The 144,179-nt window shown below is 40.7% G+C and overlaps 1 protein-coding gene across 6 annotated transcripts; it reads left to right on the top strand.

Annotated features, from left to right (window-relative positions):
- Positions 1–334: 334 nt before the first annotated feature.
- ARHGEF7 (Rho guanine nucleotide exchange factor 7) lies at positions 335–107,510 on the top strand. Of its 6 annotated transcripts, none has more exons than XM_048934557.1 (22): positions 335–553; positions 11,380–11,466; positions 41,119–41,203; positions 44,317–44,447; positions 46,808–47,009; positions 52,742–52,830; positions 59,448–59,542; positions 59,850–59,945; positions 67,286–67,408; positions 77,386–77,524; positions 78,419–78,478; positions 79,656–79,802; positions 81,073–81,159; positions 83,686–83,764; positions 84,778–84,917; positions 85,565–85,789; positions 87,710–87,803; positions 90,027–90,116; positions 93,313–93,489; positions 101,744–101,843; positions 102,433–102,487; positions 104,924–107,510. In XM_048934557.1, exons 1-22 carry the CDS (start codon positions 389–391, stop codon positions 105,044–105,046), a joined length of 2,589 nt encoding a protein of 862 aa, XP_048790514.1. In that variant the 5' UTR covers positions 335–388; the 3' UTR covers positions 105,047–107,510. The 6 variants fall into 6 exon arrangements, with proteins under 6 accessions (XP_048790514.1, XP_048790515.1, XP_048790519.1 ...); XM_048934562.1 differs by lacking the exon at positions 335–553 and adding an exon at positions 11,160–11,285 and having other exon boundaries at positions 104,924–107,509; XM_048934560.1 differs by lacking the exon at positions 335–553 and adding an exon at positions 11,186–11,307 and having other exon boundaries at positions 104,924–107,509.
- Positions 107,511–144,179: the final 36,669 nt, after the last annotated feature.

A 144,179-nucleotide genomic window follows, 5' to 3' on the forward strand; every position in this document is an offset into this window, starting at 1 on the left:
CTGCAGCCCGCTCCCCCGTGCCGCACAGGCCCGCCGCAAGCAGCCTGCGGAGGCGGGCGGCTCCCCCAGCGCTCCGCAGCCGCGGAAGCTCCGCGCCGCTCGTGCCGCCGGGGGGCAGCAGCCGCCGCCCGGTCCGGTTCCGCGGGCGCGGGGGAGGGGGGTCCGCGGGCGCGCAAGCCCCGTGCCGTCACGGGGCGGGGAGGAGGCGGCTCTGCGGCTGCATGTGTGTGTGTGTATGTGTGCGTGTGTGTGGCGGGGCGTCGTCATCCGCATTCACATGGGGGAGGCGGGGGCCTCGGCCTGAAACCCCCGCCCGGGGAGGGGAGACAGCGATCCCATAAAGCCGCCCCCCCTCCCCCTCTCCCCTCCAACCCAGCTCCGCGCGGCCATGACTTCGGCCGAGCAGACCGTTACGTGGCTGATCGCCCTGGGCGTGCTGGAGTCGCCCAAGAAGAGCATCGCCGACCCCGAGGGCTTCCTGCAGTCCTCCCTGAAGGACGGCGTGGTGCTGTGCCGCCTGCTCGAGCGCCTGCTGCCGGGATCCATCGAGAAAGTGAGTCGGGGGGAGCGGGCTTTGTCAGGCCGGGGGCGGCGGCACGGCGCGGGGGGCACGGCGGCACGGCGGCCTCCGACTCGGAGCCCCCGGAGGTTCGGTGCTGAGTTCCTCCCGGAGACGATGGAGCCGGCGGGAGGGAACAAAAAGCGCTCCCTTAGCCCCGTGGCCGCCGCTAACATTCACGTTTCACAATTTGATTTCCTTGTGCCGCTGTGTAATGCGGGCTGTTGTCCTGCTTGCTTTCTTTATTTGGGCTTTCTGGAGGCCTCCGTGTGCTGGCACACCTCATGGAGCCAACTTTCCCCATCTTGCTGGTGACTACTGAAGGTCACCTGGCAGGTGGCTGTGGTCACCTGGTTTTCTGGAGCCTCAGAGTTGGAAACCTTTGAGCTATGTAGGGTTCTGGGTTTGGAGCGGGCTCTTCAATTCCCCACAGATTGTCACTGCTTTGTGCTGTTGTCCACCCTGCTATGTTTGGCAGCTTGCTGCTGTCCTCATGGACTGCAAGCAAATGGGGGATGTGGAAATGACACTGGAGCCCACAAGTGTTATGGAAATGACACAGGAGCATGAGTAACACAGGGACCAGCTCAGGGACAGCTGCTGTGGCCTGGAGCAAGCTGCCCATGGAAAATGTGGAGTCTCCTTCTCCGGAGTGACTCAGAACCCACCTGGGTGCTGTCCTGTGTGACCTCCCCTAGGGAACCTGCTTTAGCAGAGGGTTAGGCTAGATGGATCTCCAGAGGTCAATCCCAACCCCTATGGTTCTGTTATTCTGTGTGTGTGATGCAGCTGGAAATAATGCGTGTCCACTCCTTGGCAGCAGTTGGGGTGCAGACCCCCTCAGGAATAGTTTGTTGGTGCATCCTTCTGTCTGCATGACAGCCGTGGTGGTTTCCTAGTTTGTCTCGCTGTGCCTCCCCGCCTCTGGTCTCCAGAGCCCCATGGAGCTGGGTGCTGAGCATTGGGGCAACACAGGGCTATCCCTGCACTCCTGATAAGCCTGGGAGGATAGAGTCTTGAGATGGAGTAGGGAACAGGTTCTGCAGCAGGCACATTGAAAGAGATATGAGTGCGATGGAAATAAGTGCTAGGAAAGTGTTTTCCAACTTCACGTGCTTCTGTGTACGGTGCAGCTAGGAGTGGCTTTGATGTGAAAGAGAGGCGTGCTTTTGCTATCGTGTCGAAGGAGACAACGCTTCTGATACTGGTGTCTCTTCCCAACCCCAGACCTGGAGGAGGCTGTGCAGGGGCACAGCTTCTCACAGGAGCTGTCAGTGGGGTGCTGCTATCCATTCTGCCATACAGAGATGAGCCTAATGGTGCAGGGATGTGCAGAGGGTGATGATGGGCTGGGACGGCTGGCAGAGAAGAGAAGGCCTCTCGGCCTGCCACCTACCCCAGTCAGCCTGTGTCCAGCTTTCTGCTAGAGCTCTGTATATCCACTAATTCCTTTGTTTTGTGAGCGGATCTATACGTAGTTTTTGGCCTTTCACGCTGTGCTTTCTAGCCCATAGGTGCCTTTGAAAGACTCACGAACTCATGTTCCGGTCCAACTTTGTGCATATGCTTTCTCTGTAGTTTCAGTGCGTACCCTACCGTGCTAGCTGGGAACACGAAAGGAGTATGTCTGAGCTATTTGTATAATACTGTTCTCTTTTTTTTCTTTTACTTCCTGTGGCTTGCCAATAAAACATATAGCATTAATATCCCTACGTCTTTGTATCCTGGTATTTTTTTTTCCTCGTGTCTTTTTGTTTTTGCTACTACTGTTCATTTATAGAGAATTATTTTTATACTGAGCACGTTTTAAATATGAGTCCCTTTATTCCCTATTTGTCCTGAAAGTCTTCAGTTCAAACTGTCTGAGCTCAGACAGCTTCAGCTCAGACTTGTCTGAGCTCTCACCAGTACCTGGTTTGAGCCACAGATGTAGACTGGTTCAGCTCTCAGTATCATTTAACATCACAACTTTCTATGAATACCTGGCATAAGCAAGAAATTGGAAGACTCCCTCAGCTTATCTTCCTGTTAATACAAAATAGCAACTAAAACCAACAAAGAAGGATTGCTTATCAGTTTCTTGAAGATGTTTTCTAGCAAATGCTCTAAAAGCATTTCTTTCTTTCAAAAACTGTTTAGGAAGAGGACTCAACGCTCACAGGAATTTAATAATGTATTTTTGGCATTTTGTGCTTTGAAAGCCTCTGGGTACCCTGCGAGTAATTAGTAGACTAATTTTAGTAAATAAGGGTTGTCTGCCCATACAAGGAGTGAAGCACCTGAAGGTCAGCTAGCAGATTGTTTTTCAGTCAATAAAATGAATTGGTGGGTTTGAGGGCTGGTCACTGTTCTTCCTGTAGATTGCATTGTGTTTGTGTGCTGACTTTGTGCAGAGTAACTCCTTGTCAGGGAGCATTGGCTGCATTTGTTTACAGAACAGCTGCCTGTCTTGAGCAGCAGACAGGTATTCAATTCATCTGATTCCAGGAACTGTGAATGAGAGTGCATTGGAAGGCAGCATTACTATGCATTGCATCTCTTGCTTTTGGGCTGCTGCTGGCCATTGCTGCAGTTGCGTTGCTTTTGAAGAGTGGCCACGAGGAGGTAAAGCCAGGCAGGATTTGGGCAGAGCAATAGTCCTGATGAACAGTTTTGTAACATGGGAAAGGGGCAGAAGGCAGAGCAGTTGCCTGCAACCAACAGGGCAATGACTGCCACCTCCCTGTGCCCAAACCCAGCGATGCCTCAACTCCTTAAAGCTCAAACTTGCATTGCACCAGTCTGTGGATCTATGCTAGTGGATGGAGAGCTGTACTGAAAGTCATTTGAATGGGAAGCCAAGGTTTTGTGTTACAGTTCTTTAAGGCTGAGCGGCCTTGGGGTCAGGGAGAGGCTGCTGCAGCCGTACTGCCATGCAGTTGTTCACTGTGTGCATGTCTTCTGCTGCAGAGATCATTCTCCAGACAAATCCCTCCATCACAGGCCCATTTGACCCACTTTTGGCATTGTAAATAGAGATTAAAACTGGAGCGAGAATTTTCCTTGTCATCCTTTGCTTCGCGCTCCATTAAGTTCTGTTTGTACTTTCATTTTTGGCCAGTTGCTCGACTGAAATGTATTACTTTGAGGACAGCTCCATTGGCTTTGGAGGAAACGGGATGTTCTTTTGGGGGGGAAGGAGTACTGTCTCTCAACTGGGAACTTCTGTGAGGGTCTGTGGCCCCTCTGCTATTGGTGCATCCCAGGCACTTAGTGACAGCCTTAGACAGCCTTAAACAGCCTTGACTGCTGTGCCTGTGGGGCCTGGCCTCCTGGAGGATGCTTCAATGGTGCAGGTGTGCAAGAGGAGTCATGAGAAGCTGGCTGGGGCAAGAAGGTAATATGTTTCCTCGCTGATGGAGGCTCAGCATATGGTCAAAGCAAAACTTGTTTCTCCCTCTGGAGGACTGGTCACTGGGGTCAGCGTTTGTGGTTATTTGTCGGTGCTGGGTTGGGACTGATGGGAGATTTGACCTAATGGTTGAGGTCTCTGGAGAAAAGAGGCATTTTGAATTTTAATTTGGGAAGAATTGAGCTGTGTGAGAATCCAGAGGCGGAATGGAATGCTCTTCATGAGCACAAGCACTTGGAGTCTGAGTCCCCAGAAGGAGTGTCCAGGCTGTCATGTGTTGTGACCATCTCAGCAGCATTGCCTTACGGTAAGTGTAAATGCCCTTTGCTTTGGCCAGATGAGCTCTGTGTTCATAGAATCATAGAATCACGGAATGATTTGGGTTGGAAGAGACCTTAAAGATCATCCAGTTCCAGCTCTCTCACCTGGACTTGTCAACCACTAAATCAATAATTTGGTCAGCTTGCCCAGGGCCCCATCCAACCTGGCCTTGAACACCTTCAGGGATGAGGCATCCACAGCTTCTCTGGGCAGCCTGTTCACTTCTCTCTGATTCCACTTAGCCAAGTGCTTCTCTCCTGGTGACAAAGAGTGACCTGACTGCGATGTTTCAGACTTTGCAAAGAAAGGGCAGGTGCCTGGGAGCCAGCACTGATCAGAAGCAGCAAATGTTGCAACCAGAGACCTTTGCAAGAGTGCAAGATGAACTGCAACCAAAGTTGCAGAGACTGAAATCAGATGCTTGTGAGGCAATGTGAGCACCCTGTGAGCAGTGCCACCCATCAAGTGGCAGTGCCAGCTGCATAAGCAGTCTGAATTTGGGAAGTAGCTCTGGTACTTGGTGGGGCTGCCAAGGTACACCTGGCTGAACTAAAGGACTGCCCTGTCCGTGCTCATCAAGACCCACAGGAAGGCACTGAAGCAGCAGCAGGTCGTCCGAGGACTAGGCCAAGGAGGGGAGAAGCAAAACATTTGATGCATTTGATGTGTGTACGCTCTCTCCCCTTAGCAGCAGTCCTTGCATAGAGAGTCCCAAGGAGATTATTTGCTTCTGGTAAGAGTATTCCCTGCTGGGCAGCTGTGGCTACCTGCACAGGGAGACTGATGTTGCTGCAAGGAGGGTGAGCCCAGCTTCTGGGGAAAGCTAGCCCAAGTGAGATTGTAAAACTGCTGTTTTGTTGTTTTTTTTCTTTTTCTAAGTAGGTCTGATTCTCAAAAGTGTTCCTATGAGCTTCCTCATGGAACTGTGGTCCACTTACGGAGTTACCATTGACCACACTGCCTTGCAAGTACAGAGAACAGGAGGGGCACTGGTGGAGAATGCTGCTGCTTTTTGCACTTATTTGCCCGCTCTTTAATTCTGGTGGCTCTGATGTACAGGGAAAGACAGTGTGCCAAAGAAGCAGAGGACCAGTATCTGCATTTGCTGTCCCTTTTCCTTCAAAATCACACCCTGTTAATGCTGAAAGGTCTATACAGACCTTTTGATATGCCAGACCTACAGAAGAAAGGGTAATTAATGAAGCTATTAATGAGGGAATTGTTTTAATGAGAAAAAAATACAGAGGAAATTTAGTTTTGCTGATCTTGTTCTCTATAATGCCCTCTGCACAGCTCCTAGAAGATACATTCTTTCTAGGTTTGTGTGTAATACTTAGAACAGACCTGGCACTGCCTTAGCCCTTGGGCTAAGCCCTGCTGTTACCCAGACCATTCTCCAAACACCACATGTCTGTGGCTAAGAGAAAGAGCTCTGGGGTGCCCAATGTGCTAGGGAGCAGAATGCTCCTCATTGTTCAGGTGAAGATGCCTATGGTTGTAGCTCAAGCCTCAGAAAAACTGCAACTGTGGCCTTAAAATTGAAAGTTTACAAAATCTATACATGTATAATTCATATGCATACATATATGTATGTAAAATCTGCTTTTGTGCCACTGGGGGGAGGGAGAGGTGTCTTGAATATTCATATTTACTAAATAAGACTTTTCATTTGTTACTGCCCAGTGTTTGTGAAGATGAAGCTTCACAAAGTTTCAGGCACAGCAGGGCTGGCAGAGATGCTGTGAGTTGGCGGTGTAGCAGGGGCACCAGCCATGTGCTCTGCCTGGATTCTGCCCTGGATGGCTGAGCCTTCCTGCCCCATCTCTAGCTGGTGTGAGCCCCTGATGTGGAGCAAAGCAGTGCTCTCTCCGCTCAGCATCATAGATGTGAGGTTGCAGCTGTCAGCCACCACTGGCGCAGGTGATGAGCTGAGAAGTTTCTGCAGCCCAGTTCTTCCCTGTGGACCTCAGCAGGCAGAGACCCTCCTGGTGCACAATGGGCTGTTCTGGTCTAGGAGAATGTCATTCAGGTCTCCATTTTCTGCCTCTGCAGTGAGTGCGATAGGAAAATGCTGGCACTGTGCCCAGGGCAGGGTCTCTGCTGTGGGATTTTAGTAGGCCCTGTGGAATATTTCCTCACATTGAGGTGAAAAAGCAATCAAATCCCACACCCCTGGCAGATACAGCTGTGCTGACAGAGCTGTGCTTTAGTTGGCTCCATCGATGTCACCGGGGGAAGTACGGTGCGGCTGGCAGAGGAATTCCCTCTCTGGCATATGTTACATCCACACGGAGGACTGGTGCCAGCACCGCTAGCAGCAGAGCTCTCCCAGCGTAAACAAACCCTGAGTGATTGGGCTCCCACCGCCTCAGCTCGTGCTGCGCAGGCGGTGCTGCCGGGACTGTGGGAGGGTGCGAAGCCCCCACCTGCCTGCAGGGTGCTCCCCAGTTATCCGCTGCAATGGGTTTCCAGCAGCCTCTGCCTTTACCCTGCAGCAGAATTTCTTGGTGTTTCTTGCACCGAGCAGCTCCGAGGAAATGCTTTTCTTCCTGTGGGCGCTGTGTGTTCGTTCCTGCGGTTCAGTGGGGCTGGTAACATAGCACAGGGCTTGGCACATCTGCATGCATGCAGATACCATTTTTTACTTTAAAACAGAAAAAAAAAAAAAAAGAAAAAAAAAAGAAAAAAAGATTTAGATATCTGAAAATGCTGGAAAAAATACTCATCCAGATGTAACTGGACCTCTGTGTGCATATTCACGATGCTTTGTGCATCAGTAGGATCCCACCTGGTTCAGTTCACAGAGTGGGTCTACAGGTGGCTCAGAGCTGCAGCTGTAAAAAACAGCTTTCATCCTCAGCTTTCCATGCTTGACATTCTCAGTTTCTTTGTGCTGTCTTAACATAGGGTTGTTTTTCTTTTTTTTTAGTGTGCCTGGAGATATAAAAATGGAATGGAAAAAACTACATGTAATGTAATGTGAAAACAAAACTATCGTTTGGAATACCACGATGCCCTTAACTTGATATGTTTATATCTTAGCCTTAATCAAATATCTGTCTCGTGGGAGCAGGTTTATAAACTTTGATGGGAATTTGATCAGGGTCCAAGGGAATTAACAAAAGTACAGTACTTCCACTGCAAAGATCATACTGTTTTGCAGAATGTTGTTTAATACAGGTGCAGATCTGGAAGGATGAGCTCCAACAGCTGTATCAGGCCCACAGTGTTATTTTCAAATGGCAGGTTGAAAAAGAAAAAGTGGCTCAAAGTGTAGTGTGGGACTCAAAGAAACAGCTTATTAAGGCTGCCATGGAATTGATTGACATTCTAAGAACACTGTAAATTTTCTTCCCAAACTTGAAAATATTAGCTGAGGGCTTTGGGGGGCTATTTGCAATAAGGGAGAGAAGCAGCTAAAGCAGAACATCAGTGTGTTTCAGTGCAGGTCACTGTCAATGAAGGCTGGTTAGATGCAGCAGTGTTCTGGGACACGTGCAGAAGAGCTCGGAGCTGGAGAAGCCATCACCCAAAGTGTTCTTGATGCCGGGTGCCCTGATGGAATAGAAGCCAGGTGAGCAGGAAGCTGCAGGTGGTGTGGCAACAGGCTTTATAGGTTGGGAAATCTCAGTACCAAAGAGCTACAGTAGAGCAGAAACAGTAGGATGCAGCCGAAAGCCCAGGCTGTGCCTTTCTAAGAATCCTGCTCCATATTTTTAGTTTAACTATCAAATTCCTCTACTGTCACCTCATATCAAAATTAATACATGGGAAAAATGATCCAGTCACATACTGTGGCATGGGACTGTATCCTCCTGGTACTTACAGGAGAAAAACACATTCTCTTATGGTTTTATTCTCTTGTAACACTCTTTGAAGCACAAGGCTGGCCCTCTGTGGGGTTTTTCTCCTGGTGTGCCTGCCTGAAGGCTGGATCTTTAAACTACACTCAGGCAGCTGCACTCACAGTGCATAGAACACCATTAAGGTTGTGCTGGACACAGCTGCTGGTTGGCAGTATCTATTCTGTTTGCTGGTGGTTTCTGTTTTCTCATAACTCGGGTGATCTCTCTTCTCCCTTCATACTAAACCACGTTGTTCCTACTAGGTCACACTACATAAATGGATGAATGACAACAGAATTACTACACAGAAGTGTTAAAAAATCAAGCTATTGCTATTGTCTTTTATTTTATTTTATTTTTTTAAGATTTCTCTTACTTTTGCCCACTTTACTCATCATACAAGTGCAAGCAGGCAGCTGGTTTTCCATATAAATAGCTGATGATGTCACCTTCATATTGACTTATAGTTTACTCATTACAGAATCACAGAATGGCCGGGGTTGGAAGTGGCCTCAAGGATCATGAATCTCCAACCCCCCTGCTACATGCAGGGCCACCAACCTCCACATTTAATAGTAGACCAGGTTTCCCAGGGCCCATCCAATCTGGCCTTGACCATCTCTAGGGATGGGGCATCCACAACCTCTCTGGGCAGCCACCTTACAATCAAGGAGCTATCTTTCTGTCTTTTAAACTCATTTATTATGCTGTACATTCCTCAGTTAATTTCTTTGTATACTTTCCCTACCCCAAAGGTGGCCTTTTTCATATTTTTTTTCTTAATGCAGCTCCTGTTATGGTTTTGCTCAATACTACCAGTCTCTGCTTTGCCCTTTTTAAAGTGCATTTGCTGTTTTCCTTAAAGCCGTAGACTTTCTGGAGTCATAGAATGGCCTGGGTTGAAAAGGGCCACAATGATCATGTAGTTTCAACCCCCTGCTACATACAGGGTTGCCAACCACCAGACCAGGCTGCCCAGAGCCACATCCAGCCTGGCCTTGAATGCCTCCAGGGATGGGGCATCCACAGCCTCCTTGGGCAACTTGATCAAAACAAATGTAATGTTAGCTGGCTGCCATCCATTTGTATTACACACTGTTTCTGGATGGCAGAAAAATGTAGTCCACTTCTTTGCAGTGTAGTACATTGCATACGAGTCCTTCCTGAGCTGTCCCTAATTTCTAAAGCTGCTCCCTGAGAGTTTTGGCCTCTATCAGAGTCTGTCCGTGAACCACACAGAAGTGGTGTAGGCTGTTGCTCCTGCTCTGTGCGTTACCTTCCCTTGTCTCTCTGAATTCCACTCTGATCCTTAATTAAGAATCTGTCAGGTCCCTCTGGAAGTCCTGTCTTTTCTAATTACATGTATTCCTTTTTATTTGTATGACTGTAGCACGTAGAGGTTCCAGTTCAACACTGAGGCTCCTTTGTGCTACGGATGCTCCAGGCCTGTAATAAGAGGGCAGCCCCTGCTAATGAACTGACAGCGTGGGTCTGTGGCAGCCAGGGGAGGAAACAAGTATTGGATAAGAGAACTATTTAAGCTCTCCTTTTCACTGTCTTTATGTACAGGCAGTCTGTTAAGATAAGTGATTCTGGAGAATGACCCTACTTCAATCACTGAGGTTTTATATTTTGTTGTTTATCCTTGCTTTCTGAATGCATTTGCTGTACTTACCTGCCTTTACCCTGCAGGGTGATCAAAAGCAGCTGCTATGCAAATACTTTAAGAAAAAAAGTTGTAGAGTGCAACTGTGTAGTTATTGTGTATCCCATGTCAGACAGGAATATGAGGTAGAGCAAACCAGAAGGGTAAACGTGGAAATACCCACAGCATGCTCTGGAAGTGTTTGTAACAGTGGGTGTTGGGATGGTTGGCTAAGCTTGAGGATTCCTACTTCTAGTGAATGAATCCAAAGAATCACAATGTATAGCATGCAATAAATGCAAAACTAGCAAAAAAAAAAAAAAACAAACACCAAACCAGCACAGGAGGGATGACACTCGCCATGTTCCCTGCAGGGTCCATTGCCATTTGCGTGCTTTCCAAATGCACTGTGGTTCCTCCTCACGCTGTTATATGCGTGTGGGACTTCCTTGGCACTGCCTTTACCTTCTTGTATAGTCAAGACATTATTCTCAACCCGTGGCAGTTTACCATAGTACCAATCAATGTGTTTGTGTGCGTGTTTGCTTGAGAACAGTGGAGCTTCTTCCATTCATATTGCCAAATTACTTGTGGAAAAACTGTGGTGTTTGTGTAAAATTGATTTGAATTTTGTCTTGAGAAAGCAATAGCAGCTCATGTTTTACATTTCTTTGTTCTAAGGTGTGTTTGCTGATGCTCGTGGTACTTTGAGGTCAGAATAGTTGATACAAACTCCGCAGGATGGTCCTGCCTTGGTTGCAGCTTGATGTTTGGACTCAGCCTTATGCTGAGCTCCACGTGCTGTGAAGGTAGATATTATGCATGTAGTTTGATTTCCATCAGTATGTGTGAAGCAGGCCTTCCTCTAGTGTAATGTGCAGGCAAAGGGCACAGCAACCAGAGACTTCCAGAGCACTTTGGCTTTCCAGCTCGCACAGAAGGACGTGCCCGGGGCTGCAGGTCTGTTTACCTCTTGGTTTGAGCAATAGTTTGTTTGGTGGACTAATTTGTTAAAAAAAAAAAAAATCAATTTTTTCTTTTTTTCTTGGGGGGAGGTGAAACAATGCTTCTATGTGCTATTAGGTGAGCTAAGCAAGGCTCCAGCAAAGATTCTGCACAGAGGCTGAGCTGTGCCAGGCATGAACGTGGCTTCTTGGGCTGAGGTTTCTGAGGTCCAGCCACGGCTTTCCACTGTAGGGTTCCTCTTTTTCCGAGGTAGGAAGGGGCTGTGGCTGACAAAAAAAAACCACGGACCAGTGGATTATTAACCGGGTACCGGCACATTTCCCACGGAGCTCTTCCCAGGCTTTTCTCTCAGTTATTTCTAAAGCCCGCCCAGGATTCCGCTCTCAGAGCAGCCTGGTGCCAGGCGGCGGCCGCGCCCCGCCCCTCTCGCTCCCGTTCCCGCTCCCGTTCCGCGCTGAGCCGCCGGGGCCGCGGCAGCCGGGCTGCGCGCTGCGCCCTCCGCCCTCGCACGCCATTTCCTGCGCTCCGTGTTTACTTCCCGGTTCAACCCCTTCCCAGGCAGGAGCGGAGGGAGCGGGAGGTGAGGGAGCGGGGGCCGGGCCGCGCCCCGCGGGGCCGGGTCCGCGCTGAGCCGCCGCCTCTTCTCTTCCAGGTGTACCCGGAGCCGCGCACGGAGGGCGAGTGTCTGAGCAACATCCGCGAGTTCCTGCGGGGCTGCGGTGCCTCGCTGCGCCTGGAGGTGAGTGGGGCGCCGAGGGAAGGGGCGGTGGGGCCGGCGGGGCCGGCCGGCTCGGTGCCCGGGGGAGCGGCGCTGCCGCCTTCGTGCCTTTGTGCGGACAAGATGGTGGCGGCCGCCCCTCCCTCGCCGCGCCGCGGGTCGGGGGCTGCGGGGTCGGGGGCAGCGCTGCGCTTCGGCTCGGCTCCCAGCCGTGCGGGGCTGCGCGTGGGGCTGGTGGAGGAGCCGGGCTGCGGCGCGCCGGGCTGCTCGCCGTGCCCGTAGCGCTGCTCGGAGTGCGGCAGCGCGGTGGTGCTGGTGCAGCTCTGCCACTCTCGTGCAGCGGGCTCTTAGCGGCCACATCGTCCGCTTTGAGCGGCGCTGGGGTCGGCGCGTGGGAATGAAGCGCTAATGAGGGAAAATGGTAGATGTGGTTTCTCCCGAGCATCCTTCGGGTTACATAAAAACCCAGCGAACTGCCATATTTCCCAAACATGTGTTCGCAGGGTTGCACATTAGCGAGTCCCACGTTCCTTTTATATTTAGCTGTGAGAGGGACGTGCTGCTGCCTCGCTTCCTTGATGGGTGTGTGGGAGAGAGAACTGATGTAATCCAAAGCACTGCCCAACTTCTCCGCATTGGAGAGGCACTGTAATCTCTGTTCTTAGAAGCTTTTTTTGGGGTGGAAAAGATGGTTTCTGGTGCTTCTGAATGTGAATTGGCTCTGTGTTGCCTTAACGAGTTCTCAGGTTCTTGCAGTGCCTGTGGTCCTGCCTGTAAGGCTGTGGGGCAGAATATCATTCTAAGCAGGTTGAGCTTTCCTGAGGCTCTGCACAGTGAGCTATCATTACTGAAATTAGTGGTGCAGGGCTTGCACTTAATCCTAGGTTCTGTTCTGGGAGAAGATTAAAAAATAGTTTTTTAGTGCTGTCCCTTGTGAAATTAGACTTCCCCCTTCAAAGAAGATCTGCTAGGATTTGTTGAGAGGAAAGAAGAGTTTCTATGGGATTCAGAAACCAGGCTCTGGGCTGAGCTTTGCATTGTCTCTAATGTTTGTTTTTTTCTTGCAATAGCTGACTTCCCACTCGTTTTTTATTTCATGTCTGTGTTAAGTTTTCCATATTTATAACCTCTCTGTGTGAGCACTGACCTAAAATTCAAGTAGTGGAGATACGCGAGCTACAGGGAGTTGGTGAGGGGAGATGCTTCAAGTCTCAAGTCAGAAATAAATTGCAAATACGAAAGCGAAAGGTGGGAAAAGATACAGTGAGTATCCATCTCTTTGTACTCGTTCCCTTGGTAGGGCTCTCACTGAGCTTGGAGCTTTTCCAGTTGTAGTTTGCAGAAAGCTTTTGTCAGCTCTTTTGCTCAGAGTGGTAAGAAAGTGAAGAACAGTGATTTAAAAAAAAGATAATTTTTGTCTTATGCTTGGAGCATGAATATTTTTGAGCATAACCAAATTGTTAGCATGGCTTCAGGGGCTTCTCAGCAAGGCTGCCGGAAACTCCTTTCTTACGTGGAGGCACTTGGCTGCAGCAGCTTCCAGCCCAGCGTGTTGGAACAGGAATTATCCCAAGTTACCAGGAGAGGTGAGAGCCTGGCAGGAAGGGGCACAAATGCTTAGGTTTATGGAGCCTTCTGTATTTGTCTTAGGAACTTTGGTTATGCTTGGAGGTTGTCCGTTCCCTGTTGTTTTCTCATTAATTTTCCCAACCCCCTGGCTGCGGCCAGAGATGAGAGGAAGGGCAGCCCAGATTCAACAAGTGAGTATCTGGCAGAGGCCTCTCGGCCGCCTGCTAACCCTGGGCTCTTTCTGCTCTCTGCTGTAACAAGGTGTGAGTCAGCCCTCGTAGATCTCTGCTTCACTTGCTGTGGGAACTGGGGAGGTGCCATAGCTTCTCCATGCAGCATTGATGTAATGCTTCCTTACTTGTGGCTGGGTTTGGAAAGAGGGTGGCTGCTTGCTTTGAAGACCGCCTTCTGTTTTTGCATCGAGTGAAGAGTGTCTCTGAAAACAGTGGCAGAGATTTTTCAGGGGAGAGAAGGTTAAATAATGAGTCAGTGGTGAGTATAAATATCTGACAAACCAGTGGATGTGGTTGTGATCTTTAAATAGAATAAATGTTTGAATAGTGCAGGTAACAGGAAACTCTAGATTGGAGCGGGGCCGTCACCTTCTGTGCATGGATGTGGGGATTTTTGTAACATGTGTATGCTACCTGCAATTTTGCATGGCTTTACATGGAGCTGACTTAGACAGGCATTGAGTTGTACGTAGTCAGGTCGGGTGGTTTCTCTCTGATTTTTGGAGCATGGTAAGAAAACAGCACTGGTTTGCTTAGCCTAGGTTCAGCTTTGCACAATCTCTTCTTGTTCTTAGATCTGAAGTTATCATGAGTAAAGTAGAATTGTGGTTTTACAAAATTGTCAGAGCGCTTTGCTTTTTATGCTGCGTGATTCTAGCTTTGGAACTTAGATGTGTGTCTGAGAACTCGATGAACTGCCATGGTTAACAGAAAGATGTGCCTCAGTGGATGGTTTCTTTCAGATGTTTTCCTCTATGGTTTCTGTTTGTTGAAAGATGTGATGACTGCTCTCTGTACTTGAAGATAAGGGCAGAGGTGAGAGTCTTTGTTGGTTTGGGAATATTCTGATGTCTGGAAGTTATCCTTATTTTCATCCTTTCCCCAATAAGTTTAAACTGTTAGATACGATGTTCAGAAAGCATGGTTCAAATTCTAATGAGAAGTATTGCTGTACCTCAAGGGAAACCAATGGATCTATTTCTTTCCTCCATGGTATTTGATGTGTAAGTGTTCCAAAACAAAATGAATGCTTAATCTGAGGCTTGCAGTAACCCTCTGTAAGTTGAAATCTGAGTTGGTAAAACAGAAATAGTTTCAATTAATAACTGTAAGATTGTTCTACAAGTGAAGTGTTTTCTTAACACTTCTTAAAATACTGATTTCTCATATATAGATTAAAAAATATTAGACCTGTTAACCACAAAAAATGTCCCTGAGATCTCAACTAGAGTTGAAAGACTGAATTTTCAACTCTATATTATTTCTCCCTTCCGGAAGCTGTTAGTTTTTGCTTAGAATAATCGTAGTGTCAAGTGGTTTGAAGCTTTGAAGCTTCGCTGCGTTTGACAAATGTCTGCATAGATGGAACAGACTGTAGGAACAGCTGGCTACTTTGCAAGTTCATAATGTAATGTGCAGTTTCCTTAGGTAGGGAGACAATTTGCTATATATTGTTCTTACCAATTTTGCTTTAAGAGCTGTTTTTTCCACGCAGTTTCACCTGTGTGTGAAAAGATGCTTAACGACGTTCCCTTTTTGGAAGAATGACCTCTTTGTCAAAATGGGTTCCCAGGAAGGGCCTGCAGCATAGTGGTTGTGTGTGGCAGACTTGGTTCTAGAAGAGGATTATTAATTAGGTATACTTGATATGGAACTCGCTGCAGATATGCAGTATCTTCCACTGAACACTGGCAGGAGAGGCAGAAATGAAGAAGTGATGATCCTAGAGTGTTTGTTCCTTCCTGAGCCCCCATGAGTTTGTCTGTGGTGATTGTCTCATTCCTACATTGGGTAACTCCATGCTGTTCTTCTTTTCTGAGAAGTCTCAGTTTCCTGGGTGTTTGCAGTCTGTCTTTGACCAGAGACGTGTAACAGTCTGTGGGGCCAAAAAGAAGCTCTGAACAACTTTGTCAACATCAACAGTGGAGGAGTTTATTTAGTTTCTCTTATATCTTAAGAGAGAAATGGTAGTGCATTATAGTGCTCATTGTTTAAAGCACTGAACACTTGATGTATCCCACGAACGCCACCTCTTTTATCAAAGTAGTGAAGTTCTACTTGATCAAATTCCCAGAGTAGTGTCTTGCCAAGTGTGTCTTGATCTCAAACACACTTTGTATTTCTGACTGTTACTGTGATGGAAAAGGTGACAGCAGGCTAATAGAAGAGTACAGGTGAGCCATGGACTTGAGAATCTTTTCCCTACCTGTCAGCAGACCTCTGTACTTCTGGCATTCATGATGGTCAGTTTATTACAGAGGAAGCAATGCCAAAATCAGGGTTTTACTTCCTCAGTGAAACAACTAAAGAAGAAATAAAGCGAACCTGGCAATGCCATGGAATGTAAGGTCCTCTGTTTGTTCATCAGTAAATCTCTCGTGCAAGAATTTGCCCTTAAGGTTTTGAACGCTACATGCAAATTTGGGAAATGAAATCTTGAGAGCTATTTATTATGTCAAGATATGCAAATGTGTCTGTGATACAGCTGTAGCCCTGGGGAGAAGTTTGCAAGGGGTGTCAGTGTTGTTCTGTTAGACCAGTTCATCTTTTGGGAGCAGGATTATGCACCTTTTTCTCTTCTTCCCTGCCCCACTCCTTCCACAACCATAGCAATTAATCTGTAAGGTGATGCTGCTTTTTCTCTCTGAGCCTTGTACATTTCCCAAAGATAATGATGGCTGCAGTCCTGTTGCCCTTGTGGCCTTTGAAAGGTATTCTGCAAGTCAACACTCAAAGATCTGTTTGTGCAAGGAAAGTGTCGAGTTAAGTTGCTGTCATGAATGGAGCTTCCTGATGTCTGCTAGTGAATTAGGAATGGCTAAGGTTCTAGTAGAGGAGAGTGTTAGGCCAATATTACGATCAGATTTTGTTGTAGATTTTTATTAGATTGGAGGTTAAGATTAGATTTTAAATGTCTGTATACCTGCGAATTCTATTGTATTGCATGGTGACCTAATACTTGAAGCACCCACGTAAACTAGTGTGCGTGTAGAGTGTGTATGGCATGGTGAATGTGCCATGGACATTGATCCATTTGTCTTAACTTCATGGATCATGTATGAGGGATGTGTGGCATGCCGAAATACACCTAGAGCATTTCAGTTGTCACTACATACAGGGGGAGTTTGGGAGGTGCACATGCTGTGCTTCTTTGCTGTAACTGTTATCTAGTGTGTATCTGCTGAGAGTGGTTTTGCAACAGCTTGAATGGGGTAGCTCTGTGGTTCAGGAGAGGCTTCGGTATTACTGCTTAATTTGTGTGGTTCATTTTATTTCGAAGATCTGAATAAACCCTTGCACGGTAATTAAAGCAGAAATATGGTGCACAGTTAATCTAAAATGCACAGCAGACTTCAGCAGTGCACTCTTATGCTTGAATGCAGCAGTGTTCACAAAAGGGTTTCAGTGATTCTTCCTGATAGAAGAAGTGTGGAAGCTAGGAGAATCAGGAGAACTGGGTTAGTATAGAGAGCCAGAGGAGGGGAGGCTTTTGCACAGAGCATCAGGGCACCCAAGGAAAAAAGGAGTTAAGAGAATACAAAGGTAGTTTGCTGGCTTTTGCTCTTCTCTGGCTTGCTGGAGGAGTTCTTGTCCTGATTTCTTTAGCCCTCCCCTGCCTTCCAGCTCTTTGGTGTGGATTTCAGCAAGGAGGGGCTGCTCTGCTTGCCCTGTAGGAGGAGGAGGGACTTCTCTTCTGCTTAGTTCTGAACAAGGTGTGAGAATGTGTATGAAGGCGGCTCCAGGAGGCATGGTGACATGAGGAACTGAACACAATCACCTAGGTGTCAGATATTTCCCAAGCCTGTGTGTGACACAGATAGATCTTTTGTCCTCCCTACATACAGTATGTGTTATAGATAGTACATTCTGTGTGAAACTTGAATACCAGCAGCTTGAGTTATGTAGCATTATGTGCCTTTAAGGTGTATTTTTGGACTCAAGCTACCAAAAAGTAGTTACATCTGTAGTGCATTCTACAGTATGTAGCAAGTGGCGTTGGTTGGTCTTTGGGAAACTTTTCTATCAAAAATAGGATGCAACTAGAGGAAAGTTTTACCACAGAATATCCTGAGTTGGAAAGGAGCTGTAAGAATCATGGAGTCCTACCCCTGCCTCTGTGCAGGGCTACCCAACATCCAAACCCTTTGTCTGAGAGCAGCGTCGTCATGTCCTGTGAACTCCGGCACTGGGGTCCGTGCCCACAGCCCTGTGCATCCCGCTCCATGCCCACGGCGCTGTGCTGCAGCCCCTTTCCCTGACCCCCAGCTGCCCTCCCCTGACAGCTCCATGCCGTTCCCTCGGGCCCTGTCGCTGTCACACAGAGCAGAGCTCAGCGCTGCCCCTCCGCTCCCTTTGAGGAGCTGCAGCTGCCATCAGGCCTCCCCTCAGCTCCTCCAGGCTGAAGAAGAGCTGAAGAATGGAAGAAAGTCTGGCTCCATGAAATGGATGTTGCTTTTCTTTGCTGGTTTCAGTGTAATATTTCTGTTTGGGAGCCTTTATGTTGATTCTTGCATGGGACAATGACGAAATATCAAATCTAGGTCATCTTATGACTTGATGTAATTTCTTAAATGCTTCCAGCATTGTTACTATTCCTGACTTCTGCTCGCATGCAGATTTCTTGGCATGTGTGGGAAAGGTGATGTACGCCCTGTTGAGGAGAGGAGGTTTTGCAGGCTTCATTTTCCAAGATTGTCTTGATGAGAGAAAGTAGCTTGCTTGCTTCCTCTAATTTAAAGGAGGAGGCGTACTTAGAACGCGGTGATTTACCCCTTTCTTTTGGGGGAATTAATCTCACTATGTTGAGCTAAATCTCCAGCTAGTTGTAGTTCTTATGTGTTTTTGCTTGTGCCTTCTATTTCACTATAGCTGGCCATATGTAGGCATTTCACCAGTTGCTGGGCTGCTTATGGCACTGTTACTGGGAGCTAGCCTGTGGGAAGAATAATTTTTCTGATGTTATTCACTTTTCCTAGGTCTTTACATCAGGAAGCATTGAAAAAAATTCTAGGTAATGGAGCAGTTGTAGTGCTGATAAGCTCGGCCTCATCTTACTGACAATAAGATGCCGTGTCCTTGTTCCTCCAGCCTCACTGTTCTGATGGCAGGTCCAGAGGCTGTCGGTGATGTTGGAAGATGAAGGCGATGTTTCAGTAGGTGGCAGACTTCTCTGGATCGCTGCAGAGCCAGTGGTGCAGCCCGATATGGGAGAGAGGGGGAAAGAGGTTGTGATGCCTTTCTGTCAGTGCCATCTTGTGGGCCGGGCATGAAGCCGGAGCTTGGTGATTCAAAACGAAGTGGGGAAAACCTTCTTATGCGGGGATGACCTGAGTGGTTTCCTCAGGTGTTTCTGCCTCCCCACATCAGCCTTTGCTGTGGGGAGAGTGAGCAGCCTGACAGCTGTCCGTTTCAGTGCCCTGGTTCAGTGTGGTAAGCTGCTGTGCCGCTGGGGGAAACGTGCAGGCTGCTCGTACACCTCGGGCATCTGGGGTCAGAAAAGGGCTGGGGTGAGGGGCTCTCATGCTAAGTTGTTTCCTGAAGAGGTTGGGGTGAAGGCTCATAGCTCATAGATGATATTTTTGATTAATTCTGATTAATCCTTCTATCCCTGTAATTCTGTAGCAGGAGTTACAAACAAACAAAACAAAACAACAAACAAATAACAAAATAAAAAGACACCAAAAACGAAACCTTGAAACCTCACCAAAGCACCAGCCCTTCCAATTTCTTTTGACTTGTGTTTTCATGTAGCATATGACCACTGCCCTATTTCATCATCAAGTTGGCTGAGCTTCTCTGAGTGGAGTATTTAGAAACAATTAACTTGCAGTTGCTTTTGAGTCTGATTTAGAAACAAAACATCAACAACTGAGCCAAGCCCCTGCTTCAGTACAAATCCTCAGTGCTATTTGCTTTGCCAGCCCTACAGAAAGCACGACATAGTAGGGAACTGCCTCAGGTGGTCAAATAAAGGAAAACCAGGGAGGGAAACAAGCAAACAAATAGGAGGCATTACAGGCTGGTGTATTGTTTGTGAAGGACTGATCCTGGCCTGGTAGCTTTGAGTGATTTTCATGTACTTACATTTTTACACTCCCACCCCTTATTTTCTATGGCCCTTCACTCATTTTCCTTTGGGAGGGGGGCACTGCATTGGTAATAAGAGGGAGAACGAGTGGTGTGGTTAGTGATGACATGGCAGTTTTATTATGAAGGTACTTGATAAATATCCTGTGAAATTTCTGCCTGGTGAAGCCGTCTCCCTCTGATGCCCGCTCTAGCTAGGCTGCTTTGCATGATCAATTTAAAGGATCATTAGCTGTAAGTACCAGTGAAAGCAGTAGATCCTGTTGTATCTGGAATAGGTGTCAATGCTGCAAAGCAAGCCAGTGCCCTAGTTCTATTTAGGTTGGCTCTCTATCCCTTTCCTCCCATTTCTCCAGGAAGGGGGCTTAACTGGTTGGGCTCCCTTGTGTAGATTGCTGAACTGGTGGATGCTCCCACCAGTGATGTGGATGTGGGGAGGATCACATCACCCAGTGATGTGGGTGAGGGAGGATATCGTTACATCTTTCCTTTAATGGTGTTTGCAGTGCTGAAGAAAAATTAAATGCTCCTTAATTTGAGGGGTGACTGAAGCGCCCTGAAGTTTTTCTGAATAGCACTCTAGTCTCTGGGCTGAAAGTGCAATCACTCTGTTTTGTTCTTTTGTACCAAGCTCTCCTTTACAGAACACCAGGGACAGGGACTGTGGGCATCTCAGTACTGTCTGCATGCTGCTAAACATGCTACCTACTCTGGCAGTGACAGAGCATGGTACAGCAGGGCTTCCACGTGCCTCCCTGTGGCTGTGCACCAGCCCGCATCCTTTGCAAGCAGAAACCTGAAGTTCAGTTGCAGTAGAGCTAAAATATTTCGTAATGCAATTATTGTTGGTTTGGTATGACATCGCTGGTGGTGAATCTCTGGGAAGTGATCTGCCCATCTGAAGAGTCGCTGGCAGCCACTATGGGGGCATCTGTCCCTTTGTTTTCTGGGACCGTCCCTGCTTGACTGTTTCATCCTGTGCTGCTTCTGGGGTGTGTGCCAGGTACCTTCTGGAGCCAGCTGCCCGAGTAAATCCACAGAAATCCAACCTGTTCCCTCCCCACCCCTTGAAAAGGAAACGAAGCAGAACTGCCAGAAAGAGAAAATCTGCTTCCCCCAATCCCCTAACTGCTGATACAATGAGCCTGGCTCCTCAGTGTGGGGTCTGAGTGCCAGGTTTGGAGGAATTAGGGATGTGGGTGAAATTTGGAGTCCTGCAGTAGTCTTCAAACAAACTAGTTTTGGTAATCCCATTGATGGGCAATCTCTGTCTGTGTAATTGGAGGCTGGAAAGAAAGAGTCACACCAGGACAGCACCCTGGTTTAGATGAGTGCAAGCTGCTATGGAAACACCCTTGGCCAGGCAGGCATCCACCGGTTTGACTTTCCTTACAACTCTGGCAGCAGGCATGCATTGCCTGAGTGCTATTTTTACTTTTAGTTGTGTTTAGCCTGTGTTTCATGTTTATTTCTTGTGAAGTGTGAGCAGAAACACCCTTTGCTTTATTTTTAGATGAACTGCCAGGCTCACTGTTTGGTGCTTTCCTGCCAGTCTCTGGTGGATCTGATTTCTTCCATCATGGCTGCTTTCCACCCCTCCCCCTAAACTGAACCAGAGTGGAGTGGCTCGGTGTCTGGCATAAAGTACACAACAGAGGAAGAAGTGGACTGGGGCCTCCTCTTTTGGCATCAGTGGGCTTCTGGCATGGCTTAGCTGTGTTGGGGACTGCCAGCCTAAGGCACTGCTGCTGCTTATTCCTCTTCTTTACTGAGTGTGTCAGCACAAAGTTATTGGGCTAGTTTGTGAAGGACAGGGAAACAACCCCAACCAAAAGTAAGTGTAACTTTGCAGCTGAGGTCAGTTTGTGCTTCAGATATTCTCAGTTCACTCAGTTGATGGGAGACAGAGAAGCAAGAGGATTCATCAGCCCCCTACTTCCAATACTTTCATGTAGTCTCTCAAGTAATGAATAGAAATGAGGGGTAGGGGAAAAAAAAGAGAGCTCCTAATTCTAGAAGTCTGTCAGCAGGCAAAGCCTAGAAGCAGTTTTATTTAGATCAGCAGAAACAACAAACAGAGGTAGAAGCATTTAAGTGGTTTAACATGCAAAACGTGTTGGAACATTTTTCTTGTTTGCTCTATATGTTTATTAGCTCCATTCCATAGAGTGCCTTTGAAAATGTTCATCTTAACTGATTGCTGTGTGCAGTCTAAAAGCTGCTTAAGTGCAGGAATAACATTGTAGTTCATCACTTCCTGTCACTTCATCAGGTTCTTTGTTCTGTATGTTGAAACATTTTAAGTGTGTGGAGATGGAATAATATCCCACTTCTTCCTCAAGATTGATACCCAACATTTAGGAAAGTGCTTACACTACAAGTGTGGAACAGGATATTAATCTATACTAATATAATCATCTTCAGAGTAAGCCATGTAAATCTATCCACCCTACAGGCTTGTGAGTAGAGTATAAAGGAAATTACAAGAGAATGCATTTTCATACCCTTTGCCATGGGCTACATCTTGTGTCACAGGAACATTTTGCAAAAGGGAGTTTTCATCTATAAATACAGCTAAAGCATTTTTGGTGCTTGACAGTGAAACTGATAGAGCAATTCTTCACTGTTAAGATACAGTTGTTGTAATTAGCTGATTAGCTTTGATACTGTAAACTACTGATAGTTGAATTGACCACATCTAGGTAATATTTATGGCCTAAGTTAATTAACTACCTTAGAGGGCTCTCTGGATTTGCCGACGTCTGTCAGCTTGTTCATTTCTTTCCTGCCTATGCTTGCTTGTTAATACAGTTAATGTTTTAAGTTTTTGTTATTACTGCTTACAGGGAGAAGTATCCCATTTTCAGATGTCAGTCTGTCTTTCAAAATTAAGTGAATGATTGCAATTTTATTTACAGCTGCTGTCAGCGACCGAGGAAGAAAATATAGATGTGCCTTTTAGGGATATCTGTGATCTCAGGAAATACTCTTTGGTACAGAAGTGAGCAGGAATATTTATCATCATTCATCCAGTCACTTTTTTTTTTCTGAAGGGAAGCACTGGAGCATTTAGTTGGGGCTTATTTTGCACAGATGTTTTTTTTTTTTTTAAAAAAAAAGATGGTTTAAGCTTTAAAGTGGGTGGGGTGGCTGCTTACCTTTTCACTACAAAAGCATCTCAGGCCCACAGTGCAGTTTTTGCATACCAAGCTTCCCTCAAGTCTAACATAGTGGTGAATGCTACTGAGATGTTGAGAAAACTGAAGAGAAGCTTTTAGGTTTGGCATACGTCTGTATGTGCTTTGTGATCATATGTCGCTGCTTGGCTTTCTGTAGGAAACTGTCCTAGTTTCAGTTGGAAAGCTCATGTTTCTGCTGTGCACTGAGCTGGAAGAGGTGCACACATGCTCAGCTGCTGTGTTACAGAAGCAGAGGGATGACATGACTTGGTTTATACATTAAGCTCTTGACAGCTGTTTCTGTTTCAACTTTTCCATTCTCCCTTTCTTGTTGGCTTTGTTGTCCCATTTGTCAGGGGGCTTACAGTCCTGATCCTTCCTTCTGCATGTTCTCACTGGTGGTTTAGCGTGCTGTTTCCTTTTTTCTGTCAATGTTAGCCTTGCGTCAGCTGTCTTATTCCTGGCTTTCCAGGTCTCTGGGACGGTGTCATCTCTGCTCAAGAGAAGGATACTTTTCCATCTCTTTCTGCTGCTCACTGTAGGGTGGCTGTGGTACTTGTCAGTTCCCTGAAGCAGTGGGGAACTACACCTACCTAACATAGTAATGCCAAAAGCAAAGAGTGCTTAGGAAACACTTCTCTACTATGAGTATGGTCAAACGATGGGCTTCCTGAAGGTGTGGCTGATGCTTCATGTCTGGCAGTGTCCAAGAGACTGTTGGGCAACTCTGTAGCTGACAGCAGTCTGGGAAGGCGTGGGGTTTGCTAAGGCAACTTTTGTGATACTGTCCTTCTGTTGCTTCCAGCTCCGTCTGCTGGACTGCAGCTGAAGTTAATCATGGAACCTTCCTTAGACAGTCAACAAAAGCACCTCCCGTGAGCTGCATGGGACGCAAGTCCTTCTAGGTGTAGATGGAAAGGGAGGTGGCACAAACATCTGAAAATCTGTCCCCTGAAATGAGGTGAAATGCAGACTTGGCTTTGTCGTTCTTCTTTACCATGCCTCTTTAGTTGTGGGTCTAGCTCTCTGTGCTGATGTTTGAGTTGGGCACTTGCTTTCTCGTAGGGGCTCCCTCTGCTGGCATTAGCACCTGACCCACCCTTTGTAGGTGGAGTCCTCTGTGAATCTCTAACACACTCAATCTTTTCTGTGTGTGTTTATAGACCAGTTTAAAGAAAAGTAAAGTGAAGCCAGAGAGTCTTTAGCTGATCAAAATTAGGTGGTATTTTTATTTTTTCTTGGGGACAGTTTCTGGTACATTTTAGAAATAAAGTGACAGAATAGAGAGCCCTTAAAAACTGTGCTGCAAAGCAAGGGTAGCTGAAAGTTTGGATTTCTACAAGCTGAGTCCTGGCAAGCATTGTTTTCTTGGTCTCATTGCTGGTAATGATGGGGTTGGGACCTTCTGTACAAAATACTGTTAATAAGGTAAGGCATGAGGCAAATGCACTACGTGAAGAATGTTGGGAATGTTTGAACTTTAAGAAAGCGTAATAGAAAATAAATCTGATACTGGGAAGTGTTAGCATTGCTGGGACTGCTGGCCTTGACACTTCAGTTGTGTATTCATGGCAGGATTTTATATCCTTATGTGGTTCACATGACTTGAGGATGAAACTTCTCTTGTGCAGAGGCTAAATTGGCCTAAAGTCAGACTTGTAACGAGAGAATCTGTGCTTGAGCAGCGCAGAATTGGCCCAAATCAGCCATAGGAATTTGTTAAAGTATAAAGAGTACGTGTTGCAGCAGAATAACCAAAATATGCTGATTGCAGAAAGGTTGCTGATTTGTAGCGAGGCCTGTCAGACATCTGGTAGTGCACTGGTACCACAGTGCTCAGCATTTCAAGTAGGATCTTTGTGTTTTTGCTTCACTACTGAGAGTTGTGGAGCCGGACTGAATTTCACCTAATTGCTGTCTGTAATTGCCCTGGAGTCTGGATTTGTTCTTGATAGTAGTTAATGCAGGTCTCATCAGAGAGCAGCCTTGTTGCTAGCTGAATTCCAGTAGTTTCACCAGATAAAGTGCCCAAGTGGAATAATTGTACCTTTGCGGTCATGTCTACCATCAGGTATCTGCGGCGATGCTTGAGTTGAAGTACACTGAGCTTTGTTGGAAATAAGCATGATTTTAATATTAAGCTGTTTCCATCTTTGTACATCTCTCAGTTGTTGTAGAATATGGAAGCTTTTTACTCCGAAAGAGGAAGCTTCAGGTGCTCTCCCTGCATGTTAACGAAGGATGTGAAATCTCCCTTATAACGTGAAGCTCCTCTCCTTTGTTTTCCTGGCTTTTGAAAACAGCATCTCTGAGGGGATTTGTGGAAGCAGATGCAGCCTGCCTTTGGAGTTGTTGAGCTGGCTGTTTTGATTGTTGAAGTACTTTCTGCTCAAGCGGCTTGCAGAGAGCGCAGCTGCTCACCTACTTTCTGAGTTGGAAAAGTTTGGGACTGAGTTCTTTGGCCAGCAGGCAGCAAGGTAGCACTGGGAGGGAGACACCCTTGTGCTGAAAGGTACTAAGGTGTCATGTAGGACTTAATGGATTAAATTGCTCAGAAAACACTAGGTGGATGAGACTGTGTAGTTAGGGTGATGAGTTGTCACAAAGTAGAACTATTGCTTTGGTACCGTCCAGAAGTCACATCACAGCTTCAGCTTCCTTTGAAGCGTGTTGTAGTAACTCAAGCTCAGAAAGTAGTAATTAAATTTTAGAAAGAAAGTGTAGGTTGTAGTTTGAATGTCTGTCTCTGGAAGAAACTGCTTTTGCAGCTGCCAGAAGGCATAATGGAAGCTATTGCTTCGTGCTTTAAGAGCAATCTTCACAGCTGGGTTTGTTGTCTGGCCACTCTGAAACTAATTACGCTCCAAAGCACTGAATGCAAGGAGTATATACTGTATGTCTATTACTGTATCAGGTGTGCAGTATTGTATAACATGCCAATTTTGTACAAAATAAGGCAAGCTATTTTGAAAGCCTTGCAAAGGCTGGTGTTAAAACCAAGGTGGCTTGACTGTCTTAGACAAAATAAGCATTTTCAGTCTGTTCTTCAACTGAAAGAAAAGTGCTTTTTAATAACTATCAGCAGTGAAGCTTTCAAATATGTGGTGTTACTTCTAGGAGGATAAAAACAGTATATTCACTTGGAATTGTTCATAGGAGTTGAGATGTATTAAGAACTCAGTATTGTCCTAGGCTGTTCAGCCATGCATTCTGTTTCTTGCAGTGTAAGTGAAAAGATTCTCACCTTTGAAAGAACTTAAATGTATTCCTCTGAATATGAGTCAACTTCTTAGTGTTGTCTTGTATGCATAACATGTCTGAGACAACAGCTTTTTGAGATAATGTTACTGGAGGCTGTTAAAGATGTGGATCCAACAAAGCAGAATTGCTTGTTTTCTGATGTTTCTGGAACATCATATTGGAAAGATTTGCTTAGTTCTTCAACCTGGAACTGCATATTTTACTCAGCTGCGTTATCATATTGCTTCCTTTCTTCCTGCTTGCAGTATCTGGTGTCACTTCTCATTCATTTGAGAGAAAATATGGGCGTTGGGAAAGTTGTCAGTTTGCAGACATTTGTTGCTTTTTGATTGAGAAAGAGGAAGATATGCAGTGACTGTTGAAATGAGATTTGGATTTAAACACAGCTGAATAAGATACTCCCCAGAAAGTGAGCGTCACCGTTCCAGGTACACACAGCACACCCTGTACGTGGTAACTTTGTGCTTCTGAATACTCACTGATGGCTTTTTAGTTGCTGAATGTGCCAACAATTTGAAGTTGTGCTGTCATTGCTTTCTGTTGCCCTTTGTTGTTGTAGTTGAATCAGAATTAAAAATTCCTGCAAATAAAAACTGTTTCCTCCTCCAGGAGCAACCCCTACAGTGCCTCAGCTTTGTGCCTTCAGCCTAGTTTCCTTGTTTGCCCAGTTATAGGTAACAGAGAAGCATTGTCTGTTGTGTTTGGACAGTTTGAGGCACAAGCTGCAGTAGGCTTTAAACACAGCATAAGTTGCAGTTCCGGTAACATCTTTATGTCATGGGTTGTATTTTTGGGATGCTTAGACAAGAAAAGCTTTTGCCCCTTCTGTAGCTAAGCTAGATATTAACAGCTGATACCACCTTTGCCTTAAGAAACAAGGAACGTGAGAGGACATCACCTTGGGCGTTGCTTGATGTGATGCCTGCTTTTGCTGTGTGCAGAGCATCTTGCTCATTTTTGTGTTGAACTCCTGTGAGGCTGGATTCTGTTTGCAGTGCGGTGTGGCTCTCTGGAGATCACCAGGACCTTCTGTGATCTCAGTCAAAAGGTGGGGAGGTCTTAAGGCTGATTGGTGTTTTTTGGCCATGTTATAATGGAGATCGCAGTCTAAATAAGGATTATGAATTCTCTTATTTTGGCTGGTTTTGATTCATGCTAAATGACAGAATATTGTAGCTGTTTATGGCCTTACAGTAACTTCAGATGTGGTGCTTCTTAAAATGTGGTAGCTTTGTGCAATTCAATTGGTATCCTTTCTTCTCGAAGTGTTATGTGAATGGCAACTTTAGTTTTAAGTATTTCCCTCTAGGTGTTTCAGTTGCTCTGGAAGCCACATCCTTCATCATACATCGTACTTCACATTGATGTATCAAAGAAATTAGTGAGCTGCCAGCAGAAGTCTCACTTGCAGAAGTCTCACAAATACTTCAACTCAACTCTGTTGGCTGTGCAGACTGAGATATTTAAATAGCAAAGGTTAAATGAGGGGGGGAACAAAACACCCAAAATGTGTCAACATACCACGCGACACCTTTTAGTAACAAACTATCACTGCTATTCTCTACCATAGTCTCACCATAGTGGCACAGTGATACACGTGGAGTTGTTTCTTCTTGCCTGTCTTCTTACTACTGAAATCTAAATGTTTCAGTGAGCTGATTACGTAGAAAATGTGGAGGCACGTGGGGTACAGCCATGGGGTGCCCTGAGTCAGGATTGGACCTTTAGTTGACAGGAGGCAATTGTCGACAGAGATGATGGATGTATCAGTGTTTTTAGTAGCTTGATGGACTTCTGTAGCTTTTTCTAAAGCCTTCTGAAGCTATTTTGAGCTTTTTTTTTTTTTTTCCCTCAACATCCCATGGCAATGAGTTCCATGGTTTGCTTATGCATTTTATAAAAACTTCCTTTTGTTTGTAAAGCTGCTGCAGCTGATGCCAACAGGTACTCTTGTTCTTACGTTATAGATGACCTTCTCCATGCTGTATGTGACTTCATATGGCACAGTAACAACCTTACTGCATCTGTGTCCTGTTGCTTTTTGCCATGTGATGATGGACCAGAATGGTTTTTAAATTGTGGAGCTAGTATGGAAATGACAAATGCCATTAATTTGTTGCTTCAATCTTTCCTATTTATTTCCAGCATTGTTTCCTTAGAATTTCATGATTTGGCTGATTTGGTGTTAGTAAGTGACTGTCCCTCTTGTATTTGTCAATGGGAATAGCTATTGCAGAACATTTTTTTAATAGTGAAGACTCCTCCACCCTCCTTTCAGTGGGGTCCTACTGTTGTTAGCATTGGATTTCACTTGCCATTGTAATATTTGGTCACCTCTAAGGTTCTATGGTAGCTATTTGTTATGAATAAGGTAGTGATTAACCTGAATGATTAGATATCCCAGCAGTGTTCACTATAAGCTTTTTGTGAAATGATGTCTGTTGAGTACTGTAGGTCCTAAATAGGATCCTTCTTGAACACTTCTTAGATGATCTCTTCCTAGCAAAAACCAATTATTTGTGAATAGCTGTTATTTCTTCATGAGTATTTCTGAGTTTTCACAGGGAGTATTTTTTTAACTCAATGTTCAGGTGAAATATAAGGAAAGAGTTTTTTGTGATAAGGGCCATGGTGGACTGAAACAGGTTGCCTGGGAGGTGGTGGGTCTCGTTCTTGGATACATTCAAGGCTAGGTTGGATGGGGCTCTGAGTACCTTGATTGGGCTCTAGGTGTCCCTGTTTTTGCAGGAGGGTTGGACTTAGATGGCCTTTAGAGATTAAGTTCTTTACAGAGAGTGGTGAGGTGCTGGAACAGGCTGCCCACAGAGGCTGTGGATGCCCCGTCCCTGGAGGTGTTGAAGGCCAGATTGGATGGGGCCCTGAGCAGCCTGGTCTAGTATTAAATGGGGAAGTTGGTGGTCCTGCCTGTGGCAGGGGAGTTGGAGCTTCATGATCCTTGAGGTCCCTTCCAACCCTGGCCATTCTGTGATTCTGTGGCCCTTAAGAGGTCCCTTCCAGCTCAAACCATTCTATCTGTTACTGCTCTTTGTTACAGCTCTTGTCAGTTTCTCAGGCTTAGGCACTGGCTTTATTGGTCTGCACTTCTCTTGACTCCTTCCCTTCTCCCTTTTCCTAGATCTCTATAAGCCTGTGTTTGCTGCCTTCCAATCCTCCTTCTGTGTCAAGTAGAATATTGTGTGCTATTCTTAACATTTCAATCTGGTGTCCAGCTTCTCTTAAGCTAACAGGTATCATTTGGGGCTGGTAAGTCACAGAGATCCATTTGATCAGTCTCATTGACTCTCCTGTGAATTCTGGCATGGAGATAACCAGCTTTACAGTAATACCTGGGAGAATAGTATTTAAAGGAAACAGTTGGTCATTAACACTAATTTTTGCAAGAAAAAGTAAGAAAAAGTAAGCAAGAAAAAGTTGGAATCTATGTGAGCCGCTGGTGGATGTGTTGACTCTTCCTTCTACTTCAAGAAGAGATGAGTATCTGAAACAGTGTCACCTGCACAGAGATGTTGGTTGTTTCTGAGTGGTGAGAGTGCACCTGGGGCTGGGCTGCTGCCATGATGGCATGAGGTGGGGCCTGCACGGGTTCCTGAATTAGACAGGGGTTACCCTGCACTGCCTAGCACCATGGTACTTACGGCCATAATGCTGCAGGTAGGTGACTGGGCTCTTCTCTGGGGTTGGCTGGAGTGGTGAAACCTCATGCTGATGGCAGGTCTGGGGGTGGTGAGTGATTGCATTGAGGAGGCATGTGTTGTTAGCATTGTGATTTTGTTTCCATTTTCCTCTTCTGTTTAGCTGGTGCGTTCATGTGAAGGCTGTATTTTGTTTCCAAGTCTCTCTCTTCCTAATTCCAGGTGGGGACAGTGAGTGAATGACTGGGTGGTGCTAAACTGCTGCCTTGCTGCTAGGGTAAACCACAACTGGCAGGATTGGGACAAATGCTTTGTCACACTGTAACCAAACTGTTACCAGGTGGCGGAAGCTTGCTCTGTTCTGCCTGGTGAAGAAGCCCAGCGCTGCCTAGTGGCTCAGGATGCCAGGTCAGGGCCCAGGCAGTGGTGGTGAGGTAGGGTGTGCGTAAGTAGGCAGCTGGATTCGGGACCCTGCTTTGCAAAGGTCTGAATGCCTGTGGTTGTGTTACTGGGAGGAGTAGTGAAGATCATACTGCTGAGACTGTTTGCTCACAGCAATGCCTTCAGTTCTCTCTGCCAGCTGGGATACCCAAGGCCATTGGCTGGTGAGCCAGAATCTTACAACTGCAATAGCTAGTGTCTTGGAAAAGTTTGCTTTATTTCCTTCAGCTTGCATCCCCAGGTACTACTATGAATAAACAGAAAAATTGATATGGATTTTGTTTTTGTTTGCAATCTGCCATAGGCCATCTTTTATGGAGTTTTGGAAATACATGTTAAAAAAAATTCCAAGTTCCATAGACCACAAGTGTGAATTTTGTAAAGAAGTCTCTTGCCCAGCACCAGTGTCATGTTGGATAATTAGAATAGGGGAGGCTGCAGCTAGTTTTCCCTGTTGGAAAATTCCTGACCTGTGACTCTTCCTCTTGCCTCAAGTGAGTCTTCTTCCTTTGACAGACAAAATGTTTAATGTTTCCCTCCCACATGTTAGCTTGGGTGCTAACGTGGTCCTATTTTGGGCTCATTTAGCTCATGAAAGTTGCTGCAAGCTTCCTACTTCTTGCTGGATGCATTTTGTTTTTTTGCCATGTCAGCTGTTAGAATGAGATTGCTGTGGGAGTCTGATGAATCCTGTGTTAAACGTGTGTGAGGTCGTAGGAGATGGGAGTAAGGGAGATTCCCTATTTCAAACTGTGTGCTGATCTGTGGGCTTTTGAAACTGAGTCAGAAGGGTTTACTTGAGGCTGTGAAGTGTTTCTTGCCCTTAGGTATCTGCCTCACCCTTGGCAAGGATGATTGGTCTTTCCTGGCTGCTGCTGGATGGCCTCAAGGTGCAGTCTGTTGTGGTTAATAGTCTTTGGCGTTTGATGTTCTTTGCATGAAGATGCTGGGCCCTCTAGCTGCTCAGCTGCTGCTCAGGCAGCTAACCCAGCTTTGCATCTGGAGTGGTGACTGACGCAGAGCAGAGATGATGGAACTTGTCCCTGGCTCCCAAATAAAGTTCTGTGCTTTAGAATCACAGAGTGGCCAGGGTTGGAAGGGACCTCAAAGATCATAAATCTCCAACCCCCCTGCCACAGGCAGGACCACCAACCTCCACATTTAATACTAGACCAGTCTGCCCAGGGCCCCTTCAAACCTGGCCTTGAGCACCTCCAGGGATGGAGCATCCACAGCCTCTGTGGGCAGCCTGTTCCAGCACCTCACCACTCTCTCTGTAATGAATTTCCCCCTGGCATGCAACCTGAATCTTCCCTCCCTCAACATAAAACCATTTCCCGTTGTCCTGCAGTTATCACCCTTTCAAAGAGTTGATTCCCTTCCTGTTTGTAGGCTCCCTTTAGGTACTGAAAGGCTGCAATGAGGTCACCCTGCAGCCTAGAAATTGTGGGTGATCCCAGATCATGTTATTGCAGGTGACTGGAAGAGATGGAGAGATCCAGCCCTGGACTTCGTTAACAGCATTTGTGCTTGCTGAAATCAGAACTGCAGGCTGTGACTAGCAAAGGGCCCACTTCAGAGGAGCTGTAGATCAGAGGATGTGCATGGTTCAGAGCGGTTAATGGATTTTGAAACGAAAGTGTCAAAACGGGTTAGCTTGGATCCAGCTTAAACTTTCATTCTTTTTTTTTTTTTTTTTCAGGCTAGCTCATTTCAGCTAAATGTTGCAGACTTACTGTTTTTCTTCCATTGATTATAAATGGAGGCTTCAACACGCCTATGGAAATTCAGTAAGCCTTTGCTCTTTATTTTGGCGCTTTCCATGGTATATTCAGGAAGCAATTGAGATTTCTGATAAATTCTCTCTGAGCTGAAAGATGGTATCACTCCCTTGTTTTTTGTTGTTCTTGAATTTCTAGGCTACTTTTCCTTTTCCTTCCCACTTTTTTTCCCCAAACTTATGCATTCTTAGCATGTTTACTCAAACTCTGACCTATGCCAGAAATGTCAAAATCCATTCTCCTCCAGTCTGCCTCCTGTGCTTCTAGTGCACATCTAACTATACAAGCATTTTTCTGTTTTGGCATTTAATACCTTTATTTGAAAAACAAAACAAGTGTGTATGTGAAGTGCTTCTGCATGCTGATGAGCAGCAGGCTAAATGTGGTGCTAGTTTAAGGTCAGTGGGACTGTTCTTGTGGCTTGTGCCTTGTCTATGGCTCTTCCACCACTGATACTGAATCTGCGCATCATCTGATCACTTGGCTGTGCGCATTTGTTCCAGATGACACGTGAGCACGTGGTAGCCTTTAAGTTGTGGTTAAATCATGTGGTGCTGTAGTAAAACAGCCAGCAGGCTATTTTAAGAGGGGAGGCGATAACCTCATGTAGTACAAAATCTTTTCCAATAAAATGACTCTTCTGTAACACCTCCCTCCTCCACTTCCAGCTCTTACCTTCTGCCCTGCTCTGTCTAAACACTGGTGTTGGAAGTCTGTGGTTTTGCTATACATTATGGTAGTGACTTAACATGGTATTTAGCTACTGTTATTTCTGTTTTGCAAGTGGAGGTCTGGATTACAGATAGGACAGGTAATGCTACGTGTTTTGGATCAAAATAAACTGTTTTTCCTACTTTTTCTGCAGATTTTTTCATGATGTAAATGAGGTACTTGGCTTCATTACATAGCACTCTTCCCACTCTGTACAGTAAGGTTTTTGATATTGAGTTGATACTGGAGAAATCATTTGAGAATTGTTGGCAGAATATGAATCTAGACAGAAGGCATCTGAGATCAGTTGTGGTAAGCCATCCTTCCTGTGTTTTTCAGTAAGAAAATGGAAGTGTTTACAATTCAGCTGATACGTACTTTGTTTTAGAAAGTAAATCAAATATTAACATTTCAGTTCATAGTATTTGAAATCCTTAGCTTCAGGTATCTTGAATATATTGTCTCCCTTTTCATTAATGCTCAGTTGATTTGGAGCCTTAAAAGATAAAATTCAGTGTCGCTATGGAATTCAGGCATTGGCAAATGGTAGTTTGACTCTTCAAAATTGAATTCTGGAATGGAATATTCATGCTGATGATCAGCCTTCAAAACCTATTCAGAGGGCTGAATTTCCTCTAGTCTTCAGCCCAATTGGGCAGTTGGCTTCTGAAGTCCTAAGTGATTCTCATTTATTGCTGTCCAGTCATCTCAGTTCCTGCACTGATTGCATGTGATCCTGCTCTGGGGTCAGTCTTCGCTTTCATTGCTCTTGATATTTTCAGTTAGTGTGAAGTGTTGGCCCAGAGTTGAAATGTGAAGAGCCATTTCTTGCGTTCTTTTTCCTTTGAAGTTTTTTCTTAACTTGTTTCTTTCTAGCTTAATATTTAAATGATTAAAAAAAAAAAAAAGCCATGAAATGATATGCAGCTGTGATGCGTGGATTGCAAAGTAACATTAGATTCATTCACTTGTTTGTATATCAAGGCAGGAAGGAGTTTGCGGGTTCTCTTATGGCTACTTGAAAGTATGAAGCTTTCTTGTTGCAGGCAAGAAGGTGCAGATCTGCCTGTAAGCTTTACATAATACTTCAGGACATGGCGCATTTCCTCTAACCTGTAACTCAGGGGTGCTTGCATTCTCCATGCTGTTTCTTCGTGGGGGTGTTGGATGGAATTGGTATGAAAATAGGTGCCCAACAAGGATCTGAAATAGAGGATATGGAAAGAATGACTTTTAAAAAGGAAGAAAGCTCAGCCACTGCAGTGACCTGCATCCATCCATCTGACAAGGACTGTGGAGTTACACTGGTCACTATTGCTATAGACATCCTAGGAATGTAGAAGACCAAAATCTCCCATGTAATTTTTTTAAAGCAATTACTAGTTAGTTAGAAACTGATTCAAACATACAAAGCCCTAAAAACACAACTGACTTGATCTGACCAGCTTTATCCTGCTGCATTGATTTGTATACATTCATATGAGGGAGAAGAAAATGGTTTTGAGTATAAGCAGCTATTCTCAGAATGAAAGGAACAGTCCTCGAGTAGATGTTAGCATTGTTCTCAGAGAAGCAGGAGCTAGAAACTGCCTTCTTTTCCTGCAGCCTATTTATTTTGAGAGGTCTCCTGGTAGTTCTGTGTGCTTTATTGTTTGCTTTGTCTGCTTGTTTATAAAATTTGGCCTGGGCTTCTTAATTACGGCACTGCATTCAGTCCCATTTACAGCTTTGGCTTCTGCTCCGCTCACATCCTTCCGTGCTGTGTTAGTTTGTCATCTGTGATGTCTAAAACACTGAGATTAGAAGCCTTTATTATTATTATTTTTTAAGCCAAATATAGCTGATACACTGCAGTTTGTTTACAGCAGGGCTGTGCTGATAGGAGCTTCAGAAACACTTGCATTCTGCTTTTATAGGGCTGGATGATATTGCTTTTGAAGAAGAAAATTTCTTTGACATTCTAGAGAAAACTTGTTGCACTCTCTTGAAGGCACTTCTATGATCTCACTGACATCCTCAAACTGAGGAAACTGTGTAACTTGGGTTACTGAGCACCTGATCTCAGGCATCAGAAAATGGTATTATTTTGTACAGTGCTTTTTTGTTACATACACGCGTGCTTGAGCCCTTCACTTGGCATGCACTGCAGTTTTTACTCCTCAGTTCCTTCAAATATCTTTAGTGCTTTTGTTGTTAGAAACTGGGAGATGGAGAGAGTGGATTTTTTTAGTTCTCGCTTACAGAAAGAAAAACAACTTAGAGTTCACTAAAATAACCTTTACCTTTCTCTTGTGGTTTTCCCCCACTGTGTATAACTGTGTGACAGTGTCAGATGTGTTGGCAGTCTGTGCTGGATTGAGAGTTAGTTGCTCTTCCACTTGTGAAAGCAATAATGAAACTTCATAGCAGTGCTATCTGTATTTCCAAGCCTGTAATTTATAGGCTTTTTTAGTAGGTTGTTTAGAGAGTATTCCTTGTGCATTTTGACCTGAATGTCCACAGCTGTGTTTCCTTATTTAGGAAAGAGCTTTACATAGTTCTTGTCTCTATATATGAGAAATAAAGGTGAGCTTTACCAGGCTGAGTCTTTCTTCAGGAATGCTTCTGTCTGAGTGTCCTTCCCTGCTGAGACAGCTCTCTTCATGGACACTGCATCTTGTTTAGCTGAAACAAAGGAGTTGCATAAGAATCCGTTCTAATCTGTTGTGTTGGCATTCACCAAGAAATCTCCGTTTTGGTGTCCTGATGAAATTTTGTTTGGTAGTTTCATTCCAACAACTTCTATCTGGAGATCCAAGAGTGGGAGCTTCCTGAAGTCCGTGTGACTCCATCATTTACACGTATTACATGTCACTAAATGACTCTCCTTTTCCACTCTGCTCCCCAGTGACAAGAGTTTATCAGTGCGTAATATCTTTTAAGATTCAAAATGTACAGGATAATTCAGGTGCTCAGGAGGATTGGACTCAGATGATCTTTCGAGGCCCCTTCCCATCCCTGACACTGTGATTTGAAAGTGACTTAGGATGGGTAGTGATAGCTGTACTACTCATTTACCTGTGCAGGTAGAAATATGGAGCAAGCTCTGCTTGTAAATGAAAAACGCATGCAGGTGTTGCTAGCCCTCCTGTATTTATTTTTAAATTAAATATTTTTGGCTACTGCTAAAAGCCTATACTTTAAAGTACAAGGTTCTGTAACTTTCTTACTAAAAAATCCTTTTGGAATTCATTTGAAGATGCTAAATTGCCATGTTTTGTGTTTAAAAACATACAAAATTCAGGTAATCCCGGGAATTGTATCGCTCATCTTCAAAAAGGAATCTAATATTTCTGTGCAGATTGTTTGCCATGTAATTTTTTCTGGGGTTTGTGAAAACCTGTGTGTGCTTAGTTCTGGTGATGTTTAGATGTTGCCTTTGAAGCAGTGGCTTGGGTGGAATGTTGTATGGTGTTTGAAGTGAATCCTTAGTGCCTCGCAGCTGGCTGTGGGACAGAACGGAGATGGAGATGGAAAGCTTTAGTACATCTTCAGGAAATCTAAACAAAATTTCTTCAACCTTTATCCTTTTCAAATTTGTGTATTCAGATGAATGCGTGCCATCTGTACACACAGGTGTGCCACTTGTATATGCTTTTACTGCCAGTGCATGCTCTAGTAGATAACAGGTTTTTAAAGTATTATTCATTGTAGAGATTAAAGCTATTTATGTGATGTGGTGCTCGTAGTACAATTAAGCTCTTTTGGTTTTGAGGAATACGTTTATATGAGCAATAAATTTTATTTCAGATCTGAATCTTTATACGTTCTTTACCACTGAGTTTTGATTTCCCTCGTGAACTGTTACAAATAGCCCAGAAACCCCACGCTGCAGATCTGTTCTCCCAGTTATTTGTCTTACTTTTAATTTGTCAAACGACTTGATTTATTTAGCTTTCCCTTGTGCTGTGTATTACAGTTTGGGCGACTGTATGCATCATACAAATTTCCAGAATGCTGTAATCTTCTTCCCTTTCCCCCCTCCCCTTCCTCTCTGTTGTCATAGCTCCCTGCTTTCCTTATCTCCCCTTTTACTGCCGCAGCTTTCAGATGATAATTCCCTGCTCTCAACCAGCTGCTGCATAACGGCTGAGTGAGGCTGAGCTCCCTCACTGCTGACCCACCGTTGGAATGAACAAAGACATCGGTGCTTTGCCTGCAGGCTTACCTATGTGCTCTGGGTGTGTGAGGGTTAATCACAAGGAGGTGAAACACAGCTGTAGCCTTAGCGGCCCCTCGCCAGCTGCTGTGGGCAGGAGCACACCAGGGTAGTGGTGGAACTAAAAGAGTTGCTGGAGGTTCTTGTTTGTGAAGGTCACTATTTCCTCACTGAAAGATTTTTATTTTTTTTTCCTCCTTTTTCCCTGCTGTTCACTTCTCTGTGCTCCCATGGCCAAAAGCACTGTGGTCTGTCTGCCAGGAGCAGGTGGGATGACGCATTGCATGTGGTCATGCTGCTTGCTGCCAAACCCCGCAGGTGATGCAGAGACCCTGCTCATTTCCTTCCATTTCCTCCGGGGGAGCAAGCCAATGTTCTTCTAATCTTTTACACAGGGAGCCCTAGGCCACTGAGCTGAGCTAGGAAGTGTCCTGCTGGTTTGGAACACACAGCCTGGAGGTCATAGCTTGGTGTAGGGGTAGGTCAGCAGTGGCAGCCTATCTGTGATTCACAGATAGCAGGGCTGTCCTTAAATTAGCTGCTGTTGCTCACAGTGCTGGGCTTTAAAAAAAGCTGCCATCTATCTTCGTCAGATGTTTGAAATGTTAATGTCTGCTGAGAATCCTGTACAGTAAGTTTGAAGCATTAGTCTAGCAAGGAAATACATATTTAAAACAACCCTTTTATCTTCACCAGTATGTGAACTTGTCTTACTGTGAGACGCTCCTTTGCAGTAGATCATCCCCTAACCTGTACTGGTGCATGTAGTTATTCCTGCCCAGGTGCAGTATTCTATACTTGCACTTGTTAAACCTCATCATGTTCCTCCCTGCCCAATTTCCCCATCTGTCCAGGTCTTGCTGAATGGTAGCACAGTCTTCAGATGCATCAGCCAATCTTCTCAGCTTTTTATCATCAGCAGACCTTGAAGATGGTTAATTTGAAAACAAGTCATTGCTGGACATTTTTGGTATTGCTTAGTTTGCTCTTACCTGACCTTATTTTCATTTTTTTTCTTTCTCTTATTCCTCTGCCAGTGTGTTTGTGACTTCAGTGGATACTGCTCCTCAGGAATATAAGGGATGAGTATTCCTGTGTTGGTTTTATTTCATTAAGATTAGGTCATAAACACCTTTTGAACAGAGTTCTCCTCTCACCAAGGGCTGACAGCTCAAGTGGTTTAGAATGACCTGAGTTTATTACTGTGGCCCTTATTTATGCATTGGGATTTAAGTAGATGGATACAGAAGTCAGTTGTGCTGTGAAATGAGAGTATGGATTTAGTAGCTGAAAACCATTACATGGGTGAAATGGATCTCTGAGGCATTTAGCTTGATGTTTAGGGAACATCACTAATGGGAAAATCAATATAGCTCCTATGAAATGAATTTAAGAACTGTCTAATTAATAGCCTCTAATACAATTATAAATGAAGAATTACCATCTAACATACATCTTCCTAAAGGGTATTTGCTGCATTGATACCTGCTCACGTTGTTTAACATTTCATTAATTGCTCAGGAGAGGCCATTATATAATTGACAGGAAAGTTTGCTTCCTGTTGAAATTTTAGCTGCAGCAAATCTGCTGGCTGTGACCGAAAGGGCTGCTGTGCTCCTGGGGGTGCATGTAGTGCTGCGCATAATGCAAGGTAGTTTGGTCAGATCTGCTTTAGAATATAGCATGTGTCCAGGAGATTGATAGGTGAGATGTTGAAACATGGGAGAGGAGAGAGAATAACGTGAGAATGATGTTATTGACCTGTTTTCCTGTTCCTGAGTAAGAGGTGTAAGGGGAATCGGTCTGCTCACCTTCTGGAGTTCATTGATTTCCAGTGAACTTTTATTTACTGTAAGGAGTTTCATAGCATAGTCCTGCTCTTACCTTCATTTAATACTTTATGTTTTATGTTATGTTATGCTTTATGTTAATACTTAAAAGGCATATTTGCTTGTGGTCACTTCTGTGGAATTTGAAATCAAAGGGCCGATGTTTATTTGCTTTAAATCGTTTGCTAGAAGGATTTGGCTTATCTGTGTCCTGGTGCAACGTGACTTATGCAGTTGCACAGTCACATCCTGACTGATGTTTTCCCTAAGTGTCGTGGGGGAAGGTAGGGGGTGGATGAATGGGAGGGTAAAACATCCTTGCAGGTGGTGTGTCTGCAGAGTTGTTTGCCTGTGCAGCAGGGAAAGATGCGCTGGACGTATTTTTCCATGTGGACTTGCTTAGTGTCTGTATATGCCTGTCACACAATGTTTAAAAGACAGTGGAGTTATTCTCGAGCTAATATATTTTGTTTGCATATTTAGGTTCTAAGAGCTATGGCAAGGATGTGCAAGTCTGAATTCATGCTATGCTTCTGCAGTTTGAAAAGTGGGTTATACTGCTGTCATGGGAAGTAATTTAATGTGCAGGCTTTGTTTTGGTAACGGTGTGCAATATGAAAATAACTGAGCTCATTACTCACATCTCAAAATTCAGCCTTGGCTCTGTCAGTTACCGAAGTACTGCATGGATGTCCTTCTGGCCATGCTGAAGGGAGAAGCTGCTGAGGGACTCTCAGATCCAGATGAGATGTTTCAAGGGTCAGCTCTTAGGTCTGCATGTAAATAGCAGGATGGAGAAGGCAGTCCACACACACACAACTTATTGTGAAAACCTGCAGTTATCCCTCTTCTCTAGAAATCCCACGAAGCTCCTCATGAAACATCTTGAGATAATTTCGTTTAGTTGGAGGGGCTTTTTGGGTGTACTATGAAATCAGCATGAGGATGTCGTGGCCCTTTCATTAAAAAACAAACGACCTACTGGCTGTGACAGTGCCGAGGCTTCCTGTTGGAATGGCTCTATATAAAACCACAAGGAAGCAAACATTTCTCTTATCCTCTCATTGTGCTGCTTCCTGTGAGGCAGATTGGATGCACACCCTGGATACAGGCATTTTTTACGACCTCAAACACATTGTAAGGCCCAATCAGCTCCTCCTGGGTCCCTCATAGTCCCAGCACAACAGGAAACGGGGCACACTCGCATCCTGCTGTGCTTCGCTTAGCTGGCCTGGCAGAGCCCTGGCTGAAACCAAGCTCAGAATGAAGGTGAGCTGAAAATGTAGTTGTGATTATGATTATTTCTTACATTTCTGTAAGTTTTAGCTATAGTTTATAATGTTTTTCTTAAATGTACCTTTTTAATAATTCTCTCCCCCTCTGCCTGACCCCTTCCCCTCAGTACCTTTCTGATTCAACGTCCATGCAAGTGCCTGTGTCTATTTCCATTCTTTTTTAGGCTCAGGGCCACAGTTTCAAATACTCTTTACAAGTACTCCTTTGAACTATCTGTAGCACAGTGAAACTTGGTGGAAGTTATCTGACTTAGTTAATGCAAGCGGGAACTGCTTGGTGCCTGTCAGCTCTGCCTGTGACCATGGGATCCTCGGGCTGTCTGCCAATTGGGAGATGCTAGCAGCAGATGATCCTTTGGTGTTTGTCAGCCTGTGATGTGGTTACTTTTAAAAGCTTCCACGAAAGCTTTCACTGCTCCATTTCAGCTGCTTCCCAATGCTCCGTTCTCTCTCCTGGGGCAGCAACCTCTCCGTCCTGTAGGCTGCTGGAGGATGGGTGCGGGGCTGTGGATCTGCCCGTGGGATGTGGCTATGATCAGGAAAACAGCCAAGTTCTTGCTGACTTTTTTAGTTAACGGTTGGGACACTGCAGGAAGCTGAATTTTTTATTTATTTATTTTTTGTTTGGTTCTGAAATTAGTTGGGACAACAGTGATACTGAAAGCTGCCTTTTTGCTGTCCTCTTTCTAATCTTACACAAGGGAATACTGTTACTCCTTTGAATCAATGCAGAATCAGTTGCGAGAGCTGTTTTCATGATGTTTTGGATGAGCGTTTTCATTACCTCAGGCAAATATTATGAATTTTCTCTTTTTCTCCCCTTGAAAATCCAGATGTTTAACATCATCGCTGCATGCTTGCAAGCTACTAGCATGTTTTCTACAAGATAGTTTGAGGTTTGAATCTACTTCCCACAGTTAAAAAATAAAATCATCCTCAGCTTTCATCATCCCTCCCCTTCCCAAAACTCATTCCAATTATATAACCTATCCAGCAATGTAGATTTCATTGACTTCAAGGAATACTGTTTTCATCTCTGTCTTGTAGAATAAAGGAGTGTGTATGCTGCTGTAATATTTTAAAAGTATGTTATGAACAATTGGGTACAGTGCTTGCGAGCTCCTACAGAATAGGAAGAGTGTGCTGAGCGGGAAGTGCAGCCCTCTGAACTTCTTTTTGCCAGAATTGCACTTGATATCTTTAGCTTATATTTTCTTCCTTTCTTTTTGACTCAAATTCATCTGTTCCTATGTTTTATTTCTATTGAAAAACAAGTATTTTAAAAAAGGGGAAGAGAACCCCATAGTTTGATGGATCTATGACAGCCACCTGAAGACTGATCACCTTGAACAGCTCCTCCAGTTATGGTTTGCATAAGGATAGAAATGCTTTGTTTAAATGGTTCCATGACTTAATGTACGTTCTTCTGTTTTCAGACTTTCGATGCAAATGACCTGTATCAGGGTCAGAACTTCAGCAAAGTCCTCAGCTCTCTGGTTGCTTTAAATAAGGTGACTGCAGGTAAGTGCAGCTTACTCTTTTGGTGCTCTCTTGCCTTGTGTTCAACTTGCAGCAATGTATATTTATGCCCGCTGCTATACTTAGGATAAAATAAGCATCTGCAGCCTTATAGAGGTGTGTTTCTTTTTTTGTTGTTGCATCTTGTTGTTAAAGCTTTACCAGTGGCCCTGTGGATTCTGTAGTCTCTTCTTCTGCAGCAGGAAGTTCTGCAGTGAATCTAAGAGTGAGCCTTTAAGCTAGCAATAGCTCTTAGAAGTCAAGGACCTTTGTTTAATAGTGCTATTAGTATCGTGTCCCCCTTATGGTATATCTCTGGTCCATTTCTGAAGAGTTATTTTTTTTGCTTATTGTTTTTCTTACATCAGGTATGACTTCTGCAAACAAATTATTAGGGCTAGTGAATGGGCATGGAGTAATATCATTCAGTTCTTTTGAAGCTGCTTATACTACTGCTTCTCATGTTAACTTCGAGTGGGAATGTTGATCACTTTCAGTGCATCTTTAAAGCTGCTACTGCACACTGACTATAGCAGTCTTCACGAGAAGGGGAAAGTGTGTCTGATCCAAACATCAGTTGAGTAATATCCACATCAAAAAGTCACTATTGCAGGTGGTCTTAGAAGGGACTCCGACTGGTTCATTTCATGGAAGTAGAGAAGTAGTATGTTGATATGGAAATCAGAAATCAAAGCTGGGTGTTGTGCCTCATTTATAGAAGCAAAAAGGACTGCATAAGTCTTCTTGACCAGCTGTTCCTCCTAAGGGTTTTCTTGGTGACTGTAGGCCTTTTGGACTGTAAATATCCTAAGTCTAGTATTGGAAGATGGCTTTCAGATCTGGGTCTGCATGAATTACATGGATACACAGATTCTTGAGATAGATCTTTGCACAGCAGAAGGAGTGTGTGTAGTGAGCCTGAAGACTGACTGATGAAAGGCTAAGTATGTACTCTCCATTGAGTTCTTTAACTTCAGAAGGGATAAGTTCAAGGGACCAGTTATCTTCTGTAGATGGATAAGGGGAGAAGAACTGGTACAGGGAAGATGAGATAACTGTGAAGAAGTGTTACAAACCCTGGAAATCTTTGGATAGATGGAAGATTCTGTGAAAACTAACAGATTAAATATTTATCTAACATGCAGACTCTGTTGCTAGAGAATATTCTTGAATTTTTTTTATTTAAACTTTCCTGGGCAATAATCCTTTTGGAAGCATGGATTAAGAATAAAGTTACGACTTTCAAGTGAAGTCCGTGATCTTGTCCCATTTTTCTCCAAGCAGTTTATGAAAACAAATTTGAAGATTCTTTCTGTAGTGGACTATAATCACCACTATTTGTATTAATAGTTTGTTTTAATACAGTGGCCTCAAGTGCTTTTAAGAAAGCGACTTCAAAGAGGGAAGTTTTTATGACTTTGGTGCGTGATTATACTATCTTTACAAAATACTCAAGTTAAAATGATAGTTTTAGTCTTGCACTATTTGAGTAATAAGTTTACCCTTCAAAAAATATATAAATGCAATGACTAATTTAAAAATATATACCCAAATAAGGTAATAATTGTAGGCATAGGGCATCCTCTGCCAGCATTTTTCTCCTGTGCTCATTGCTCATCTCAGTCTGGTCCTTCTCCTGCATTTTAGCTGCTATTAGATGCTGTACTGTTGAAAGGCATTCTCTTTGAGATTAATAGAGTTGTCCCATTGGATTTGATGTGAAACAACAGATGTACGTTGTTCATCTAACTCTTTGTGGAATGGAACCTGCTTGTGTCACTTTTCTATACCAAAAATAACTAGGATTGTGTAATCACAGTTTGTTTTAGTCTCAAAGCAGCCAAACAAGGGAATATGGTTGTCTGTGTACCTCTAATGTAGGTCAAATGCTGCTGGAGGTGCACAGCAAGCTGCTAGGAGGGATTAGCAGGCCTAAAAATTAGGAGAGCAGGTAGGATGGGAGACTTGTGCAGCCTCGTGGTGTCCAAGTTTGGGACACATGGCTTATAGGGCTCCTTGAAGCTCAGATGCTCACTCAGTTTTGTTATGTATGGAAAACATGAGGGAAAAGGATGAGATGTGGTGTACAGGCAAAGGAGCAACGTTTGCCTGCTTTAACATGCCTTGTGTGTAAGGGCCGTGAGAGCATTCCTCATCCACAGGCCTGGCTGTGAGGGCTGGGGGCTGACTGAGAACTAGTGCAGCTGAAAGCAGCCCCATCTCCTTGTAATGCCAGATAGAGCTCCATGTGGATTTCTGTGGTGGGACCCTGGCACAGAGAAGATGCTAATGCACAGCTAATGCCTTGCTTGAGCTGAGCCCCTGCCTTGCTAATACACAGCTCTACCCCCATCATGGGTAGGCTGATGGTGGGAGGGCCCAACTGATCACCTTCTACTGCCCTGATACCCAGTAGGGTGGCAGAATGAGCCCAGCCCTGCTCATTCTGACAGCCCCTCGCTGTCAGCTCTTTGGAGAGGATACATCACAGATGATGTGGGCTTTTTTTGTTTGTTTTTTTGAGAGAGAAGCTAGTGAAAGAGTGGAAATGTTGTTGTGTTGTTTTTTTTTTTGGAGCGGGGAGGGCGATGCTGGTGTTCTTTCCTTCAAGCAAGCAGCTTTCTTCCTATTCTGCTATTCCCTCCTGCCTTCAAAGAAGAAGAAATAGCTGATCTGGCAAAAAGGATGGGAGAGGAACGTAGGAAGACAGTGGAAAGAATGCTCTAATTGAGAAGGAGATGGTGGTGGGGAAGAATTAAGAAACAGATGTGGCTGGCTTTACTTCAAGCAGATTCTGTGCATTTGAATTTCTTAGCCACTAGCTAAAATGATGTTGGTTAATTACCTTTAAAAAGACTGGTAGTGGGTAGGAATGGAGAAATGCAATCCTAACCCTCCTCTTCCTAAGCTCAAATTGTTTTCCTGTCTGTACGTGAAAGAAGCTGAGAGCGTCTGGATTTCAGATCATACTGTTGCTTTAACTTTTTAGAACTGGAGTTATTGAGCAGCTATGGATACCTTAAGCCTGCTTTAAGCATGTGAGTTGTTCAGAAGTAAGCAGAAAGTTACGTGCAGATCTCTCAAATTCTAATTGTTGCTTTGTGTTCCTTCCCCAGACATAGGGCTGGGCAGTGACTCTGTATGTGCACGTCCCTCATCTCATCGGATAAAATCTTTTGATTCTCTGGGATCTCAGTCTTTACACAGTAGAACTTCAAAGCTCTTTCAGGGCCAGTATCGGAGTTTGGTAAGTTCTGTAATTCAGATGTGCTGAGATGTGCTTTTTAATTTTTGTTTTCCTTTTTACTTAATTTATAAATAAACAATTGTGTAACAAACAACTGATTGCTGCTTTACTTATTTTACCCCTGGATTTCAAGCCTGTGAGGTTCTGTTTCTGCAGCTTTTCTTACGATGTTCTGAAGTACATGCAGCTTTCTGTGACCTTCTAGGGTAGTGTTTTTTTTTTTTTCTTGGTGGTTTTTTTGCCTTTGTTTTTCCCCTTTATTGATTACCACTCCACGTTGTTTGCACAGAGTGTTTTGCAACATTTATTTCATAGTCTGAAGTATAAGGTCTTTTTTTAAAGGCAAAATCTTGTGTTTGTCACTGGTTGTACTCTCTCTGAGTTTAGGGAAGATTAACGAAAGGTATTCAGACCTCAGCAAGGGTGGTACTTCTAGTGTTGGCAATACTGGTAGTTGTTCCTGTTTACTGTTATGTTTCAAGATGAATCTTTCAAACAGCCTTCAGGTAGTGGAGTGGCATGGGCAGTTGCTTCACACTGCAACCTTAATCAGGGTGGGGTATTACATTGAAACTAATTTGATGAAAGGTGCTTTTAGCAACTAAAAGCTTGGTAAGGAAGGTTCCAAACTGTAAACTGCTATTTTTTTTTTTTCATGCTTAAAGGGGGGGCTATTTTGAACTATGTGATGATTGTTGTATGGAACTTTAACACGGTGCTATGTGTGGCTTGCTGTGTTTTCTCTGCTGTAGCAGAGCCTATGCAAGTTCTCGCCCTAGGCCACTAATTCCAGCTCCCACTGTGCTGTTCACCACCCACTCTGTTTTGCTGATGCAACCATTTGTAGGACTAGCTGTTAGCTGGAAAACTGAAATAACAAGCTTTAAGAATTTGTATCAGATCTGAACAGTTGTGCAGACAATTGCAAAGGGATGGAGAAGCTCAAGAATGAGAAGAAAGCTGGTGACCAAAATGAGGAAAATACATCATTTGGTTTTGCTGCTTTAGATAATTAGTTTGGAACTGTTCTCACCAAATATGTTGCTCATTTGATTCTGCTGAGGAGCCACTCTGATAAAGTGAATTGGCTGTAGTTGATATAACTATGCAGTGTTGCTGCTCATTTTGTGACTTTCTGCTGTTTACTAATCTTGCTAAGCAGTTTTACCAAGTGAAAACACATGACATACAAGCAGAGGGCTAAGGCAGAGATAATTGTTTGAATCTGTGGCAATATAATCATCAGACATTTTGCAACTTAGAATATCGTGAGGCTTTCTGTATATTTTCAAACTAAGCTGAGGTGTTGTATGTAACGATGAAAAAAAAATCGACAAGGTAAGTATTTTAATTACCTCAACTGCATAGCAAACATGTAAGTGGAATTCTGTTAACCTGGAGACCTGAGTAGGATCACTTACACAGAGATTTTCTCACGTTACTTTTTTTTTGGTAATACAGGAGCTGGCCATGTGTAAAGATAGGTGTGTTTAGTAATCTTATTCTCTCAGTTACAGTGCAGTGGTTTGTATTTGGATTATTTAAAGCTGTTCAAGTATTTAGCTTTTTTAGCTTTTTTAAAGCATAGTAGTTCATCCTAATTCTACATTGCTACAGGTAGCCAAGAGCAAAATGCTGAGTTTGAACATTGTTCACTTGAAAGTAGCTGTGAGCATTTAGTTATTATAGAACAAGAAACCTCCTCATTTTTATAAGCACATGTGTACATGGACAGCTGCAAGCTGAATGTGCATCAGATTAGCACCTATTCTAACCTTGCAGCAATTGATTTTGTGAGTACTTATTTGATATAGATTGCATAACTGATTCCTAGGCTTTCTGGAAGAAAACAGTCTTCCTCTGTGGGCAGGCCACTGTGACTTGCACATTCCAGGGAAGGGAAGCTTTAAGTTGTAAACTGTATTTGCTATCCAGCAGTAAAGGTTCTGAGTCAAACCTAAGTCAGGACCACCACTCCTGATCTGGAATGAGTTAGAAAACTCTCTGATATAAAACTGTTGCATCTTTGTATCTGCAAAAGGCATTTTCAGTTTATGCTATATAGAGAAAAGAGTTGTGTTTTTTGTTTTAGTAGGAACTACTCTCATTTTTTAGTTCTGTTTCCCCATTTTGATTTGAAGAGGCTGTAATAAAGTGATAAACTCTTGGGACTTGCAGATATCAAGAAATGAAAATGAGACACACCAGAAATGGTAGATCATCCCTTGCAAATCTTTAGAATAAAAATATGCATGAGATGTGTTTTTTGGGGGAAGAGGGCAGGAACTATTTGTATGAATGCTTCTGTTAATGAAATAATCGTTTAAATGTCTAAAGTTATCCTTCTGTATTCCTACTAGGACATGACAGATAACAGCAACCATCAGTTGGTGGTGAGAGCAAAATTTAATTTTCAGCAGACAAATGAAGATGAACTTTCTTTTTCAAAAGGAGATATTATTCATGTAACAAGAGTGGAAGAAGGAGGCTGGTGGGAAGGAACTCTAAATGGCAAAACGGGGTGGTTTCCAAGTAACTACGTACGAGAAATAAAATCAAATGGTGAGTTTTAAAGAAGATTGTATTTATACAATTCTTTATTTTGGGTAGAGGTGGGTAGTTGATTTAAAAACTGTACTGTTTTAAGTTTCAGCTTGACTGTATTTACTGAAGTTCAGTCATGAAACACATTAGTGCTTAGGAACTCATGCTCCTTGTCCAGTTTACTATGTGGATCACTCCAGGAGTTTAAGTTTACAGTAAGCATGCAGAGAACTTCCACGTTCTTTTGTCTGTCTCTCTTTTGCAGTTGGATTGCTTTGACTTTCTAGAATGCTAGATTTTGTCTCTAATGTTGATATGCTTTGAATTGGTGCTTTGAGTTTAAGTAGTAAGGGATTTCCTACAAATATCAAAAAAAAACAAAAAAAGAAAAGAAAAGAAAAAAGAAAAATCGAGGCTTGAAGCAAACAGAAGTGTGTCATTCCTGGAGGAAAAATCCCTAGTTCTACCGAAACCTTCATAGAGACAGTTTCTTTTCTTTAGGCAATGTATTTGTGATGTTTTTTATCTTTATTGTTCCCATGTCTTCCTCTCTTCTTTGTACAAGCTGTGCTCTTACACCAATCCTAGATGCTGAAAATCATGTGGTGAGGGTGCCTTCTGTGAATGTCGTCTTCATGACTAAATATCAGAACAGACTTTTTTAACCTACTTGAACATTGATGTGGGTGACATGATCTACTTCTTGTCTCTTCCCTGTCTTTACTTGCTTTTGTTGACTGGAAACAAACCTTTTGCTCTACCCCGAGAAGCTCTGTAGCTTTGCCAGTGTAACCTTGTCATAGCTCCAACCAAAACAAATCTTTCTGGCCCTGCTAAAACGTTGGGGTGACTGCTTTTTAGGCAGCTAAGACAGATGCTTAGTTGCTACCTAAGGCTGTGAGATTAAAACCCCATTTTAAAATGTATTCTTTCTCTTCCAGTTGTACCCTCTTACATTTTTTTCCCTCTTCTTCCTGATTGCAGAATGTTGGATTCTCAAATATCTGCACCTCTGTGTTTATTTTCAACTAGATTCTCTTAGATGTACTCAGGATATCTGTAGTGTTGTGGCAGTCTTTCAGCCGTGGTGAATGTTTTTTCCCCATTGTTACTCACGTAAAGCATTGCTGCATAGATCTTGTTTGAATTGCATCGGTTCTGATGTCATCAGACTCTGGAGATTGGAACCTGGGTCAGCCAGAAGGCTCCAGAATTGAAATAGCTTTTAACAGTGAGCATACAAGAACCAAAAGCTGCCAGCAACTGGAAGGAAGGTTGTTACAGTCTTTTGAGAATACTTGACACGGGTAAAGTGACTTTTCTAAGCAGGAAAGCCAGAAAGCTATGAAGCTGAGCTTAGTACAAGGTACAGTTCTTGCCGGTTCTTGCAGCCCTTCCTGATACCTGATTTCTAGGGCCAAAATGAACTGCTTCAAGGATTAAACATTCACTTCTCACCAATGGAAGAGTTCTCTGCTGAGATCTTCATTTCGCTGTGCTCTGTAGGCATGTTTCCTGTGCTGTCTTCTACTTCTGTAAGGCTGCTTGCATTCTTGGAGCACTTTGTGCTGATTCCTTTCTCTGGAAGGGAGTAAGTGCTGATTTGTAATAGTGCTAGCACAGTATGCTAGCTGATATGTGTATGATACTTGTAATGAGTGGTTGTAGAAAAGATAATGAGATTTTTGAGCAAAACATGGCATTCAGTTTTCTCATGCTAAACGATGACTTGGTAAACTTTGAGGAAATAAGTTTGATTGGGATAGGAAAGGATTTTTATTTTGCAAACAAGACACTATCACGTTTAAAAGCTTGCTTTTTTAAATTTCAGAATGGAGAGGAAAAAAAAAACTTCCTTGAAATTTGGTACTTAAGATCAAACATGCGAGTAAAAGAATAACTGAAGTAGTAGGGTTTTCTTTTTCCAGGTATATGCCTGCACTGTAAGGAAGAGATGGTCTGTTTTTCCTCTTTATCTGTTCTATGCATGCTTTCAGTTTCCACTTTTTAAACTCTCACATCTTGTCCTTTTTAGTGTTCTCTGATTGCTAGTCAGAAATATTTTAGAATGTGAGGACTTAATTTCATACTGCTGTAATGTTGCATGTGACAGGGTGAAAGATTCATACTATCAAAGTTTATTAGATATTTGATGCTGTGGCTTTACTGAGCTTTTTCCTTGCACAGAGCCAGGAGAGAATGTGAAGGCTTAGGTGGAGCCTTGTGTCTTATATTGCTGGCCCTGTCTTGCACAGGAGAAAGATTAGGAGATTTAGAGAGCTGTGGGTTACCTTTCGATGAAAGAAATAGTATTTAGCCAGAACACGAAGCACTTCTCTTAGCAACTGGCATTAGCCAATCAGTTGTATAAAAGAATTCACATGGTAGCTTTCTGGGTTTTATCACCGTAACCCATTTAATGGCATGATTATGTAAACAGGCATATAGCTTTGAAAAATGACATTTGGTGTCACAAACATTTTTCTAATTCTTCAAAGAAATTAATGTTATTACTGTCTAGCCTCTATTCAGTTACGCTCTCTTGACAGTTAATGTTGGTTGCAGGCCCAGTACAAATTACTGTTAATAGTTCTTCTGCCGTGGGAAAAGTCAGTATGGAAAAGCAAAGTGCATCTGGTGGTCCCATCCTGTGCTGCATGAGGAATGGACAAATACTCTTGCAGCTTAGTGAAAGAAAACGAGAATGCTGGTTTTCCTCTTCCCACCCATGCATACTTGGAGGGATATTTTCTTCTTCTGTCAAGTGATATTCTACTAGCAAAAATTGATTAGAGTAATACTTGAGTGGGTGCTTGTTTGGTTTGAATTTGGTCCTGTGCTGTCCGTACTGCATTTTCAGTGCTGATATAACAGGTTTATGTAGGGACTAAAAGGCTAAAAGACAAGTAGGCAGAAGGAAAGAACATTTTGTATGGGGAAGCCTGATTAGGACACACTCGAAAAATTACAGCTTTCAGTACTTTGAGAAGCAGCACTTAGGTGTTGGAATGGGTAAGATGCTAGGGTTTAACTAACGTTACTGAAACCTATGGATTTTGTGGCTTAAGACCTTTATATGTTCCCAGTATGTTGGATGTGGGTCACACCTGCTTGAAATGTTTATCAGGTTATGCTGCACATTTGTGAAAGTACTCTGATGCTATATCATAAAGAGTAACAGACAGTTATTTTTGTTTATGCTGAGAAAGTGATATCTTACATGCAAGATCAGGATTTTCTTCTCTGTAACACACTGTGTAATAGAGCTAATTGCAACAAGACTTTTATTCCTCCTTATGAAGCAAGGCAGTGCTTAGAGGCAGGATACCAGACACGATAGATGGGCTGATTTACTGTGCCTAATTTTTTTTCTACAATAGAAGCAGCCTTTGCGTTCTACAAGCTGAACGTTGATTATGGCTGTTCAGGCAAAAGGATTCTAATGCATGATTCTTTTTCTGCGTCTTCTCTTTAAACCTGAATTTAATCTTCTTTGTGGATAACTGAGTCAGCTGAGCAGCTGGTAACATAAATTACTGTTTATTTCAGCAAAATTTTCCTATCTTCAGCAGCTTAGGAGAGGAATAATGTTAGAGAAGAGATATATTTTTACATCTTTTAAGATGGCGAAGTAACCAGTATTCTATGACCAGTCAATTTGCTCCAGAATAGCAAGGGTCAGGCATCTGTATTGTGACATAGTTCAGTAACAAGTACTTACCTTTCTGCTCGAGTGTATCAGTTTCATCGGCTCTTACTTTCATGTTCTTTGGCAAGTGGAAAACCTTCAGGTTTTTAGTGAGTCTGAAAGTCACTATAAATTGCAGAATCAGGTGGGAGCTCCCACAGAGAATGAAAATAAATCACCTATGTGCAAATGACACGTTGGTCATTCAGTGCAATGAAGCAAGTTGCAATTTTCCCATAAATGAGCAGCATTCTACCTAAATATGTAAATAAGTAGCTGGGTATAGAGTGTTAACTTAGATGTTTCTTTTGCATAGACTGTGTGATCACAAATCCGCTTGGGTTTTTGGGTGGCAGTAGCCGTCATTTGGAATTACTTGATTACATAGCAGAGCACCTGGTGAGAGCATCAGTATTTCCAGCTGCATTGCTGGGAGCTAATGGGATTTTGTGCTCTGTCAGCTTACAGCTGACTTGAGGTGGGGGTTCTTCACCAAGGGAGTTCTCATATCATCTCAGGATATGGTATGGAGAAATGTTTTTGCCCATGTTTGGTAGCTCTAAGACCATACTGTATTTTTAGAATAGCTTCCCTGAGAAGAATTCCAATGCAATTCAGAGAAAACCCTCTTCAAGATGCCACGAGTGCCCCTGGGGACCAATCAGCCTGCTGGTTAACCCCTCTGACTAGCCAGCATAGCCAGGAGGCAGGAGGACAGCCTGCAGGCTGTGTGTCTGAGGGGCCTGCTGGGCAGCCTGCAAGAGCACTAAGTCACTGCACCCTGGGCACAGGCCCATGGAGGCTGGTGCCTTATGGATCATTCTGCTGATAGTGTTGCCTCCCTGGCCAGCCTTTCTGGCATGGGATTTCCCCATAGCTGTCCTATAATGGAGCTGACTGGGTTTTTCTTGTAAAGGCAGTTGTGGGTCTGAGACTTGCATAATTTATTCTTAATGGCCATGCGGAATCATGCTAACTACAGTTAAATTATATATGCTTATTAAAATGTTTTTGGAGTAGAAACTTGCTTTTAAAATCAACGTAAAATTTTGTGTAGGTGTGCTCTGATGATGCTTTTTTTGTTCTGTTTAGATTAATGTGACTTGAAGTGCTTATCTGAAGTTTGCATGTTTAGGCAAGCGTGCTTATTTGAAACAAACCAAAACACCACAGAGTCCTGACAAACACCACAGAGCATCCACACTTGCTGGTGTGTTAAGTCAAATGTGAGAAATCAAAATGTGGTGCTATAGATTTTTAACTTGTGTTTTCCAGCGTGCAGGATGATCCTTGCGTGAGTCAGGGGAATAGTTAAAGTGCAAGAGGAGACTTTAGTGTCTTCCCATTTTGGGAACCAGCACACAGCTTTCAGGACAACAGCTCTGATCATGAAGACACAGGCTTTCCTTCCAGAAGAGCATGTGTAGCTGAGGGTTGATTTCCTATGGGATTATTATATAAAGGCAAGCATTTACTGCTATAATAGATTCTGTTCTCAAGTACGTAAGCATGGGTGGTTTTTTGCTTTTTTTTTTTTTAATATTTCATTGACAAAGCTCATCTTGTTTCTTTCTTTAAATGGTTTTCTGAGATAGGCACGTGGTAAATCACTTTATTGTACTGTATGGTAATTCTGTTTGCAGTGTCTTGCCTCTGATATGTTTGACCTTTATTTGCTCAAGTATTTTTACGAGTTCATTAAATTGATACCAAAATTTGTTTGAAAGTGCCAGTAGTGTGTAAAACACTTTTAATTGCAGTCTGTGATGTTTTGCCTTTAAATAAATATATTTGGAAAAAGCTGATTTTTATTAACTGACAATCTAGTTCCAGGAGAAAGAATGGAGAGTTTTTGTTTGCCTTCATTGATATTAGTGTTACATTTATTATGATCATATGAACAATTTTGATTCCTTACCAGTAATCCCTAGCATAATAAATATGAACGTTTCTTAATGAAGCATTATTTTTTCCATCTTACTGTTTTAAAGTGGTTTGTTTGACCTCTAGTGTTAAGCTATGAAATTGCACCCCATTGACACAAAAATACCTTTTATTTCAGAAAAGCCAGTCTCCCCCAAATCAGGTACATTGAAGAGTCCACCTAAAGGCTTTGATACATCTGCAATCAACAAAAGCTATTACAATGTGGTGAGTGAACCTTTTTTCTCCTTGTGAGCTTTTTATATACAGTAGAACCTCATTTAATTAAATGCTCTTGTCACTACAATGAAATTAAGCCTTGTCAGAACCCTAGTGTTGAAACCGGATAGGAATTTTAGTGAGTTCTCACACAAACAAGATCATTTCTGTTTAATGAAATATCATGCATATGGATTCTAAGCATGATTCAAAATTATAGTCTAAAGTAAGTGAATAATATGCATTACTGTAATGTATTCTGCTCATTTTACTTGCTTGGCTAGTTGTTAATTTCATTTCTCTCACCTTAATATGCAGTCGCTCTTCTCCAGCCACTATAAATTAATGGAATTCTGATGTATGAAAATGATTAAGAATATTTTGTTCTTTTGTTGAACAAGGCATTGAACAACTGGAATGATTTACCTACTTTGTATTCATGCTTATAAATCGACTTGGTTATTAACTTCCAGAACCTCTCCCTTGTAACTGACGAATTGATTTCATGGCAGAATTTGCATAGCTAGAAAATATGGATCGCCTTTAATACGCACCCAGGGGTTCTACAGTCTAGTATTTGTACCTTTTTAGTAGATAAGAAATGTGACATTTAATCTTTAAACCTGATGTAACCATTTTGCGAAACCTTTGTTTACTAACAGGAGGTACTTTGGGAAGCAAAAACAGTGTGATGCTTTTTGTTAAGCACTGCTCCCTGCTGGCGTAAGAAGAAAGCACAAGCATTCTTTCCTTTTTCTTTGAACCACTGCCTTTGGTTTTCTTTTCTCTTCATCTTATTTGTCAGGGTTAGAAGGACCATCAACATCGTTTCATGCTTTCATCTTTTGTGGCATGGATAACGTGAGCCACCTGGGGAACAGAGCAGCTTTGCGCATAGGCCCCTATTTGAAAATATTGAAGCACCCCCCTGCTCCTCCCCACTCACTTGCATGATGTATCTGACAACAGCTGTAATTCCATGGTAAATGATGGGCTCTGATGCTTTGGCTTGTGTTCCACACCTGCTAGTCTTGATGAAAATGATTGACGAAGGCACATATCTTCAAATAGCAGAAGTAATGCTCTCATTCTACTACATGCAGCAACAAAATACTAGATTGCTTCCCTTTTTACTTTTTCCCTGTGTATCTTCGTTAGTCCATTTTACTGTCTTTTTTTTTTTTTTTTTTTGAAGTTGCTGTAGTGTGATGGTTGTTTCTCTTTAATTGCTGTTTTGATGTTAAAACCTATGGGTTTTTTCCCTACAAGTAACTGGAATGAATGCACAAATACAGCAAAGATAAGGTTTAATTGTTTCAGTGGGTGGAAGAGTGCTCTTAGTTCAATTGAATATATATCCATTATGACATTTTAGTCAAAGTAAATTGATGTTTTAATTTTTTTTTTTTTTAAGCCTAAAGAGGGCTGCTAAGTCTTAGGGTTTCTCTGATAGGTCCACATGTTACATAAAGTCATAATAAATATACGTAATGTAATAAAACGTTGTTTGTTAAATTAGGATTTAGTTAAAGATCCAGTTGGACTGTGTACAAAATAAGTTAAAGCTTGCCTACTTTAGTTAATAACTTAGGCCAGTGTCAGGGCTAACAGTTTACTTCATTGAAAATAAAAGAAAGTAAATGTTTGAAAGTAAATGGCTAAAGCCATAGTTAAGGAGGCAAAGTTACAAAAGGCCATGAAGTTTTGAAGCAATGTCTTTGTTTTCTTTTTATAATTGTTTCCTGAATAACATATTGCCATTATCACAGAAATTTGAGTTACTATCCACTTTAGGAATCACAGAATCGCAAGGTTGGAAACGACCTGCAAGATCATCCAGTCCAACCACCCCCCATTCCTATCAGTACCACAAGCACTAAACCTTCTCTCGCAGCTCCTCATCCACACGCCTCTTGAACACTGCCAGGGACGGAGACTCCACCACCTCCCTGGGCAGCCATTCCAGTGCCTGACCACTCTCTGAGAGAAAAAGTTTCTCCTAATATCCAACCTAAACCTCCTCTGGTACAACTTCTGGCCATAGCAGCTAGGAAGCAGCTAGCCATAGCTACGTTCTACAGTTGTCTGTCATTTTCTGTTGTAAATGATAAATAGTGACATTGGTGACATCACACACTCAAAACCAGGTTATTTTTCACCTTGATCAGGTGCATTGATCTGATGAGATAAGTTTCCTTCTGTTTTGACTGCTAGCTATTTATTAACTAATGAGGATCTGTCGTGTCCTGAGGGGGAAAACTGACTTATCCATAGTAATATAGATGGTAAATTAAAGCATTGGCCCTAGAATATTGTTCTGAAGTCTGTCAGCAGTGAATTAGATAATTGTTTTGTTTTCACTTTTTTCTGCACTGTAACAAATACCTTCAATTGTTAATTTCATCACCTTATTATTTTTGTTTAAAAAATGAGAGGCTGTGCTATAGCATGCACTTTGTTTCCAAGAGGTAAGACTTTATTGCTGTTCTTAAAATTTAAATTAGGGTAGATGGCATCTACATTTTCTTGAAACATTCTAAGTGCTTACTACGGCAATAGAACCCAAATAATTATTTTAAGTCATTAGTATGTAGTGATATTTAAAGGTAGATTAATAATCAAACAGTTTAAACTGTGAATTGAGTTTTTTTTTCTATTTTTGCTGTGTGAGCTGCAACTCCTGCTTTATGTAACTGGTCATGGTTACAGATGTGGTTCTTCCCTATGATAAGCATTTCATCATCAATCCACATGAAACCCATACTCAAGGTCAAAAAAGAGTAGCTCCTAATGAACTGTAGATGAAAGAGCATAGCCTGAGTTAGAGTAAGCATTAAAAACTGTGTTGCTGTCACTTGACAGCCAAGCATGTTCTGGGACTGGTGTGCTGGAATTCCTTGCTTCTGTTGAGTTGTGACTGTATTCCTTCATACATACTAAGACCCTGTAAACCTCATGATTATTTGTTGCTATCTTTCCTAGGGAAGGATTTATGCTGCAGGTAGCACCTGTGAGTGTGTTGGTCAGCCTGAGGAAAAGAATCAAAGGACAGTTCAGAGGAAACTCAGGAAGTGGTAGGAGAGGCTTTGCTAATCTCCCCTTCTGGGAAAACAACTGCATAGGCTCAGGAAAGTGCTTAAAATGAAGATGAGACTGCTTTCTTCTGTTCTTCATCTCCGTGTAAACATGTTCATGGATTTGCAGAACTCCACTCGAAGTTCGTAACACAGATGGTGATGGTCTCTGTGCTTTATTAGTGGTGCCTCGCAGTTGGGGTTGCTTGAAAGTATGGGATGCGTTTGGTTTATTGTTACACTTTGCCTAGCTGGAGACTGTGGGTTACTGGAGTGACTGTGCTGCAGCATCTTCTCCATTAAATGCTACAAGTCTGAACAGGATATAATATGAACCAGACTTGTTGGAAGTGTTTCTAACTTGACCATGTAGAAGTAATTCAGTAGCCTGCCGCTGAAGAAGCGATCGTATTATTGCATGTTATTCCCTGAGGACAGAATGGGTTATGTTTTATTTTTTCTTGTTGATTCCTTGAGAATTTAAAACTTGGCATCCCGCATAAAAATTATCTTGGCTTAGAAGATAATTGTGTGGAATCTAAGCAGCTTTTCTAGAAGCTGGTAAAGAAATGGACAGCATTCTCTATGGTATGAGTATTTTGATAAGTGATTGGAAAACAACTGTGCCTTCTGAGGCCCTGCTTTTCAAGTTGGAGCAAGTATTTGTATTTATCAAAGTTCATGAATGTTTGAGAGGGCACTGGAGATAATGGGATACTTTTGTGGTGCTTTACAGTGCTCCTCTTGAGACCTCTTTTAGGGAATATAGTCTGAGTTGCATGATCCAAGAACATTAGACATTGACTGCTTTTGCTGAACATGTGATACTCCACTTGAATGCTTTACTGCTTGCATAAAATGAGAATGTGCTGCAGGATCATGCCCAAGTGTCGCTATGAAATCTGCCTTTTTTCCCTCTGTTGGAAGGTGATCAGCTTTGTGCAGGTCATTTAAATCCATTTTTGGGTGGTAGCTTTCCCCTTAGGGAAATGACTGGGGTTTTGTGTGACAGAATTGTTAACCAAGCTTGAATTTTCCATGCCTTGTGATTGAGAGAGCTTGTGCTCTGTGAGCTCAGTTTTCTGTGCCTGCCATTCATCAGTGTTACGGATTGTAAAAGCTGCCACTTCAATGCTGCTCTTTTGGTACCCAGACTTATCTGTGCAAATGTTGTGGTGGAGCTGTGGAAACAAGGTCTTCGAGGTCTCATGGGGTCTTGCAGCAGCCAGAACACACGGAAAACAGGAAAGGGAAGAAAGGTGATTATCAGAGTTTACGGGCAAGATGTGGATATGAGGAATATAAGGGTGCTCTGGTGCCAGAATACAGAATTGCAATACGGGGCACTTAATGCTTCAAAGCATAGCCAAGGATTTTATCCCTGTTGCTTCGTCATGAGGTTGGTAAGTCAAGCTGGAAGGATGCAGAAGTTCACAAAACGGATGTTTTAGAGTGATGTCAGCAAGATGTTCTCTTTAAAAACATATTCAATTAGAAGTATGTTGTATGGAAAAAAGGGAAATAGGCTGAATGTGCTTTGAGAGGTGTTTAAAGCTGTGTTTATGTCTGAACTATTGTGCAGAATAATGTAAAGCAGTGTAAGAATATCTACTTCAAAACCTGTGCAAAGTATTTTTATTTAGTTTTTTTCTTTTTCCAATTAACTTATCTGGTGGATGCTTTTACTGCTTAAGTTTTCCCATTTTTCCCTCTCATCCTTTACATCTTTTTCCTCCAACTACTTCTACATATTCCAAAGAAAGCCTTCAAATAAAAATCCCAGTGAGCACAGGAAAATAATTGAGCTGATAGACAGGAAACTGATTTTTATTTCAGCCTTCTCAGGAAGCTGTTTGTAGCAAAGGGTGGAAAATACTCTGAGAAAATGGAGCACAGTCCTTCAGTGTCTCCAGCAAACTTGTTGGTCTTTTTGTCTTTTCATGTTTTCTGAAAATGTTGTGTTTCATCAGGTTGCTGTGTTTTTGTCCTTGCCTTTGTCTCCTTTTCCCAACTAATGACTTTAGCAGGAAGATTTTTGTTGGAAAGGCTGTATTTGAAAACATTGATCTTGCATTTGGTTTTGAACCATATGGATCACAAGTACTTTTATGCTCTCATGTTAACAGCTGACTTCTTTTGTATTATATTTGTTTTAGAAAGCAGCATTTAATTTATTTTATGATCAATGGAAATGTACTTTTCTCTTGTTTTTCTTGTTTAGACCAGAGAAGACTAAAATCGTTTTTAGTGGGGTTTTTTGAGTAATTTTTGCTCCTATGTTGTATTTCATGCTGTAGATTCCTATTTAATAGCTACAGCTTTCCTTGTGACATTCTTCTGTCATCATGTTTAGCAGAGAATGGAGACATTTTAATCTTCAGCTCAGGATTCAGATTTCCAACAAAAGAATGAACTCAAAAGTGGTCTCTCTCTTTCTCCAAATGAATAGAACCATTCAAGGAATAAGCAGAATCAATGACACCAATGAAAGAAACAGTGAATTCTTCATTGACATACTGAACTATTTAAAGTTATTTCATCAGGTTTGCATTTAGGAATGAATGGCTTTTTTTATTTCCTAAGAAAGAGTATTGACTACAGCACTGAATAATGCACTCAATTACAGTCGTTACTATAAATGCTGAAATGAGATATTGCTGTAGGCCCAGCAAATATGGCATGTAGCAAAAAAGAGGTTTGTGGTGTGGCTTATGAGCAATAATTCCCAAAGTTTTCGAAACGTACCGTGTCTTATGTTTTTGCATTTAATTCTGATGAATCTCCTGCTAGATCACTCACTTTTTTGAAGGCAAAAAATAATTTGTCTACTAGAAGCACTGTAGATTTTGACAGTGTTCTCTTAAAGCAGGCTGCTTAGAGATGACTCATTAAAATGTTCTCTTGTACGTAATTGGGAGTATTCCAGTGTTTGATTCACATTCATCCAAAAAGCAAGTGCATACTGTACATTATAATTTTTTTTAGAATTTCCTTGTGGTACTGTATTTTACTGCACTCTTGATGGAAGCTTGAGCATCCTCATTTAAGAAGAGCACTGCAGCAATACTAATCATATTGCAAAGTGAAGTCGTCAGTTATTTGATATTTATCAATCTGGCCTTTTAGCTAGAACAGCGTGTCTGAATAAGTGAACTCTTTGCTAGTAAGATAAATTGTGCTGTAACTCAGACTGAGAAAACAAGTCGTTTGTTTCTCTTAAAACTTCTAATGTGCTTTGCCACTTTCTGATCTGTGACCATTTTGAAGTGCACAGGAGGAATAATTACTCCTGGCTCTGGAAGGACACTCTCTTTACAGTAAAAGTTAGCATAATGTAATTATTGTTAGCACTCCTGATATGTGGCTGAAGGGTAGCTTGTGTGGTTGGGTGTGCTTTTCCTCTTTGAGTTCTGTAAGTATATAGCAGTTAATGCTTTTCTGCTGATGCTAAATGTCTGAATATAAGAGCGTTCTTTTATAAGTATGTTTTAAGGCTGGTATTAGTTTGAATGTTTTTGAAAAATACCCATTAGCCATTGTCATTTATTGTAGGTGCTACAAAATATATTAGAAACAGAAAATGAATATTCTAAGGAGCTACAGACAATGCTTTCGAACTACCTGCGACCATTACAAGCCAGTGAAAAGTATGTGAGTTTGTTCTAGCTTTTAAGATAAGGCTGCAGATGACTTGGGTATTGGGGAGGGCTTATGTCATCAAAACTGCAGTTCTAGTGTTAATGTGCATTTTCTTGTGTGGACTGAGATCCTTGAGGCAGGGGGTTCTGTCTCAAGTTCCTCTCATTCTTCTTGCTTGCTGACTTGGACAGGTTGATTCTGGCTCTTGATCAAAGGATCAGTAAGCATTTTTTTTTTTAATGTTCTAGGTTTTGTTTAAGAACAAATACTCAATAACTGCAAACATAAACACGTTTTGTTTTACCTTGGCAACAGGTTAAACTCGACAAACACTTCATACTTAATGGGAAATCTGGAAGAAATAAGTTCTTTTCAGCAGATGCTTGTACAGTCTTTAGAAGAATGCACCAAGTAAGTACATTGCACACCAGATGGTGTAGAATTCTAACAAGCAAATATTTTATTATTACTTAACTTGTGTAAATTAACGTTTGAGATGAAGTTTTGTACCTCTCACTGTAATGGTAGTTGCTACAGCAAAAAAAAAAAAGGTAATAGATGTGTAGATAATCATTCTTTGCTGGTACAGGTAAATATTGGCCCTGGGATGCAAATGCAGAGGTAGGAATTTTAAAATAGTTAGGAAACAATTTATAAGTTTCCATAATGCAGTTGTGTGCTAGCAAGGAGGTGATAAAAAGTAGTGTGTTTTTTTTGTGGAGGAAGGATTTTTTAGGTCTCTTCTTAAGAGTGAAAGAGAATAAAGGTAGCTTATGCTGTAATGGAACAGTGGAGGCAGGGAGGAAAGTGAGTTGGTTGAACGACTCCATGAAAAGATTTTTGGTCAATACGTTTTTGTCCCAATCAATGGTAGTCATCAGATGTGCTGGGAGATGCATATAGAATAGAAAGAAAAATCTGAAAAAAAAATCAGTCTTAATGCCTGTACTGTATTATCTAAGAATCATGAAGCAGAAAGGAAAAGTGGCATGAAGAATGGAAACATCTCTTTTCCTTCTATAGGTTAGATGAGTTGTAGCAGGATGTTTTTCACTATTCCTGCAATGAAGGTGTAAGAAGGATGAACATCACATTTGTATTTTCCCTACAGGTTTCTGCTGTTGAAACTCTGCAGAAAGTGTAGTTCCTCTTCTTAAACTTGCTTGAGTTCTTTTCCTTGCTTGTGTTCTGATTTTGCCTGACCACGTGATGAGCTACTGTGACTGCTAATCCAAATTTGCTAGTTTCCTGCCAAATCACTCATTTAAATTGCTACTAAAGGCTGAGACAAGTTTTAGTCTTTGCAGGGGAAATACTGGAAGCACTTCGCTGCGAGTACGAGAGAATGTCTTGGACAGAGGAGAGAATACCTATCTTGGCAGCACTGATTGTACTCCATGTATTTTATTTTGACTTCTTCCTCCTCTGTTCCTCTAAGCTCATCTGTGTTAAGAGGAAGCTTTGACAAAGTGTAAGTTGTTTCTCCTCTAGACATAAATTTCTGTCTGGGCACGTTGCTGACTTCGGATCTCACGTCCTCCTACCATCTGGCTTCTCTCCCTCTCTTTTTTTTCTAGACAGCTTATACTGGGGAGAATGGAAAGGAGCTAATGACTTAGCAGTGGAAGGGAGGTGTTCTCAAAATGATCTTTCTTCCATGCTGCATTTGAGTTAGAAGGGTATTCTTTTTGGCAAGTTCAAGTCAAACATGTAGCTGACCAAGTCTCAAAGCTCTGAGGATGACTGTATGTCCACGTGCTTAGATATTTTGTTGTCTTTTCTCTTATCATTTCACTTCCTACTGTTGAATTCTTTTTTACTATTATCTTGCTTCTATAAGTCACAAGTTAAGAAAATGAGCAGACTGTCATCTTCCAAAACTTTTGATTAAGCAGCTTTTAAGAAAAATATTGCCTTCAAACAAATGTTAATGCTAGCTTCATGTTAACTTGATATGTAAATTAATGCTTTATCTTTAAGCTTAAAGCAGTGTTTTAGAGTTCTTTCTGTGATTTAAATCATGTTAGCACACTCTTTCATAAAGTCCTTTGTTTTTCTTCTGGGTAAGTGAAATATTAACGTAATAAATTAGGAAACCTCATGGATCATAGTAGGTGGGCAGAGGAAGTGATGCTTCAGGATTATTGGAGGGTTACTACAAATGTTTTAAATTATTTTCTTTTTATAAATATGCTGGTCCTGCCAAGTTACATTTTCAGTTCAATTTTCATCATAGCATATCAACTTGAGCATCCAACTTCCTCCTGTTTTGAATCTAATCCATCAGAATTCTTGTAATGTAGAAGAATGCTTGCCCTGCTGCCCTGGTTTTTGTCATTTTGCCATGTTTTTTTGGCTGGTAAACCTGTTCTCTAAACTCCCAGGCTGCAAATAGATTTATCATTTTCTTTTATTTTTGGCAGGGAGCTTACAGTGCCATCATTCAGGCACTTCAAGTTGCAGCATCCGGTGTGTTGTTCTGTTTATTTTTTTATCTTAAACTTGTCAGAGTGACCAAACACAGATGTTCTGCCACTTGTGGTGTTGCCAGCCAACATAGCTCAGCAGATTCTTGCTCTTGTGCTTGCGAGTTTGAATGTTAGTTAAGTTCTGAATTCTGCTTGCATCTATTTGTCATTTTAGTTCTCTTTAATAAATCTTCGAACGTTGAACTTCCTGGTGCTTTCTTTTTGCCCACACCTTGTTGACTTCTTCTGATCTTCATGTTGTTAAACATAGGTTGCTTTCACGACACTTCATGCTGTAGTTTTTGGATTTTGGTGTGTTTTGGAGGAGAGAGGCATTTGGATACAATCAGATTCTGATCCTGTGTCCAACTTTCCTCCTGCCTTGCCCGATTTTCCAAACCTGAAAGCTCTGCTGGTGCACTGCTGAAGGTTTGTCCTCTTTGAACTTGTCCGGGTTGGTTTCACTGCAGTACAGCTGCTGTGCTCTTGTGCACTGCTCCATCTGTTGCAGTCTTGGGATTTTTTCTGTCTGGCTGCCTGAATGCTAGGGACTGGGTAGCAGATGCTTTGAGGTTACGTCTGCCTTTGCAGTTTCTTTTTATTGTTTAGCAAACAAAAACAGTGTATTAAATGAGTTTAACTAGCATTGAATGAGAATCTTCTGACTGATCGCTTCTTTTCAAGTGTGCTTAGTTTTGATGGATGTCAAAGCACAGCAATGGCCAAGGCAGAGAGGTGCTGCTGGAGTCTTCAGCTTACAGAAGAGGATTTATGATGGCAAAACAGAGTAAGAGTGCCCCAGTCTCTTGAAGGAGTGGTCCATTGTTCTAAAGCTCTTTTCGGATCTGTGATCCAGTACCAAATCTGAGCAGTGTCTCAATAAACAAATCTCTCTCTATTTAATTATATCTGGGCTGATCCAAGTGATCTCTGCTGTTGAAGTGCTGCTCTTTAGATGTTTTTGGAGCAAGTGGTTGATCAGATATCTCTTGCTGAAAAAAACTTGTCCATTCACCTGAGAGTACAAGCTGTCAGTCTGTGGCTGCAGTTCTCAGGGCAGGTTGTCTGGTGATGCCAGTATCAGCCAGAGTGCCTATGTATTATCTTCTCTGTAGCAAACTAAAGGCCAGCTGCTTTTTATGTAGCAACATACTTATCTTCCGCACCATCACACGCATAGGGTTTTGCCTTCTTTTCCCTACATCCTCCTCCTTGCTCATCACAGCTATGTTTCTCATCTTGTTCTGGGATGGTCCTGGAATGTTATGGGGATTAAAAACAGGGGGTGGAGGGGAGGGGAAAGGTCTAGTTGTGAGCAAGAGAATGCTTCTCTGTAACCCAAGACTAACGGGTATTTCAGAATTGATTCTGAGTGTCTGTCTGTCATGTCTGTTAAAAGTTTGTTCTAGTAGCTCCTCTTGCTTTTGGTTACTGTGGCTATCAATAAATAAGGCTATCCATCTTAAGTGAACTTGAACACGTTACCTTCAGCTTGTGTGAAGGAAACATGCAACTTCACTGATCTTAGGGAAGTAAGGTAAACAGGTAATGAAAGGTATGACACTGAAGAGAGCACTGAAAAGTAGATTGATAGATTACAAGTTGAATAGTGTCTCAGTTTGTGAATAATAACAGCTTGGAAGGCTGTGAAAGTTTTCCTTATTTTAGCAACCCTGTTCACGTCATCTCCCCAGGCTTTGCAGTTGTTTCACGTTCCTTTCACAAACTGCACCTTTGAAGTTATTAGCTAACTTCATCATTTAATCATCTTTGTAGACCTTCGCTTACTTTCACTCTTGCAGTTGTAACAAATGAAGTTAGCATTGATGCTCAAAGCCTTTCAAAGAAATGGGAAGAGAGACAGGAAATTTCTTGTGGAAGGAGATGGAGAGGAATAGAAAATGCTGCCCAGATAATTCACAGAATTGTAAGGATTGAAAGGGAGCTCAGGAGATGATCTAGTCCAACCCCCTGCTAAAACAGATTCCCTGAATTCCTTAATGGTTAGTCTCCAGTTTGCAACAGGCTGTGTAATTGTATGTGCAGGGACATAGATGACAGTGTGTGACAGTCTTCTGGTAACCATACAACAAGGTGAGGTTTAGAGTTGTAATCTTATCCTAGCAAAAAAGAAAGCTTACAGACAGCATGAGATGCTGATTACATTATCTATATTTCTTTAAATTTGCCTTTGTTAACCTGTTATGATTTGTCTGGATTCATCAGTTTACAACAACCTTTACTGTGGTGTTGTAGAAGTCAATGATGTGAAAACTAAGGTAAACTTCAGAATACGCAGGATACAATTCTGTAGTGTTGCTGTTTCTCTGCTGGCTGCCAGTCAAGCTTCAGTCCAGTTATGATCACTGATCATGAGAAGTAATCCTGACTGAGCAACAAAGTAATCTTCTTTCTTACTGCTCTCAAGTTATTTCGCTATAATAGGAACCCACTTTAAATCTGGGAATGGAGCTGGTAGCTGTCAGAGACAGCAACAAAAAATAGTAATTACTCAGTAATTTAGATGCTGTTGTACAATGATTATGCCTGTATAGGCCTTGTTAATGTTCTCTAATCCTGTAAATGAAATTAAACATGTCTTTGGTTTTCTTATAACTGAAGCTTTTTTCATTCTTTAAATATATCTACATGTATATATGTGTGCCTATATTATGTGTATTATTATGCTTACAATTCCTTTTTAGTTGAGCTATTAAATGAGAGAATATTTAGATGCCAACATAAGAATAAATTATAAAACTGTGCTCTTTATTGAATTGGAGCACATAATTACCAGAAGGTTTGTATGATTTAGTGACAGGCATTAAATTGTTGTTTTTCAGGCAATTAAAGGAAGTGGAGATAATTTATTAATTACTCTTGTAAAATTAGTAGAACACTCTCAAATATTGTATGTAGTTGAGAAGTTGAAAGGAATGAGTGGCCACCCCCTCGTGAAGTCTGTTGATTATCTTAATTCAGCAAAGAATACGTAGCATAAAGTTACAGAGCATGTGAGAGAGAATAATATCGATCTTTCTTTCTGCTAAAAGAACAGCAGGCTGAGGAGACACAGATGTCTGCTTATTGTGAGAAGCCATAATTCACTTCCCACCATTCCCCACCCCCTCCCCCCGGCAATACAGAGACAATTTTTACCATTTTTAGCAGTTGTTCATTGGGGCCTCTTACTATTTAATGCTGAGCTATATTCCCTCTGTGTGTCTACAGAGTCTGAGATTCTCACTGCTTCTATTGCTTGAAGAATGTATTGTTAGCTCATGCTTAGATTTATTAAAGGAGACTGACTGCTAGAAGGGAAATCCTGCTAGGATGGCTGTGTGAATAACATCTCTCAGTCTACTGAGGAATGCCCCTGGTTTCCCCTAAATGCCTGCAGAAGCTGCTGCCCTGTTAATGTCAAAATTAAAATTTTATTTCAAGAGAAATAGTTACAGACAGTAAAATACGGACCCTGGCTTTTGATGTAAGGAGCACCTGACCGTGTGATCAAAATGCAGCCAGCATGGCGTGCTAACGGGGAGTTCAGTCAAGATTTTCTGGATGTCTTCAGGTGAACGGTGTTATTGGATAAGGTTTCCCTTGTCTCACATCTGAACATCTCCACAGTCAATTTTGATTCTTCAGCGACTTGGTCTTCCTTTGCCGTACAGAGGGACTAGACAGCATCTCTCTTCAGATGGGAAACACTATCTGTTGATATTTAGGAATGTTACAAGCAGATTCAGGACACTGAGATTTTTGATTTTGAAATGAAAAACAATATTCTACCTGAGGGAATTATCTCAACTAATGTCAGCATGAGACCACCAAACTGTGCTAATGGCAGTCTGTTGGGTGTTTGCTGAGGACTCATCTAGCTTCAGAGCAATGTGAAATACTGGATTTAAGAGTAGCTAGATGGATGAAACAACATCCATCCTTACTGTGCTTGTTAGTCCGATTCATTCTTTATCCTCATGATGAGTTCTGAGAGTGGTGGTGTGGTAGCAGCAAGAAAGCAAGACTAGACAGACTTCATACTTCCCATTGGTGTACGTTCAACTTGAAGATTTCTTTATATTTTTGAAAAGTGTGAGAGTGTTTTTTCCCTATGTAAGAAGTATGCAGCTTAAGGAGATGCTAAAATAGAGCAGCTCTCACAGTCTTGTTTTTGCTGTTTATACTGATTCAGAATCAGAGTTCGGGCTTTCTGCAAATTGTTCAGGTTTGAAGCTGTTGTGATTCAGTCATCTTTGTGTATTTTACACTCGAGATGTTTTCTTACTGCAATTTGAAATGATAGTTTCTGCTACAACCTTTTGAAAAACAGGTTGTATATTCATATTTTTTTTTTCCTGTCCCCACCACCTCATTACTTACACAGAGAAAATGCATGCGTATCTTTCAGACAAACACTATCAAAACTGATTAGGTTCACCAAAACTGTGAAAGTAACCTTTTTTTCTAAATACTGTTTCACTTACAGAGTATTTTTTTTCTTCTGAAGTAACTAATGCTACTGTTACAATGTTATTCAACAAAAAGAATTCTTCTGCACAAAAAGACTGCGGAAAAAATTTACTGCTTAGCCGATGTGATTCATTCTAGCATGGAAGACAAAGTATGAGTTACAGGAAGTATTTCTATATTGGTGGTAAAGCAGCATTTTTGTCCCTGTGGCAAATGAGCCATAAAGGTGTTTTATGATGCTTAGAAAGCAAGATGAGGGATGATTGTATGAAAACTACCTGTAGTTGCTCCATAACTGGCTATTTGTTCTATCAGAGCTTAATATGGTACTTTTGTGAGAATTTTAAGCACGTCACATTTGTTGTTGAGGGTAGAGCGAGAATCCTATTGCCTACTTGATCCAGTGTTGCTGAAATGCTGTAATATTCATTTCAAGACTTGGCATGGTGTATACATGGATAATGACAATAGATGCATTGTGTAAAAATCAAGCTCCTAAAAAATATGCTGATTAATTCTTGAAAAAGGCCAGCCAAGTGAATGTCTTACAAATATGTCATATTGTGCCTACGCTTTGAGGATGTAACCAAGCCTGGCAGATACAGGATTGAAGCTGTAAAGAATAAAGATGATGCTGTTGTTTGCTGGCTGATGTCCAGAGAAACCCGTATGTTCATTTAAAATAATAATAAAGAGGTTAACATCGTATAAACTGGGCGGACTTCACTCACAGGCACATACTGTTTAGCCTGGGTTTAACTTTTTTCTTTGGTTCATATTAATGTAACTTCTTTGTTACTCCATTTTTAGGTTGCCTGAAGCTCAGCAGAGAGTTGGAGGATGTTTTCTAAATTTGATGTCACAAATGAAAAGCTTATACCTTGCCTACTGTGCCAATCATCCATCAGCAGTAAATGTTCTCACAGAACATAGGTATGTTTACCTTGTGGTCTTCAAGGAGTTATACAGGAAAAGTGTATAGCAGGTACTCGTGTTGTAAAGACTTGTCTTTCATTGACATGCTTTTGGTATAGTAGAACTTGTTTGGGGAAAAAAAACAAAAACAACAACTCGTAGCTTGAAGCTGGTTTGTGTTCTCCTGGCCAGCCTGTAACTTTCAGCAGCTTATCAGTTCAGAAAACTTTACCATTTGCAAAGCACATACTGAACTCTGGATATGTAAAACGAACTGTATTCATTGTCGTCATCTGCATTTTCAGGATGTAAAGATTAAATAAATAAATAAAGGTTGTTTGAAGTAGGCATAATTAACATGTTTACTAGTAGGCTTTTAATGCAGTTGGCTAATTGTAACTTATCTTAGTCTGTGCTTTTGTTAGCAGGTAGTTAACTTTGTAATAGAATAATAGAATGATAGAATAGCCCAGGCTGGAAAAGACCTTGAAGATCGTGTCCAACCACACCCTAACCATCCCACCCTAACTCTAACAACCCTCCACTAAATCATGTCCCTGAGCACCACATCCAAATGGTTTTTAAACACATCCAGGGATGGTGACTTCACCACCTCCCTGGGGAGCCAATTCCAGTGCTTTACAACCCTTTCTGTAAAGAAGTTTCTCCTGATATCCACCCTAAACTTATCTGGTGCAATTTGAGGCCATTTCCCCTCGTCCTGTCACCAGTGAAAAGAGACCAGCCCCACTCTCACCTTTCAGATACTGGAAGAGAGCAATAACGTCTCTCCTCAGTCTCCTTTTCCCTAGACTGAACAGCCCCAGTTCCTTCAGTCCCTCCTTGTAGGCCATATTCTTCAAGCCCTTCAGCAGCCTTGTTGCCGTTCTTTGGACCTGCTCTAGCACATCAGTGTCCTTCCTGTACTGAGGTGCTCAATGATATGCCCTTGGGTTGCTTTTGAATAACACAAGGAGTGTAAGCTTTTCAGGTTCTTGTAATTTTTATTTCTTGTGTGTAAGATGTAGGATGCTGAGTTAACAATGTAGAAGTTGCACAGCTTTGGAACTGACCTTGAATTTGTATAGAAAATAGCAGAATTATATCTAGGATGGAGTGTTGAGGCCAAATTTGATTTTAAGTCTACTTTCCCAGAATTTCACTGTGAATTCTGATGAGCACATGCTGCAACAGCTGTTAACTTGATGCTGTTTGTTTGCTTGTGATGCAGTATGGAACCGTGACTTTCTCTTGAAGGTCAGACACTCTACACATTCTGGCATCTTACCTGTTCTTTTTCCTTTTTTTTCCTCTTTTTTGTCTTGATGTGTTGGACCAAAGTAAAAATATTTTAATATTCTTAATTCTGCCTAAGTAGAGAGTAGTGTAATGGTCTTGTTTTCTATGCTACTAAGCTCTTCCAAGAACTCACATTTTATTTTAACAGCAGCAATTTGCATCATATTTGTGACACCTGTAATAATACTAATCCAAAAGCTCCCAGCTCCCAAAGACTGAGCTATCACGTACGTTAGTAAAGCTTTTGTTTTACTTTGCTTTGAAAAATAGGGCTGCAAGTTCACGTTGCAATCCAGGCTGTTTTTAGGCTGTTTAGGTTTTTTTCTTTTTTTTTCTTTTCAGACGCAATGAATGAAAATTAAGACAATTTATAAAATAGTAATGAAATTCTAACAGTGTTTTCTTTCAGATGGCTTATTTCCAGCACCATTATCAGTAAATACTAAACATGTTTAGATGATTCAAGCTTGCTCTTTTAAAATAATCTTAGGTTTAGAGCTGTTATTTGTGCCTTTATGCTCTTTTCACACAGAGATCTGGGCTTTAATCTGTAGGTGGGAGGTGGCAAGTGATTGTGAAGTGAGCACATGCATTTAAGAGTTTGAGGAGTTTGTCAAGGATTATCTTAATTTTCAGAAACCTGTCTCCTTTGTTTTCCAAAAGTTGTATTTGAGAAACAGTGATAAAAATGTGAGGGAGGTAAGTGAATTGTTTCCCATATTGGGAAGAGAAGTGTTTAGTCTCCTTTGTGTTGCTTTGGGCATGGGTCGTCCTATGCAAAAAATAGCTTGTGATCTGTAAAGTCAGCTTCATGTCAAGCCCTGATGGAGTCAGTACTATGGGGTAATTAAGTAAATCAGGTGTGGGAATGAGCTCACAGCAATTGTGTTGTTTATAGGAGATAGCTCAAGGGGGAAGAATTTTTGATGAACAGTTGTTTAATGCTACTGTGTACCAATGCATGAGTCAAAAGAAGTGAATCTTTTTTTTTTTAATTACCTCTGTTTTATTATTCTGAGCCTTTCAGTTTTGTTGACTGCCAATGCTATAGGTAGCAAACAGCTCAATGAAAGTTTCTGCTTGAGGCAGTTGCCTTGAAGAAACCAGAAAATGGCTTTAAACTGTTTTGCACTTCTCTCTTCTCCAAATACAAGATACCTTGTAATTACATAATTTTAAACATGGGGACAAGGAAGACACTTTTGCCTGGAATAACCTGATCGAAGGCACAGAGAAAATGAAAGCAGTCAGCACTGTCTCCTTGTTTAACTAGTTGAAATGACTTCATTATATAGGAACATTCAATGTAAAAATTACTGTGAGATTTGAGGCTTGTTGTGACTGTAATAGTAATGAAACAGACACATGCATTTAATACTTGATTAATACTAAAATGAGATCTTCCAGGAGTCTCATAGGGAGGTTTGGACTTTGAGGAAATGATGATTTGTTTGCTCTTCCTGTGGTATGGCTATGTGTTTTAATACGAATTAAAATGTGGCAGAGAAATGTTTCAATTCTTGGATTTGAGTGTCATGTTTCCAACAGCTGTGCTTTTCAGTGGCACGTTAGAGTGAGGAAAAGGGAGCAGTCTACAGCAGTTTGATGCAGAACATAAATTCTTATTGTCTACTTCAGATTGTTTCTTGCCATGAACACTGTGTGCTTCGTAAAGGGACCGTGTGCCTGAACTGTGAAACACACTGTACAGAAAAACTAGTAGGTAATTTTAAGTCAGATTCTTAAATCACAAAGTTAGTAACTTCTGCAGTTGATTAAATTCATTTAAATCATTAAACTCACACAACCAAACCTGAATCTGGGTGGTTGCTCTAGGTGCTATCATTTTGAAGTATTAACTGTGCTGTTTCTTTAGCCAGATAGATCACTAATATCAAAATTCTGTAAGCAGTCATCTGCCTTCATGAAATATGCCACCTATGAAGATCTTATATCACTTTTTGGACTTGGAAGTGTTCTCTTTGAACAGTGTTGTAGTACCTGTTGAGAGGTCTTGACACCTGGTAAAGAGTCTTCATATATGTAAATATGTGTAGAAACTGATACTAACTTATACAGAATTGTTTTGATCTTATAGTTGAAAGGTATTTTTGAACAGCAATTTTATAAACAAATGGTAATAATTTTAAACAATTCTACTTGAGATTTAAAAAGAGGCATTCAGTGAGAAAGTGACTCTTCTTCCCCCATGCTGTTCCATGTGGATGCCAGCCTGATGTTTCCTGTTTCTGTCGTTTGTGCTTCTCTTTCATATCTAAAAGCAAGCATGGGTAGTCTTTTCCTGTGTAGAAAATAAGGTGTTTGTGCATGTATACATGTATGTTCATATGTGTGTGTATAATACAGAAAGGGATTAATCATTGTACTGCTGTGTATGAGCTTTTTCATCTTCAGACATTCAAAGCCACAAACATCTTTCATTTCCTTAAGTTAATTATTAGTAGTTAAACTACTAAAATGAATACGAAAGAGACTTACATGTGCGTGAGTACACAGAAGTAGGAACGAAACCTAATACATCTATACGGGTATTCAAACTCCACAGCTAAATGTTTCTGAAGTTACTTGCCTCTGACAGCAACAATAAAAACAGCAATCTTGTGCTGTGTGATTTCTCTTAGGGTTGGAGCATTATGAGCAGATTCTTGTTTCTGGTTCCAGTTATATTATCCAAGTTCATAATAATTTTTCCAGCCTTTCGTGCAGTCTTGAAATTTTGTAGGTACCTTTTGGGGACTTGCTTCTGAGCCATGGCATATTTTTTTCCAGAATTAAGATTCTTTCGGTCTAAAAACTCAAGAATGTTAAAGAATGGAGTAACTTTTTTGAGGCTTGTCACCAGATTTTGTAATTGTGTCTTAAGCCACAGGTTAGAGCTTGAGAGATGGAGCTTGCCAGACATAAGTACGTGGTGATCCTTGCTGAGATCAGTGTTCTAGCTTCCACCATTGCATGTGGTTCACATTTCCTTCTCCAGCAGCCATCACAATAGCTGTGGTGCCACTGTACACAACCTGTATTTTCTTTACTGCTTTCCATATCAGTCATACCTCTTTGGCAGTGTTGTATGAGATATCAGTTTCACTATCTCATAGTTCTTCCTGAAGATCCCAGTTCAAGTGCAGGGTTAGGTGGTCAACTGTAATAATGCTATGTTATTTTTTGGAGAAAATTGGTCAAAGCTGTACCGCCTTAAGGGCGTTAAATGGTGTTATTTGCCACTTGTGCTTCTAATCAGAGAAATAGGCTTGCCTTCTAGTAAGAGAAAGAAACAGGATGAGCAACCTAAGACATGAAAGAATTCCCTGCAAGCCAATAAAAAACCCAAACAAAACAGTTGAATACAAAGTACAGTAATGAATAATTGCAGAGGAGTGAGGAGTCCCAGGAACTTGAGCTGTTACCTACCCCTGGGGAAGATCAGAAACCACAAAGTTCAGTGCAAAGGCAGGGTCCAGCAAAGAAAAAGAGGAGGCAGTAGCTAGCATGGGAATGTATGCAGTCTATGTCCAAAATGACAAAGGATGAAATATTTAAGTATAGAATTACCTGGAAGGTGGATAATGTAATGGTGGGTGGGGGTACTCTCAAAGCCTTACTTGTCCGGTGGTACCTTATAACTCTTCTTAATTAAAGTCGTCTTAATAAACATGGAGGAAATGCAATAAGCAGTAAATATGTAATTACTGGGGAAAGACAGGTTTTTAAAGCTTTTTGACTTTCATTTAAGGTAAACACAGCATTATTTAAACAATGTGGATGAAAAATGTTTCTAAAAGAAAAATATTTTGCTCAAGAAGAAGCTTCGAATCAGTAATCTCTGTTGCTTTTATTGTAAAATAAGTTCGGAGCCAGTTTTCAGCTGGAAGAATACCTGTGAGCTATTTGCAGAACTCCACTTGTTCAAGTATTAGTTTTGTTAGATCTTTCAGTTTTTTTAGATAACGAGTCCCACGTATATTCTGTGTTTGCATCACTGGCTTAGCAGTTTGGAGAAAGCTTCTGAAGCTGAAACATCACAATTACTCCATGTAACTGGAGCATGGAATACAGATCAGCCTGAGTCAGAAAGCTCTTTGTGCCTCCCCCATTTATGTGCATCTCTGAGCTTGCAAGTGTGCAGGCTGATGTCATACGCTGATCAGCAGTCCTTGAGTGAGGAGCTCAGCTGAGAAGTTGGGAACTGAAAGCAGCAGTTGAAGGGTTGCTGAGCTGAGCTGTGCCACAACGCTCTCAAAATGCGGTGCCTGTGTGCAGTGCTCAGACCTCTGAGCAGTGATAGCTCGTGCTCCATCTATTACAAACAGAGACCTACTTCAGAAGCGTAAGTTGTGATTTTAAAGCTACATTTTAGTTCCTGGATGTGCTTTCCTTTCTCTGACTGTGCGCGCATCTGAACTTGTTTTCTTCCTTCCCCCCCAGTCTGATTTGCAGCTTTCGAGGCAGCTGTGCTAAGAAAGCTTTGAATATGTTAATGTGGCTTAAAGATACTTTTCTAAAATTTCTTTTGCTGTGAGCTAACTTTAGTCTGGAGAGGAGGGAGGACTCTTCTGCTTGAGATTTGAAGCACAGCCTTTTTTATTCTGTAAAGTGATGCAGGCTGTGTATTGAAATCTTGACCACTTCTTTCTGAGAAGTTACTTACATAGGCAGTTTTGACTCAGTTGATGATTTAACAGTTAAAAAGCTTTTCTTGTTCAGCTAAATTGATTTTTATTTTTTATTCTTTATTAAAAAAGCAAACAACAACAACAAAACAACACAAAACCCACAAGAGTAACATATGGCTTAATTATGAGCAGGAGCTTGATTTAGTATATACTGACTAGGAAGGTGGTACTTATAAGCATCAGTTGAAACAGTGACATGAAAGAGCCATTGTCTTTGTCAAAGCAGCTGTGCTCTTAAGCTAACAACACGGATATTTTTAAGCTGCTATTAATTAAAGAAACTGTTGTCGTATTCAAACAGTGCTTTAACCCACCCATGTTTTATTGCAAGCAAGTCTTTCCATTATGTTTCAGAGTCGCGTTTGTCCTTTGTGAATAAATGAGGGACGGTCACTTTGAGCTAAAATCATTTCCTTCTTTGCCAGATACTTTTTGTTCCTGTACCTGTAGAGATAGGAGGCTGGTTTAGGTTGAGCCAGAGAGGTACCAGGGTCTGCACCAGCACACTGCTTGAACAAAGCTTTGCCTCCTGTTACTAAGTGTGTGTGCATGTTCCTTTTAGACTTTGAACAAGTGAGCATGTCGAAACTTGTCAGAGCGACCTATAGAAGTGAATGAAAGAAAACATTGTCCTCTTGGGAAAGTCAGGAGGGAAACTGCGTAATTCAATTTTAATTGCACCTTTTAACACAGCTCTGTGTAAAAGGCTTCCTGGTGATGCAATTGTTAAGCGAGTTTTTCAGGATGCTGTGTACATTTCAAACCTCAGCTCACTTCAACTTGCTCTGTAGGCTCTTGCACTGTGATTAAAAATGAGGCAGTAAACAACAGTGTCCTGTGCTAGAGAGCAGTGGCTAGCATGGCAACCGCTGCAACCTCGCTTAAGGGTAGAATCGCTTACTTAAAGCCAGGGGTTGCAGAGTAGGCAGAGAAGACTTTGTTTATATTTTATTTCAGGTTTCAAAGTAGTCACCTGTCAGGCTTCAGTGAGCTTTTTTTCCCCCCCCCATTTTCTGACATATCTGCGTTACAGTGCTGAGGTTGGGAAGAAAAGGCACAGTGGCAAACAAAGGGAATATGAATGTGGGTGAAATGGAGTTGGTAGGCACTGTGTTCCTTCTACTGTAGAGGCATTAGATAATGAAATATTTATTTATTTTAAAAAGCACTGTGTTGCTGTGGCTCAGCAAATGCCATTTATATAATGGATTTGTATGCACACAGCAGCATGGAAGTAGCCAAAAATAATTAGGGATGTTCTTGTCTTGGCAATCTAAAGATGAAGGAATGACGGTATATTGAATGAGAGGAATCAATGGTTGGCTTGTACTATGAAATATACTGATATTTTTGAGATGAAAGAAGCTTGTATGGGCATGTACGTCTATCTGAAGTGGGGATGAGTAACAAGGCATGAGGATAGAAATAGTTTGTAAAGTTAGGCAGTGGGGCTGCATCTGGCTGAAGTAAAGAAAAGGCAAAGAATGAATTTGTTTATTTTCTGTTAGTTCTTGTGGCACCTATCACCGACGAGAAAACAATAATAGATAAGGGGATATGGAGTGCTTACAGGGAGAATTAATGGAAAACAAGATAGATCAACCCAGTGGTATACCTGAGATCAATACTATATACAGAATGAATAGAAATGTAAAGCATTGTATCTTGTGACAGAAGGGCTTTCACAGGTGAGCTGTGGTAAAGCTTTGTGTAGAAGCTAGCTGTGGTGCCCTGATCTGTCATTGTCCCTTCCCCCTATGTCACCTTGCACATTCACTTGTCAGAGGCAGAGGATGTGAGACCACATCACAGCCAGTTGGTGTAATAATGTTCCAGGGAATCAGCCATAAATCCTGGGTTGAACGGGTAGCTGGCAACCCTGTAAACCAACATAAGTATGAGTCAAAGTCCATAAGTCACCTTGAGAGTGCCACCTGAATAAGTTGATAACACTTTTTTTTACACTGAGTAAGGACTGTGATTTAAAAAACAAAAAAAAAACCCAACAAAACAAAAAACAAAGAAACAAAAACTTAAACCACAGTAGATCTTAAGTATCAAGATACTCTCCTGGGCAGCTTCTTATATCTAAATTTAAGTCAGAGAAGTACTCAGTTTTATTGCAGGAAGCTTTTCAGTGAGTTTTGGCTAAAACTTGGTCATGTCACAGGCTGACCTGGAGTCACACAAGTGTTCTGCTTGTAAGTGATGGAGAAAGGAGGCCTACCTTCTGGGTGCTCTGCTGATCTCTTCCCTATACAACTTGACAGTACAAAGAAGGTGTTGGGAAACTTCCTGATCTGCTTTGTTAACTTCAAGTTCAGAAGTGCAGAAACACACCTGGTATGCACTGAGAAGTGCCAGGGCTTGGTGTCCTCTGAAGGAGGTTATGTGAAGTTGTGCCCTACCAGGCGGCAATACAGAAGAAGTAATGGTGTATTTAAACAAGGTAGTATAAGTAAATACCAATTAACTAAAGGCAAATAAGAAAAGTGCTTTCTGTTCTTTGAACCTGAAGAAAGTAATAGCCAGAAGGAGAGAGATTTTGGGGAAGATGTATCTGTGTGAGAAGACCTCTGTTCTTGGTTGCTCTCGTTATCTACTTGGATAAATTGTGCTAATAAAAGTGTCAGTCCTTCTGAAATGGGAAGGGGTGTGTGTGTGGGGGGAGGGATAGACAGGGTCAATTTTGTCTTAATCTGTGTTTCTATGTGCACAGCTCACTGTTATTTGGACCTATGTATTTTTATGTATTATAGCAATGTCCTGTCAGTGTTTTATTTTTTTATCTTTAGGGAAGCTGAACAGACCAAGATTTGCTTTCATTTCAGTACATCAAAACACTGTGCCCTAAGTGTGGAGAAACTTGCCCCTCCTAGATTGTCACCTAGGCTTAAGTGAAAGAATTTTGTTAATGAGACCCTAATGTGCAAGTATTCCTCCTTTATTGCAAATAGCTGTTTAACAGTTACATTTTCTTAATTTATTTACTGTTTTCAAAAGAACTTAATCTGACAGCTGGCAAAGGCTTTCTTTGCAAAGTAAGACTACAAAGGCAAACAAGTGTTTTAAGCCTTGACTTACAGGGAAGTAGTGTTGTTAATGAGCTGAAAGTAATGATTTTCAGGATAGCTTACAAAAGATTTTAATGATTATCACATGGTAGTATAGGGGTTTGTTTGAGAACTAGTTAATTTACAGTAGCAACTGCTCAAAATGCTAACAGCTCCATCTGCAGATAACTTAAATGGCATAGCTTGAATGCAGAAAGGATTTTCTTCTTAATAAGTAGCTTTCTGAATTTTCTTAATTAGATTTTATATTCAGATATGCATGTACTTCTGCAATGTGTGTTTTCTCAAGCCTGGAAATAAGGCCAGATGCTGCTGTACCTTCCTTTCCTCAAAGAGAAGGCTGGTTTTTAATTCTTTTATTATTTTTTTTAAGCTTAGATGACCCGTAGCAACTTGTCCTCTACCTTATTTCTCTGAAATTTCTCCTGTGTAAGGAAGCAGAGAATGTAAATAACATAAGCTTCATTGGTAGCAAAATGAACTTTAATTTCATTAAAAGGTAGCAAAGCGACATGAGAATTTATTGAACAACTAGAATGGATGTGCTGCAAGTCAGTTGAGAGAAGTGATGCAAATATGAAGAACCTTGTGTAGAGAAAATACCAATTCATGATATTTGGAGAGTGTTGGTTTGTTAAAGTAACGCTGATGTCAAAAATGTGTTATGTAATTTCAAAGACCTTGACACTCTAGCTCATGGGGATGGACTGCACACCAGTATCTGATTATTTACTATTTGTATGGCTGCTGGTTAGTTGATCAGATGAGAACTCTTAAGTTGTACTTGAGTTCTTGAATTTTTTAGTTTATCTGAATTAATGTTTTATCTGCAGAATTAAGGGCGTGTGAAAGACTGAAGAGAAGAATCTAATTTAATGTTAATTTTCTTGGTAACTTGATGTTAATTTGCTTAAATATCTTGTGTGTGCAGTGAGGAGCTAGGAGAATTCATGGAGGTGAAAGGTGCCAACAGTCCTGGGATCCTTGTACTGACCACAGGCCTCAGCAAACCTTTTATGCGTCTGGATAAATACCCCACGTTACTCAAAGAGCTTGAAAGGCACATGGAGGTATATCTTATCAGCATTTATGTTCCAGCTTAATGATGATTTGACAACAATTATTTTAAAGGTACATGTCAAACATGATGGGACCCCAAATGACTTTTGTTTCTCTTCCTGCAGCCTTCCAAAGTATGGGCTGCCATATTTCAAAAGGTGGTGCAGTAAGACTTCCTGAGAAAGCTAAACATTTACAGTAAAGCTAGGCAGAGAAGCTAACCTTCACTCCTAGAACAGTCTTGCAGGGTCTGCAGTTGACTTGATGTTGGTTTTTTTTTTTTTCTTTTCTTTTCGGTTTCCTGCACACAACTAGAGGCAACTTTATCTTGTAGGAGTGCTGCTTTTCATCGTAGGATTTCAACCTATTGGAGACATCTTGAGTTCTACTGAACACTGTGCAGAAATGATCTTCCCATAGTGGGAAGATGTTTGAAGATTAACTGTTTTCAGCATTTTCATCTTATAGGCGAGACTTGTGGGCTGTGAAGGAGAAAGAGAAACTATTACTAGTTTCTGAGTCACATGGTTTGGCAGTCAATGACTCTGAAGGAAATGTGATTTATTTATAATAAAAGGCAACAAGCCAAATAAAACCTTTTAAAATCTACACTTCCTATTAGGAGTTCAAGTTGGTAAGCAATTCTTTGTGTCCAGAAGGACCTGTAAAATGTCCTTGACCCTGTTGCAAGCTTAAGAGTCATCGACAACATTTCTATTTCACTTTTACTGAGAGGAAGATCACCAGTATTTTGAATGGGAAGACTATGGAAAGAGAACAGAAAGGTTGAAAAGCTTTTATTTTGTGGCATAGTTTATTTGCTCTTAGGTAAGCCTATAAGCATTTTTGTTATTATTTTTACTAAAACTAAAATTTTTATTGTATGTTTTTCTCCTTGCTTTTAGGATTATCATCCAGATCGTCCAGATATTCAAAAATCCATGACAGCCTTCAAAAACCTTTCTGTAAGAGGAATGAAAAATAGATTGTGTATATTTTCAGCAGCATGCTTTCCAGCTTAATCTCTGTTGCTTTTATAATGTGAAACACTTTTGTACACATCTGTATAAGAAAATTTTGTGAAAGTTTTGGGATTTGGGAGATTAATGTAGTTTGTGGGCAGAGCTAAGAACTGCAGATTGTTGGGGAGCTACAGCAAATAGACTATTGACAGAAGAGCATTCTGCATCTGTCTGCTCTCTTGTGCTTCCTTTTCCTTTCTATGTGCACTTGTGACCTACAGATTGTATTTTTGAGATTTTACAAAGGTGCATTCATTCTTGGGGTGTAGTATTGGAGTTGAGGGAGAAGTGATAATGGGATGGGCAAATGAGGATGGGAACGTAGGAACTTTAAGTAATGAAGAGAATAAGCCTGCTTGGAACAGATGAGTTGTTATTGTCATTTAAAGGACAATAAATCTTAAATTTGAAGAGTGCAACTCTTAAATTTAGGAAGTACAGCTGCAAGAGATGTATTTCTTGCATTCTCAATTACAGTAAACTTAACTTTAGTGTTTCCTGTTAGCAGTGTATCCTGCTAGGTGGCACTTCCTATTTTTTTTTCCATTTTAAAGCAGAAATTGTACTGTTTTCTGTGTTCAGAAGAGGTTTGAGGATCCCCAGTTCTGAGTGCTTCACAAATGAGAGGAAACAATTCTTGAGAAAAATTCAAGTGAGATAAGATGGGAGTATGGTTAGTGAAAATAAGTTGGCAGGAAATGTAACAGAAATAGGAGCAGAAGGTTGTACGCATTCAGCTTGCACAATTGACAAGTCTCTTCTAATTCAAGTCCATTTTGTGTGTAAGCCATATGGATTCAAGACAGCTGTGTTACTGCTTCCTGCTCAGCCTAGCTGTTTTGTGTTACAAATCCTAAAATGTAAAGGAAAGGAAATTTAAAAAATGAGGATGTGACTACGAATTTGTAATTGAAGTTGGTCTATTAAAGAAAGAAATAATATTGAAGTTAGCAAGATTAGTTTTATGCTGGTAATTGTAATATAAAAAACGCTTCATATTCAGGTACTGTCTGCTGTGTACTACAGTGACAATGGTAAATATATGGTGGTATTTCTACCCTCAACCTGTTCCATGTTGATAGAGTTGATACAAGAGAATATTTTTGCCTCTGTTTGTTAGGCACAATGTCAAGAAGTACGGAAACGGAAAGAACTTGAACTACAAATATTAACAGAAGCAATCCGCTGTTGGGAGGGGGAAGATATTAAAACGCTTGGCAATGTGATCTACATGTCCCAGGTCATGATTCAGTGTGCTGGAAGTGAGGTAATGTACTTCTCACCTTTACTGTCAGTCTTCCTTTCGCTTTTGCAGTTAAGTTGGTAATCGTTTTGTAGCGGAAATAAAAATACTTTGGTATATTTTTCTAGAATAAAATCTTCCTGTGCTCATTTAAGACTTTTATGATAGAATAGGAAATAAGCTACTTGAAGATAGGTGTTCTCATTTGTAAATAGATACTGCCATGGTTTAACAATAAGTTATTCTCCTGTGTAATCAATTAAGCTTTGAACTTGTTGGGAGTTTTTGTATTGCAACCATGTTCAATCAGTTTCCTCCTTTATGTATGAGGAAAGAGGAAAGTGCTTTTGCAACTGGGTTCTTTAAAGTTTGTCACCACATATCTTGCTACCAGATGCTATGTTAGCTGTTTTAAAAAAAAATCTATCAGTAGAGCAGATAATGCATCTTCTACTGCTGCATCTTGTTTTAAAGCAAAAAAAAAAAAAAAGTCTGCACCAAACTCATTACAGTTAAAATGTCAAATGTAATGGACCCTTAGAAGTTTCTGCGTAGCAATTGCTTTTTGACTAGATATAGAACAAATTAGTTTGTGCAAAAGCATTTGCTTTTTGTCTTTCAAATGATGTATGCTTTTGTAAAGACTGAAAAACAAATAGAAACATGGTATAGCAAAGGTGTTAGAAATTGAAGCAATCACTTAAAAAAAGAATATATTTGTCATTAAAATCAAAACTTTGTGTTAATGCTAATCTTAAGTGCAACCATCAGATTAAAAGAGAACAAAGCAATGTTGTTTCCATTCTGAATATAAGCATTAATACTTTCATAATATTTTTCTAATTCTGATGCTAATCTGATATTTTGTAAAAATCTGATTTTATATTTGAGAGACAGAAGTCCTGACATTATAGCAACAGTATCCAGTCAAGTTTTGTATATTGTATATACATATATTTTTAATGTTCTTGGATTCAGTGAAATCAGCAAATTGGGTGTTACTAACTTAAACAAGGCTAGTATTCCACCCAAACTGTAAAAATTAATTCTTTAAATGAAAAGGCTCTGCTTTCCAGGAAGGAATATAGGCATGTCACTAGCAGTTTTCAAAAAGAAAATGAAAAAATTCTCACTTGTTCTACCATTGTGGGAGTTTAATTTTGCTAGAGACAAGTGTTTGTGGTGTAACTGTGGAGTTGTAATTTTGCTGATCATTTTAAATAATGTAAAACATAAAAAGGAGAGAAGGTTCTTGTGATGTTGTATTTACTTTTTTATTTTCTTTTTTTATAAGGAAAAGAATGAAAGGTATCTTCTTCTCTTCCCTAACATTTTGTTAATGTTGTCTGCCAGCCCAAGAATGAGTGGGTTCATTTATCAGGTAAGGTAATACGTTTACATCTGTGTAAATGCTGGCATGTATTTTTGCCAAACGTTTCATAGAAAACTTGGATTGTTAAACTTCCACTTTCACAAGTAGCAAAGGTAGCTTCTGCAACAAGAACTGATCATTCATTTAAAACAAAACCAAGAAAACAACCTAGAACAATGAGGGGAAAAAAACCTGTTTCTTCATTAGTAGTGATTCATCTGCCATTTGGGACTCCTATGTGGTTGTCTGCATCCAGTCACAAACTGTGTGACTTTATTAGGAGAAATTAAATTGTAAAGTTCACTTTTTGTATTCGTGGGAGTAGCTGAATTTATCTGACTGTGTTGTGTTAGGTAGTTCAGTTAGATAATTAAGCTTCTGTTAGCTTTGTGCTGCTCCTAATAACCTTTGGTCAGTGTTTTGTCCTGATGTAGATGGACAAAGATATTAAGAAAGGCAGGTGAGTGCTAGATCTCAAGTAGCAGAGCCAGAATTCTCAGTGAAGGCAGATGCTTGTACACTGGTTACAGAAGCAACTGACTGTAAATTTTTGTGCTAAGAAACACGCAATATAGAATTAAACAGTGAATCTGTCAGGCTTAATTCTGTCCTCCTGTTTTACATTGCATGTGCTTTTTTCCTTCTCTGTCCCATTTTGTCCTTCAGGTGCACAGCATTGTTCAGTAAATAAGCAATTTTCTGTGCACTTATTTTCAGCATCTGTTCAGTATGTTCATGACACTTCCTTAGTATTTACTGCCCAATCCTGTGTTGAATGCTAAACTATTAATTTCTCATAAGTTCTAATGTGATTTTTTTTTTTTTTTTCCTCAACACTAAGCACTCCTTAAATCATAATGTCTGCATTCTCATAGCAAGGCAAAATTGTTTAATCACTCTGAGACAGTGCTTGGAGAGTGAGACAGTGAGGCAGTGGCTTTGGAGCTGTGTCAGGATTGCACGGCATTTGCCATCCGGATTTCTATTTTGAGGTTCTTGTCTTCTAAGTAGGACATGAGCAGATGAAAGATGCAACTCCCTCAGTTGTTCCAAAAGAAAGAATGTCCTTGAAGTCAGCATCTGTACCTGATTTATGCCTTACTGTCTCTTTTCCTGATTGGTGCATGTTTATAAACTGAGAAAAGAAGAGAGTTCCTGATCGTTGAAGTTTAGGTATAAGCTGCAGCTTCTCTGACTTTACAGTATATTCTCTGTGTAGTTCTGAGTATTTGATGTCAGCAGATGTCAGGTGTTCCGGGTCATAGAGCTGGTATTTGCTATGTGAGTTAATGGGGAATGTATTTAGCAGTAGTAAGTGGAAGTTGTCAGGAGTGCAAACGGTGTTTTATGAGAGAGTCTCACAACTGTCTGTTGAAAGGAAGGAGAAAGCAAGCTCTCTCTGTATCTGTACTTCTGGTTTCCATGTGGCTCAGGTGATGATCATTCTGTTGTCAGTCTCTTGCCTGGTGCATTCCCAGATTCTCTTTTTGTTTGTATCTTCAATTCTTGCACCTCACTTCAGTGTGGCTATGCTGTGTTGGTCAGGAACCAGCAAAAAACTGGAAAACAGATTTTAGGCTGCATTGTAAGGTACAGCACTACCATCTTTCCTTCACTGGAAAAGTTGTAGCAAAAAACCTTTTCTTTGGCATCTTATGATTGAGCATGTTTTGTGCATAGAGAACACCAAGTGATTTCAGATCAACTTGTAAGAAGCCTTTGTCCATCCTGCAGTCACTTTAAAAAAATAAAAAAAATTCCCCTTCTTTGGAGCCAAAATTCCTCAACTCATTGCATTTGCACTTTTGCCAGCGTGTTCTGAATAGTGCTTCTGTGCAAGAGAATAAAGAATCTGTCTTAGAGAACTTCTTAATAACATTGCATTTTTGGTAAAGCCTTTCATCCTGACAGCGTTGCATTTTTACCTGTTCTTCTGTGTTTTGAAAGGGACAAAAAGTTATCCCAAACCAACTTTTCCAGACTGGTTGGGCTTAAAATGAGAGTAGGTTTGTTTTCTTAATATATTTGAGAGTGAGTTTGAGAGCAGTGTGGATATTGGAGATGTAAGTCTTCAGTATATAATTGATGGATTTATTTAATGAAATCTTCCTTTCTAAATATACCACAAACAAAATTTGTTTGCAGATATATATGCTTTCAGGTCAGTCACCGTTGCTTCTGATCTTGTGACAGGGATGACCCTGAATGTCTCAGTTCCCAGAACTTGAGACTATGATGGATGACCGCTGTTACGTTTGTATGGATTTGTAGCCTGCATAGGTATCAAATAGACTCATTAAAGTCACAGGTGTTATTTGCAGGTGTTTGGCTTGAAAACTTTTGTTACAAAGTGCCTGTGTGGATTTGAAAATATTTTAAACCCATCAGCATGTGTTTGTGTGATTGCCAGTTTACTGTGTTGCACCTGTGTTCATTCGGAACTTTAAGTTGTATACATTTTACTTGGTAATTTGTTGGTGTATTTTGGCTTCAACTTCATCATTAACTGCTTATTTTTTTTATTTTTTTTTTAAGGGGAAGCTACCAATGACTGGAATGACTATCACAAAGCTAGAAGACAGTGAAAACCATAAAAATGCATTTGAAATATCAGGTACTAGTTATAAATATTTTTATTTGCTGTTTACTAGACTGTGCTGCTCTCTGTAAGGAGGGGAATTTCAGACAGTCTGGAGGAGCTTTAATCAAGATCTCTCCTTTAGAAATGGTCAGTCTCTTTACTGAGAGACCTTCTGTAGCTCTGCTGTTCATGATTGCAGTAGTGCTTGTTTTGGATGTTTTCTGTCTATCAAGTGATTTGTTTTAGCATGTAACTTAATTCCCTGGGCCCAATAAAGTCAGAATCTTAGGAATATACTTTTGGAGGAAAATCCCCACAGTGGAGACTTACACCTTCATTTGTTTCCTGGATCATTTCTGCCTCCAAGCAGGTTGTGTTTCACTGAAGTAATATTGAGGCTCTCAAGTGGCAGGCAGCGTAACACATCAGTGCTTTGAGGTGGAGGGAAAAAGCAGTTGATGGTACTTGTTCTTCTGAGATAACAGCTATGAAGCTGACCTCGGATGAGGAATGTGGTGGGTTAAGATAGACTTAACTGTAGAAATTAGAGGTAACCCTTGGTAAAATTTTCCAGAGGTGTTCCTAAGTGACTCTTGCCTCATCTTTCATATTAGATTTGGTCTGACCTCAAGACCTTCTCTGAACAATACTTTATGATTTTTCCTATGCTGAAGCTTAAGGACTAACGAGTGACATTGTAGGCTATACATTAGCTTTCGTGGGAAAGATGGAAAAGTATAAAGCTACTGGATTCACCCTTTGGAGCTGAGGGTGGTCCTGTCTCTTACATATAATAGTTGTAATAATTGTGTTTAATTATCAAAGAGAGAAAAACAGGTATAATTCTTTTGCTTCATAGACAAATAAATATGTAGAAGAAATGTTATCATATAGAAAAATGTTGCTGTTTTTCCAAAAATACTGGTTAAATTTTTTGCATACTAATTGATGAATATAATGTTTTATGAAATGAGCATCATGTGTTATTGTGTCAGTTTGACTAAGTTGTTCTGTGGTTTCCTACATCTTATTTTTATGTCACCTAGGAACTATGATTGAAAGGATATTAGTGTCATGTAACAACCAACAAGATTTGCATGAGTGGGTCGATCACCTGCAGAAACAAACCAAAGTCACAACTGTTGGGAATCCCACCATTAAACCTCATTCTGTGCCATCTCACACAGTAAGAAAACACTTTGTCATTGAAGTGAATCAGTAGTGTGTACAGAACTAGGTTATCTGGCAAATGTGCTGCTATGTTAAGCGTTTTCTTTGACTATTAGTAGCAAAACCTATATGCTACAACTACAGCTTGCTTCAAAGTATTGTTTTGTTTTTAATTGCATGAGGGAAGAGTAGGATGTTTAGTTTTTGGTATAATAGTTTAACAAGGTTAAAAGAAAAAAAAAAAAAGGCAGTTCTGTTTTGACTGCGTAGTATGTCATCATCTTTTAAGTATCCTTAGAATAGTAGGTTTTAACTGATGATGATGTACTTGAGTCTGTGGAGAAACAATTTCCTTTTGTTGGCATCTTTTGTATTCTGGAGTTGATGTGAATGGATCTTAATTTAACTCTGAGCCTTGTGGTGAAAGAAATGGGAGCCAGGCTGCTTGAAGCTGTTCTTTCTCTAATGCATGCTTTCTGTGTGTTAGACAAAATGTTTTTATGCTCAGTTTTTCCAAATAGTAGTTCAGTATTAAAATTTTAAAAACTCTTAAGTAATAGACAAAAGGACTAGATGAGAGATTTTCACTGGATCTTTATGATAGTTTGCCTTTATGATGATGACATGCTTTCTTTCCCTTCCCACAACCATTGTCTTTGACAGCTTCCTTCCCATCCAGTGACACCCTCCAGCAAGCACTCGGACAGCAAGCAGATACCACTGACTCCTGCATATCACACTCTCCCTCATCCGTCACATCATGGGACTCCACATACCACGATAAACTGGGGACCTCTGGAACCTCCTAAAACACCCAAGCCCTGGAGTCTGAGCTGTTTACGGCCCGCACCTCCTCTACGGCCTTCAGCAGCACTTTGTTACAAAGAGGTGAGGTGCAGCAGACAAAAAATGTTACTGCATAGCCTGTCTACGGTGAGAAATGTAACTCACATACCAACATTTTACAGTTTTGTGTGTGTGCATTAAGAGTTAGCTCTGAGTCAGTGGTAATGGACAGTGAAAGCTGTTCATTTCAAGTAGACATTTATTCTCATGGCTCAGAAGATTCAGAGGTTTGTTAGGAGCGTATGCTGACACCTTTTCCTCCCTGCCAGGTATTTCCACTTATTTTCCAACTTCGTCATGTTAAGAAGTTTTTTTTTTTTAAAGCCATCCAACAAAAACTAGCAATTGATCATTCCAGCTTACTGCAAAGCTGCTTGCTAAGCATACTGAGGAGCATCTAGTATAAGGGATCTTCGGTTCTTGAAAGTGCAGTATGAAATCATTCTGAACAGCTGTGGGGGTATAATGGGCTCTTGGTTCACAGCTTAGATTTTAAGATGCTGTTGTAGTTTTTAATTAGCATATGGTATGAAGCAGGAATCTGCTCTAAGAGAAATAACGATGGGGGTAGGTTAATTTGGTCTTTCCATTACACTGTGCGTGGCTCTGTAAATACTGAGAAACTATTAGATTTATGTATGAAGGTCTGCTTGTAAGAAGGAGAATGCTGAATGTTGTCCGTCATGGTGATATCTTCAGGTTTAGTATTTTTCTGTAATGCATTCTTATAATTCTAATTTAGTACAAAGCAACAGGACCCACAAAGAGTAGTAAACTTGGAATCATAGAATCACAGCATGGTTTGGGTTGGAAGGGACCTTAAAAGTCATTTAGTTTTAAACCCCTGCCCATGGGCAAGGACACCTTCTACTGGATCAAGCTGCCTAAAGTTATGCTTGTGAACATTTTTTGTCTTCAACCATATGATGCTAAGAGAACAATGTTATTTTGAAGGCATGTGAATTTGCAGTTTAAACACAACCTAGTGCAGTGTGGTTGGTTTTTTTTGTTTGTTTGTGCTGGGTGTGCATTTGTGACAGTTTTGACTTTCTTTTTTCCTCGCTTTGTACATCTGCTAAGCAGCAGGGTGTAAGTGATAGGTGGCCTTCAATTAAGTGGTTAGTATTTGGGCTTGGTTGCTACAAGAAGTTCTCCAGTTTAGCTCTACAACATATTCATCTCTTTGTAAGTTAAACTGCTTTCGTGTCTTTTATGTACAGCGCTGCATTCTCCAATATGGTTAAGTTTTACTCATGTGTTTAAACACTCAGGTGTTTAACCTATGACAGCATTCAGTTTATCTTCATCATCTCCAGTCTGTCCTGCCCATTTACCTTTTTACCCTCTAGTTCTGTACTTTTATAGAGGATGGCTCATGCCTGTAAGGTAAGGGGTAGATGAGAATATTCCTTTTTGTTCCTGTAAAACTAGCAGTTTCTCAAAGTTAGCATTGTTTCTCTAAATCAGCATGACTATATTTAGAGCAGAAATGCTGTTTGTAGCTGTATTTCTTTTGCTGTAGGTCTGTTCTGATAAAGCTCCAAACATTCAGAAATGCTGACTTTAAAAAATATAAGTATACTACCTCCCAAGCTTCCTTTTTTGGTCCTTTTTTAACCTGCTTCTAAGTAGACAAATTAAATGGGTTGTTTCTTCAAAGGTTAAGGGAAAAAAGTGCATATATATGCTTTTGTGCTGCTTTTGCTCCAGTTCCCAAACAGCCTGCATGCTTTTGCTGCAGCTTTTTTGTATATTTCTGTTCACAGAACAGATAAAATACCCAACTTAGTGTATGGTTGGTGGAGGGATAGAAACGAAATGAGCTGGTTCAGGCAAATCTCATGTGCCAAAGAATATTAATAAACTGAATTATGGCACCATGTGTCTTAGAAACTAACCTTTGAAATATTTTAGAGAAGCTCTACTCTTTTTTTTTTTATTTTTTTTATTCTCCCCACACAGGATCTAAGTAAGAGCCCTAAAACCATGAAAAAGCTGCTTCCCAAACGCAAGCCAGAACGGAAGCCATCAGATGAAGAATTTGCACTGAGAAAAAGTAAGAGACTTGAACAAATATCTGCATAGTACAAAGACTGGAATTAACATCAGTTTAATATCTTTACAAGTTAGATGTACAGTCTAAATAGTCTGGTTTCCTCTCCCCTGGCAGGGGAAAGAGGGTAGGTATCTACAGAGGACTGTTTCATTTATTCACCTTAGGCACTTATGTCACACTGGCATAAGCAGCTTTCTAGAGTCATGCAGTTGACTACAGAATACAGGAACTTATCCAAGGCTAGGTGGGAGGCATTCTGCTTTTCTGTGTTAATGTGTGTGCGTAGATGAGGAAAAAAAGTGTGGGGAGGAAGGCAGAAATAGCAGGATGATGCACAGAGATTTATTTATTTCTAATTATGAGTCTGTCAGCAGCACTTGTACTGTGTTGCTTTTTCTATTTAGCAATTAAATAGCTTGCAAGTTTAATCTCAGTATGTTTAGAGATTCTTTTTTAACTTCTACCACTTGGATAATGTTATTGCTCCCACCAACAAGTAACTGTTTTTGGTACCTTTACTTTAGGTGGCACTCATACCCTCTGATCAGATGTGTTCTATGAGATCCAATCATTGCAGGCTACTATGTGGTCAGAGAAAGGTGCTTGGTCCTGAAGCAGACAAGCAGACTAGGTCAGGTGATGTAGGGTGTTGAAGTGCCTTGTAAATTTGTGGGAATGGATGATCCAATTGCTTGTGTCACTAAAAGATAAGGCGTTTAAAATAGCTGATGTTCACACTTGAAGGCCAGAACCTTTTATTCCAACTTCTGCTTTTGTGTCTGCCCTTTGCTCGTGAGCTTCTTAAGTCATGTGCCTTGACTGCTGAATACATGAAGTATGTTACTGTTAACATTGTCTCTCCTTCTATCAGACAGCTTTTCAGGATTTCGTTAGTTTTCATCTTGTTACTGGCATAAGGAAGAAAATTAGATTTAACTACAAAATGATAGTAAATTGGTTGTCTATTGTCCAGCATTATACAATGCACTCCATTCTAGTCATGTCCCTGATACTTGCTACAGTATTTTAGGTCTGCTTTATTGCATTCAGTGTGCAGCATGTGTATAGTCTTTTAGTAAATATGCGGAGTAGCTTCTGTTTGTTCAGAATAGATTAGAAGTATATCTTGGTTGTAGAAACCCAAGTTAACTGAGTTTTTAAAGTATCAGTGAGAGCTGAGGTAGTAACAAGCTCTGATACTCAGCATTACATGGAAACTAAATGTCTCTGTATGGGCTTGGACGGTGTATATGCGTGTGAGTCATGGCCCTCATTTACTCCATGAATGTCTGGGTATGTTTTTCTTTCATGATAAAGTTTATAGCTTGAAAGAAGCTTCTAAATATTTGTCATCTGGCTCACACTTCATTTAAACATGAATTGAACCTTCCTTAATTTTTAAAAAATTATTATGGATTGACCAAATAAGAGGCATCCTTATTTAAATCTGTCCAAACTCTTAAACACCTTTGTAGCTAATTATGGTTATGGCTCTCTGTAATATGAAAGAGCCTTTTTTCTAGTTTGTTCTTATTCCTCGCTGTAGAAGATAGCACGTGGTGAGTTGCTGTTTTCATCAGCCTAAGCATCAGGCATAAATAGAAGCTTCACCTTTAAAATGAGATTTTTTTCCCCACCAGTAATTAGAAGTAATGAGTAATTAGAAGCTTAAGTTCTATTGTAGTGCTCCTTCAGCCTGTGGAGATGTAAGAGTTTTCCATTGAAGGATTTCTACCAAAATTAAAGCTTTCTGATAGATAGGTTTGTGTTTTATAGCAGACAAATGAAAGAAAGGCGTTTCAGCTGAGTGCCCTCTCAGTACTGATTTCAGAAGTGAAATATTTGTTTTGCTGTGGTAATGATATGGTGCTGCTTTGTAACGGCAACACAAAATTCAATTATTTTTCTTGCCTTGAAAGAGAGGGAACTTGCACTTTGGAATGCCTGCATCTCTTGAACTATGGGTAAACCATACCTAGTCAAGATACTTCAGCAGTTAGTTTGTCAGGCAATCCTGACAATTTCTCTTTCCGTTGTTACTTTCAGTCATTGAAGCTTGATTTTTGAAATGATTAAGAATTCTAAAGGCTTGATTAGACTAAACTTTGGTCTCAATTCAAATATGTAGAATTTAGCTTTAAACAAACATTGTTTACAAAGGCCTGTCTGTAGTAAGAAACACATGCCCATATTTAAAATGTTGTTGTTTTCCATTGTTTCTAGGTACAGCTGCTTTAGAAGAAGATGCTCAAATTCTTAAAGTCATTGAAGCATATTGCACAAGTGCCAAAACACGTCAAACACTAAACTCAAGTAAGTTAGAAAATACTGGTACAACTCACTAAGCCACGTATCAGGTTGTTTTAAAAAAGATAAGTGTAGTGTAAGCGGTCTCAGAACTTGATAAACAGCAAGCTGGACCTGAAATAAGTTAATAATCTGATTTTGGCTTAGTAATAGTGCTTGAGTGATTATGTATTTGGAAGCCAAGGTTCATATTTATGTAGGTCTTACAATGCTTATTTAAAATAAATTACAAGTGGCTACCTGGATTTAAAATTGCCAATGAATCAGAGGTTTTGAGGTGTCTTGCTAGAATATGACTGCTGTCCAATGTGGTTTTTGGTAAATTTCAAGAAGTTGTTGGTAAGTATTGAGGAACAAAGAATAAGTCACACTTGTGGAGAAGTGTTCTTCTGTCTTATTTGGTTCAACAGTTTTCTTTTACGGGAAAGTAACGTGAACCTGTACAAAGTTTTTTTTATTGCCAGCCATTTTTAGTATTAATTACAAACTTTAATCCTATGTCGTGACTTCAGGAGAAACTGTTCTGAGATCTTTCTGTTGCTTAAAGCCATTTATAGTTTCTCAGATCAATATCTAGCATATTGAAAACTTGTAACGTGCCTCTGGGGTCCTCCTTCATTTAATCCAAATCAAGGTTGCCATGTGGAGTTCCTCTGTGTTGTAAGTAAAATGTTGCTCAAAGCAGGGGGAGTCCATCAGCATGTGTTCTGCTTACACAAGAAAGGAGAAAATGCTGTTAGGTTTGTTCCAGTTTGCACCGTTTTCACACTGACGATTAAGGATTTAATTGGTGTCCTTGAAATGCTGTATAATGATGCTGGAGTACCTGGCTGTTTTTGCTATTGTCAGGAATTAGAAGGATAGATATTAGGAATAACTCCTAGTCTATTGTTTAAATTAGTATTAAACACTGTTACTGCTAGCCACAGGTCTCTGTGCCCATGTCCAAGCAGAAGCACTTTCTACAGACAGGTGAGAAGTCTCAGAGTGCAGTTGCAGGCCTAGATCACATATTTACATAATACATGTTCACTTATTGTTATCACCTTGAAAAATGCAAAATTTTGTATTTGTGTGTACTTCAAAAATGGGAATATAACCCTTGTATTAGCTGTTACTTCAAATGCTTTAAAAGCCTGAAACCTGCATTTTAATTTTTGATCTCGACAAACTGTAGATCTCCAAGGTGATAATGATCAGTTTGACAAATTGGCTACTATAACACTATTTTTTATTGATGTTTGACCAGTTTTCTGGCTCTGCAGTCATTATTGTAGTGTGTTGAATTGGATAAAAGGAAATTAATGTGTTCAAAATTCTGGAGATACGCTGTTGTTCCAACAAAATTAATTGAGACGTTGCTGTTAACTGTATTGGATTTGTTGATTATGTTGAAGGATACTGTGACAAGAAGTGGTTGGGGAAACATTTGCACTTGCACAATTGTGCGTGCAGGCATCTAATGGATATGATATTTTGCTTGATGTTTTTTTTTCCTTTCTATGTATATTTAAGAAATATACATGGTGCAGTTGGGTATCATTGCATACATCAGAAGTCAGCAGCTTTTATTTGCTCATAATTGCAGCAAGAAACAAGTGTTTTGCTGCTTTGTTTGGAAAGAGTAATGTTGCCATCTAATACATCAAGTTTCTGAAGGTCCCTTTGTAGATGGGAATTGGAAATTGGGGGAAAAATGATGCTGGGATTCTTTCTGTGGAGCATTGGTCAGTGTAGAAAAACAGAATGAAAGAATTGCCCATCAGTGAAATATTCCACTTTTACATATCAGTGGCTTACCTCTGTTAGTTCTCTACCTGGCCCTCCCATCACTGATTTGGTATTTCTATTAGCTGCATCTTAATGCAAAGCCCCGGAGGTGCTGCCCTAGGCAATGCCAGCTTTGTGTTGCTTTGGCACCAGTGCACGTTGGATGGGAGTTTCCTTTTTGAAGGTGGGGAGGATGTAGGGATTAGTTATATATGCAAATAAAATAACCATCAGGCTCCTCTGTTGCTTATATCCTGTGTTTACTTCACATTTCTATTCCAAATGAAGGCTTAAATCTTTTGTAGTGTCCTGCAGATTTTGGCTTGTAACATGGCCACTTACATAGTTTCAGTTTTCAGATACTACCAGGCTTTTTTTTTTTTTTAATTCAAAAACACAACAAAAACCAGAACAAAATAGCAACACAACAACAAAAAAAATCAAAAAGGGCAAATAGGTGAGAGAAAGTGTCTTTAATCATCTTTATCAACTATTCTAAGCGTTTAAAGTATCTAAATACAAAGACAGATTCAGATAGAGGTCAGTTAGAAGAGGTGTGTGAGGGTATGTGAGGCACCAGACTGTATTGCTGTTAGTCTCTTGGCCTTGTTTTTCTGTCAATCCAGTTTCTACTTGGTTAAACAAATAACAGGGTTACAGGCACAAAGAAGCTTCAGCTTGGCAATCCCTTTGAGTGGGTATGAGATGGTGCTGCACATGTAGAAAGTTTGGCAGCTCTGCTCTGCATGAGAACCTTGCTTTTTTTCCCCCTGCATTTTCCTCTTTGTAATAGTGACACAAGCACTTATGTGGCTGTATTGTGAGCTGGTGGGAAATTGTCTACCTGAAAAATAAAAATGAAGGGTTAATTACCATTTGAAGCTGTTCCCTGACCTGGCTCACCAAGCAGCTGTACAAATGGCTGTGTCATTGCAAGGGAGGGAAAGGATGAAGGTATGGATGTGTAATGGGGAAGGGGCTATTGCTTTTCACATTAGCACTGGGTCATGCTGGCTTGCTGTGTTTATTGCTCTGTCCCAGATCAGATTGCCCCCAGACCAGAACTGATTCTTTGCTTGAAAAGAACTGATCTCCTTCATCCAAAAAAATCTACCCTCAAACAAGATTTTGGTTACTTAAAATTCTCAACTGAGACTGCTTGTAAGCTTAAAAAACGCTTCAAAAATTTTATTGTAACAGTTCAAAAACTATTACAGTGAGTGTAATTTATACCTGAATCCCAAACAAAAAAGAAAATGAAAACAAGAAAAAGCTTTGGTGCCTTTTTAACAATATTTTCTCTTTTCCTTCTCTTCCCATCACCTTTTGCTTTTATTTCATGTGTTTGGTTGTGGCTATTCCTTACGTTCTCCTCCTCATCCCACCTCTGCCTATCCACATCCACCATTTCATTTCACCTATACATCCTTAGCATGGCAAGGCACTGACCTGATGCATAATCACGTCTTGGCTGATGATGACCAATCAAGTCTAGACTCCTTGGGTCGTCGCAGTAGTCTTTCTCGTTTGGAGCCTTCAGACCTCTCAGAAGACTCTGACTATGACAGTATATGGACAGCCCATAGTTACAGAATGGGGTCTACATCTCGTAAGAGCTGTTGCTCATATATCTCTCACCAGAACTAATGCACTTCTGAGCTTTTTCTTAACAAATGCTTGTTGTATCACAGCCTGCTTTTCTTAGATGTTTTCTTGCTGTTCCTTGTCTCTTTAATGTGATATTTTAACAACTTCTGAGGGAGCTTCTGAAACTTCAGTTATACCTGGTGGAAGGCTCTATTGCCGATGCACATACAAATAAGTCGTTCTAAAAAGTGTATATCCTACCAAGGATGATATTTCTTGAGAGTTTTTTAAGTGACAGATATTAATTTGTAGCTCTGAATGGTCTTTACTTCTGGTTTTGGTCAGTGTAGCAACAGGTCCTTTTTTCTTTTTTTTTTTTCTCCTTTTGAATACAGCACATTTTTGTATTTTGTACTGAAACCATACTGGCTTATGAGCTGAATGCCAGCAATATGGAAATACTTCAGTGATAGCTGTTGAATTTTCTACATATTATTAACAAAACATGGAGCTGGTAGTAAGAAAAATCCGGTTTAAAATTAACAGTACAAGAGCTATGAAATCATTCAGATTCACATATCTGGCCCATTTGTTTGGAAAAGCGTTTGCTAATCCATGAGAACTTGTTTTTATACTGCTGTCTCTTTGTCGTTGCTTAGACGTCTATATGAAGGATTGCACTGCTCTCCCTCTCACCCTCAATCTGGCGCTTGTCATGAAAACCCAGCAGTCCATGCTCATTACATGCAGTGTTTTGATAATCTCATATTACCCGTGGTCATATTGTCACTTTACTGTATGCAGTAGCGTGGCAGAAAACAGGGTGTAGATGTTTACTTGCCTGTTAAAATACACAGCTTTCAAATGACCATTCTTCCTGAAAAGACGAGATGAAAATCGTTCCTCAGCTGAAAGCTCAAGTGTTCAGCACCTGAAACTCTAGGTACAACTGCAATCAAACTGGCTTGTACAAAGTTCTTGAAAACAGAATGCTTGGCTTTTGGTTTTACTGTTTGGAGCATGTCTGTGACAGATTTTGTGTCTTGTAACTTTTCTCACGAGCAGGTTTGTTTTCAGCAACAGCTCTTCACCTACAATCATGTTGGCTTTTCAGAGAACTGTAACACCTTATACACAGCTGGTGGTCTTGAACCTGTACCTGGGGCATGGCTGGGGTGAAGTGTGTGTTCTGTCTTGTGGATGATGCAATTGGGATTGAAACAAAAATAAAGTGCTTTCCAAATCTTCTTTAGCATTAGAGAAAAGCAGATGATAAAAGGACAGAAATAGTTCTCGTTTTCATCAGGATCTCTGAATGCAATTCCTCTATTCCTTTAAGTGTTATCCAGTGTACAGCTATTACTCTGAGCAAATTCAGAGTAGTTATGATGCTGTTAATTGCTGCTTATTAATTGCTGCCTGGGGATTTGATCTCTCCATTTAAAAGTTTACAAGTAATTAATACCATCGTGCAGGTTACATGATCAGAAAGTTGGTAATTGCTAGATATGAATGATTACACGAGGTTATCGACATGGAGAAGCTATTTCAAAACACTTAATATTTGTAGATTTGCATTTCATCTTGCATTGTTTGATCACCTCCTTTATCTTTTATCACTGTTGCTTGTATTTGAAGGCTTGACTAACAAAAGCAGTAATGCTTACTAAACAGAATTTTTAGGGGCACATCTTACTAGCAGTCGTATATTAACTGAATGGCCAGGAACTTGTATATGTTGAACTTTTTCCTAAGAGGAGGAGTGTTGCTTAGAGAAATGAAAAACGTGTGTGTGCTCCATACCATTCCACAGTGCATCTGTAAGCCACTTCACTTCCCTTTTTCCTTTGAGTTTTTGTTCTACGTATACGGAAAGTTTGGATTGCTTTTTTTTACCCTGTTAAGCTGTGGTGTTCCAGTTAAGTAATGTTTTCTGCATTAGATCAATGATAATTCTTTTATGTCTGTTTCATGTTACAGTGTAAAATAAGTTGGAAATACAGTTGCTGCACTTGAATTTCCATATCATGCAGAATGTTTTGTTGTCAAGATTTGAAGATTTTATTGACTTTCTATGCACCAAAGCTTTGACGGTTTACCACCATTAATTATTGTAGCACTTAAGTCATTAACTTTAGTTAAAGTTCATAATTACGATCTCTAACTTTATTACGTTTAAATCATGCAGTGTTACAGACCACTAACTGTTGTGAATTGATCAGAAGTATTACTGCAACATGCTTAAAAAAAACAACAACAAAAAAAGCAAAGTGGAAATGGTGGTATTCAGTCCAAAGGTTCAGTGTTTCTATTTTTGTGGAACTTTAGTCATGGTAATAATAGTACCTTCTGTTTATGCAATTCTGTAAAATATATGTGTACAGTTACAAATATACTGGAAGGATGGAGAATCTGAGTTAGAAGGTAGGTTCAAGCCATTGTCAGCCCCTCTTCACATGGCTTACACAGTGTTCCCATGAATTGGTATTTGCTATAAATTGAAGCCAACAAGTATTAATAGCGTGTTTTGCATAATCTTGCCAAAACACAGTAATGTGTATATAGTGACGTAAAACATAGAAAAATTAATATATATTGTGCACTTCATTTGTGAATGGGAGAAGCCATTTTCAGTAGGTAACTGCCTTTTGAAAATACAAAATGGATGTATATCTGAATGTTGCATTGTACTGTACAGTATGCATATTGTTTGTGGTTGCATATATCAATTAAGTGTTTTGTTTTATATAAAAAAGGACATCTGTTATGTACAGTTGAAATAAATTTTGCATTTGCTAGACTGTGACTTTAATATTTAATTATTACACAGGGGGAAAGTACAGCGTAACTGGTAACTTAACACTTGACTCCCTTTTCTCCCAGTACCTCCTTTCTTCCCTCCCTTCTCCATAGAGGCATCAAATGCTGAAGTGAAAAAGCTTTTTTGAGTTGTGTATAATCTTTGTTTAATGTAATTGGCAACTGCAGGAAATTCCATATAATGTGCAGTACGCGTCTTGGTGTTTATTTTCTAATAACTGTTCAGAAATTTTGTCACTCACAGAACGCTTTTGTAGTCTCCCTCCCTCCTTAATTATCTTTTTTCATTTTCTGAATTGGTATATTTTCAATAAAAGCACAGTTGAATAATTGGAACAATTTCAAATGTGCTACTGCAGAACCTGTTACCAGAGATACAGTTTATGAATATATTGATTTCTACAATGTTTCTACAACTTTATTCATTTTCAGGATTTAATATCGTACATTTTTCTCTTAAAGCAAGTCATCTTGTGTTTCTGTTTTCAAAAAAAGCCATATTTGAGTGTTTTAAAGCAAAATAATCATTTAATATGTGTACTAATAGAACAAAATAGTTCTATCAAATGAACAAAACACAAAATCTAGTTCTGTTGAAAGGTCTTTTTTTTTTTTTTTTTTGCCATGACTTAAATTTAGGTTTAGCCCTCTGGTTGCATTTTTATTTGTATTGCTTAGTGAAAATGTAGTAAAGGTTGTGGGATAACTCTTTAAAATTATTGTCTTTGAAAAATTTGCCACTTCAAATAATGTGCCTGTCTTTCAAACTCTTCGTTCTGTTCTGAAGTGACTAAAGCTTGGATGTGGAGTTGTATGTTTAAGTCTAATTATTTTCTTTTTATTCATCAAAATGTTTTGCTGTAAGCTGCCTAGATCTGTCATTTGAGTCTTGTGGGTTCTTTCCTAGTTGTGAATTGCTGCTAGTAAAAAAAAAACAAAAACAAAACAAACAAACAAACAAACACCATTTTTGTGCTAGACTTTTTTGCTACTTGAAGGTTTCACAAAGAAGTTGTGTATTTTTGCACAAGATATTTAAGGGCAGACTCCCTTTTGACTTCTGACAGATCTATAGCATGAAGTATTGCCTTTCTTTTCCTCTCAATTCTTTTAATGTCAACACGCACACAGCTTGGAAGCTTTGACAGCAAATGCAGGGAGAAACAGAAGATGAATTTTGCAGGTCTGCTTATCCACTTCAGCATCTTGAATGTAACTAATGCAGTGAAAAACTGTGTTCCAAATAAGTAATTCTTATTTTCTGTTAAACATTTCCTTCCACAGGGAAATGATGTGTCTGAATACACCCAGTGGCTAACTTGTCTAAAAATTGTGTATGAACATGCATAGGTCGCTCTGAAAGCAATGCCTCCTGTTAATTTCCATGAAAGCTGTAACAGATACAAAGAGCACAATATTATTATTTGATTGAGCAAATTCTCAGCTACAGAACACTTTTTCAATAATGTCACCATCATTAGCTACTCATTTTTGCCATCAGAGAACAAGAGGCTCTGGGCAATGCATTTAATGGTCTGCATGACTGTCAGGAGCGTGGCTTGTCTTTCATGCTGCTGTCACCATTGCTGCAACGCACTGCTCAGTGCCTCAGGGTGCTCACATCCACCATTTGTTGTCCATGAATGTTCAGCACGTGTCTCTGAATGGCAGTTTTTTTCCTGCAGGGAGGAATTCCTTTGCACACCTTTGCCTCTTACACAGCTCTGTGTCAGGCACCGTGTGTCACATTGCCCCTCTGCTGCCATCTGTTGCAGGGCAACAATGAGTAATGGGGTATTGGTGGGAAGGTTCAACCCCTGCTGCTGAACCACCAATGTCCTCCTCTGACTTTGGGCCAACAAATAAGATAGGAGGCATTACTCTTGGGGCTGCCCTTGTATTTGTCTTTCAGTGGCAAGTCAGACTTCTGTCTCTGAAACTTGAAATAAATGAGATCTATGTAGCTTATGTAGAGAGCTTATTAAAGTCGGTAGAAAACAGCTATACATCCGTAAATACTATTTCTAATTTTTGACCTTTTATTGTGCATTGTTCACCCCCTTTCCCAATCATATTAAGAGTATGAAAAAGTATAAAATTGCAATTCTTTGAAGTTGTGCAGTAAAAACTCAATGGTCTGAAATTCTCAGGGTTTGGTTTGTTTGTTTGTTTTTTAAGTGAACCACCATCACTGCGAATCTAACTTTAAGCCAGAGAGTAGAACCTCATAATCTCTGGGGAGAAGGCAAGCTCATAGCACCACTGTGAATGTAAAGTACCCGGGTTGTGCCTTCTGCTCAGAACGGCTAAGTGGAAGAAAGAGCTCTGTTCTCTGACTTATGAGGGGAGCAAGCTTTGAAATGAGGCCTGAATTTAACAGCATAAAGAATGGGAAATGAATACGCGCCTCCATCTTGTTATTGGCTTAATGGGTTCATTTTTATTTTTTATTTTTAGACGTGCTGAGAACTGCTTGCTACTGACAGGCCTGCTCTGTGTGTCACGTGTGTGTGTTGCAAAGGCCTCAAGGCCTGGTGGGCTGTATTACTGTTTGCTTGATTCTGTTGGCTTAGCAAACTCAATCTCCAATTTAGGGTGCAGTATTGGTAAGAAGCACGGTAACCCTTTGTTTAACACACTAGGGCTGGGAAATACTAAAGCTGAACCTTTACTTTCTTGCTGGCATCTAAGTGAAGGTTGAATGTCAGTGGTTTCTTATTTTGCCTTTGTCTTAATTATAAAGCACTCAACATGGGATGTCTCATTCTTCCAAGATTCTGGATTTATGAGTTTCCCTACTGAAAAGTTATGGCAGCTTCCTCAGCTTTTATATTTCTCTGATCATGAAGCAGTCATTTGAGTTTGCTGCACATCCCTCTTTCTCCCTTCATTTAACATCTCCTCCAAAAAGTAAGACATAACTAAACCTCTCTAGTAAAGCTTGAGATTTTTTTTTTCCACTATAGTTATTTCTAACCTAGGACTTCTGGTTGAATTATCTCAGGAGATTTAGGAGCAGAATTTTTGGTGGTCAGTCGAACCTTCTCTTTTTGCCTGTTTGGCTTGGACTAGGGATTCTTGTGTGCTCAGTATCTAGGATTACTTAAGTTGTGACAACTTCCTGACCTGTCCTCTTAGTACAGCTCTGTGCACAGCCTGCAATGTACTCCAATGCAGCTCCCTCTTCAAGTCCTAAAGCTGTAGCTTGTAATCCTCTCTGAAGAGAAATAGTTACATGGAGTCCCTGAGAAGCTGGTGGAGGCCGAAGGATTAGTATGTGGTATATTGCTGAATACTAGTTACCAAGTAATGCTCTGTTTGAAGTTCATTCGAGATGCAGAAAAGAAATAAGGGCTTTAGGCATAAATGTTGCAAAAAAAGCAGGACAATTACATAGCTTCATTTTGCTTTTTGAACTTAACACCTCAGATGGGACCTGACACATCAAACCTGACACTTCTGTGCACGTACTCAGTTGATAACAAGATCCTCCTTTGTTGCAGGATACATGACCTATGTGTTTGTACCTTTGATAGTTAGCAAGTGCATACGGGGTTTAAAAAGCAACTTTCTGTTTACATGAGAGCAGTGAAGGTGAGGGTCACACTTGTGATGTCCTGAATTGTGCAGTAGTCGATATTCGGTGGCACAGGAAAGCCAGTGTTCGCATGAGCAGTTTACCTTGTGTAACTGTGTGTATGTGTATTGTGGGTCTCATTGTGTGTATAATGTTGGTGTTGGTTTTATTTTCATGAAGCAGTGTATTCTGTCTCAGTAGTATTGTTTATTGTACATGGATGAGGATATGCCAGTGTAGACTTTTACATGCATGTGTGTATATAACTGTATTGGATTATAAGGATTGATACAGAGACTCAGCATTTAGTAGTAGCTGGTGCCAACTAACGTCCTGAAGTAACATTTCATTAAATGCAAAATGTTACGTCTTGGTCAAATGAAGCAAAGAGGTAACCAGTTAATTAAAATAAACATAAGGTGACTTTTTTGCAGCTAAAGATTGATAGTGCAAACAAACATCCATGAGCCTGATTTGCTGTGCTTGTTTTGTAGATTGCTCCTTCCCTGCAAAATGAGGGAGGTTATTAATTCCAATGTTTTTGTTCACTTCGCAAGATCAAGAACTTATGGCTTTCAAGGACGAGATTCTGTTCTCAGATGCTCAGTTGTCTTTATTCCATGAAGTTTGACCATCATGTATTGATATGTTTGATCTTTACTTTCAGGTTAAGGAAACTACTTTCTACGTTACAGATGTTTAAACAGTCTAATGAGCTTAATGTGTGCTGCAAAACTATGTTCTCTACAAACTCATTGTTTAGAACACAAGACTGCAGCTGTTAGAAAGTCAGGATTTTCCAGTGAGCTTGAATTTCTTTAACTTGGTGTGCTGAGGTCAGATGTTTTATCATGAATTTTGGAAGAGAAACACTGTTATCACAAAACAGCTGTTCAGAGGGGGCTGTCTCCTGGAAGCATGTAACTCTGCCGTACCCGTTGAGCTGTGCAAACAGTGCTGCAATGGAGATATTCTTCATTAGTAAAAACTCTTTACAGTAAATAGGTAGGCAAGCATACGTCATTAATACTTGTATATTAGTAAAAATATGCAAGAATTTTAATGTCTTATCTGTGGTATTTGAATTCTAGACAGATGTTTAGGCAGCAGTTTACAGCCCATCTTTAAAAAATTTGTTGCAGTCTAAATAGTGTTTTTAGAGTATATACTTTATGAATGGATGCATAGCAGTTGGATTCTTCTATTATGAGCTACACCGTTAGAATTTGTATGAATTATCTTAATGTTAAAAACTGTAACGATTATAGAAAGTATTCTGAAGATGTTGGAAGGTTTTGACTGTTTGTTAAGCCGTTAAGTACTTCTGAAAGCTTATTTTAAAATATGGTGGCTGTATTACATTTATGTGACTAAAAGATTGTCTTAAAGCATATGTGCATGTTTGTGTCTATGCACATATGCAGTTGTATTGTTTGTGGTGTTCTGGGGAAAATGTTTTTAACTTTTCTGTCATTGTACCATTTTGGATTTGTATCAGTGTGAGATCAGAATCTGTCCTTGAGGCTTAAATTGCTACTTCTTAATCATAATTATCTTCCTCTGACTCAGCTATGGTGAATTTGTATAGATCTTGCTGATAGTTGACCAGTGCCCTATTCACTGAACTGTGTAGCATCCCCATCAATAATGCAGAGGAGTTATCATCACCAGGATGGAAATGTTAGACTATAGTTTTTAATTGTAAGGCTGTGGTTTCGAATATAAAAACATCAGTAATCTGTGTGTATGAAGGGAAGGGGGGGAATTGAAAGTGATATACCTTGGTCATGTGGGTGTATTGTGCAATGAATGAAATAATGATTAAAATTCCCCAGTGCTGCTTGCTAGGTTCTCATTTTGTAATCTATTTTTACAACAGGTTCCCGCAAAGAATCAGCTCCTCAAGTCCTGCTTCCAGAAGAAGAGAAAATCATTGTAGAAGAAACTAAAAGTAATGGTCAGACTGTTATAGAAGAGAAGTAAGAGAACATTTAATGAATGATAGATTAAAACCGTAAACTTTGCACTTCTCTTCCTCCTCCCATTTCTTACTGCAGTGTGCATGGTATATAAATAGAAGGGGATGTAGGTGCTTGGAGTATGCTGCCAGTCCTTGTGAGTGCAGTTGGCCTTCATTTAAATGCTTGTTGCCCAACTTCTCTGCAAATGGTACTCAGTTTATTCCTTTTATGCCCCGGAATGTTATGCTTCACTTGTAAATAGTTTTTCCAAGTGCTTTAAGATTTCATTATTAAATTGATGTTGTCTTTCTAGTTGGCGTGTGGTGTCATTCTGTTTTCTTTTGTTAAGGTGCATTTTAGAAGTTGAATATCTTCCTGTTAAAGAAAGCTATAATGTAGGAACTACTGTAGGTCAGTATGTGTTTGAGGGGTGTAACCTGTTCAGAGAAGCTGATGGTGGGCCCTTGCTGCTGTTAAAGAATATAAATCAGGATAAGAGAATTTTTAACACGAAGTTGAACAGATTTCACTTAACAGTTTTGTCTAATAGTAGATTTAAACATCATTATGAAAATCATTGTAACAGATGATCTTTTTTTCATTTTAGAAGCCTTGTTGACACAGTATATGCATTAAAGGATGAAGTACAGGAGTTAAGACAGGTTAGTAACTTGCTACATATATAGCAACATGGAGAATGGAAAGATAAGGCTTGTTATTGAAACAAATGCAGGTTGTAAGTTGATTTAGTTTGATAGGAATTAACTCTGATTTTGGACTAAATTCATATCTGAGATTCAATTTTAAAAGTAAGCAACACCAATTTGAGAGATAGCCACCATCTTTTGTGGTTGTCATTAGTAGCCTTTGGGAGGAGCATGATGTATCCTGTGTCTAAGGGGATTTAGTTATGTTTCATTGGTTTTTGGATGCTACAACTTTTGAAATGTTTAAAGCATTAAATTTAGCTCTGGTGTATTGCAAGCAAAATAAGTACGTAGAGACTGAAATTGCATTTGCTCTTGATTTTTAATAATATAATTATTTGGATTTACTTAGGCTTCAATTTACAGTCTTCCAGTAACCTGAACACCTCCTACAAATACTCATTTCAGGAGTTAGAATCCTGTTCTCTGCCTATCATGTGCCTTTTTTAATGAGGTCTAACCCTAGAGGTAGCTTAGTGTACTTGTTTGTCATGTGGGAAATTGCAGTATATTACGCTTCAGTTGCTAGTATGGAAGTTGCAGCTGATATTCTAAGCATGTTTTATATATCCAAATGAGTTATTGTAAAAAATCTTTTCTTGACAGGACAAAGCCTGTTTAAACCATATTTGTATGCTACTTTACATACTCAGTTCTCAAAATGTAGGTGAAAAAGAATTGAATTAACCCATTCTCCAATGCGTGAATTTGCTTAAAACTGGTTTTAACTGAAACCAGATAAAATTTCCTGTGTTAAAGTAAAGTGTGTTTGTATTCAAATTACTCCAATTTTTGAGCTCTAAATGTGTATCTGAATTCTTTGCCCATCTGTAAATACGCCCAGTATTTTTAAGGGTGTTATGCCTGTTTCTTGAAACAAGATGGTTGATGTATTTTTGCTGTTTTCAGTCTACATTGAAATATATGTATTCTAGGTTTGTAAATTTTGCAGTCTTTTTAGAAATACAGTACAGGTAATAATAATAATTCACTAATATTTCTGTGGCCTGGCTGCTTCTGTACAAAGGGTAGAAGTTCTGCCTCATTGAGGCCGTGCTGATGTCTCTGTGATCCTAAGCAAAAAGTCACCCTCTCTTGAACTTACAGCTTCTTTTTTTTCCTTTTCAAATGCACTTTGTAATCTGGCATCTTCCAAGGCCAAGACTTATTAAAGGCCAACTTTGTTTTCTTGTAGTATCAGGGATGTTAGCTTAGAAGACCATTTTTGGTCTGCTGTTCTGATGTTGCCAGGTGGAGAAGTGGCAAAAATGATCTCTGAGCTGGGAAGGTCTTAAATGACCCCAAAGTTCATGTGTAAAAGCTGTCTGGGAGTACATGGTGCACTAGTTGGTGTAGGTCCAAGAGTAAACCACAGCATAGGATCCTTCTCATAGTGGTTTCCATCAGTTATTCATCACTTGTTCTTAGTAGTACATTCCTGAATTGGCAACACGTGAAATTGTCTGTACTTACAAGAAAAGGTTGAAATTTCTTGACTTTTTCAAAAATTTGAGGAGGGAATGTAGGCAACTGCTGATGTTGTTCTGTTTCTAGGAATTTCTGTGAATGACAGCTGATGGGAGTCCAGTGGGACCCCTGGATTGCACACCTGCTTGTGTTAAACACCCGTAGACCCTTTGTCTTGAGGGCCTTGTCTCATCTTCAGTGGGGTTGTTTCTCCACTGTTGTCAGCATCAGCTTGGCATCTTCTGGATTAACGAATGGAAGAATTGCTGTGGTTCAGTCAGAAACATCCTTGCAGTCTTGTTGTTTGTGGTATTTTGGTGCATTAGTGGATATTCTCAGCACTGGTGTTTGTTGAAATTCGGAATCGTCTTAGATTATTGGTATTTGTGTGTGTTAAACTTTGGTCACAAAACACATCTCAGAGAGCATAACAGTTTTTGAGGTGGTACTTTCAACTGTTTGCTTACTCACTGAAGGAAGCTAATATGCATTAAGCTTTCAGATGCTTTTCTAGGATTTTAAAGCTAGGTATAATTACAGGAAGTTCTTAGGGGGATACTTATTCTACTGTTGTTGCTCTGTTTCCCTCCTCCATTGACAAGAGACATTCTGCTGCTGTTGGTTAGCTTTGGGCAGAAGAATTGAAGATTACTGGCCATTTGTTACTGGCACTTGCATTATGAAGGACCCTCAGGTCCTTCAAATAAATAGCAAATAGTTCAATCTCTGTTTTTAGTTTTTGCTATGTGAAGCAACTGTCACGTGTTAAATTTTACTAAAATTGTACTTGTAAACAGCTAATAACACACTTCTGAATTTGTAATTGATAGTGTGTGTGGTCAGAAAAGATCTTTTCTTAAAACAAAACGAAAAAAAACCACCAACCCTCAACCCAAAACTAATAGTTCTGTCTCTGTTAAACAGGATAACAAAAAGATGAAGAAATCCTTAGAAGAAGAACAAAGAGCTCGCAAGGACTTGGAGAAGCTTGTTAGAAAAGTTCTAAAGAACATGAATGATCCATCTTGGGATGAAACCAATTTATAACTATTTTTTTTCTTTCTATTGAAAGACCAGTTGTAAAACTGAGCTGGGAAGCCTTCTGACATTAGTCAGTGTTGCATCAAGAGCACTACAAAACAGGATTTAACTGGATCTGGTGATTTCTTGCTCTGAACATATAGAAACAGTCAAGCCATTCACTGAAGCAATCTGTACACTAGGTGTTGGAGACTGTGGATCCTGAACTCTACTAAACTTAATTTGTTTGCATCTAAATTACCTCATTTTGCAGAAAGTGCAGCATCTGACTAAAAGTCCATGTTTTTCAGTGGCTTTTTAATTAAATATATATATTTTTCTTGTAAATATCTGTAATTTTGAATGCATATGTGGTTGGTATATCAGGGCTGATATGTTGTTTTTTTCCTTCTTGTTCTTACAACGGTCACAAGTGTTAGAAAGGTGGCAGTACTGTCTTAGCTAAGAAGGGTCAGAGTTCTTTGTGGCTAATTATGGATTTGCTCCAAAATGCTCACTCGTCACACATGCAAATTTAAAAACTTGTTTTTCCTATTGACCAGTGTATTTAAATCCTTTCCTGTTATTTATGTCTGCACATACGTTTGAAGCAGTTTACAATTGCTTAGAAACAGTATTAAACTACAGGAAATTGTTTATTGATGGTGGAAACCAAATTTAACGACACTAATGCCCATGATTTATGTTCATGTACTTTTATTTGGCAGACTAATCTGTTGTGCTTTGACCACCAGAAGACTGATGTACTTGCCTGCTTTTTGACTGTGATTTTTAGGTGTTTATGTACTACTTTTTTGTTGTTGTGCTTAAGCATACAGCTGGCTGGTAATTTAATGGATCATACAGTTTGTTAAAGCAAAAAAAAAAAAAAAAAAAAAAAATCAATCTAATCCATAATTTTGTGAATAAATTGTTGCTATTTATTTTTTATGGTCACAACAATTAAATTCTAGCTAACTTTTTTTTTTTTTTTTTGCATAAGGTGCATGGGCCAGGGCAAACTTCACTCAGAGCTTTGTTTTTTTCACCACTGTTTAAGATTTGGGTTGGAATTCCCAAAGTATGGATGCAATCATTCCTTTCCCACCCTGTTTTCTCAGCATACTGCTGGTTTCTGTCCCACGAGGAGTTAAATGGAAACAATTTGGAAATACGATTTTTTTTCATCGTACTGTAATTCATTTTTTTGCATCACTGACTGATTGGGAAATGCATATCATGAACGTACCTGAACATTTTTATTCCCTAGTCTGCTAGGTGCAATTACCACAATCCTTTTCTTTCTTTAAAGTAGGAGATGCTACATCACCACAAATGCTGAGCTTCATTTGGAGCACTTAAAATACCCATTCAAGCTCATTGTAAGAGTCCCCTTGATTTCAGCAAACTGTGGGTCACACTGTAGGTGGTACAGCTTTCTCAGGAGTTTTTCTTCACTTGACAGCAGATGTGCAGGTATAGTGCAGACCCAAGTTGCACCTTTTGCCATCTTGATTTTCTGCTGCCCATTAATTCTCCTTAAGTGTAAGCAAATGTTTATGTAAACTGTAATGAATTGATGCCAAAATGGTTAGGGTGGTAAAAATTATCGTGCATATTGTGAATCTAATGAAAAAATGTTCTTAAAGCTGTTCTTTCTAGAAAAAAATGTGAATAGCTTTCTCTTTTTTTTAATAGGAAAGAACATTAATGATTACATTACTGCAGAATTCAGTGAGGATACTTAATCTGAACTACTTGTCTGATTTTAAAAGCTGAATAGATTTGTAGTATTTTCATCTGTGTTCCTCTGATTTCTTCCCTTAGTTCTAAAGGAGCAGACTGGGTAAGAAAACTGGAGAATGTCTACAATATCTAGTTAAATATACTCACTGAACTTTAGGGTTTTGGCAGTTCTTGATAGCAAAATCTTTTCCTAGCAAAATCTCAGCAGTTGCGCAAAAATGTGTGCTGGCATTTACAATGCTCTTCATCCTTAGAAAATAGTCTTGCTAAAAGCTAAGTGATATTAAGCCCTGCAAATTCATGGCTAATTGGCTGAATTTAGGGTCGAGAATGACATAATTAAAATTTTGCTAACACTTTTACTTCTGACATCAAGGCCGTTCTCAGATTGAGTTTTAACTTTCAATTGTGCATATGTGAAAGGACATTCCAGAGGAAGTATAAAAGGAGAACATGAATCTTAGCAGTATTTAGCAAATTTTAACTCAGGAACAACTTGGATCATAACACGACTTTGTTTTACATCGTATTGTAAAGAGTAGCATTGCTGTGTAAATTTGCTGACACGTAGTACCTGTGATTAAGATAATTTCTGACAGTACCCCTATACTGATATCTAATGAACATGCCTTAAACACTGGGATCAAGCAGTTGTTAAATATGACCAGAACCTGGGGACTGATTTTATTTGAGGTGGATTGGGATGATGAGTTTTTACAAAAAAAAAAAAAAAAGAAAAAGAAAAAAGAAAAAAAAAAAAAAGAAAAAAAAGGTTAAAAAACAAACAAACAAAAAAAAACCAACCAACCCAAACCCACCTAATATTCTATGTAGCTCTTGTCCTTAGCTCTAGCACAGAGAGCGAGATTCAGGCTTTTGGGAACCAAGGAATATCTGAACGTTTTTCTTTTACAATTTGTTATACTGTACATAGAGTGTAAATTTCACCATGGACCTTCTGAATTGTTGGAAACTTTATATAAGCATGGATAAAAGGGGCACTGTTTATTTAACCTATTGAAGGGTTATTTCTTTGCTCTCATCATTTAGGGATGAGGAGATGAAGCCATTTCTTATCCTGTAGATGTGAAGCACTTTCAGTTCTGAACTGTCCAAAATGTAGCATAACATTTCTCTGTACTTATTGATGTATGCGTGTTTGTCTCACCATGTCATGGCATCTTAAAGATTAAACAACTGACTGCCTTTGTATAAACTTTCTTAATGCCAATTATTTAGTGCATTTAGGGTGTCTGTTTACAGTATCTGTGGAGAAGTCAAGTTTAGCTTAGACATCACGATAATATCCTGGTATCGACTACTAAAGTGTTCATGCTACACTGTTGTAATTAAACCATGGTTTTCCCCCTACCTAATGAAGTGTTACATTTAATCTAGCGCGTGGCTTATGAGGTTAAGAAGGAATACCTGTTGGTTTTGTTCTTTTCAAATTACTTTTCATAAGAAATAACTCTGCTGTTTAGTAGCTGGAATACTGTCTTGAAAGGGCCTTTTCATCTTTTATACCAGCAAATCAATGCCTTGAAAACAAAACCAAGCAACAGTTTGTTGAGAGGGGTGTGAGCCATTTGCTTAAAGAAAGTGTCAGTCTTTCAAAAAGACATTTGAAGGGGTTAATAACTGAGCTTAGATTTGGGAAATAAAACATCTATTTCAGCTCACTTCAAGGAGGTATCCTTGAGAATAAGAAGAGGACTTGAAATGGAGCATTGTACAACTTCTCTTTGAAGAAAATTTTTTTCCTGCTCTTCTCTTGGTTCATCATAGTAGAAGTAGAAAGAAGGTTGTTTGTTTAATGACAATTTGAAATCCACATGTACTTTCCTTACTGTGTTGTTCCTCCCACCATCCCCTTTTTGTGTGTCTTTTGGGTTGGCCTTACTTTGTTGCCACATCTCCACTCAGTCAGTCTTACATTCCTCATTAGGAGATGGGGGAGAGAGTAAGATGGAGCAGCTTGATGGGTTGAGATAACGACAGTGGGATGACTTAGCACTCATTTCAGGCACATCAATTTATTGCCAATTAAAAATAGAGGTGAGTGGTGAGGAAGAACAAACTAAAAACACCTTTACCCAAGCCCTCCCTTCTCAGTCTCAACTTTACTCCTGGCTCTTCTACCTTCCCTCCACTGTCTTTAATGGTGCAGATTGGGCAGGGAGTTGGGAGTTGCCATCTGTCCATAGCAGTTCCTCCCACACTCCTTTCTCCTCATGCTTTTACTTCAGTTTGGGATCCTCCATTGTCTGCAGCATGGAGGTCTGTCCTGATGTCTTCATGGACTGCAGGGAAGCAGCCTGCTTTGCCATGGTGGTCTTCAGAGCCTGTGGGGCCAATCTCCACTCTGGCATTTGGAGCACCCCTTCCCACCCCTCCTCTGATCTATATGTTTTGCAGGGTTGTTTTCCTCAGTCTTTTCATCACTGCTGCACTCTTAAATATCTTCTGCCAGAGGTGCTACCAGCCTGTCTGATGGTCTCATCATATCCTGTAGTGGACATCGTGCAGCTGGCCAGAACTGAGCGTATCCGTTCCGCATGGCCCCTGGCCTCTTACACAGATCACCCCTGCAGACCTCGGTGCCACCAACTTGCTGTGTAAACCCAGGTGCTTTTAGTAACACCCAGGAGCGAGCGGGTTCACTGGGATTGGGAAATGTCCCCCAAACCTGTGTGTAGTACACCAAAACTACTGGCGAGTTTGGTAGAGGTAGGTTGCACCTTATGGCAGATGTGAGTGGGAAATAGTAGCCTGGTAGGAACACATCAGGGATGTTTGGCATTGTGTGCTTTGATAGCTATGAGAGTATGTCAGTGCTGGCCACCCTTCCTTCAGGCAGCGCTGAGCCTGGAGCTGAAGATGATACTGCAGGCTGTGCTGGCAGAAGCCACAGATTGAAAACAGCAGATAGAAGATATGCTGCTGCCAGCACAGCACAAAGTTATTTCTGCTCACATTGTGATGGGTTTCTGAGGAAAGACTAAAAAGATCTTGGGATGCTTTTCACTACAAATGACTGCAGCTGTGCCAGCATTTCTAATTTAAGGCTATGCCTCCGATCTGCTGCTATTTGTCCAAGGGGTATCTAATTTGTGTCCTGTTGGATCTGCTGCATGAAATAGGCTCAGACATTTAGGTACAGAACCCAGTATAACCCAATTGTTTTCGACTCTTTTGCTCTATCTGATAGAGCAACGGGTGGGTAAAGAGGAAGCATGAATCTTCTGTTAATTATAGGAGTGAGAGGCCTAAAATCATCGGAGGATATGTTGGCTGAAATAGGAGATGTAGATGAATTGTGTATGTGTTTGCATGGAGTTTGCCCTTAGGAGAGGAAATTTGAGATGGATTTGCTCTGCAAGGCATGCTCTGTAACTGGGAGAAGGGAGGTGGACTTGCTGTGTTTCACCTGGTGTGCTCTGTGCTTCAGCTTTCTCCTGTAATGAACCAAGTATAATCTTGGGATGGTAGTTGAGCCTGGGCTTGGGGCTAAATCAGCCTTCTGAGCTCTTCATTAATTTACGTGGGCAAATTCTTATGTTAGAAGAAAATGAGAGCAAAAGTTCAATGAATTACCGTGAGCAGTGACAATTTTATTGCTATTTAAATAGCAAAAATCAGAGCTGAAACATCCGTATGTTTGAATAGCCAGGGGATGTGGTAGTTCTCTGGTTTATTTTTTCCAATTAATCATTGAGAGCTGATCCCTTCAGCTTACCTGATCTGGCTATAAGGCCAGAAGATCAAAAGTGTCAGGTGCTTCCTCACCAGAATTTGTCCATCTGAATGATGGGTTTTGCCATAGTGCTTTATCAAACATCTGCAGTGGAACCACCCTTGGTAGCCAGAGGCTAATGGCAGAGCTCCCAGCTGCACCAGCAGCCTGATGGGTCTTGTCTGTTCAAACAATCTGCAGGAGGGTTGTACTGAGTTTAACCAGTGCATCAGCAATGGTGTAATGCTAATGACAAGTGAAAACTATGATCAACGTTGGTCTAAAGGATTTCCCAGCTCCCACCCAAAAGGCTGTGCTGCTGTGGGACCTCCGCCTGGAGCGGCGCTGGTATGGAGGAGCAGGTTGTCTGCTAGAGGAAAGGAAACAAAATGGGCATTACCCAAAAGCAGACTTCTCTGACAGGGTCTGTTGCATCTCATTTACTCTGACAGACTCAGTGCAAGACTCCTGTGTCTGGGATACAGTTTTTCAGGGATATCTGGTGCACGCTCTGTGTCCTACCCTGCATCTTGCCCCCTGCATCACAGTGAGGGCTGGAGATGAGCTTTGTCTACAAATGCTGCATGGGAAGAATGTCCTTCAATTTTGAGGGGCTTTGTGTGCTTAGACAACAAGTGGACCTGGGTACCAAGAGGAATTTTTCCTACTTGTGGAAAAGAAGAAGAAAGCAGATGACTAACAGTTACATAATCTAGTGATTAGATTAGTGTGTTGTTATTCTGTGAAAGTAACAAAGGAATGGGTTTGAGAATCTTGAGTGATTCTCATCGAACAGGTTTGGTATCTGGTTGAGTGGAGGACTTGGTGCATGGAAATATTTCTGTGCCCAGTTTTTGGGCTACAAAGCACATTCATCGATGATCAAATTGGAGGGCATCATACCTGAGGAGCTGCCATGGATGGCCGCACAAATCAGCACTGCATAACGTGCCTGCTGCAGGCTGTGATGGGGAAAGCTGTTCCGAAGGAACGTCAGGACTAAACTAAAACACTCATCACCGTTGTACAAAGCATAGTGGAATCTGCTCCTGGAAACGGTTGTTCTTTTTGCTGTTACTTTGAAGGCAGTGAAGGCTTCCAGCATAGCAAAAATTGTATTCCAGTTATTTTTGCTCCTGTCAGTTTGTAGCCTATTGAAATTCTATTAGAAACGTCTTTTAAAACGATCCAGATTAGGAAGCAAAGTGAAATCAGATTTTGAAGCAGTGACTGGGGAAACATTTGCCTGAAAGGAGCAGCATGCTCTTCTCTCCCCATTCCCAATGGCTTCCTGTTCATCAAGTGTCAGATCTCATCAGCATCTACCATGGGATACTCACAGTGATCAGTTACACCCTTTGCCAGGCAGAGGACAAGCTGCTCAGAAGCATCTGTGCAACAGAAACAACATGGGATGGGAGGAAAGGTTGTTTCTGCCTAAATAGTGATGTGTGCTGGAGTGTGAGGCTGGAGTGTCCTGCACAGACCCCAGGTGCTGTGTGTGTGTGTGTGTGTGTGCTGGAAGGATTCCTCTTGGCAATACAAAAAAAGCAGAGACTTGAACAGAGCGGTTGAACCATGGCGTAGCAATGGTCACCATTTGTGTTGTGCTCCACATCAAGGGAATGGCAGTCAGCTGGTTTGTATGCAGTTAAATTAGGTGGCCTCATGCAGAGGGGCACTATGGGGTGCTGTGGGCAAGGAAATTGGGAGCTGTGACACAGGACTGGTCTCTGTGCTAAGAGAAGGACAGTGATAATGCCCTTTTCTTTTTATCCCAATGGGGGAAATGCTGGTACAGTCCTTCAGCATGGCAGCATGTCCCGTATGCTTTGTACACTGTGAAGAACGTGAGTGTGAAAACTTGTGCATGATGTGACAGACAGGCTTGGGGATGCTCAGAACCTGAGCTGCTGGAAGGGGTTTGAACCACAGCCATTGTTTGAGGCAAAGGAATGAAAAGGGCTGAAAATACCAGACAATCCACAAGTATGATCCCAACAGGGGTGGAAAAATTGCATCTTCAGGGCGCTGAGCTCCTCCTCCTGCTGTTTTCTGCTGTTTCTGCTCTGAGTTTTGCCTCCCCTGATGATGTCTATGACACTGGAACACCATGTGACTTTGCTGTGGGAAGAAGGTGGGGAATGAGGTCCTGAGCACCTTGTAAGCAACTCAAGCTGCACCCAATGCTTTGGTGTTTTCTCTCATGCAGAAGCATTAGGTTTCTCCTTCACTGCTTCCATTCATGTCCAGATGGACCTGTGGATTTCCAGAAACTTGCAGATCTAGCGTTGCCAACAGAAAAACAGCAAGGTGTTCTCCATGTGCAAGCTTTTAGTTTGTTCATCCTCATAGCATGTTTCCTTCCGGTCAAGTATGTGAACTACATTACATCAGGCAACAGCACAGATGCTAAGCACTTGGTCAGTGTGTTCAGATGAGGATGTCTTCAACCTATCCAACAAGAAAGATTTTCAGGTAGGGTTGAAATGCAGTGACAAATCTTGTTCTGCTCATGCACCCATTTTGCTGTACTTGCAATATCTACAATGGCTCCATGACTGATCATAATGACGTGCTGTCAGCTTTTGGCTTCCTTTAAAGAGCATCCTCTACAGAGCTTCTCACGTCTGATTGATATTGATTCATGAGATTCAAGAACTCAGTCCCTTTGCCAAACGTGGTTGAAGTTCACCTGGACTTTCAAAACTTGTTCAGGTTGAGAGGGGGTATGGGAAGCAGGTGAGCTGGCCAAGTGGCTCCTGGTACCACAGGAAGGCAGTGTCAAATGGTGTATGCAGACTTGGAATGGAGCAAGTAATTGCTCATCGCTCTTGAAACAACTAAAAATAATATGACAGATCTGGTCCACATCAAACACAATGGTTTTATGGGGCAGAAGGCAACTGTACGTATGCAAGAGTTGTCTTTTTAATGCCATTTCATATCTTACTGAAAATGCCGCTTTTCCTGGCATTTCATTCTGAAGCAGCATTTTTCTCCAAGAAGCAATGAGTCAAGACTTAATGCAGCACCCACCAGGGCAGTGCTGTCTGGGGATATCAGCAAGCACAAACGACTCCCAGCATCACGCACAGCTCAGCACCCTGTGCCTCCTGATGGCCAGAGGTCGTGCTTTTGGGCAGCCGTGAATGTTTGCAGTTTTGCTAAAAATCCCCTTATAAAGCCAACAGCTCTTTGCTTGTTTAATTGCCAAATTCTGCTTTAAGAACAGCTGCCCAATAACTTCGGAATAGCGTTGCTGGGTGCGATGTCCCAGGGAGTTGCGGGGTCACCATTAGCGGTGGCGGAGCTCCTCCTGCTGGCTCCTCCTTCGCCCCGGCGGCCGCGCTGCTTCCCACGGACAAGACCTGGCTGTGGTTGGTTGTGCGATTGGGTTTTTCCCCCTGCTTTTTTTCTTTTCCCACCTCACCTCCCCCCCTTTATTTTATTTTGTTTTTAAAATTATTATTATTGTCTTTTTAACAAAGTGATGAAATTCTGCAGGCAGGGAGGAACTGTTTGTTTGCATGAGACCAAACCTTGTGAGCCTGATGTCTGGCTGTGAGCTATGAGAATGAAGGGGGCAGGCACTTTAGCAGGATCTGTTGTGTCAGTACAAAAGGAAATGATTTCAAACGAAAAGATTGGAGATTGAGACTGGATATAAGGAAGTTTTTTTACTGTAAGAGTGGTGGGGAACTGGCACAGGTTGTCCGTAGAGGTGATCGATGTCTCATTCCTGGAGACGCTCAAGGTCAGGCTGGCTGGGGCTCTGAGCAGTCTGACTGAGCTGTAGGTGTCCCTGTTCATGGCAGGTGGGTTGGACTAGATGGCCTTTAAGGGTCCCTTCTAACTCAAATGATTCTATGATTCTAAAAAATCACAGTACGTCCTTCCAGGCTCAGGGTGCTGTTTCTGCTCAAGGAGGTCTAAGTATCAGAACCCTGTTGCAGACCTCCGGAAAACTTCTAAACTGATGATGAAAAAGATGTATGAAGAGGGCTGTTCTTTCCTGGCTAGGCAGTTGCATGTGTTTTTATTTATCTGCTTTGTTTTTAAATGGATATTTACTCAGCTTTGCCACAGTTAATACATTTCAGAGCTTATATTACTATATGGAATTAGAGATTTGATGTAGCAAAGAGAAACGCACCTGAAGCTTATCATCTTATAATCTCATTCTGAGCACTGATGGTAGAGAGCAGCTAAAGCGGTTTGGACTCAGAGTGGGCTACTGACACTGATGTGATTAAAACCATTCAGGTTGGAAGGAATGTAGAGAGGTTTCCAGTCTAATCCTCTGTTGCAAGCAGGGTCCTTCTAGAGCTCAAATTGAGTTGCTCAGGTCTTGGAAACCCCAAGGATGAAGAACTAATTGGAGAACACAGTGTGCTTGAACTGCTGCTGGGTTGGAGATAGCCTGGGCAGGTGTCCAAGGCTGCAGGGAAGCTGCTGCAGGTTCTGGCCCAAAAAACTAAGTGGTACTCTGTGCAGCCAACTGCTGGCCATGCCTTTCTTGTGCCCCACACTGAGTACCATCGCATGCTTCTGTGCTGCCACCACACTGTGTACAGCAGCATAAAAGTGCTCTGAGACTCCAGACTGCTGTCTGGAGCCCATGGACTGTACCAGTGGTTGCTGAGTCTCTCCATTTACTCACAGTAGTTAAGGGGTGGCAGGTATGCAGCTCTCATCTTTGGCTCTGCACCACAGGCACATCCAAATGAGCAGCTGCCGAAGGGCTTCTGATGAGAAACAGCTCTTTTAATTTTGCCTTTCTAATGTTCGTGCTCAATTGAAATCAGCTCTGCATCTGGGAAGCATCCTACTGTAAGTTCAGCATCTTCTTTTCTGCTCCAGGCAGCGTCCTGTGTGAGCCACTCCGTGTGCCAGCACTGAGCCTGCTCTCCATTTTTAGCTTTTTTTCTAGCTGTAATCATTTTACATTCCCATTTTCACTTTACACTATAAAAAGCCTTCCTGATGAAAACGTTGAGCTTACTTATTGTAAGTGCATTGAAAATGGTCAGTCACAGCATTGGTACTTTTCTTTAATCTTCTTCTGTAGTACATATTCATTATTGTCCTTCCTGTCAAACTGGGAGTAAAAATTTCTGTTCCATTACACAGACTTGAGATCCTGAATTCCTCTGATGTGGAAAATTTAGACTCATCGTATATCTGAATATGAAATAATTGTACATTACTAATGGAGTCTCACCATTTCTACTGTATTCAATCTGTCTTGTGTTCTCCTCAGCTCTAAGACTGGCATCACCAGAAGTCTGACATAACACACTGAAGTGTGCTATGACTTGAGGACTATGTTGCTGGGAATAGTCAACTCTACTTTTGTTTTATTTGCTTCCAGCTTTAATTGTCTGGGCATGCATTACAGATTTCACTTTCAGTGATTATTCAGATAATGCAACTGTTTTCAGTGGAATGAAATGAAAAGCTAAGGTAAAATACACTGCATTCATGCACTGGAAAACAGGATTTCTATGAATAATGGGGTGGAAATGAATACACTCAGAAAAATTAAGTAAGGAGCCTGTATAAATGTAGGGCAAGCACCTTTGTCATGGGGGAGAGAGAAATCTGTGAAAGAGCACATTCAGTGAGAAATGAGAGGAGTGATTTTCTTTTGACTTTTTCTGCATTGGTTGTACACGTGTAAATTGAATCTGCATTGATGCAAGCCAGTGATATCTGGAATGCTGTCCTCTTAAAAATGTTATGGTTGAAAAGGTCTGATTTTCAGATAAAATGGTGGGCTAGACTGACTGAACAGGGTAAAATTAAACCAGATCATTGTGAAAAGCCTGTATAAATAATAAGGAAGAATTTAGAAAATGGTGTAAAGCCCATTGTAGTTCCTGTGTATGAATAGGTAGGTAATGAATACATGAAACCCAAAGTGGGGAAGTTACTGACTTATACCTGTGTAGCCTGAAAAACTCTCCTTGCTCAGCAGATTTTAATTCTAGAGTGGAATAAAAGTTTAGGATATTGCAGGAACAGTGGACAGAGGTCGTGTCTTCGTGTTCAGGTTACAAGTTGCAAGCTTCCCTTCCTTCACCTACTCATAACCTTTTTCCTCTCTCTAACTCATTTTTCTGTGTGAAACAAGTGTGAAACACCCATATGCACGTCTGCCCTTCTTCAGTTTCATTTTCTGTTATTCCACGTTGTATAAAAATTACTTTTCTGCATTTCCCCATTTATAATTGGTTACTGATAGCCCTACAGATTCAAATCAAAAGTAGAGACCACTCTCCTTCTTTAAGGAAAACTAAAAGGAAATCCCAGCTTCTGGTCTGCTCTACCAGCATCTTTTCCAGCACTGGGAGTGATACCTAACATCCATCGCATCTCAAAGCGTGTTGCTGTCTGTGCCATTCTTGCATGCAGTCTGAGTGCTGCTGCCGTCACTATTTAGAGGAGGAAGAGGTAATGCTGAGGAGCTGGTGATGACTAAGTGCAACTGTTTTTCAGCCTACGTGAATGTGTTCTCCAGGTTAATAATAGTTCTGCTGGTGGCCTTCATCGCCTTTATGTGCAGCAGGTGAGTGCTGCACTTTATTAAGGCAGTTTAATCCTATTGGCTTTGACAAATCTGAATTAATATTTTCCGTAACTTGGTTTTGCGCATAGAGGGACTTCCACAGATATTGAACTTCTGTCCTTTCTTCTTTTTTGTTTTTTCCTCCAGAGGAACATCTGCGCTCGCCTGCTCGTTGAATACAAAGTAAAGGTAGGAGATGAGAATTATTCGTGTGGTGGAGCACAGCGAACCCATTTTGCGTGGATGGTGATTTGATGCGACAAACTTCTTTCAGCCATGGAAAGGCAGTGACAGGCTGATTATAGTTTTATTCCACTGAACAGAGGTTTTGAGAAAAATTGTCTGGGCCTTTTTGAATGGGCTTGACAGGATCCTTGCTTAGGTGGCTGGATCCTGCCCTGGTTGTGAAGGTCAACTACAGTGAAGATGTGTAAATCACCTCTGTGTGAACTAAGTATCCAAGCTGCCCAAGGATCATGTCAAAATACTCTGTGGAGTCTAGAGAAGCATGTAGATATTTGCTGTCTGCTTTAGGGGATGAGCTGAACTTACTTTGGGCTCCAGATATTCTATCAACGAGCTGGACTTGATTCAGTTGTCTAAATTCAAAATATCTTGCCAAATCTGGTGCCCTATGGTATTAAGACATCTGTCAGCCTCAGCACAAGTCTTATAGAACCCCTGCCTTGCTGAAGTTTGATCAGAAAACAGCTCATCTTAATACTGGATACCTCCACGTAAGCAACTGAAACAAGCCTTATCTCTGAATGGTCTGTAATGGGATCTTACGCACCTGGCTCATGTTACTCATTTAGGTGATTCATTCTAAGACTGAATCCTTAATAAACTCCCTTTCCCCATGTCTACCTCTCATTCCTCAGTAATTTAGCAATGCTGTGGCTTGACTTGCTGCTCTTCATGCAGATTATAGTAGGCTTAACTTGTGCATATTTACATAAAGTGTGAGATTTCAAAGATAGGTAGAGCAAGGGCAATCCAAGTACATCCTTGCACAAGAGCTGGGCATGGAATTACCAGCTCTTGAAGCCAGACTTTCATGGAAGCAGGTGTAGCTGCTGCCCTACAATTTCCTCTCATGTGGATATGGAGGGTATTTCTGTCTGTCTTGGGCCTTTGACTGCAGCTGGGGAAGGCCCAGCTTTTGCTTTTACTAACTGCCTCCTTTTGCTGCACAGGTACCAGCTAAGTGTTTCTGACTGTTTAATTAATGTAATAATGTCAACTCCTATTCTGACCTTAGCCTGCTCATTCTGACCTTAGCCTCAAGTGTGATGCTTTTTCAGACCTGGAGTGGGATTTGTGTGCTTAAGATCTATTCTGTTTCTTCTTTAGATGCATCAGATGATGCCCTAAAAGGTAATATATTTCTTCACAAATCTTACCTTGATGAAGTACAAAATACATAGAGGAAGAGGGAGGACAATCCACATTTGTCAATGTCTGTAAAGCCTCCAGATCATGATTTCTGTGTTCTGTTTTCTTGAAGAACATCTGCTGTATTTAAACACTCTCTTGCACAGACCAAGATGGGGGTTTTATGACACTGAATGGATCTCAGGCTTCCTAAGGCGAGAAATATCACAGAGGCCTTAGTTGCACTTCAGTCCCCTTTTCTGTTCCTCTTGAATTCACTTTTTGAAGACCATGAACTCTTCTTTTGAACTGAAATTTTGTAGTTCTTCCAATCTCAGATGTGGTTATGGGGTATGGCAAATTATTTGGTGTCTTCTTCCATACTGTCTCCTATGCTGGCACTTTCTTCTTGCTCCCTTTGTGTTTGTAGTCTCATTTTCAAGACCCTTTTTTTTCCCATTATTTTCACATAGGATACTATTGAAACATCAGCAGCTCAGGATGTTTATTTCTCTTGTGTACTTTCATTCTGCGAAACACTTGTGGATGAAAAGCTTGAAATGAGTCAGCAATGTGTGCTTGCAGCTCCTAGAGGTAGCCTTTATTCTCAATTGCACCAAAAGTGGAGAGAGCAGGTCAAAGGAGGTGATTCTTGCTCTCTACTCTGCTTTTGTGAGGCTCCAGTTGGAGTACTGCATCCAGCTCTGGGATCCTCAGAATAAAGGACATGGATCTATTAAAGTCAAGTCCAGAGGAGGCTACAGAAATGATGTGTTCTGTGTTCATTCTTGGCCACAGTCTATTGTAGAACCTTTATTATTGTGTTGAAGTCTTTGACCATTGAACATTGCTTTTAAAAACCGTTTGGATGTGGTGCTCAGGGACATGATTTAGTGAAGGGTTGTTAGAGTAGGATGGTTAGGTTGTGGTTGGACTCCATGATCTTTAAGGTCTTTTCAAACCTGAGCGATTCTATGATTCTAAAGAGCTGGTAGAACCTCTCCTATGAAGAAAGGCTGAGAAAGTTGGGGTTACTTAGCATTGAGAAGGCTATAGAGAGACCTCATGGCATCCTTCCGATACCTAAAGAGACCTAGGAAGGTGATCACTGACCTTACATGAGATGATTGGCTAAAATGCTGCAGTGCTAGTTTTTTTGTAAGTCTAGCTGCACAAAATGTTTAAACCTGTTGCAATTATTTTAACTTTTTCTCTTCTTTTTCCTTTTTTTTCTTTAGAGGGATGCTGAGAAAGACGAGGGACAGGGAGTGTGGGAGGCAGAGGTTCCTATTTGTCACCACTGTGTACTTGCTAGGCTCTTTTTCTGAGTTACTCAGTAAAGTAGAGTTAATGTATTTTCTAAGGAAAAAAAAAAAAAAAGCTCTATTATGCACTAATGTATTTTTCAAGGAAAATTCCTTCTGGGTCAGCATAAATGTTCTGAAATATTTACTGAAGGAGCTATTTTTCATCCATAAATAGTTTCTTTAATACTTCAAAAGACAGAATCCTTCCGGCTTAGAATTAAACTCGAAGTGTTGCTTTATCAGACCATTTGTTGTTGCAGTAGCTGTTTGATTACAGATGTACATCTTTTTTTTTGTCTGATCTTTTTAGAGGCCAATCACTATGGTAACCATCACAGAAAATTGCTTGGTCTCCTCAAAATACCCTTCAGAAAAAGGTCATTTGTTATTAACATTTTCTGACTAAACTCAAAATGATAATAACATCAGGAATATCGTTGTCACCGTTTCTATGCTTGCCTGTGCTTTTCTTTATGGCGTACCTTTCAGCTAGCTATCAAAACAGGGCAAAATATTGATGCTCCAAAACAATTGTAACGCAGCAAACTTTTGAATATGTTTTGAAATATGGAGATTTGCTCACGTGCCCGAGTTTCAGCTGTTAGCACACACAGCTTTGTTTCATTGTTTCTGTTGCTCTGATTCTGAGAAACATCCAGGCTGAATTTCCTTTTTCTACCTCTGCACGCTGGTGCACCACCGAAAAGAAGGAGCAGGCAACTGACTACTGCAGACAGCCATCTGTTGTTGAATTATGAAATAGCTGTTCTGGATGGCCATTTAAAAGCCTGGAAATGGCTGGTTAAAGGTTTCTGCTCTCAGGGTGAAATGCATCCAAGGGGTGTTAGATGGGAAAAATCAGGTCTGATTATAATAATAGGGTCCTAGTCTGTGAATTGAGAATACACAAAGTTGTTCTCTTGCTGGCTCATGCCTCTTGTGCTCTGCTTGATTGGACACGTTGTTTCTTTGCCATTTCACATTATCTGCGTCGCCAGCAAAGGATTCTCACATTTGTATAGCGTTCTTGTTTCGCAGATAGCTATTTCCATCCAACTTTTATTCAAGCACAGTAAACAATTAAAAAAAATAAATCCCTTTTCTTGGAGTTCCGTCATTTTGGAATTGACAAACAAGTTAAAAAGGCTGCCAAAAGAAAGCAGTAGTTGGAGGAAGTTAATTCACATTGATGTGTGCGTGCCACTGATAGCAAGTTATGCCTATGACATTCTGACATTGCTTCTCAAAAGAGAGAAAGAGTGGAGTGGAGTGAAAGACTAAGAGGATGTTCATTTAATTGGAAAGCCTACTGAGATCTGAGGCAGCTGAGGCAAAGGATGCACCCTTTTTCTGCACAATGGCGTTGGTTGAAGGTTGTATATAAGGTGGCCTTATTAAAGTGACAAGGCAATTTAATTCTTTTGTGCACAATGATTCTACTTCATTGATTTACAATGGGAAGGATATAATTTTGCTAGTGTTGGCAAAAAGCTCAAATGTCAGGCTTTTCAAATTGCCATACTTGCCTTGTTCAGGATGAATAATGAATAAGTCACCTTTTGTCTACAGTTAAATATTCTTGAATAAATACAAAGAACATAAAAGACATAAATGATTGCCTGATTTATATTTAAAATAAAGATCAACATTGTGATAAATGGTTGAAAATGCTTAGTGTGAAGTAATATGACTACGCTGATAATTGCGTTATCAATTAAGGGGCAGCCCAGGTGTGGAGTGTTGGAGAAGGGATGGCAGAGAGAAACCCCTGGTGTGGAGCGTGCCAGACTTCACTGTCTGGGACGTGTGTGTGGGGAAGAGACCCTTAGCTATGCAGAGGATCTCATGCTTAACATTCTACCACTAAGTATACCAAAGCATCTGTTCTCTCAGGAAGCTGTAGCTTTTTCCTCTCCCTTTTTCACGAGCAGGATGCACTGGTCTCAGTTCTGGAACTTGATTGTGCTCCATTTATTCCTGATACTTTCGGTGGGCAGAAAAGACTGTTCATCATTTCTCATTATCTGTCTTCATTCAGAGTTGAACAGATTGTAAAGACCAGTGTTTGTAGCTGGCATCATTGTCAAGGCCTGGGTAAAACAACTTGGAAGAAGATGAGATGGAAAAAACGTACTGAATACTTTCTCAACATCTGATTCCTAGACTGTAAGCAACAGGTTTCATCTCTACATGCACAAGTACACAACCTTCTGTTTGGTTAAAATAATTGGTTTGAAATCATGCCCACTTCTGCTACATTGTTCTTCTAATAGAAAGCTTATGTTGTCCTAGGTTGATCCGAAAGAGAATGCTTCTTAGATATTTCTGTTAGATGAAGGGTGTGCTTTGAGGCTGTGGGCAACCTCAGAAGTAGCTGGTTGGCATGAGTGTGTGTTATGGTAAAGATCTCAGGATGTTCCATGCGGAAATGTGAGAGGGCAGTGGAGTATGTACAACACATGCTTAGGTCCTACAATGCTTAGATCATGATGATGGAAGGAAGGTCCAGTGCTTGCATGCAAGGAGGCCTTACAAAAGTGCTGTAGGCAACTTTAACACCTTCATAGTTTAACGTGGGCAATTTTACACCTATTCACGTACTTTTATAAGTCTGTAAGTCTGAGACAGGGATTTCTGAGACACTTAAACAAGCAAACCTTTCAGAGGTGTGCTGTATGACATTTAGTTGCCACCAATACGAGATCATCATCAGGAGCAATTACATCCACCATGCAGAGAGCTCGTATTGACTAATGGAATATTATGCAAGAGCAGCAGACTGCAGCTCTCTAAATGAACCGGACAGTCTGGATTGTAGAAATTGCAGGAAGGTTTTAGGGGTATCACTGACAGAAGAGTGATAGTGAGAGCCTTCTGTTTGGGCAGGGGCAACATTGTGCTCTTCTATTTACTTCCCTGAGCCTAAAATTGAGAGTGACTAGTTTTTCCCTTGCTGCCAAGAGCCCTTTTGGTGGCTGTCTGCCTGCCCTCTCTATAAACGTTTTGTCACTAACTGATTCCTGAGGACTTTGTGAGTTTACAGGTGGCATGAAAAAGCTTCAGGTATGTTTAGTTTTTCCTGTTTTTTTTTTCTAAAAGAAAAAATGCTGGCTGTAGTACCTCCTGATGTGACTTTTAATACTTAATGTTATGTCAATTGATTGTTTTGCAGGCAGTTATTGTTAGGAAATAAAATTCTGTTTCCTATCAATCATGTTATCTGAAAAAAATCCGTATGCATAAGAACTTACCATTCTGAAGCTGCAAAATATCTTCCCTTCCTTGCTTTTCCTCATATACAATTGAACTAACTGAACTTCCAAGATTACACTGAAAAGGAAAAATTCATGACAACATGAATATGGCACGTTTCTTCTAGGGATCCTGAATAATTTTAAGCTACAAGTGGTTAAAAAACTTCCATTAAGAAAGAAAATTTAGTGCATGCTTTTAGCTGAGTTGTATGGATTATCATACTCTAGACTGCACTTTTTCTTTCAAGTTGCTACTATGGATCTAATTTAGTTGTTGTAAAAGTTTCTGTACATCTGGATCTGTGGAAACAGCTTATGATTTCTTTGTCCCATGACAATGGTACTGTAGATTTACTTGAAGAACAAGACTGCTGTATGAATGAGCACGGTGAGCTGCAAGGGGTGGGCAGTGGAGGTAGGTAGGAGAAGACAGTGTGCAACATTACTCCTTTTGGACCCTGTGCAGAGTCCTTGCTGAGTCCCATTTTCAGACTTGCTACAAAGCAAGTCTCCTGTGTCAGGAACAAAACCTATGATGAAGTAAGATATTTCTTTGATGCAACTGTGCTTGTATCCAAAGAACACCCAAATCATTCAGCGTGGTCTGTTTGCTCACTTATAGTTGTTGAGTTGAAGACTACCTAAGCCTATTTTCAGATAATATGTCCACCAGAACTTCTGTGTTTGACAGAACACGGTTGCTTTGTATTCTCATTGTACCTTTCCCTAGGGCTGTCCTGTTGTGGGTTTTTGTTTTTGTTGACATGTGGCTTTGTCAATAGCAACTCTATCTACAGCCATGTATTCTCTCTGTTAAGTTGGATGGCCAGCTTCTGCTTAAACCTTGCCTGCACAATTTTTGCTTAAGGGTCAATCCAAGTTCTTAGGTTCTTCATGAATGGAGAACAGAGATTATGATTAATCTTTGCTGACATTTTTTTGTGGGTCTATCTTCACAATATGGCCATGAGATGCACAAATGAGGTATGCTATTAGTGTCAGACTCCTTATGGAAAACTTACAAGAGATAGAAAGAGGTGCCCTTGTTTACACATCTGGCAGCTATGATTAATAATAACCTCAAAATAATGTGGTCCTCATTACTTTTCTGTTTGTTGGGACATTTGCTACCATGAAAAGCAAGTGTAAAAGATTTTCAGGGGCTTAACTAGTAGTGTAAGGAGCAGAACTGTTTGAATTATTGCTCTTCTGCAGGAGGAGGGTAGAGTGAGATGTGCAGCTGCTATTCTAGCGTGGACCAAAGGAGACATAGAGAGCAAGGATTTTCCAGTCAATATTCATTAAGCAAAAGAAATCAGTATACAACAGCCATTTCTATTACAAGAACTTGCTGACAGAAAAAATAAAAAAGCATAGAAAAAAATTATTTGCAAACATTATTGGTTTTTTTCCCCTCTATCTAGAAAATGTTGAAAGAATGGAATATTTAAAAGATTCAGATATTTCTCAGTGCACTTCAAGGCTTCCTTGCTAGGTTCGCTTTTACAAGAATCTCTTCTAGTGCCAGGGAATGTTAGTGTTAAAGGCCCAAAACTAAGAATAGGAATTTTCCAGCTGTATCTGTTTCTATCATCCTTACCTCTCCCAGCTCCGTTCTTGTGCCATGAGAAACGTCATATAAGCTGCTTTGTTTTTTCATTTAGTATGAACCTAAAGACTAGGGAAACTTGGAACATAAAGATGAACAGTACCTTTTACCAGCTCATGTTATTCCGGCAACTTTTTTGTTTTGACATTAAAATAAGTCTGCTGAGAACAAATGGATTGTTATACTATTGAGATGGCAATTTTAAGAAGGATTTATATAGCATTGTTCAAATGGCTCTTCAAGCCCTCTTTGTCTGAACATTGTGTGAGTAAGCCATGGAGGAGCAAGTAATAAGTCAAGAAATCAAGAAAATGAAGAAATTCTTGTCCCTCTTTAAAAAAAAAAAAAAAGAAAAAAGAAAAAAAAAAAAGGAACAGAACTCCAGAATTTATGTGAACCACATTTTGTGGGTTATCCAATTACGGTGATCTGTCATCATAGATTAGGTATAGGTTCAAATCTGGGAAGAGGTCAGTGATTGCAGTTCAGAAACTGCCTTGTATGTGTAATGGGAATTTTTTTAATCTGAAATTCCTAGGTTAAAAATAATAAGAAAAAAAGAGTTACATATATATGTGTGTGGGTATATAGTTATTCTAGACAGAAGTAGGTTGTTTTCTTTGTGTTTTAAGGACATATCAAACCTAAACAAAGTATGAGTTCTAGTCAAAGATGTGTCTCAGAAACTGACCTAGTCCTTTTCCCTGCTTAATATATACGCTGAAACACTGTAGATTTTCATAGAATCATAGAATGGCCTGCGTTGAAAAGGACCACAAAGATCATCTGGTTTCAACCCTCCTGCTAGGTGCAGGGTCTCCAACCACCAGACCAGGTTGGCCAGAGCCACATCCAGCCTGGCCTTGAATGCCTCCAGGGATGGGGCATCCACAGCCTCCTTGGGCAACCTGTTCCAGTGTGTCACCACCCTCTGTGTGAAAAACTTCCTCCTAATATCTAACCTAAACCTCCCCTGTCTCAGTTTAAAATTCTGTGATGCTGACTGTATCTTTTCTCATGCTAAGCATCTCCTAGAATGTATTTTAAAGCCAGCAAGATGACTCTTTTTTTCTCTTTTATTTATTTATTTGTTTGTTTATTTATTTAGACCAGGAGGGATCTTAAATGTGCAAGTATTTTGGTATAGCATGCCTTCTGCTTTTGTTTATGAAAAAATGGACCAATGCAGAGCGTCTGAGGGTTGAATTATTTCCAGATCATGTCTCCTCACTGTCTTGTGGGCTTCAGCTCAGGATGTCGTGAAGACATGGCAGAAGGACAGGTAGAAGGAGAAGAAAAGTAGCGGGTCTTTGGGACTTGAATTTCAGCACCTTGGCATCAAAACGTGCAGTGGAAGTGACTCACAATCACTGTCACTGCTGTGGAAATGCACCACCACTGCCTCACTGTGCTCACATTTTCTGTTTGGTCTCCACAAACACTCTGCAAGCATTGATGAATATCAATGGATACCACTTTTTTTTTTTTTTTTTTTGCATGGAGGAATCCCATTGCACACCTCTGCATCATCAGCTCTCCCATGTCAGACACCATTCTGTCAGAGTGCCCCTCTGCTGCCATCTGTCACAGGGCAACAAAATATGGTGGAATATTGGTGAGAAGGTTTTAGCCTCTACTGCCATGCCAGTGACATCTGCCTCTGAGGTCATGGGCTAACATAACAAAATAGGACACAATTCTTTTGGAGCAGCCATTGTAAAACATATAACACAGTTAACATATATAAGTAACAAAATTAATTTTAACTATTATTATTATTATTATTATTTTTTTTTAAGAAAAAGTGGCATATGTGACCCTGTTTTTGTGACACTAATATCTCAATGTCAGGTTCAGTGGCAGTGGCTGCAGCTCTCATGAGCTCTCCAGGTGTTAGAGATTTTTGATGAAATTTTACTGTTCCTGTGGTTCACCATTGAGAATATTTGTTCACAAATGTATGTACTGCAAGAGAAGGTGCTTACAGTGAGAGCAGGGTTGGTCACTGGTGACAGGAGAAGGGGAAATGGCCTCAAGTTGCACCAGATAAGTTTAGGGTGGATATCAGGAAAAACTTCTTTGCAGAAAGGGTTGTTAAGCACTGGAATTGGCTCCCCAGGGAGGTGGTGGAGTCACCATCCCTGGATGTGTTTAAAAACCGTTTGGATGTGGTGCTCAGGGACATGATTTAGTGGAGAGTTGTTGGCTAGGATGGTATGGTTAGGTTGTGGTTGGACTCCATGATCTTTAAGGTCTTTTCCAACTGAGGAATTCTTTGATTTTATGTAAGCAGTAGCATGAATAAGGCGTGACTGTGAAGTTAGGGTTATCTCTCTCTAGTAAGAGAAGGATTATGTCTCCCTGGTAAAGAGACCTAATAAAATTTTTCTTTGAGTTGAATTTCTGATTGAAACTCTATACGTTCCATTTGAAAATGTGCAGGTAATTTATTTATGTCAACTGAAAATACAATTGTAAACAAAAAAACAAAACTTTTTTTTTTTTTTCAATCTGAAAATGTTCTCAGATTCCTTTATCACAACAGAAAGCATGGCTCCGTATTTTTGCTGTTCACAGGACTGTGTTTAGTCAGTGAATCAAAATCTACAAAACTACTAGCTATCTCTTGAGCTGGCACTGCCCAGTGCCCTGCCTGTGCCCTGCTTTCAGCGCAGACAGCGCTAATAGCGCACTGATGGTTTGGCTTGGCTGAACAGAGCAGCTGCCATGATGGCGTAGAGCCAGAGGTGACTGCACTGAGAGCTGTGCTGGGCTGGCAAGCAGGCCACAGGTTGGACATGCCTGGTTTATGTGGTACAATATGTTGAAGTAGTAGCACTAACACCAGTAACACACTGGCTCCCTGACATACGAGACCAATATTTGCTGTAATTTTATTTGCTTTTTGGAGTGCAAGAGTTAAATAGCAAAGACCTGTCTTGATAGTAAAACAAATACCAGCGGGAGTGCATGTGCCACGGGCAGAAAAGAAAAGAAAGAGTAGTTGCTCCTCCTTTGCCTGAAAGCAATTCGTAAATTCTGGCCAAGGCATAATTTTCCATGTATTTCTTTTTTGACTTTAAAGTACAGATTAAAAACAGTGATGCTTCTACCTATTGATTCTTCAAGGACTCGTGTGATATCTTATTGTTAATTACAGCTTTTCCTCATGTTTTGGGCTGTAAAGACAAGCTGTGATTCTGTTTCTGAGACTGTTTACTAGAGTAGACCATCAATAGAAGAGACTAAAAGATGATCACTTAGCAATAAATTTTCTCTCCTCTTTTTCACTGCTTTCCTTGGCTTCTTCCTTTTGTTGGATTTAAATGTTTGTGATTTTCACCTCTTTATCCATCATAGCACGCCACTGACTGAATAATACACTTTTACCAAGCCTCCTCCTTTCTGTGAAATAAATGCCAGTAATAATCAGTCAATCATTCAATCCACTTGCATGTGGAATTTAGATGTGGCTGCTTGAATCAGGTTTATAATATACCATTTCTTGGTACAGCATGTTCTTTGATAGTATTCTTCTAAACAACTACTTCCAACTGCACTTGAAAGCACCTATGAAAGAAATTGTTTGTGACGCTATACTCAGTTTAAATCGCCCTCTCTTTTCTCCAGCATTTTTGTTTGTATTTCATTTCTATGCAAATTATATCTTTCTGAGGTAGTAAAATTTTACAAAGCAGATGAAATGTAGCTATGGAATGAATTACGAGCAAAAATCTGGAAAATATGTTCGTGAAAGGAAAGCTGAGGAAAACATTTAAATCTCATTGTGCATTATTCAAAGAGAATTTCAGAGCAACACTTAGGCAAATATTACATAAATGTATACCTATATTAAATGATTAATTTACCACAGGTAATATACTTGAAGGCTCAGGGACTATTTTCCTATTAGCCTTTGCATGTAGCACTTGTCAGCTGAAATACAACCTAGGTATACAAATGCATTTAACTCCCTCATGGGGAATTGCGGAGGAGGAATTGTGACTGCAATGCTTGTAAACAGCTAAACAGCAACAGCAGTCACTACCAGTATCCCAATAGTTTGTCTCCATTAGAGCAAGTGTGACTGAGGTGAACCTCATGGGGAGAATCCTTGATGATCAAGAATAATTTCTCATAATCTCAAGTGCCAAATCTCTCCTAAATTCATTAACAGCACTGGCAGATCTGCTCTGAGTGCTCTACACAGCTATCAAATTCTCAGCAACTGGTCTCCAAAATGGGAGATTTGTCAGTCAAGAGTAATTTCCATGATTTGTGCCTCGTTGAGGTACCTGCTTCCTCTCACAAGAAAAAAGGCAGGCTTTGTGAAGATTCAGGCCCCATCTCATCACTTACCTTGGAAGGCTGTGGGACCAAAACATATGATAGGAGACTAAAGTGTCTCAAGTACATCAGTACATTTAGAGCTTCCATGAGAGAGAGGAGTTGAAGTCCAATCCGGAAGCTGTGCTGACATCCAGAAGATATTGTAGCAAATCTTAATGTGAAACTTTTTTCTTTTCCACTTGTGCCTCCCTGCTGACAAGTGATAAGTTGTATGCTTCATCTGGATGTCCAGGTACGCCTGTCACAAATGCAAGGAACTTGCAGATCTGCTAACCTAGGTGCTGCCACCAGCTGCCATGCTTACAGTCTTACTTCTGATTTTCCTTCTGGCACTTCAGCATCCAGATGTGCCCAACCACTCTCCATTCATACCAATCTTAACAATTCTATTACAAATCTCTTTTCTCATGGGTGGATTTCGAGACATGGTCTAGTGGACACAGAGATGATGGGTAGGCAGTTGGACTAGATGATCTTAGTGCTTTTTTTCAACCTTAATCGTTCTATGATTAATCACTTCAGGTATCTGCATCTATGGAGTATTTCCTCACTCCTTAAGGATGGGTAATGATGATCAACAAACATTATCTAAACCTGCGCAACTAAGTGAGGGATCCAATAGGTCATGTAGGGACACACAAACTGAAATGCAGGCAGATTAAAGGCACTGACATCTCAACTTAGAGGTTTACCTAGTGCCACCCAGCTTGAATCCCAAGTTCCTCATGAATTTCTCTGATTGGAGAAGGTGATTAGCTGGTGTCTACTGTTGCTGAAGGTCTACCAGCTGCTGCATGTGCCTTTAAAGGAATGAATCTTCAAGGAGAAAGCCAGCTCAACATGTGCTGGAAGAACTGAGCCCTGCATGAAAATGCACAGCAAGAAATTCTCAAGGGGCTGGTTTGGAGCTGTTTAGCTCGCTGCTTAAAAGCACCCCTCTTAATCTGTGCTCTCCAAAGGAAATCAAGCACCAAAGCATCCTGCTTCACATTTCAGGGGCCAGGTACCCCTACCATGCATTGTCATGAAATGGTAATTAAAAATGAAATGCTCTCACTTTCCATATTAAAAAAAACACAGTTCCTCTGAACAACAATGGCTAAGCAACAAAAACTAAAGCCAAAATAACAACAACAAAAAAGCAATCTGTGCCTATGCTTTGCAGGAAAGCCTGTCGAGTAACGAATTAATCTTGACACATGGAATGCTTATATTGAGTGAAGATGACATGAAGCTTAAACATTCCACTTATTTCAGCAGATGAAGTTGTGCTTGTTCTAACGTGGTATTTTATATATTTTTAAGTATATGGCAAAGGAAATATAATCTTTAATTTGATTTTCCCTCAGGGATATCTTCCATTATAAGCTAGTTATGAGAATTCTGTAATGCAAAACAGAGGGCTACGTATGTGTGTGCGTTATTTTTTTTTAATTACTTCCTGGTATTATGGGTAGGAAAAAAAGCTCACGTTATTGTACTGAATGCAGATATTTGTACAAACAGTTTGCTAGTTGTGTGGTAAATCCAACTCACAGTGGCTTGTAGGTGTCACTTCCTGTGTGGTTCTGGTGAAACTCTATAGAATCCTATGTTAAGTTTCAGTGTCCCCAGACAATAAAATGGGATAATTCACTGGATGAAATTCACCAAAATTATGATAGTGAATGGAGTGATCAAATAGTACTAAAACAGACAAACGCAGATAAAATTTATTGGGATAATAAAAGATAAGGTTATCCTACTTAATCTTAGTAATATCAAGCAAAATCTTAGTGTGGATGGGAGAGCTGATCCCAAACCTCCCTTCATGGCTGAGTCTTCTGAACAGGCAGAATGCAAGTTGAAAATGCATCTAGGTACAAAGGCTTCTAACTCCAGGGAGACAGGCTCCATCCTTCAACTCAGTAAGTCCTTGTTTTGACCCCACATCAGTTGTGCATTGGGTACATGTACAGAGGGCTTATAGGACTCCAAGAGATGCAATGCTTGCCCAGCCTCATGGGCTTGCACCAGCCAAGCTGAGCTATTAGGGGAGTTTAATTTAGGTGTGGATTTTGGAAAGAAACCACTTTCCTATAACACTCTCTTTTTCTTCCAGTAGTAATTTGTCCTCTTGCGCTTGACAAGGGGAGGCACAGCATCATTTGCAGGTGTGTAGAATTATTTCAGGCTGGATGGGGCTCTGGGCACCTGATCAAGCTGTAGGTGTCCCTGTTCTTGCAGGGCAGTAGGATCAGATAGCTTTTAAGAATCCCTTTCAATTCAAATGATTCTGTGAAAATGTCAAATTCCAATTAATCCTCTATGTTTAATGTGTAATGTGTTTATAAATGGACATCTCCAACTGAATTCGGATGAAAGACTATAAAATTACATCCAGAAGGATAACAAGGCAATTGTTAGCCACTGTCTTTACAGAAGGACTACAGACCATGCAGGTAAGTCAAAACTGTGTCTTTGAAAAAAAACAAACCCCAAACAAACCAGTGCGTAATTAAATTATGTAACTTTTTATTGTAGGATACGGTAAAGTAAACAAATAAAATATTTAAAAGGATGTGGAGAAGCTCAAGGATAAGACTATTACTGGTCTACTGAATGTAGTTAAATGTCCTGGGAAATCCCTGTGCTCTTCAATGAAACTGGGTGGATATAGTGGGAGAAATATAATATAAATATAATATAGCTTCCTTTACTGGCTATCTGCTGAAATCAGAAACAGAAAGTTATTCCGAACTGACTTTTTCCCTCTTCCGTTTTGGGTTTTTCTCTTAGTCTTTTCTCTCTAGGACTAGTGAGCATCACTGAAGTAACACTACAGTAATACTGGGAAATCTCAGCACACTGTAACATTGTCAAGAGTTTTGCAAGCATTGTTCTGCAGGAACACTTTCTCAGAATAGTTTCAAGAGGCACAGTATGGTAGTTCTGAGTTTGTTTTCCTAAGGGAGCTTAATTTTAAGACTCAGTGGGGCTTCTACTCAGAATTTAAAGGGAGTGCTGTGAGTTAAGCTGGAAAAAAATAGTAACAAGAGTTATTCTTGATTTTAAGGTGTACATAAAAATCTAATGCTACTCTAATGCTTTTTTTTTTTTTTTTCCCAGCTTCAGGTAGAGCATTTGAGTTTATTGATGTGATAAGTATAGCAGAGAAGGGGAAAATGCTGCTTCTTAATGAAAACCTCTGCTGGAGTTTTCTTCCAAGGGGACAGAGCTCCTTCAAGGATGAAAAAAACCTCAGAACTGTACCTTTTATTTCTTGGTAAGAGCTATAAATATAGGATTTTTATCTAGAGGAAGGTCAATCCTTCCTCTTACATAGAGTTTAAATAGCTTAACTTTGAAGAACTTGGTGTTTCAAAATCAGAACATCGCTAGCTGGTGATCTTAGCCCGGTAAGGCCTTGTTGCTGGTGAGTCTGTGTTCACGTTCAGCCAAGACTGAAGCATCTGTTCCTGGTGCACCTGACACTTTCCATCTTTCATGGTCTCCCATGTTACTTTTCTGCAGGGAAAATTCCTCATTTGGTCTGGATCGAGCTACACCTCTCAGTCCTGTGGACTGTGCACTGCAATGCAGTTTGTATTTCATACCTTGCCAGTCCTGGCTGAGGCTCTGCATCTTTTCCCAGCAATTCACTAAAGCAAAAACACATCCGGCTTGATGTTCTCCTGCAACCAGATGGAAGGCATGGAACCGGGCCAGGAATTGTTTTAGCCAATGTTATCGTGAGTGAATAGGTAGCCCAGAAAGGGTCATTTTGCAGGCTTCTGTGGACCAGAGATAGGTAACCTGGGAGAAATATAAGGATGCTGCTGGGCTGTGTAGGAGTGGAGTCAGAAAGGCCAAGGCCCAACTGGAACTGGACATAGCAAGGGGTGCAAAGAAGAAGAAAGGCTTCCATGGGTACATCAACTGGAAAAGGAAAGTCCAGGAGGGCATACCCTTCCTAGTGAGCAAAACAGGCACATTAGTAACAACAAACAAAAAGGCTGAGGTATTCAAGAACGTGCTTGCTCTACATGTGGCCCTGGATTGAATGGTTTGATAAGTAGGAACAGGAGAAGCCCTTTCCTGCTGTAAGTGAAGATCAGGTTCAAGATCGCATGAGAAATCTGAACCTCCATAAGTCTATGTGTCCCAGATGCAGTCCAGAGTCCTGAGGGAATTGGCTGATGTAGTTGCCCAAGCCACTCTCAATGATATTTGAAAAGTCATTGTGGTCAGATGAAGTCCCTAGTGACTGGAAAAAAAAAGGCAATATCACATCCATTTTTAAGAAAGGTAGGAAGGATGATCCAGGGAACTACCAACCTGTCAGCCTCACCCCCCGTGCTGGGGAAGATAATGGAGCAGATTCTCCTGGAAGTTATGCTAAGCTATATGGAAGAGAAAGAGGTGATATGGGATAGCCAGCATGCCTTCACCAAGGGCAGGTCCTGTCTGACGAACCTTATCACTTCTTATGGTGGTGTAATTGCATCAGTGAACAAGGGAAGAGCCACTGATGTGATGTCATCTATCTGGACTTTAGTAAGGCCTTTGACACAGTCCTCCATAACATCCTTAAAGGGAACTTATAAACAGAAGGGAGATCAAATTTTTACCAGCCCAATAGTGTTAGGATAAGGGGGAAGGGCTTTAAACAAAAAGAGGGGAGATTTGGGTTAGATGTTAAAATGTTAAGGCCTTTAACATAGTCCCCTATTACATGCTTCTCTCCAAGTTGGAAAAATATGGTTTTGATGAGTAGACTGTTCAATGGACATGGAACTGGTTGTGAGATCATGTCCAGAAAGTGGTGGTCAATGGCTCAACGTCCAGATGGAGATCAGTTAGAGTGGTGTCCCTCAGGGGTCAGTGCTGGGACTTGGGCTCTTTAACAGATTCATCAATGACATCAACAGCGGGATGGAATCAACATGTTTGTAAATGACACCGAGTTGTGTGGTGAGATTGAAACATCTGAGGGATGGGATACCATTCAAAAAGATGTCAACAGGCTCTAGCAATGAACCCAGGAAAACCTCATGAGGTTCAACATATCAAAGTGCAATGTCTTGCACCTGGGTTGGGGCAACCCCCACTATCAGTACAAGCTGGGGGATGTAAAGATAGAGCACAGCCCTGCTGGAAAGGACTCAGGGATACTGGTGGATGGGAAGCTGGATATGAGCCAGCAATGTGCCCTCGCAGCCCAGAGAGCCAGCTGTATCCTGGGCTGCATCAAAAGAAGCAGGGCCAGCAGAGCATAGGGAGGTGATCCTGCCCATCTACTCTGCACTGGTGAGGCCTCACCTGGAGTGCTGTGTTCAGGTGTAGAGTCCTCAGTACAGAAGAGATACAGACCTGTTGGAATGTGCCCAGAGGAAGGCTACAAAAAAGATCCAAGGAATGGAACACTTCCTCCTATGATGACAGGTTGAGAGAGCTGGGGCTGAGAGAAGGCTCTGGGGTGACCTGAGCGTGGCCTTTTAATATGTAAAGAAGAGTTTGTGGAAAAAAAAAGGGGACACACTCTTTAGCCAGGTCAGTTGTGACAGGACAAGGGGATGTGGTTTCAAACTGAAGCAAGGGAGATTTAAACTGGATGTAATGAAGAAGTTTTTTACAATAAAGATGGTGAGGTACTGGCACAGGTTGCCCAGAGAGGTTGTGGAGCATCCTGATTGAACTGTAGTTGTCCCTTTTTATTGCAGGGGAGTTAGACTATGTGACCTTGGGGAATCTCTTCCAACTCAGATGATTCTATGGAAGAACTGTAACACTTCAATTCACGCCGTTAATTCTTAAAGAAGATATGTGACTGAGTAAGGAACAGCTTCATGGAGAGTAAGCTGTTGCCCAAACTAAAATGAAAGGCCCTGAGAAGGATATCCCCTCAAAGAGCACATAGCCTTTGGTTTCTTGTTTTGAAAGGGTGTTGAAAGGAAACAAAGTTACCCACATCCCGTGCTGCGCATTTCACATTCTGAATTGAAGATTTGCTTCTTTTCTTTCCTGTTCCTAGATATTTACACAGAAATGGATAGGGTTGCAGAACAATATACCAAAGGTCTCTTCAAGTTTGGCTACGACTACTTATGGATATCTTTGCTAGAGCTCACAAAGAGCATCATGATGTTCTTACTGTTCCCAGTGCGTGGACATGTAGAACTACTTACATTACACTTCAGAAAAGGACTATGGGCCGAGCAGATTTGCCTGGGGAGTCCTTTCCTGTGGTATTTTCATGGACAAAGCTTTGCAAGATGAAAAATGAAATATCTTCTCAAAACTTTATCTTGCTGATATCATACCATCATACTTGAGGCCTAAAGCTGCCAGCATGCCAACCTGAACAGTTGGTTCAGGTATGCCTGGGGATGTGCAAAATATGGATTGAAAAAAAATGGCAGCACCGTTCACATGAATTTGCTCCCAGAATGAGACCAAAACCAGAGCATGTTCTGCCTCTGGATGCTTGATTGGAGTCTCTTCAAAAAAAACTGAAAAACTAGAAGGAAAGGCACAGGGAATGAAATTCTGACAGTGTAGGAAATTAAACGTTGTTATAATTTATCAAAGGGAACAACAATGTCCTTCACTGCACGAATTTCAACTCCAGATGAATTTATGCATGCATTCCAATTCAAGTAAAGCTTTTAAACCTGAAATAACACATACAGGGAAAATCTTACACTGTGTATAATGCACAGTGCTAGGTTAGATGATTATTTTTGCCCTTCCAATCTGTGAATTTCATGTAGTTCATGTCTGCAAGAAAAAGGAGCTTTGTTAATGTGTGCTAAAGCTGTAAAGCATCCACAGGGCAGTGAGGTGCTGGCACAGCTGCCCATAGAAGCTGTGGTGCCCCATCCCTGGAGGTGCTCAAGGCCAGGTTGGATGGGGCCCTGGGCAGCCTGAGCTGGTGGGGCTGGGAGGGTTTTGAAGTCCCTTTCAGCCCAAACCATCCTATTATTCTATCATATGATTCTACAACCCAAAGCTAGTTGATGTGCAATTGGGAAGACTGAGATGAGAAATGGGAAGATACATTTCTGTAATGGTTACTGGGTGGTACAACAACAGCTGCTCTCTTCTGTGCTAGGATATTAAGACACATTAAAAATGCACCTTTCTTTGTTAGAAAAGATGAGGTTAATTGGATCAAATTTCTTCAAATTTTTATATTTCTGTCTTTTTTTTTTTTTGTACATCATTTAAGATTCACATGCCTGATACATCACACGTGCCTTTCTCCATGAGGAAAATTGTATCTTTCATCAAGGTAATGTGTTTTTTTTTAACTGTCAGAATCATTCCGATGAAATGCATGAAGAAATCAATAGCAGAATTGTATTAGAGAAAAACCACAGCTTTGCTCACAGTTAAAGGTTTCAAGTTCAATAATGTTGGACTTTAAAGAGAAGGAAAGAAATGTCCTTTTTTTTTTTTTTGCTGTAATGCACTTAATGCACCATACAGAGAATAATAGAAATGCTGTCCAATAGACCCTTTGTGTTTCTCCTCAACCTTTGCTATCAGCTCCCTTTTCCATTTCTTTTTAATTCTCCTTGCTCATTTTCAAAAAAGATCCCCCCCCCCCCAATGCAAACGAAGCTAACTTCTTCCAACATCACTGCACCAGATATAACTGTATCCTGTCACAAATAGCAACAGTGAAGTTTAGAGAACTATATTTCTTTTGAAATATCAGTAGAAAAGATATTTTTGGTTCTGTTCTTCCTGAGAAAAAACAAAGGAAGTTAAAAGAATGTGCTAATGCCATACGTACAGGCTGGTTGGTTGTTTCTTTCAAACATACCTGCTCTCAGCTGAGAACACAGTGAGAAGAACCAGAGAAACAAGGTGTAGCTGCCTGCCTTGTATTATAAATAAGACTAGTTATCAAACAGTTATTTTCTTCAGGGATCCTTTTGAAATTAGGACTGGCCCCACACAGCTGCTGTTGCTTAGAGCTGTTCCCACCTACTTACTCTCCACTAGTTTCAAAGCTATAGCTTAGTTAAGTTGTCCCCCGTAGTAGTCTCCAAGTTATCCTCTTCAATTCAAATCTGCTTCAGGGAGTTGTTTCTCATCGCCTACCTTTGAACTGAGCTTGCTTTTTTCTGTGCTTAGAATACCCCTCCCAGCAACTAGTCTTTCCTTATATTCTTTTTACATTACTTTGTGTGGGTTCTTCTGCTAGCTAAGTCTTTCAGGGAGTTTTGCTTTCTGATTTTAAATAACATTTCTAATAAATAGAATCTGCTTTTCTTACGTGAATACTTATTGTTCTGATTAGAGCTAAATAATTTCTGCCAAGGAGAGACAATAGCCTGTATCCTTACAGAGACGTAAACTGGATTTTAAGCTCATGTGGTCTGACCATCTCTATATTAACAAAAAGGCATAGTGGGTTGTGTTCCCTCCGCTGTCTCACACTAGCTGGAAATCAGTCTTTTGGAATACTTAGAAAAGCATAAATGTGATTAGGGACATGTTGTTTCAGATAACAGACAGCAAACCTGTTGTCTCTGGTGAGTCAAGGGCAGCCCCGTGGGCTGGCTGCTGGAAGGCTCAGCTCTAGGTCCTTTCTCAGAGGGCAGACAATAAAAAAACATGGGAACAATGAAAAAATCAATAAAAAGAAAAGTGAAATTCCTCTAATTCTAGCAGAAGTGCAAATAGTATAAAAAGAGTAGATGAAGTTCTAGTTTGAAGTTCTGTAATTCCTTGCCTTCCTCTTTCATGTATTAGAGACACCTGCGGTCTTGTACCTAAGCTCTTTCTAAGGCCTGTTGAATGCTGAAGTGCAAGGTGACCTGTGGACTTGGAGAGCAGAAAATAGCTGACAGTGCTTTGACTTACACTTGTATGGAAATGATAAAATTGCCTGATGAGGATTGCCTGGTGCTGACTGCTTTAAACAGTTCAAGGTATACTATGTCATTTATTTTGAGAAGGGACAGTTTTTGTATATTAGCTGAATAGTGATTTTACTAGTCAAATGGCTCAGACATTTCAGCACTTTTGTTCTGAGGTGAAGGTCCTAAGTCTGAGCCCAGAAATGTCTGTACCATCTCTCTCCTGTATTGGATCATTCCAATCTCTTAACAGAGAGTGAGTGAAGGCAAAAGAATGGTCAGGACCTGCTGGCAAAGTAAAATATTAAGTAACAACCTTCTCTTGAATGGAAGGTTGTGATGGGAGTGAGCATAAGCCTGCTGCTGAAGTTCAACCTGAAAAGATGGGAAACGCTAGAAGGGTCTATGGCAAAGGCTATGGAAAGATAAAATGAGAGGAGGAAAAGGCCTAATGAAGAGTAGCATCTGCTGGAAACCCTCTGTTTGTATTGCTCTTCTCTGTGTGATTAAGGACACTCCCATCATATCTTGTCAAAGGTATGGGAGGGATGACTCTTCATCAGTCTCATGGAAAGATTAGTAAGGAAGACCTTGTAGGAGTAAGTCAATTATTTTAAGGAACTCCTGTTTTTAAATAGTAACAGCAGCTTCTCTTGCTTGCCCTGTGCAATACTCTAACAGAATGGTGTGGACAAGCCCTAGGGCTATTTTCCTTCTTACTGTCCTGACAGAGCACTCAGCACAAAACCATGACTGCTCCATTCTAGTGTATCTTCCCAGTTGACAGCATCTGTCTTTTGTGCATGTTGAGGAACTCAAATTAGCCATAGGTTTCCAGCTCCACTCACACTTATATACAAGTAAACTGACATCTGATTTAGTAACGTGTAAAATATGGTCAAATTTCTTCAGTATGAACTTCACAGCAAGCATTAGAGGACTGTTTGCCATTGGTTTGCTTGGTACCTTGTGTGGTGGGGCTTTTTATACCTCCTGTGAATGCTACTTGTCCTGAACAGAGATAGTTAGCAACTGGGAGAAGGTGCTGGATGTGGGCATAGCTTTGGGGGTTCACCCCTCTGGTCAGGCCTGAGTCATTGATCATGCAACATTCTCAATGTTTTAAGTGTATTTAAACACTATGAAATTAGAATGTTTTTATTTGAAAGCTATTTGATCAAGTCTGCCACAAGTTGAGCTGTACACTTCTTGGTACCTGGCTTTTCTGAGCTAGTGGTCTGCATGCACACTGTATTCTGTAGGTAGGAACCTGACTTTGTGAAACAGCTTTAATAAAATCAGTAAAATCACACTATAAAATTTAGCTTAAAATATGGTTCTTTGGGAGCACACACCTTTTCTCGCTGACTCTGATGCCAAAGCAAAGGTTTTCAGGCTTGTGTTGCTTTCATAAACTCTATATATTTCCAGTGAAAGTACTGCAAGACCAACATTTACAAATAAGGTTCATATTTAGTTTCCCATTTCTGTTTCTCAAAGGACATTAGTAGTCTCCTTACCCCAGTAGAAAAACTTCAGCTCACTGAAGTGAGCATCCAGGACCAAACCCTTTGAAATTTTAACAGGCCTGAGCCTAGATGTGCACCTCAGGAGCAGCTTCTGCTTTTAGCAAGATTCTTCTTCATTGTGAGCTGTTCTCATGCTAAAAAAAAGAACCAGAGAGGAAATCCAGAGCATTCTGCTATTCCTGGTTTGAGATCCACTGCAGTTTTAAGAGACCAGTTCCCAAAGATTGTGTCCTGACCCTCTGCTTAGGCTCACTAACTCTAGAAGTACACAGTGAATTAAAAGGAACATAGCACAAGATGGTAATTGTTTACTTGTAAAATTAATCTAGTTCTTACCATTTTTATGTCAGGCAAATGCACCAACCAGCACAACCCCAACTTGGACTTGTTGTAATAATCACAGTATATTTCCTTCTTTTGCTTTTCAAAAGTTGACATCAAACCATTAGAAGATAGAAATGAATTAGTTCCGTTCTTGCTGTAGCTGTGTAAAGACACGGAAATTGTCTCATAATGTGCAGCATTTGAGTCATTCTGATGTGCTGTGTATGAATTTTTGGGATGGTCCTTAATTTAGTGACAAAACCAGTTCAGATCGCAGTGGTGGTACAGAGGCTGTGTTCGTACTACAGCACCCAGGTGTCTTTGGCAAAGCCCATCCGCTCCAATTCAGTCCTGCTCTTCTATCACATATTCTGTAAGCCATGTGAAAAAAAAAAAATCAATAATTTTCAAATCTTTTTGTCCGATACAGCAAAATGGATTTGTTCCCTTTTTGGTCTGACAGCGTAATTTTTATTTCTTAAAGAAAAAAAAAACCCTAAACCCAATCTTGAGTTACACAATTGTTAAAAAGCTTCAGACATCAGCAAGCAGCTTTCAGAAATGTTTAACTTCAAAACAGTCAGCTTGGTTTTTTTTTTTTTTTTTTTTCCTTTTACATTTGTTTAAAAAAATTATATTCCCTCCAAATGAGACCTTTGTGCCAAGTTTCATTCTGGAGCACAGCTTTACAGCTGAGCTAAAACCCCCTATAATAGGAGAAAAGTGACAGACCCTTAACTATAGTAGCATGAACGGCACTGCTATAATTCCTGGGTGAACTTTGTCCCTGGATGTGTGTTTTTGGAGTGTGCCGGGGTGACATTCAGCCTCTACATTCATTTTTATGATAATTCAGAGTAAATTGTGGTGCAATAAACTCTTCAAGCCTGTCTTTCTTGTGAAAGCCATGAATCAATCAGCTGCAGGCTTTTTTGGGTCTTTTCAATGTATAGTGATCATTTAGATTTGACATGCATTGTGAGACCTTGGCTTAGCTCCTCTCTATGGTCTGTCATTAATTCCAGCCTTTACTGTTCTGAAGTACAGTGAAGGATGACTGAGAAATCATTGCCCCTCTTCAGCTCTGTTATTGCACAAAATAGCAGCGCAATAATTTTTTGTCAATGTTTTACTCTAAAAGCTTTCTACATCAGTTTTGAAAAGGAAGCAATAAAGCCCATTCAATGGTATGAATAAAAATCCTTTGAGGTTTAGGCGCAGGGCTGCTTTTCTTCAGCTGGTAATCAAATTGGAGCTAAAATGAAATTGAGTTTTCTTATGAAAATAGCCTTTGTTGCTGGGAAGGCTGGTAATTCATAAACAATAACCTGCTCTTTTGTGTGGATAATAATATATTCATGTTCTTTCAATAGGGTAAAAGCCAGACCTAGTGCATTATGGTACAGTAAAAATAGCAGAAGGAGCTTGCTGGAATAATCTTGAAGAAGAAATGTAGCATTCGGTGACTTAAGCTTTCAGCTCCCATCTGAAATTGTACTTTGCTTTTATTTGCGAGCCGGGCTTTAGTTGTTGATTTGTTGCTGCTATACAATATTTGGTTAATTGTGGAAGATCTCAAGCTGTGCTCATCACTGCTCCCGCGAAGGCTGCTGCCAGCTGCTAGAAGCAGAGCCTGCTGCTACAGGATGTACACTATTCACAGGAGCAGCCTCTCAGAGCTGATTATCACTGAAGAGGTCCTCGCTCTCCATCGCTGCACCCCGCGCGCAGCCGGACTGCCGAGCGCGGGAGGAAGGCTCTCCCCTCTCCTCAGGGTAAGGTTAGAGGCGCACGGCGGTGGGCGAACTTGGCTGGGAGCGATCCCCCAGCCCGCGGAGGATGGATGGCGTGTGCTCAGCCACGGGAGCTGAGCGGGGCTCAGGGGCGATGCGAGGGGCAGAGCCAGGGCTCCCCATTCTGTTGCCGGGTGCTCTTGGAAATGTTGCCTCGCCTGCGTGCTTTTGGGAACTCGCTGTCGGGGTTTGATCCGGCGCTGGTGCTCGTCTGTGTTTTATGGTGCACCTTGCTGTCGCAGTGTGCTTTGCGACTCGATGCGAGGGGGTCTCGATATGGCTGCGGGATGCTTTCAAATTCCTCGCGTGAGCAAAGGCAAGGGGCTAGCAGAGAACTCCGGGAGCGTGTCCTGTGTGGGGGACTTCTTTCTTTGCCTCAGCCTGTGGGGAGCAGAGGGCAAAGTTTGGTCTGAATTCCTCAGATTACCTCCCTGGGTTCTGTATTGGTGTGTGCTTTCACCTGGTTGATGGCTTCGATAGTCTTGAGCTCTGAGTGGTAATAAAAATAAAATTGGATTCAGACCCAGGCTTGCAGAAATGCTTGTTTTGGGGTACGTTTGCATATGAGAGCAGGATTCCTCAGTCTTACCTGCTGTATGAACTGAAGCAGAGGATTGCTTCAGGATTTACCTTAATTTTGATAAGTGTCCCTGCCTTGGTGACAAGAGTAGCATTAATAACACCCATCAGAGTGCATGGGGAGAGAGGCAGCCTGAGAAGTGATGAGAGTTGTGCCATATTTGAGGATTTCAATGGGATGGGAAGACTGGAGGACAGACAATGTCTGGATGGCAAAAAAAAAGCTTTCCCCAGGGCTTCCTTACAGGAAACATCTATGTAATCTAGACTCCACTCTTTTTAACTCCAATGAAGAAGGGAATATAATGTTAACTCTATAAACTTTCACCAGGACTCAGAAAAGTTTAGAAAAACAAAACAAAACATACCCTTGGCAGATATAAACAAGAATGCAAAATGCAAAGATTTACAATGGGTATTATTTTCTAAGTAATATTGAAGTTAAATCTGTACCATATGGAAAGCTGTCTTGAGGTAGTTACGTAGATTTTTATTCATTTTTAACAGTGAAATTATATGCTTAGCAAAAGGAACTTTTAAAGGCACAGTGGTAACTGACAGTCACAGCAATATATGTCATTATCCAATTAGTACACACAAGTGTGTTTTTATTATTCACTTAACATACCTCTGCGTTTGGCTCTCAGAAATACAGTGTTTGATTTCTCAAAGCGTGTTAATATTGGTGCGTGTCTTATTGCTGTAGTTGGAGATAATATTTTTGCACATTACATTTGTTAATGTCTTTGTTACTGATTGGATTAACTCTGTTTAGAAGAAATTTCTAAAATGAAAAATTGTTTCTGTGGGTAAATGCTAGTTAGACAAAATGCAGCATGTACTGAATTCCAATTTGCTTCCCAATTGGAAAATCTGCTTTGTACTGCATTCAAACTTGAATTGAGATAAATAATATTGCTTTTGTTTAAAAGAATGATAACGCAATGAAATTTCTGAGTGCATTTGAATGGAATGTATTTAGCATATAATAGAGCATTTTTAGTACTTGCTAATATGAGAACAGAGAGTCTATTCAATTGAAGCATCCTTTTTGTTTTGTTGAAGAACAAACTATCTAGCAGTGTGTTGTTGGCATTTGTTTCCTTGGGATACTGGTGAACTGACAGATGTGGTGATGATTTTAGCTTTTTAATTACAAGCTTAGTGGAGTTGCAGCACGCGATGTTGTTGTTGCAGTTCTTCAGGAGCAAACATTTTGGTAGCAGTTGGACAGTGCCGTAATCCTAGCACCAAATAGATCAAAAAGGTGTAACAAGTTTTCCAAAGAATCCACTGATTTAAAAAGAACTGTCTTGCTTTTCTTTGCTGTATTTAAGTAGGATTTAGTGAACATGTTTGAAGTGGGGTATGTTTCCTAATGTTTCTTATGCTGGCTTCATCTTTGTCATGGAAATGCAAGCTTTGTTCTGGGACTCATGAAGAAAGGAGGCTTCACTTAGGTGCTCAGTGCTTTGATGAAGCTCTGGTATGTGCATAAGCCCCAAGGAAAGTTAACTGACTCTTCAAATTGCACTAATATTAAATAGTTCTCATTTAATAGCACCAGAGTGGGACATTTGTTTTCTGAAGTATAATCTTTCCACTAGAGATGTACTGTTGTATCTCATGCTTAAATGCTATTCTGTTATTTGGGATTATTATGAACATTTAGCCATCACTGAATCGGTCAGTGACCTTCAAACTCATTTCTTTGTGACTCTATTACACTATAATTCAAGTATATTTGATGTTTATAAATGTTACCTTTATATTCCACTGTAACTTACAAAGGTAGGTATTTTCAATTGCAATTCACATCTATAAGTTCTCAAAATAACACTTTTTCAGTATACATTGTCATCAATTTCATGGTGCTTATTCTAACATGCAAATTAAAGTTGTCTGCTGTTGACAAAACTGGTTGAATGACATGCTGAACATTTGCCCTGAAATGTTAGGTATCGATTGACATTAGAGAACAAATTCTTACCAAGTAAGGATTTCCTTACAAGTGTAAGACAAAGCAGGTAAATTGAAACTATTTTGCAATAAAAGTTAAGTTCCAACCATTGCTGACAATAAAGTAATTAAAAGCCCTCAACTTTCTGGTAAAAAAAAAAAAAAAGAAATAATGAT

Source organism: Lagopus muta, chromosome 1 (genome assembly GCF_023343835.1).
Source record: "Lagopus muta isolate bLagMut1 chromosome 1, bLagMut1 primary, whole genome shotgun sequence".
NCBI classification, from domain to species: domain Eukaryota; kingdom Metazoa; phylum Chordata; class Aves; order Galliformes; family Phasianidae; genus Lagopus; species Lagopus muta.

Bases quoted from the DNA above. Each gene is read 5' to 3' on its own strand.
- ARHGEF7 (XM_048934557.1), top strand. From the start codon at position 389: ATGACTTCGGCCGAGCAGACCGTTACGTGGCTGATCGCCCTGGGCGTG. The intron at 59,543-59,849 runs GTATGTGAGTTT...CCTTGGCAACAG, and splicing joins CCATTACAAGCCAGTGAAAA to GTTAAACTCGACAAACACTT. The intron at 90,117-93,312 runs GTAAGTTAGAAA...ATACATCCTTAG, and splicing joins ACGTCAAACACTAAACTCAA to CATGGCAAGGCACTGACCTG.